At 32.3% G+C, this 144,179-nt stretch overlaps 9 protein-coding genes across 13 annotated transcripts; 5 read left to right on the top strand and 4 right to left on the bottom strand.

The window, feature by feature from the left end:
- Window positions 1-6,900: 6,900 nt before the first annotated feature.
- LOC139515943 (AT-rich interactive domain-containing protein 4A-like) lies at window positions 6,901-30,835 on the bottom strand. 2 transcript variants are annotated; one of them, XM_071305723.1, is made up of 25 exons: window positions 30,558-30,721; window positions 29,291-29,401; window positions 28,925-28,990; window positions 28,421-28,514; window positions 28,132-28,211; window positions 26,623-26,717; window positions 25,974-26,198; window positions 25,576-25,655; window positions 25,170-25,276; window positions 24,448-24,465; window positions 23,208-23,280; window positions 21,039-21,133; window positions 20,308-20,402; window positions 18,845-18,980; window positions 17,111-17,896; window positions 16,419-16,609; window positions 15,539-15,632; window positions 15,069-15,136; window positions 14,328-14,487; window positions 13,777-13,945; window positions 12,379-12,441; window positions 9,795-11,339; window positions 8,377-8,478; window positions 7,677-7,823; window positions 6,901-7,073 (listed from the first exon to the last, which is right to left on the bottom strand). In XM_071305723.1, the coding sequence occupies exons 1-25, from the start codon at window positions 30,558-30,560 to the stop codon at window positions 7,042-7,044; spliced, it is 4,635 nt and encodes a 1,544-aa protein (XP_071161824.1). In that variant the 5' UTR covers window positions 30,561-30,721; the 3' UTR covers window positions 6,901-7,041. The 2 variants fall into 2 exon arrangements, with proteins under 2 accessions (XP_071161824.1, XP_071161825.1); XM_071305724.1 differs by lacking the exon at window positions 24,448-24,465 and having other exon boundaries at window positions 30,558-30,835.
- LOC139515944 (solute carrier family 25 member 45-like) lies at window positions 30,798-37,801 on the top strand. Its single transcript, XM_071305725.1, has 6 exons — window positions 30,798-30,902; window positions 32,730-32,832; window positions 33,272-33,315; window positions 33,822-33,902; window positions 34,873-35,125; window positions 35,938-37,801. Exons 2-6 carry the CDS (start codon window positions 32,787-32,789, stop codon window positions 36,399-36,401), a joined length of 888 nt encoding a protein of 295 aa, XP_071161826.1. The 5' UTR covers window positions 30,798-30,902; window positions 32,730-32,786; the 3' UTR covers window positions 36,402-37,801.
- A 3,667-nt stretch (window positions 37,802-41,468) lies between these two features.
- LOC139515934 (DNA-directed RNA polymerase III subunit RPC6-like) lies at window positions 41,469-54,621 on the bottom strand. The gene is made up of 9 exons (XM_071305704.1): window positions 54,476-54,621; window positions 48,293-48,410; window positions 47,352-47,419; window positions 46,901-46,968; window positions 45,800-45,912; window positions 44,988-45,131; window positions 43,574-43,681; window positions 42,788-42,973; window positions 41,469-42,085 (listed from the first exon to the last, which is right to left on the bottom strand). Exons 1-9 carry the CDS (start codon window positions 54,532-54,534, stop codon window positions 42,008-42,010), a joined length of 942 nt encoding a protein of 313 aa, XP_071161805.1. The 5' UTR covers window positions 54,535-54,621; the 3' UTR covers window positions 41,469-42,007.
- A 176-nt stretch (window positions 54,622-54,797) lies between these two features.
- Window positions 54,798-77,145, top strand: LOC139515933 (histone acetyltransferase KAT5-like). Its single transcript, XM_071305703.1, has 12 exons — window positions 54,798-54,837; window positions 54,940-54,997; window positions 57,304-57,372; window positions 58,003-58,166; window positions 60,150-60,224; window positions 61,379-61,531; window positions 64,202-64,285; window positions 65,308-65,397; window positions 66,229-66,369; window positions 72,790-72,883; window positions 73,394-73,556; window positions 76,674-77,145. The coding sequence occupies exons 1-12, from the start codon at window positions 54,799-54,801 to the stop codon at window positions 76,888-76,890; spliced, it is 1,347 nt and encodes a 448-aa protein (XP_071161804.1). The 5' UTR covers window position 54,798; the 3' UTR covers window positions 76,891-77,145.
- A 641-nt stretch (window positions 77,146-77,786) lies between these two features.
- LOC139515932 (post-GPI attachment to proteins factor 4-like) lies at window positions 77,787-82,001 on the bottom strand. The gene is made up of 2 exons (XM_071305702.1): window positions 81,871-82,001; window positions 77,787-79,286 (listed from the first exon to the last, which is right to left on the bottom strand). The coding sequence occupies exon 2, from the start codon at window positions 79,217-79,219 to the stop codon at window positions 77,999-78,001; it is 1,221 nt and encodes a 406-aa protein (XP_071161803.1). The 5' UTR covers window positions 79,220-79,286; window positions 81,871-82,001; the 3' UTR covers window positions 77,787-77,998.
- Window positions 82,002-85,054: 3,053 nt separating this feature from the next.
- LOC139515931 (uncharacterized) lies at window positions 85,055-87,177 on the bottom strand. The gene is made up of 3 exons (XM_071305701.1): window positions 87,124-87,177; window positions 86,431-86,537; window positions 85,055-85,594 (listed from the first exon to the last, which is right to left on the bottom strand). Coding segments are annotated over exons 1-3 (543 nt in total). The 5' UTR covers window positions 87,126-87,177; the 3' UTR covers window positions 85,055-85,160.
- Window positions 87,178-90,647: 3,470 nt separating this feature from the next.
- On the top strand, window positions 90,648-96,562 carry LOC139515930 (post-GPI attachment to proteins factor 4-like). The gene is made up of 2 exons (XM_071305699.1): window positions 90,648-90,717; window positions 95,199-96,562. The coding sequence occupies exon 2, from the start codon at window positions 95,284-95,286 to the stop codon at window positions 96,490-96,492; it is 1,209 nt and encodes a 402-aa protein (XP_071161800.1). The 5' UTR covers window positions 90,648-90,717; window positions 95,199-95,283; the 3' UTR covers window positions 96,493-96,562.
- A 5,367-nt stretch (window positions 96,563-101,929) lies between these two features.
- On the top strand, window positions 101,930-104,032 carry LOC139515929 (poly [ADP-ribose] polymerase 1-like). Its single transcript, XM_071305698.1, has 2 exons — window positions 101,930-102,634; window positions 103,653-104,032. Exons 1-2 carry the CDS (start codon window positions 101,998-102,000, stop codon window positions 103,682-103,684), a joined length of 669 nt encoding a protein of 222 aa, XP_071161799.1. The 5' UTR covers window positions 101,930-101,997; the 3' UTR covers window positions 103,685-104,032.
- A 9,742-nt stretch (window positions 104,033-113,774) lies between these two features.
- Window positions 113,775-141,474, top strand: LOC139515928 (ATP-binding cassette sub-family C member 10-like). 4 transcript variants are annotated; one of them, XM_071305695.1, is made up of 20 exons: window positions 113,801-113,899; window positions 114,254-114,320; window positions 115,076-115,138; window positions 116,676-118,254; window positions 119,200-119,427; window positions 121,134-121,296; window positions 121,791-121,909; window positions 124,634-124,882; window positions 125,639-125,737; window positions 126,737-126,926; window positions 127,666-127,890; window positions 128,499-128,592; window positions 128,941-129,127; window positions 129,644-129,859; window positions 131,126-131,253; window positions 131,891-132,060; window positions 133,709-133,869; window positions 135,806-136,059; window positions 139,387-139,630; window positions 141,219-141,474. In XM_071305695.1, the coding sequence occupies exons 4-20, from the start codon at window positions 116,746-116,748 to the stop codon at window positions 141,456-141,458; spliced, it is 4,476 nt and encodes a 1,491-aa protein (XP_071161796.1). In that variant the 5' UTR covers window positions 113,801-113,899; window positions 114,254-114,320; window positions 115,076-115,138; window positions 116,676-116,745; the 3' UTR covers window positions 141,459-141,474. The 4 variants fall into 4 exon arrangements, with proteins under 4 accessions (XP_071161795.1, XP_071161798.1, XP_071161796.1 ...); XM_071305696.1 differs by having other exon boundaries at window positions 115,076-115,142; XM_071305694.1 differs by lacking the exon at window positions 114,254-114,320 and having other exon boundaries at window positions 113,775-113,899.
- The last annotated feature ends 2,705 nt before the right edge of the window (window positions 141,475-144,179 follow it).

Here is a 144,179-nt window from a genome sequence, read left to right as displayed (position 1 = left end):
TTCAATCCTTGGCCACATGTAAATCATCTTTAAAATGTTGCATCTCCATATTGCCAAGACTGAGGAATAAAAAGCTGAATCAACCCATTAGAATACTGCAAACAGGAAAACACGAACGTGCTGCAAAAGACATTTTGACGTCAGAAACTCATCTTACTGACCTTCCGACAATGATACCGGTAGACGGGATTTGTTGAAGACCATCAAAGACCAGATCAACATGTAGTGACAATGCAACATCAATATGATTTGATTACGCAACGTCATTTGCGAGACAGATCTACGGCCGCTACGTCAACTGCTAACCAAATTGATGAATGCAATTTTGCACAGATTTATGCCATAAATGTTTCACATTAACTGACCTACCAAAGAAACGACTGCAGAAAAACATTGAGGGCCTTAAAGTTTCAACCGCATAATTGCCAAAACCCATTGAAATGGGTGAAACTACGGCAAAATCAGAAGTTGCAAAACAGAAACCAAAACGTGCCGAACAGAATTGGTTGACCTTTATGACAATCATTTTGGCGTTTGTTACAGGCAGTCATTGCTTTTGACGGTGACACGTTCATTTGTAAGGGGAAAACCAGGGTTTCAGTGTATACCACAATATTTGAACATTTAAAATGACGTAATCAATTCAACTTTCGAACTGCATTTTTTTTTTAAACATTAAGTAATGTAATAACTTTCTGTTCGTAAGTTTGTTTACAAAAAAAATGCTTATTTGAAAATGTGAATGAAAAAGAATAATCTAGTGTTGCGTTTCTAAAGTCGGTCAGTATATTCATTTGGATTATAAGGTTTTCAGCACATTGATACTGTAAAAAATAAAAGATTATAGTGTATAGGAAGTACACCACTAATTCATGGTCCCATTGCTTTCTATGTTAAATTCCTCCATTTCAAGCATGCACACCTCTTTTGTTTTAAGTTCAAATAAAGTGGCAATCATTGCATGACAAAGCAAACACTTTATGGTGTCTTGTACTGGAAAAATCAATATACCTTTAATGGCATATAAGAAAGAACTGGTTCCCGGAACTTCGGATGTACAAAAACAGGTACTTCAGATCTGACAAACAGACAAAATGTATCCTCTTTTTAAAATTTGGTGCAGTTTTTTTAATATTCAAAATTGTAAGTCCAAAAGTGTCAACAATTATCACCAGTCCTTCAGCTTTCATTTGATACCAAATATATCTAAATATTCTACATATTTTGAAAGTTACTCATGTGTAGGAACTATTTTGTGTTAAATATGTACTACTTTCTGGTCGGGCCTGAATTAGTGGTGTTACACCTATAAGTCACAGTAAAAAGTTTCGTGTATGGTGTGTTGAATCCTGTGACTGTCAGTATTACTGAGTAAAAAAAAACCACATGCACATTCTTTCAGTATCAGTAAAATACAATCATAATAAGCAATCTAACATTTTCATATACTAGTAGTATTTCTTGAAGTATGAAGCTTCTTTCGTCATATTTTGTGACATTCAATGAAGGTTTAACAAAATTATGATGTCTGATTGGTATATACCAAAACATCTGCTTATATTCCATTGGGGTTTATTTATTTTACATGTGACAAGATAAAATTAAACAATATAAAAATTCTCATGTGAGTAATAAAGCTGGTGAACATGAAAATCCCATCAACCCTCAAAAGGAAAATTGTTATCCATTTGATGAGGGACTTTTCTTTCTTTTTTATTTTCCTTCCGGGTTCGTTATTTTGTTATATTAATTAGGGAATTCAAGTCTAGATTAAAATCCAACACAACTGCAACAAGACAGGCTCGTAATAGCATTAGATGAACTACTAAAGATCTCTAGTCTATATATAGACCTAGTAGTTTTACCACAGCATGGTAAATTACACCTTTAAAATCATATAGAACAAACTTTTAACCATAAGTTATACCCTTCTTTTTTTTTACATCTTTCGACAACCATGCACCTAGTATGTAAAGAGGAAGATGGAGGCTTTAACATTACACCATATCCATTCCATTAAAGAGGAAGTTGATCATATAGTTATCCTCTTGATTTGCTGTGTTAGTATTTAAAACCACTTTCAGTGAATTTGGCTATGTCATTGTGTTCAGTTTTTATTGTTGTAGAAAGCTGATGTAACTGCAGAGAACCATATCCTCCTATAGCATGTATAGGAAAACTGGTAATTTTTGTCAGTTAACATTGGAGTCTTTTCCTACCTAAGCATGATAAAACCTTCAGTGTTGACAAACTATTGATCAATGCAGACAAACAACTAAGTCACAGAGGCCCCTAAATACCTTATGAGACAACTGCACATATACTATTATTTAAGGTTATGGTAAAGTTTGGCACCCACTGATTTTTTTTCACCTGTCATCAGTCATGGTTTTTACTGTTTAAGTGGTTTTACACTAGTCAATTTGTGGGCACTTTATATCTTGCTGTTCTCGGTGAGCCAAGGCTCCATGTTGAAGGCTGTTCTTTGACAGATAATGGTTTACTTTTACAAATTGTGACTTTGATGATGAGTTTTCTCATTGGCACTCATACCACATCTTATATGTATATGAGCAAAAAAAAAAATAATCAAATCTGATAACATGACTTCAGGGCAATTCCTATATGTCTTTTTGAATCTAAAATGAATTGCTGTTAAAATAAGATGTGAGACTAATTAAACATGCAATTAAACAAAACAAACTCTATCCTGATGGCTTTAATAAGTTATGTAAGATGATTGAATGACTAATGTACAATGGTATTTACAAATTCTATAAATAGATACATGAGAAATTAACATTTTGACTATCACTTTTATAAAATTTCATTAACTTGATAAAATACAAAATGCTTCATTTCTGTAAAATTTTACATGATGGTAGCCATGATACAACAAATAAGATTGTTACAAACATATAAAAGATCAAAGGTTAGGATCAAAGATGACAGAACAAGTTAAATATAGTACAAAACAGCACATGAACGACTGACTGTTTAACAGCTCTCCCCTTAACATGATAAATATAAGTGGTGGCCATTCATTAAGAGATTGTACCAGCTACTTTTACCCTCCTATGCTATGGACAAAACCAGGTTAATGTAGAAATTTTATACAAGGTATTCATAGAATATATTGAAGTAACACTCAACATGAAAGATAACGAAACACCTGTAAGTGGCATGATAACAATAATGAATAAACAGTTTTAGTGTACCACAGATAATGCAGATATCTAGTCATACATTTGCAGTAAAAAATCTTTTCAATGCACTTTATTTTTTTAAAATTCAAGCCAGAGTTGATTAATTCCAAAAAACCCTTACACATGAGCACTACATGAACATTTCTTAGCTAGAAATTTAAAATAATCAAAATATAATCAATGATTTAAATTAGAATTCTTTTAGTTCTGATTTTAATATGAATGTTTTCCAACATAATTTTACACTGTAAAAACATTTAAAACAGTCCAGCTGTTATTGTCCTAAATGACAGATATCTAACTGAACCATTTAGCTCAATGAGAATGCAGAGTTCTAAATCAAGCTGGGAATTAAATCTATTAAGAACATGTTATGGTGGCAAGAACATAGCATTCTGATTCTTGACTTAGCTTCAACTTTTTTATATTCAAAACACAAATCTTTGAGAAATATGATTCTTAATACAAAATAAGCTTCCCCAAAACTTAAAAGTACAACTGAAAATTGCATGTTCACAGAAGCTCGATATGAATACATGTACATTGACTTTATTTGCATGGATATTGACAAATTTATGTTCATATGTTACCACTAACAATTTTTGTCCCCTCAAAAGAAAATTATATTTTGGTGTCAAGATTTCACCCATTTATAATTTATAATACTAAAACATATTAAATTTGGAACATCATTCATTTAAACATTTGCCTATTTAGTGAACTTGTCCAATTACACTTACTATTGATTTTTAACAAAAGTACCCCCCCCCCCCCCCCGGCCCCTCCTACAGAACCATCACAATAAACCCTACTTATTGACATATGACTTAGGCCTAGTTAGCATTAGTTACACTCAGTAATTTACAGTAGAATTGTATAAGGATATATGTTTAGATTGTATTTTTCAAAACGGAAACTCTTTGCAAATTTCAATGGATATGTGTACAGTAAGTGGGAATGAAGAAGTCTCATTGGTCAAATAACAAGGGTGAGTAAAAGCACCAATACCAATATGTGTTAAAAGGAGCTGTTAAAAATAAGACTAATACACTGCTATTTTTGCATATGTACTATTTCTGTACTCAAATTCTGTAGTACTGAAAATTTACTTTTAATATTTAGTACTATTTCTTTACTTTTAATATTTAGTACTATTTCTTTACATTAAAATTATTGTACTATTTACATACCTGTATTTTCCAAAACTTGATTTGTACTCAATATTTTGGTACAAAAATAATACCAAAAGGGATCACAATATTCCGTGTTTGAAAATAATAACTTTAAGATATTTGAAATAGACACACTTTCAAAATGCTGAAAATTTGATGGTGTAACCCAGAATATGTAGTACTTATTTTAAGTACAAGTCAAGTACTGTAAATTACAGGTACCTAAATATTACAATAATTTTAAAGAAACAAAATAGTACTGATTTTTGAAAGTAGATTTCCAGTACTACAGATTTTAGGTACAGAATTAGTATCTATGCAAAAGTAGCTGTGTAGGTGTTAAAACCATATTGCTGAAATAAAATTAGGTAATTATATATATGGTTAAGTCACCGGTACCAAATTCTTTCACCTGGGCAAAAATGGATGGATTACAACATCTACCTTAGAAATTTCTATTTCAAAACCACACAATTTTCTATCTACTAGTTGGAAGTGGCCTGGTGAACACATGACATATTTCTACTGTAAGAATACTGGCACATAAAATCTTTATGACATGATATGATAAAGTGGAGACTGTTAAACTGTTCTAAAACATTCAAGATCAGTATAAATAAAAAAAACAACAAATCTATGAAAATTTACATATCTACATAACAATCTGGGACAAATAAACTTTGCCACTGATAAAAAAATAAACTTTACGACAACAATGATAGCACTCTAATAAATATCATAAGTATTGCAAGTCTTAAACAAAAACAACATGGCGGCTTTTATTTTACGATTGTTCTGTTCAATTTACCCATGGATATGACTGAACAAAACTGAATGGATAAAACGGCAGGGAAACAAAATAATTATGATTTAAATGAAGACAAGACAAAATGTTTTGCGTTAACCAATGACTAGGTGGCAAAAAATAAATCGACAAAATTCTGAGACTGGAAATTCTAAACGATAAATCACAACTATAAACCAACTGTGTTCCACAGATACCCTTTTTCAGTTTAAAAATTTCTAGCTATATTGTAGCAAATTATTGTTAAGTTAAGTTCTAAATTTCATGATATTTTCATACGAGAGAATAACAAATTTGAGGCAATATTTTTCAATAAGTCACCAAAATAAAGTGTATGTTAAAATCAGTTGGTTTACATTTATCCTATATCATGTATATAACAGTGATACACTGTAATTTAATAACATAAATGTTTGACCATTCACAAAACTTTCCATATTTGGTTTGTCAGAATTACACCTCTGCACACTCTTAAAAACAGTTACAAAACATTTCTTCATGTTCAAGGCGACTTTCAAACACTGCTTCTTAAAATTTGACCCAATACTTAACAGATAGGTGCAACAATATTCCCTAATTTAATTCAGTAATTAATGATTATTGTTTTCGGACATAAAGCCAATCTGCAGCCCTTTTCACAAAATTATAATGGGAAAAAATATTTGTTAAAGACTATTTCAGTATTCTATTGAAATTTCTTTTAGAAAACCTCCTGATCTTTTTACAGAATCGTTTAACCATCAACAAACAAATTTTATGCCCAAACAAAGTATTTCTGCACAACCTTAGAAAATGTTAAGTACATTAAACAACAGACCTGTTCTTCATATATATGTATATTATAATTAATAATTTTCTCCAAAAGGCTATTCAAATAAATAATACACAGGAATGCATAGCCATGCCATTATGTAAAATTTTGAAAAGATTTTGACCAAACACGAAGTGCAAAGCGTCTTACAGTGCTTGAATAATATCTATTGATTAAACTCTTTTGTAATAACCTGTAACCATAGGCAGTTAAGACTTTGAAAAAGAAAAATGCAACTTTTCTGCAAAAAGAAGTGAATATTTTACTTTTTTGATTGATAAAATTTACCAGGATTACAAAAAATGTGTATCACAGACCAATATCTTCTACCTGGTTTATTTTATATTTAAAAATAATGTTAAAAACATACAAATGGATATATCAGTCATAAATTAATGGTTTCTTTAATATATCATACACTACATGCTGTATTAATAAAAATTTCCAGCAATAAGTTTACAGTTTTACTGTATGTAATAAAAAATCTAACCATAATCTGATCAAGCTACTGTCTGTCTGCATAGAGCTGTAAAATTCACTGTTTGGGTAATTCACTTATTTCATTTTAAACTTATATTGTGCAATATATGCTGGAAATGTAAGGCATACATTCTATTGTAAGTAAATCCCTCGTTAGCTTTTAACTGAGTCAGACAAGCAAACTTTAAATCTTAATGCAGACAAATAGTTTTAACTCAAGTTTTTCATTTTGCAATAAATATGTCTAGATGCAAACACATCAAAATCATGAACTTGATTCTCCATTTGAGAAAACCTAATCAGGTTTTAAACCTTTGAACAAAAATCAAATGTTTATATTGCAAATAGTTTTGTTTTCATTGCCAACCCTTCAAAAACAAATACTCCTAGATCCATGCCTTTTAAACTATTTTATACATAACTCTTTAAAAAAATACTTCATAATGCTGTCTGTCAATAACAAAACAAGTATTTCTCATGGAAGATACCCTATGAAATGATCATCTATTATGCACCAATGCTGCTTGGTCAGCTGACCTAATACTTTCTGGGTCATGTGACTTAATACTACACATGTTCCTGATCTGTTCCTTGGAAACCTGAAATAGTAATAAAGACCAATTAGATCATCTCTAGATAACCTGGAATTATTCATATAAAACATAATAAAGAACTATTATATATCTATCTATGAACAAGCAGAAACAAACACAAATGTGTAAAAAAATCCTGTGTCTTGCTTGCTGCTGTTAGTGTAAAAGTGTAAACGTTAACTGCCAAAAAGTTCATTTATCAGAAAAGTACAGTATAACGACCTTTTTTCTTCAAATGTTCTTGTTATCTTGAAGAAACTTATTTTCAGGTTTATCAACATTCAATGCAGGTTGAATAAATCTATTGATGGACAGACAGACGAAGTGAAACCTATAGGGCTCCAACATCATGGCATCCATGATGCAGGTCCCTTATAAAGCCATATCTCAACATGCCAAAGACAACTCTGTTAGTTCACTTCTTCTTTGACATTAAACATTAAACATAAACTCAAAATTATGATTGCAAAAAAGTAGGATAAAGATTAATTCTGTTATTCATTTCCAGAATGTAATGAAAATAAAATCTTTGACAAATGTTCATTCGACAAAAAAAGTAATGAAATGGTTTTTCTTTACTTTAGTTGTTTCACAGTATGTATGACTTACTCTCTCTGTCTTTGCGTTTGGCTCGTTTCCTTCGCCTATCAATTGTTGCTACTTCAGCTTTCAAGTCCATATAGATTTTGCGTATTTCCTGTGCTTTTTCCATAAGGAAAGTAATTCTCTCTTCTCCTTCTAAGTATTTGCCTTCCTCTATAAAAACCAAAAAAATACTTGTTACTTGAAGGTTTTAATAATTAATTTTGCTAATAGCTAACTGGGACTGATCTTATGCATCATATGAAAAGGATATATCTCAATGAGACAGGTAATGAATATTTAGAAAATTGACATTAAGAGCCTTGTTGTTTAATGGTTCTTGTTTCTCATTTTTTATATAAATTTGACCTTTGGTTTTTCTGTTTGAATTGTTTTACACAGTTTACACTTGTATTTTTTTTTGGTTATTTATAGGTTGCTTTTCAGTGTATGCCAATACTCATTGTTGCAGGTCGTACTTTGACCTATAATTATTAACTTGTTACACATTGTGACGTAGATGGAGAGTTGTCTCATTGGCACTTATACTACATCTTCTTATCTATATTAACTATGAGATAAATCACTAGGATTGAAAATATGCTTGGGCATTTGGCATTCTAGGGTAGCATGAATGGGGTTTACAACAAGTCACATGTCTCATTGAGACCATCCGTTATCAAGCATTCTAGTACAATATTTGTTTTATAACCTCTATATTACTTACCTAGATTGAGATTATATTTTGGCGTTCTAGGAGAACGTGGACGGGATTTAGTAGGAGATGAGGATCCAGAAGTTTGATTGTAGCTTTCATCACTATCACTTCCTAAAAACAGAAGAAAATTGTTAAAACACATATTTTAAATATGTACCTATAATATTAACACAGAATTTTGTTTTTTTTCCCCTTCAGATTTAAACTTAATAAGAATCCTTAATCATGCTAATGCATTAAATAAGTATGGAAGTACAGGAAGCACTTGACACCCCTATAACTGCAAACAAATAGACTATGTTTGGATTTTTTTTTTATTTAAATGTGTGTTCAACGTTTTGTCAAAATATTGAATGGTTGGTGGGTCAAGTAATTTTGGCACAATCTTGAAAATATGTTTGTCAAAGGCTATATTCACAAACTTTAATTACAGTCATGACAGTATTATAATTTTTTTTTTGTTTTGATATCAAAAAACAAAGTGATGACGATTTACATGGTTTTGGAAATAAATGTTCTCATTGAAAATCCTTTAAAAAAAAATGTTTATTTAAATTTTCAAGAACTAAAAAATGAAATATAGGCACAGTGCATAACCATAACTGCCACTTCTGGCGGAAACGGATACTGCCACCAAAACCAACGGCGACTTTCAGCGTTTTTCCTATGATGGACTCGGACGACGATCCGAAAAATGATGATATAAACAAATCTGTTAGGTAAGTGATACAATTGCTGTGTCTACGGAATCCTCGGATGGTTTTTTTTCATCTAGAAACCACTTATCCCATCGAATATGTATTCCTGTTATATTTAATTAGCATTTTAAACTAGTAACTATGTGTTGTGCAACTCTTTTTCCACCAAAATGATAATTATTTCCGCTTTAATTAGAACAGTATTAGTCATACTTACATGGTTTCGACGTAAATTTTCTTTTGTTAATAACATTTTGTGCATAATTCAAGATTTAAAGTCAAACTCCTTCCTTTTCAAAATTATTAGAAACGGGTCTAAGTGAAAGGGTCCTTTTCTAATAATTTTGAAAAGGAAGGTGTTTGACTTTAAAAAAATAAAATGTAAGTATGATGTATACAAGCTGAAGCCCCGCCTGTCTTAATTGCCATGCTTGAGCAAACACTGATACAAAGCAAGCAAGTCAAACAAAGATTTGTCTTGCTAGCATTAATGTAAAAGCTGTAAAAATTTGTGCAATTCAGAGCAATTAAAAAGTTGAAATTTTGTTGGCTGACATCAGTAGCTACAATGTAAAACGTATACCATGCAAGCAATGAAAATGTATAAGTGTCACCAGAGCAGGATTGGCTATTAATCCTCTTGAGCCTGTGTTTCTCAACCCTTATTTTTGTCCAGGTATTAATCGTCATCTTTGAATTATGATTTTTTTACTATATTTTTGAACTTACCATTAGGCTTTGATTTCTTTTCTCCAGTAGACTTTGATTTTCCTCGCCTTTTCTTTTTGGCTGGAGTAACCTCCTCAGATTCTTTCTTCCTCTTGCCCAGAATGACAGCATCAGCACTGCTGTCTGATCCAGCTACATTGCCACTGCCAACACTGCCTTCGTTTGACGAAGACGGACTAGTGTTGCCTGCCTGAGATTCATACTGATGTTGTTCCGTTGACATGACAACAATGTTTTTATGAGAATCATGGGAATGATCTTGAGATTGAATGTCACATGTGTTTGTTTCTTGCTCTGGGGATGTGGGGGGAGTATTTTCAAACGCACCTGTGGTAGTAGTGTCTGTTTGCTCAGAGATTTCTATAGTGTCAGCACTAGTTTTGGATTCATTAGTATTTATCACAGTATTTGAATTATTAACTTCTGCTGAAACAGAAGGATTGTCTGTGTCACACTTTTCACTTGTAACACTAGAATCGTCATCAGACATGAGCGACCTTCTATCAAGGTCATCACCATCCTTCAACCTCTTTTTTGATTTTGTCAACGGTTTGTTGGAGGTTTTTACTTTTTTATGATCTATATCACTACTATCACTATCAAAAGTTTCTTTCTTCTTTGTTTTCTTTTTCACTTTTTTCTTCTCCATCTCGTTATCTTCCTCTGTATCTTCATCATTGGTGTCTTTGATCTCTGGCTTTTCCACAATTTCTTCTTCCTTCATTTTCTTAACTGGGGGTTCCAAGTCTGCCATTGATGGAGGATTCTGACCCATATATTTCCTCTCAGCCATTGTCATTTTAGTCTTCTTCACTTCTTTCTTCTCTCTGGTAGGCTGTTCCTTCTTCGGTTCAATTTTATCTTTACCCTGAGCTTTCCTTGGTCTTCCACGTTCTCTTGGTTTCCAATCCTCAGACTCTACATGTCTTTCAGCCTTCCATTCTGGTAAACTTATTTCCTCTTCCTCGTCTTTGAATTCGTATCTATCGAGACTTGAAGAGTCCTCGTTACATTTAATGTCAACACTCTCCTCCTCCTTCTCCTCTTCCTCTGTCTTAACAACCTCTTCTTGTTTACAATCAGACTTACTTTCCACAACATCTGAAACAACTTCCACTATAGGAACATCCTTAACTTCGGGAATCTCTGGCATTTTGTTCTCAGTAACTTCCTGTTCTGTGGTATTCACACTTTCAGATATATCCTTGCTTACTGATTCCAATGGCTTTTCCTCTGACTGCACTGCAATCTCTGGTTCTATTTTAGGCTCATCTATTTCCTCACTGTCTTCATTATTTTTATTGTCACACTCTTCTGATTCCACGTTAACAGGGGAGTCGCCATCATACATAACCTTAACTTCCACAATGTCTACTGACCCTTTATCCTCGTTTTCTTCTGATTTTGTTTCTTCTTTTGTCTTTGATTCGCTATCTGATATAACAGGTTTTGACGGCTCAGTGATTGATTGACAGTCAGATGACTCCATTTCCTCTGCCTTGTCTGTTTCTTCATCCGAATTGTCTGTGTCATCAGTGAAGGAAGCTGAAATGTAAACTATCAATATTAAGTCCTGAAAAAAATATATTCCTTAAAGAATTATGCAATTATTACCCAATAATAATATTGCCAATGTTTTTTTTTTTGCTATTTATTATCAACTTGTTAGATTAGGCAGTATTACTGATACCTTTATTAGGCCATAAAAAAGAATAGGTTTGTTTGCCCAAACGCTACCTTACCCAGAAAAAAGCTGCCTACTCAACTTCTTTTATTGTCCTGATTTGAAAAAGTTTTTTTTTAATCAGAAAGGCATGAAGACTAATAAACACCCGATACTTCAATTTCTCTCTTTGAAAAAAAAAAAAGAAAATGCCTACCTACCTACTCACTGTCTCAACCTTTGGGTAGGGTTTGGGCAAATATTTTTAATTGTGGTCTTACCCTGTATAGTTTTCTTATCTAATGTTACAACAAGTACTGTTCAATGTTTATTTTATCCTGTTTACAATACCAAAATATTGAGAAGGTAGTTTCAAAACAATGGCAATTTAATCATGTAATTAAAGAGATCAAATTTTGACATAAAGCATGATTATTTCAGATCCAGAAAGGAGTCTTCTACCACTGGAAACAGACCTTTGGCTTGTCACAAATCTTTACATGAATTTCAAGTTTGTATACCGTTTCAAGAAATATAATATTTCTTGGTGAAAATTTTCAAAGTCAAGCTCACCTGACATCCATATTCATTGTTTTACTTATCTTCATAGGGGGCATATAAATAACTTTTGTAAAAAATAGTGACCAGACCATCAGGTAAGGGACGACATCAAAAGTTCAATGTAGGATAAAAAACTTAATTCACATAGTTTTTTCACTGACCCCCACACCCCCCTCTTAACTTAATTTAGTAAAAATTGAGTGACCAATAGGGATATATGTAAAATCGATTTTGGATTAACAAAACTTGCAGCAATGTTGATCCCCCACCCCCAAACTATTTGATTTAAGTTTTTTATCCTATATCGATCTTTTGATGTCGTCCCTAAGGTGTAGATAAAGTGATATTTTTAAAACATACCATGTGAGATGATATCTGAAGATTCAGTTACACCAGAATTTCTTCGTGTCCTCTTGTGTTTTACTGTAAAGAATATTATAAATAAACATAAAAACAGTGATAATGATAGTTTATTTTAATCAAAATCATGTTTTTTAAATTAAAGATAAGCAAATAATATAAGAAATACTTTTTTCTTGTAATTTCTTTTTATCTATTTAATATCAGCTAGTGGTTGGTTGGCTGTATTAAGATTCATCATTATTGTAATATGTTTGAAATCTTGATACTTTTTTACTACAAACTATTCAAAATACATGTAACATCTGTTAGAAGTCATAAGGACACATGTAACTATTAATAAACATTCTGCTGAGATCAACACCCAGATTTAAATTCTTAATGAGTTCATTTTTTCCATTTCTTATAGTTTTAAAGAATACTATAGCTTATTAGGGAAAAAACTGTTTTCAGTAACATTTTCATATTAAATTATTTATTTTTTTTTCCTTTAATGTACCGTCTGCCCTTAATTCTAACTGTTTCTAATTAACTCCCTTGGTAACTCAATAATATTTTTCTATGGTTTGAATTTGAATTCGTACAGCCATTTTTATGCCCCATGCGCCACCTACGATAGTAGAGGGGCATTATGTTTTCTGGTCTGTGAGTCCCTTTGTCCCGCTTCAGGTTAAAGGTCAAGGTAGTTTTTGATTAAGTTGAAGTCCAATCAATTTGAAACTTAGTATACATGTTCCCAATGATAAGATCTTTCTAATTTTAATGCCAAATTAAAGTTTTGACACCAATTTCAGTTCACTGACCATAGAAAATGAAAGTGCGAAGTTCAGGTGAAAGTTTTGGTTAAAGTTTTTGGTCGAGGTAGTTTAGGATGAAGTTGAAGTCACATCAACTTGAAACTTAGTACACATGTCCCCTATGAAAAGATCTTTCTAATTTAATTCCAAATTAAAGTTTTGACCCCACGGTCCACTGAACATTGGAAATGATAATGCGAGTTGGGCATCCGTGTACTATGGACACATTATTGTTTTACTTATAATAAACAGCGTTTAAGGAGGTAGACCTAAGTTAAGGGAAATAACTCATCAGTCGTTTGTGTCAACCATTTTCAAAAACATATTCTAAGCTTCTAGGTTACATAGATTATTTTCAATCTGTTTCAGGTAAATGCTTAAAATACATTGATGAACTTGACTTTTACAAACGCTTGACTGATTTAAAGAGTTATCTCCCTGAACCAAGGTCTACCCCCTTAAACAATTGGTACAGTAACTTTTCTTTACCAGTTCGTTTAATAACTAAGTATAATATTTTAAGCATCCGGGGTAAAATATCTCCTGTAATATCATCTTCTTTATAAATTCATATATAGACTGTGGCATCATACAAAATTACCTTGTAATCCTTCAAAGCATTTGAACTCTACACTGTTTGACCTTGTAGGCCTGGACTTTTTCTTGTCTGAACCAACAACACTTGATGCTGGGGATCTAGCTTTCTCAGACCTGGCAGGACTTGATGATGGTGATTCTGTTGGTCCTGAGCGAGCTCTTTTCTTTATTACCTAAAACACAACATTTCACATTCAGTCAAAAGGAAATAGAATTTGTTTTCTTTCTTGTAGTCATACACACAGAATACGGTTTTGCATTTATTCTTCTCCTTTTCTGTGTGTTCAGTCAATATAAAAACTCTTCGATTAAAGTAAGCACTACTGAAGTAGCAAGTTGCCAAGGTTTTATAAGAGAATAACTAGACAAACATCTTTTGAGGTGTAAACATTGGCTGCACTGGAGCAGGTTTCTGAATATCAAAAGAATAACTAAACCAACCTTTTTTTGAGGTGAAAACATTGGCTGCACTAATATAGGTTTCTGAGTTTTTAGAAAGCGACTACTTTCAATTTGAGCTTGCGCAGCTTTCTGTATTTTTCAAGAGTTACTAACCTGTTGTTGAGGTGTAAGTACTGGTTGAGCTGGAGATTGTTTTTGAGTTTTAGGTGAACTGGCATCTTTCATCTTCTTCTCTATTTTCTTGACAACCAGATCTGAAGCTGGTTTCTCTACAATACTGACTATTCTCTCTGGCTGAATCCATTCATCATATCTGTAATAGTTTTACCATTGTTACATGTATGTTTTTAAAATTTAGCATTAATTTCTTAAGAAATTTTTAAAGAGCAGTCTCCCTGTCTCACTGTCACTTTGAGATGAAGAAAAGCAATAAAATCGCTGTTCAATTGCTTTTTGTGTTTTTTGCTGTGCATGTAGTAATATCATGGATGGATACCCAATATCCTATAGTTTTTTCTTTTAAATGTAATTATTTCAAACCTGTAAGACATTGTTTTCTCGCAGTCAAATATCAAATCAGATAACTTGTATATCACATACTTTCTTATGTTCAGAATGCTTTTAATCACCCTAAAATATATTTTGAGTAGAGCTGCCAAGATCAGCTTTTCAAAAATTGAAATGGCTCAATAAATTTTCTCTTTCTTGAATATTGAATCCCATTTTAGAGCTAATCAATAAAAATGAATGTAAAAGGGTAATGGAAGTTTGATTTTTGACATTGGTTAATTATGATAGTCTGTATACTTGATGTACACAAAATTACTATTTCTGTTGGCTATTAGGGGATTTTTGCCAATCCATATTAATTATTAACCCTTACATGACACTTACCGATTATTCCAGCCTGCATAATGAACTAAATACTGTAATCCCGAACCATCATTCTTTGCCTCTACAACCTGTCATAAAATAAAAATTGTACTGGGTTTAAATCAGAGAAATAAAACTAGGACAATTTCCAATTGTTCAGAATAAAGACCAAACATTTGCTACTGAATGTCAAAAAAAGAAAGAAATTCAATCAATCAACCTGGGTGTTTTTTTTGAGGAACTGATATATTCTATCCTAATGGAAAACTTGACAGATTTTTCCCCTTCACTCTTCTTCTGATATATATGTTTTTTATATATTTGTATTAGTGCTTAAAACACACGTCTTAAATGATTCAAAATAATATTTCTTCTTTTAGTTTTATGCAATTGTAAATGTTTCTTATCAAACAATTCCCTGTTGCAATGCACCTGATCATGAAATGCTTGTATGGAGACAACCAAATTAGTTGCTTGAACCATGACATTACCTTTGCATCATAAATCTTTTGTGTCTGACCTCCACCATATCTGACCTTCAGACGTGATCCCATTGGACAGTTATGTGTATCTTTCTGACTAACACTGAAAAAATAAGACATTTATTAAAGATAACAAAAATAAAAAGAAACACTGATTTTTAGTCTAAAATTCTTAAACTATAGAGAATTTTATAATAGTATCAAAGTTTTTGTGTTTTGTAAAGGAGTATACTTTCTATAATAATTTTGATTGCCCAGTTGAAACTAAAACTGTATGTACAGAACTTTGATTAACCTAAGTTTGTGTAGAACCTATTGATTCAATACCTAAAAAAAATTTGGTTAAATAGATATAGCAAAAATCAAATATGAATGACCCGAAGTATCCGTGTTTTTATGGTTTTGATTGTAGAGTGTGTGTAAACTTCAAAACATGCCCGACACAATCAATTGGTAACCATTATATTTATAAGGCAAACATTTAAGGAAGCTGGCTTGTCATGTTTTAGATTTTTTGTCAGATTCTCGGAATCCTCTGGTTTTATCCATTTGAATGCCTTGAAAAAATTTGCCCGGTGACCCCCATTTTTCTTTTTGTAAATCTTTTACATGTATAATGATAAGCCATCTGTAAAGTCTTATAAAATTTTAATTACTTTTTAACATTTTTTGAGAACTTCCATTTGTCAATGATAAAGCTATGAAAAGTCGAGAGAGAATATTTTCCCACCAAAATTTCAATGGTTAATATCTCAAAAACAAGCATGGTGACCTATATATTATTTTTGCTCTTAGGATTCCTTTATTAATTCCCTATCTATATAAACTAGTGTTTTGAAAAGTTAATTACTTTGAAACTGAGAAGCGAACTCCCTTAACTATAACACACCTTTTCTTGTCCTTCTCATCAGTTTGACCTTCAACCTTTGGCTTTTTAATTCTTTTAATGACTTCTGCTGGTTTGAAATCTTTTTTAATAAGATTAACCTTGACCTCTTTCTGCATCACAAGTTTAGCTGTTGCTGCTGCAGTGGTTTCTTCTTTAACTTCATCTTTTCTCATAGATCGCCTTCGGACAAGCTAGAAAAAAAAAGGATAGAATTAATATTTTTCACAAAACTTTTTATATTGATTGTGTTACCAGAGAATTTAAAGAAAAATCTTATGCTTAAAATTCTCAATTTAAAGCAAACATATCCATGAAATAAGAGTGGGTTTTAAATTAGGCACCCGTCTGTTCTTGGGAATGAATTATTATTTATGTACAAAAATCAAGGACCTACCATGTTTAACACTAGTACTGATGCTTTGTACAGGACCATTGACTCTTTTTTTTTTAAAGCAAATTATTTAGCCAGCCCTCATTATGTAAACTTCTCTCAAATGATTGGGAAAGAGACTCGGATGGAAATTTGAAATCAACAACAAACGATTGAAATTGAATCTCTAATTGTTAGTATCTATGATTAATCCATTGAGCAGATTATTCATATATCTTTCTCAATATTTTCAAGACTCAAATTGACAGATGCATTTATACAATAGTGAATTCTACAAGGCTGAGTACTAATGAGTATTTACCTTTTTAGGGGATCCCTTTGGTTTATCATCGCCATCTACAGTTTTTGGCGTAGTGGCAGCTTTTGTTTTTTCTCCAGGAGTCTGTGTTACCTTCTTATCCCCTGTCTGCTGAGGAGTCTTCTTTTCATTGGTCTCTTTAGTAACTTTTTTGTCCGGGGTTTGTTGAGCAGCCTTTTTATCAGCTGCCTGTGAAGCAGTTTTCTTTTCAGCAGGTTGAGCAGTCTTTTTATCAGCTGTTTGATTGGCTGTCTTTTTCTCCGCCCCTTCTGTTTCAGTTTCTTTTTTTACTTTTGTTGTATCATCCTTTTCCTTTTTCACTACAATTTTTGCTTTCTTCAAGACTATTTCTTCTTTCTTTTCTTTCTTTGAATCCTCATTTTTGGCAGCCTTTTTATTAACATTTTCCTCTTTCTTAGTTTTTTTCTCATCTTCCTTTTTGATAGTCTTTTCTTCTTTCTCTTTCTTTGCCTCATTTTCCTCTTTTCCTTTCTTCCCCTCTTCCTCCTTGCCTTTTTTCACATCCACTTCCTCTTTCTTTTGATTTTTCTTTGTTTCAACTTCTTTTTTGCTTTCATTTTCCTCTTTCTTATTTGTTTTCTTTTTACTATCTTCTGGTTCTTCCTTTTTGACTGCTTTCTTCGCATCAGTTTGACTTTCTTTCTTTCCTGAATCCTCACTGACATCTTGTCGTGTAACTCTTTTTGGAGTTTGCCGATCTTTTGTTGGTGAAACTTCCTCTTCTTTGGGTTTCTCATCTTTTACCTCATCAGTAACACTTTCAGAATCCTGAAGATATCAAAATTATTCTCAGAAATATTAAACTTACTTTGCCTTGAAGAGACACACTGTATAGCATGGTTGTAGAATAAATAAAAGGAAAGAACAATTTGTAACACTATCTTTTTCACTTAACAAACAATCAATTTCTATTATACTTGTGTATGTATTTATAAGAACTTATCTTTAGCCAATGGGAAAGGCCAGATCTATAAATGTAGATTCTAGTAAATGTTGTATTCAAAAGTATTTTGCAGACTCATTATATTCTGATCCAACCATTTTTGATATTTTTCTGCAATACTGCTTGCTCAGCAGAGCATCCATATTACTAGAATTTCAATTTTTAGTTTGACCAGGCAAGGGATAATAGAATCTAAGACTTTTAGAACTCAAGGTTAGAATATAACTGAGGCCGTTGTTTCTTTATTTCATGTAATCAGATGTTAGTTTTCCAATAGAAATCTGGAACATCACATTTGTCCAAAATAAAATCAATAACTTAGGGTCTTTTTTCTTTCATTCAAAATTCAAGCATACTTTTTCACTAAATCACTTGAAAAGTACCACAATAATCAAAGCTTGATCTTATCAAAAAATCTTTTATGTATTCTGGACCATTCTTGTGGAATAATTTGCCAATACCGTTAAGAAATATTACAAATATTAATTCTTTCAAATACAAAATAACAGATCATTTATTGAAATCAACCTAGCTGTATAAATAATATAAAAAACTGATCATGTCATCATGTTTATTTTTTCATCACATTTTATCAAGTTGTATTGAACATTATTATCACACTTGACTTTTTATGCTAATGTATGTATGCAATGTACTAGTATATGTTTGTGTTTTGTTTGATTTTTCATTACGAGGGCCTCAGGGAAGATTAGTTATATAGCTAACTGTGTAACCCTCTTAAAATAAAGTATTGTTGTTGTTGTTGTTGTTACCTTATCTTCTTGTTTGTCTTTACCACGGAACTGTACTATCCCTCGTCCAGAGTTGTTTCTACTCCTACCAGGCCGACTAATGGTTCCCATAGAACTTCCTAACTTTCTATAGAAATCCTCAAAGGCATGAAGGTACCTACAATACCACAGACAATTAAACATACACATCACTTCAACTTGATAGTCATTTAATTCTACCTATTGTAAGATTTAAGACATAATTTTTTCTTTAACTATGTCTTTAAAGGGGCACTAGCTACAAGATATATAAAAAATCTAAAGTTTGATTTTTTTCTGTTCAATCAATAATGAAAGTGAAATAATGAAATAACAATTCGCTTTTTGCAGCCAAAAATGTTCAATTTTGTCAAATTATGCTAAGAAACATTGAACATTGGTTATTCACTTGCAAGTGAATGAGTCGACCTCTTTAAATCCGTATTCATGTGAACTTAAATTTAACCCCTAGCTAGAGATTGGCAACGCATGCATTGTACGTGTACTGGTTATTTAAAGAAAAAGAATGTCAACAATGAAAGTGAAACTTCGGTAAATCATTTGATTACTAATTCGATGCACATAAAATCATTCTTATACGGTTAAAAACAATGAGAAACATCTATTTTTAATCTATAAAATAAAATCAAACAGACCTATAAAAATCCAATTGCACGTGTTGGTTTAATCTATTTATATCTTTATTTATATTTTCATCGCTTATATGGTCATCTGAGGTCAAATCGATAGTTAATTAGATGGCGTCTGGACTAAAATACACACGAAACTAACCTATATATTATCTAACCCATGCTCTGTAAACTGTTTATTTTAGACTTTTGATAGTTTGGATAAATGTTTTACATTGTTATAAATCAAATATGAGAATTTGAGTCAAATCGGTGACCATGAATTTGACAGATAGTGCCCCTTTAATGATGAAAACATAGAAATTCCAGTATATTTTTTTTTTAATTTGGACTTACAGATTTTAGTCTTGCTTAAAGGTCTTGCTTTTACCAATGCTGCAAGCTCCAATTGTAAATTTAAGTTGTGTAGCATGTGCTTATTTTAAATATATCAATATCGTACAGACAAAAAACCAATTGAAGTCAGCTTAATTCTAAAGGTTGAAAAAAAAACCCAACAGTTAACACACATTTTTCATATATTTTGAGTTTGTGTGCAGATTTCATTTTTTTTTCTTCAGTCTAGTGTTTACAAAATTGTCTTATAAGTGGTTGATTCTATTTAATTTTACAAAATTGATAGTAGAAATCTAAAACGCTTCAACAAGAAAAAACAGATTCAGGCTATTCTTATAAATACCATCATGACCATAGAAACCAGAAATCTATCAGAGCAGTTATGATTGATCACTTTAACAGACACAGGTTTTTTTGAAACAAACACTTGTAAACATCTTGGTTGAATTGATCATTGTCTTCTTGTCTGACAAAACTTACTTTTTATAAGCATTTTTGATTTGATGAGAAGCTGTATTAATTGGTGGTAGATTCATCTTAGTATAAACCATTCTCCATTTCATCTGATTGGTTACCTGTAATGAATATAGGAAATAACGATATACATAAACTTGAAAGGTTTTATCATTGTCACAATTGTGTTTGCAATCTATAGCCCAATAAATCTTTATATATATCTTCATCCATCAATTTCTGGTAGATAGTCGTCTCATCACGCAATTGCAGCTGATCTAAATTTTATGAACACAAAATTCAAAATTTGATGGACTTGTCCGAAGGCTTATTAGATAGACTACGCAGTTTTTTTCTCTAAAAAATGTCAGACAAATTATTACAAATTAACAAATAATCCTATCATTAGTTTAGCAAATTGTCTTTAGGACCAGCTTCTCTTTAAGGCTGAATGAAAATATTTCCGACAAAATATCAAGGAGATTAAACTTGTCAGTTATGCTGAACTATATTTTCAATACAGGAAATGATTTCAATATTCTAAAGAAAATGAAAATTTAAAGAATTTTAAAATGGTGGAATTCTGAGTTTTGTATTTTCTGAGCTAACCTATAACATGACTTTGAACATTTAAAATTATCAACATTTATCATCCTTTTAAAATTTGAACATCTCAACATAGTACGTATATTTTAGTGTGGTATTTCTCAACATTTACGTGGTACAAATGTGACATCGAAACAGGAGGCAATACATACCTTATTATAACCACCAATATTCTGTACAACTTTAAACAGTCTGTAGAGATTCAGGTCTTTGTTAACTATAGCAGGTGCTTTATTTATGGGAGTACCTGGAAAAAAAAAAAATTCACATATTTTAAGAAAATTCTAACAATATTATACATGAATGCCATCATGAAGGGTTCAACATGAACAAATGTAGTAAAATCTGGGACAATTGACACTGAGCACCGATGTGAGAATATTAATAAGTGTTATAGTAAACCAAAAGGCTGGAATATTGTTTTATTTTAAAGAATTTTGTTTTCAGGTCACATCATTAGTAATCTGATTGATTGATAAGTGTTTAACACCACTTTCAACACTGTTGGCTATTTCATGACAACCATTTTGGAGGAAGCCAGAATGCCTTGATTAAACCACCGATCTTTGTTAGGAATACTGACAATGATTCGAGTCAAACACCTGCCATGTGCAGAAACTCTGAAGTGTTCACAGGCTGGTTTCACTACTTAAACCACTGAGTAACCCTTGTTACCTCTTCTAAACATATTCAACTAAGGGAAATCTAAGGCTTAGATATATTCATGGTATAGAAAATTGTTTACTGTGAAAAGCCATTTAGAAATTCAAATTTATATTGAAACTTTATCTAGCCAGGATTTGAAGAGGGCAGGGTGCTAGTCAGAAAAAGGACAATTTTACGTGTGAATGTCATTGAAAAAAGGCAATCTTAGTGTAAATTTATATCATTGAAAAGAGGGCAATTATTTAAGCCTCATAATGAATAAGCACATAATTTTTATTATGCATTATTGAAACTTCAAGTTTCTGATAAAATGGAGTTACCGGTCTGTAATTTTATTCTTTTGGCACATTTTTTTTCACAGTTGACATCATTCCATAAATCTATAGTCATCATGCAGAAACCCTCTTTGAGAAACTTTTACCTAGCTGTGAATATTCAATCTAATTAAAAACCAATCTCTCATCGCTCCCGTTTTCTGATATGTCGCGTGGGAGATCTAACGAAACCCGCTTTGAGGTCACATGTGAGTGAACTAGAAGTCGTGAATTTATAACGATATGCAAATGAGTAGACGACCTATTTATAAGCCAATCAAAAAAGTTTTTGAATTATTTTGACTGACTATTTCGTCGTAAATAAGATGAGTTACATCCCTTTGCCTTACGTTAAACTTACAAGATCGTGGAAGACTCAATTTCATTGGTCGAAAAAGACACACCTACGAGGTCACTCACATGTGACCTCAAAGCGGGTTTCGTTAGATCTCCCACGCGACATATCAGAAACAGGAGCGATGAGAGATCGGTTTTTAATTAGATTGGTGAATATTATGCTGTCTTGTAGTCACCATAGCAGTCAGACCAACTACTAATTTGTAACATTGGGAATTCTTCATTGCACTTGATATATCAATTAATGGAAGTAAAGATGCAAAATATAATTTTCAAAATATTTATTTTTGAAGTGTATTCGAGTGAAAATAATTTAAATTAATATCCTAATATGCATTTGCATTCAATTTGTTTTATTTTTAATCTTTTTACGAAAAGAAACATTAATTTAAGTAATATATTTTGAACAGGTGATAAATAAGGGGAAGTAATCAAATTGTTTGTCAAACTTTTTTGAAAATTCACAAATTATTTATGACCTAAATCTAAGGTAATTGGTGTTAATTAACAATGTGTTAGACACCAAAGCAGTCAGATAAAGCCATACACTTAATGGGTCACTTAATTTGACAGCTTGCACAGGTAGCTGAACTTCCTGTTCATAGAACAGTTACGATTTTACTGGTATTTTAAAGGCAGAAAAATGCCGATTTTACGGTGATAAAAACAGCAGGGCGTCCGAGGTACAACAGAAAAAGGGCATGGGCGTCAATGAAAAAGGGCGGGCGCTGCGCCCTGTTCAAACGTTGTAGCTAGAACACTGCTTTTTATTTGATTCATTGAAATAATACCCGTTTTCTCATGAAAATTAAATGCAGATCACAAACATAAAATCATTGTGTGTAATATTCTTACAGCCATGCACCAACTTGTACACTCTTTTTGTTAATGAAGTACCTAACTAAATTATTACATAAACAAAATACATCATCAAGACAATTTGATTTATAAATAATAGTAACAGATTGTGCATAAGCAATTTACCTCTATCATCCATAAACTTGTAAAGCTGTGCTACAAAACAGTCTTTGGCTTCATTAGGTTCATCATCTGATGACTAAAACATAAAATAACAAAAACATTTTCAATGTCACAATATATTCATACCCAAATTTGACATTGGCAATCTTTTAATTAAAAGCTGTCATAGGAAATACATTCACATTAATTTCTTTAGCATCTAAGACAAGACTATCAAGAATACAGCATACCTTTTGGTTTCAACAATACATGTTAACTAAAAGGAGCTACTTTTCTACAGATTTTATAATATAAAGGATATACATTTTATTAACTCAGTTGGTAGTAAAAAGCAGTTTAAATTTGTCATAAGACCAGGTAATTGTCTTAGTCCCAGAAATAAACATGTGTTTTTGGTTTCTCAATAAGAAGACCCTGACTGAACAAAGAGACAATAATATACATGAATTGATCAAAGTTTTTAAATAATTTTACAGATATATTAACCAGTTACTACAACTTAACAAGTTTGTGACGAATAATTTACATTCATCAGCCAAGGCAAAATTTGTCAACCTTAATGATACATTTAAATAGCACAAAAACAGCATTTCAAACAACTATTGTTTAATAGTATGAAACATACTTGATGTCACAGGCCTAAATCTATTAAATAATTGAGACATTAGCCCAAATAAATTCACACTAAAACTAGGGCACATTGATGTAACACAGCCCAGTCAAAGAGTAATGGAGAATGAATTTCATTTATTTTACACAAGTACTGTCAATTCCAACAAACATCAAGTAAGACTTACAGAACTTAACAACACTGTTATCCAGATCTTATATTAGTATAAACTGAAGATTAGATTATTGTGAAGGATAACTTAGTCACTTTTAATGCATTCTGATTCCGTAAAAAAATAAAGACCAAATGGTATAAAAGGTTTTGAAGATTTCAGTTATCTCCCTTTTCAAAATAAAGTTTTAAGCTTTTATCCTCAAATTTTCATTAAAATGTAAATTTGCTGAATTTAACAAGGTACCAGAATACATCTTATCCAAAAACATTTTCATCTTGAAATATGAAGCACTTATCTAGATGACTATGAAATAAAACACAACACAATTTTGAACATAAATAGGTGCTTTATAATTCAATGAGAAACCTATTTTATTATACATTTATTATACAGCATGTTAACAAACCACCTTGTTATTCAAGGAGTGAAAATGTGCACAGAAAATATAACCGTAATACCTGTTTCAGGGGCTGAAACTAATATAAAGCAAAAATAAACACATACATGTAGCTCCTATTTATAAAAATTTATGTTTAACAATGCACGAAACTAATGCCCTATTCATTGTGCAACAAAAACAACTTTAAAATACTATCATTCTGGAATCATTTAGTGAAATTTAGATTAATTAAACTAAGTTAACTGAGAGAGGAATGACAAAAAATATAGGTTTCTTGTGTGAAAATGAATCCCTCCTGAATAAACCTAATGGACTGACCATATTATGAACTTCCTATATACAACTACAGTAGTGCCCAAAATGACAAAGATTGATGCAACTATTGGATTCATATATCTTTCAGTCCAGGAAGTTAAAAAGAATTCTGACCAATAGTATTCAAAACAGCTGTGATATCAATGAATGAAAAAAATATAAAGTTTGAACAACTTTTGACGGTCCCACCTTTTACAGAATATACAACTTTAGATATTCTTTGGTTTCTTGTATTGCTGAAAATGTTGAAACATTGAAACTGCATTTCAAACAATAAATCATTTCACTGAATGTAAAGGTACGAACAAGTATTTCAAGAATTGAGATCAGACAAGAAGAAAAGAACTCATCACAAATGAAATCTCCTTAATATTTTATTCATTGTATATTCCTATTTCATAACTATAACACTAAACGACCATGATAACAACAAAGGTTTGGAAACCATAGCAACACAATACCTACCTCTTCCTCATTAAAATCTTCATCCTCATCTGTACCAAGTAATTCATCATGATCCCAGTCGACCGGTAAATCCTGGGTGTCATAATACATCAAGGTCTTTTCAAAGGCTGCAATAAATAAGGGAAACAACACTATATAAATTTCATGTATCCAAAACGTTTTTTTTGGTTGCTAACTTTTTCCTTTAATCTTATGAAGCATTCTATATGCGATCATATTCTATAATTTCTAGAAACAACTTAGTTTTTCAAAATTTCACATTTACCAGGAAGGACAGATGCAAAGATTGAGAAACAAAGTTAGGCTGTATTTTCATCTTATGTCAGCCTTAAAATCTGTACTGCTAGATAAACTTCTTGGCGAAATGCATAATAGAAAATATTTAAGTTTTTTGGTAAAAACATACCTGCTTTTAATGCTTTATCTTCATTCTTAATGGCAGCTTCTCTGGCAAATTCCTTCAACTCCTTTCTCTGTGCATGTATACTGTAAAATAAAAAGGATTACAAACATAAGAAAAGTTTTTGATGTTTAAGGAACAAATTATGTTCTTGAACTCAATGTTTAATGAACAAATTATGTTCTTGAACTCCAATGAAAAAACCCAACAATATTTTATGTTATTTTACCTGAGAGAACATAAACTGTTATCACATAGGTATGTCTCGTCTTTTTTGTAATTTTGATAATGCAAATGTTGAAATCAGTTTTGCAATTTGAATTGTCATATAAAGATAATCGTAATTAAAAACATAAATAGACTTGAGTTATTGCACATGTTTATTTCAATCTAAATATACTTACAATTTTCCATCCTTGAATGATTTGACCAATATATGATCTTTTTTCTTAGGATCAGGTGGTTGAGCGTCTGGTAGAACGACTAAGACAGGAGCTTGCTGTTTTCTCTTATCTCCGAAGTCTAAAACCATCACCTTGCCAACCAGGTCCTTCAAACGACCTTTGTAACTTGCTCTCTTTGAGATACCATCTTCTGAACTTGTTTCATCTAATTCATCCTCATTCATTCTACATTAAAATATTTTATTTACAAAGTTATCAAAGTAATACAGAAAATCTTTACTTGTTTTAAAGTAGACTTAGATAACTTGTATCATTTAACCAACAATCAAATTTGCACATTATTTTGACATGAGACTGCAAAACGAAATTGTAAAATTTTCATGAGACTTGCAAACACGTAAATTGTTAATGATAACTTATTTTTAAATTTGGCTGTAGTCAACTTGAGTGCGGGATTTTTGAAAAAGTGAATAATCAGTGAACCTGTTTTTTACTATAAATATTTCCTTTGAATTAATTTTACCAGAATGATCAAGATTTAGGTACAAAGCAAGATGTATCTAGAATGCTTTATTGTATCTGCTCGAGTGCAAATATATTCATTGTTTTATATTAACTTTTTTATGTAGTATATATCTGTCAGACTTACCCTCCTCCGCTATATCTGCCTCTCTTCGACTTCTTTCCATGCATTACTGGTGTACCAAAATGTTCAGGATGGGATAGAGGTAGGTTATCCAAAGTCTGTAATAAAAATGTTTACATCTTACTAACTGTAATAATTTTCTCTTTCAATCAGAAGATGAACAGATTAATGGTTCATGTTCTGTGGCAAAACAGGCAAAAAATTTATACATGAAAGATACATATGAAATCACATATCACAGACGCATTTGCTTAAATACATGTACCATATATTTACATGCCAAATCAACTTTATAACGTTGTTATCTATTGGCTGAGAATAGAAAAAACAATACTGCCCTACTCCTTACTCCAGACAAGCATTTAACCATAGGATCTGGTTAAATAGAAATACACCTTTAATTTTAGTTACGTCCAGAAAAAATAGGGTCCATAAAATGGCATTTAAAAAAAAATAATTTGGGGGGGGGGGGGACCGAGAAGAGGTGTTTGCAAAAAAAAAATAGGGAAAAAAATTAACAGAAGTTCACCATTTTCTGTGCCCATGCTAAGTAGCCTTAAGATGGATTGTTTCTCAAGTTGTATATGGACTGTGTCTGCACCAAGTATATTTTTTTAAGCTTTTCTTTAACTCTCTATGAATAGGATGCTTTCACGTGGACTGTGTCTGCATCAAGTAGCTATTACATGCATTCTGTCTGCACAAAGTAACTTTCACATGGATGATTCCTGCACCCAGGTAAGTTTTATGTGGGCTTTACTTGAACTCTGTCTGCAATAGGATGCTTTTATGTGAACTTTGTCTGCACTACCAAGCTTTCAAATGGATTTTGTCTGCACCAATCAACTTTACTTGAACTCTGTCTGCAATAGGATGCTTTTACATGGACTTTGTCTGCACTAGCAAGCTTTCAAATGGATTTTGTCTGCACCAAGCAACTTTACTTGAACTTTGTCTGCAATAGGTTGCTTTGAGTTGGACTTTGTCTGCACTACCAAGCTTTCTATTGGATATTGTCTGGACCAAGTAACTTTCACATGAAATTTGGCTGCACCATGTCTTTTACATGGACTGTGGCAGTACTAAGTAGATTTTACATGGACTGTGTGTGCAGTAAGTAGCTTTTATGTAGAGTTGTAGACTGTGTCTGCAGTAAAAAGCTTTCACGTAGATTTTGTCTGCACTTCTTATTTTTTACATATTTTTTGTCTGCACCAAGGAGCTTTCCCTGGGCTACATCTACACTTTCATTAGTAGCTTTACATGGACAGTGCTGCCCTGGAAACTTTAAGTAGATATCACCAATGATAATAGATTGCTCCTACACAAGATTTTTTTTTATGGATTTGCTTGCACCAACAGAAACAAGGTCAAGGAGAAATATTTCAGTCATGTTTTAACTATCAGTGATCATCAGTTACTTAGACATATAATAACGCAATAGTATAATTCTCTTTTCTTTTCATAACATATAGGGATAAATCTGTTTAATATTTTTTATCAATGACTTACCTCACTTTCAATAAAATGTTTTTCTCCTTTCAGGCATAACTGGGTTCTACGCAGAGTTCTTTCATCTCCGTCATTAAAAACTGAAATTGAAATAAGATCAATGAGTAACATATGAGATATTATTCATACAAAAGATTTAAAATTATTGTATGCTTAAAATATAACAAAACACTTTCTCAAGTTTGAGCACTTCCATTGACATCAGACATCAAACAATGACTGCAGCAAAGTAGGCTGTTAGTTAAAATAGGTTCAAATTCACTGACAAAGAAAACATGAGAGTACTCACCAACAGTATACATGCTAGAATCAGTCATCTTGTGGATGGTACCATTAACCATCTGACCAGAATCTGGATCCTTTAGTTCTACCACTTCACCAATCTGAAATCAATCATCATACTTCCTGCATTTTTATCCAAAACATAAAATTATTTTAACATCAAACTTATTTTTTTTATTTAGTCTGCAATTCAGACAATTTGTCAATCTGCATTTGAATTTTGTTTAGATTTAAAAGCCTAAAAGACCCCTCCAGATGTGGGAATTTCTCGTTGCATTGAAGACCTATTGGTGACCTTCTGCTTTTGTCTGCTCTATGGTCGGGTTGTTGTCTCTTTGGCACATTCCCCATTTCCATTCCCAATTTTAAGCTCGTATACAGCAGGCATCTGTTTTCACATTAACTGAGGACATCACTTACTGTTGACATAAAGAATGCTTATGAAATTTTCATAACAGATTTTATACCGAAATTCTGTCATAATTATGAGAAAGACTGAACAACCAATTACCTTTAAAATTCCTTTCAGCTGGTCATCTGTTACCATCATTGATATTTGCGAGTCTTTCAGTATCACCTATAAAAGAAAAATATATGTATTTGTTATTTTTGACAGACAAAAGAACAATTTTAATCCATTGCTAATCAAACTTTTTTGTGATAGTAAAATACCAGGTTTAAGTGAACTTCAGTCTGCTCAAGGTTTTTTTCATACATTGTAGTCTCAAGTTAATTGTATTGTTGGGTTGATGTCTGATATACCCTTTAGGTCTTTTACATTTTTCTATTCCACAATTTTTGGACAATGAAAGTTTTAAAGTGAATGAACATTGGTCCAGTGCTGTCTTATAACAATTAGGTCTGTTATTAAGCATACCTTGCATTTTACAGATCGAACAAGCTTCTTCACTTTAGCTTCACAAAATGCACCTCTATATTTGGCACTAACTTCAGTGCCAACAGCTAAGTATGGTGGCTCATCACCAGTCTGAAAGGAAAATGTAACAATTTTATAAATCAAGAGAATTTCATTATATGTCTCATCTATCATGTTTATAGAAGACTTTGATTCCCGTTCTTCCTGTTTTCTGGTTGTACCAATATTGCTTATCTTGACCATGTGTTGTTGGTTGTAGAGTAATTTTTTAAAAGCACTGAAATGTTCTACCAAGATGTTCCTTTATGGATTTATGAGTCATTACAGTCTGATTTTAAACGTCTAATTTAATCTTTCTCTCAATATAACTCTTTGACTGACATTTTAAGAAAAAAACATCATTTGTATTTACTATTAAAGTTTAAAAATGTAAAGAATTATCAGGAAATGTTCAAACTTCATTTTCTGAAACATCTGTCATTTAACTTTTATATATATATCAAATGTGCAATTTAAGTATTTAAGTTTGTAATAATTCTTTTAAATTGTTAGGAAGATTGTTATTGTAATTTTCTAATGAATGACACTAACCAGAATGTGGCTAAGCGAGTAAGTCTTCAAACCCCGGAATAAGAGTACAGGGTGCATGTAGTTGTCCACATTATCACATCATCTTTGGAGAGTATTTTGAATTTTTTATTCCCTATTCTGTTTCCTCGACGTAGATGTCAAAGCAAAAAATCAAAACAGCCTACCCAGACATTATTTTTATATGGACAAGTGGTTGATGAGGTGACTCTTGTACAGTAGTCAGTACTGTGATTCATTTTATCTGTTTTTTGTTTGTTTTCATCAATAAATGGCCATCAATAAACTGAATGTGTGTAAGAAATTGTGTCATCAATATTATGTTTTGCTCTTAAATGCAGAAATTTTATTGTGTATAATTGGTGTATTTGTGACCACAAGATTGTTTTGCTTTCAAATGCCAAATGGTGTTACGATAATTTCCTAGGACACTTACAGTTACAAGCATTGAAACCCCCCTTTTCTCAGATATTGTTTCACAGCAGTTTATTCTTCAATGGAATCAAAAAAGGGAGTTGCTAATCACCATATATGCGTCTCATCTTTTAAGAAGTAACAATAATCTGATAAATACTAAGGAGGACAAATATTTGGAGCCGGGACATCAAAATTGTTTACAAGATTCAGGCCGACGCGTTTTGAACAGCACGTTTCTTTGATAATTTACACACATAATTACCATTTTGAAAACAATCTGTTTCCTCCCTGTTGAAGAAAAACACTTCCCTCACTACTTCGTGATGATCTTCTGCTTTCTTCGTCGAGTTATTTAGGAAAAGTCATTTTGGAAACATTAAACAGAAATTTGGCTACCACGACTAAATGAAACAACAACTTGTCATCAAGAAATCCTGCAAAATGATTGGTTAAAAATCACGTGGGCGTACATTTTTTTCCCATACTTCCGCTCCAGCGCATGCGTAGTCAAAGGAAATTGGCGGAAACACATGACGATTTTGTTTGGACCTAACCTGAAAAACTACCTAATTTATAGTGAAAGCCCATAAGAACTTTATTTTTCCATGTGCGCATAATAAACTTTAGTTATTCCTTTATTCACAAATTTAAAGATGTAATTTTACTTTGCCTTTATTGTCGATATATTCTTTAGTCAATATCGACCAAGTTGTGCCAAATTTGAAAACATCCGGGCATTTTCTTCAAAAGCAAAACAAAAGGTGGCGCTTCGAAACATAATTTTATTTCGCGCTGCGAATTTGAAAGTAGAAAATGAAAGTACAAACAAAAACATTATTGCTAGACAACGACTTATTACACAGAAAGAATCGTTTTCTTTGAAATAAATGACAAGTTGTTTACAGTGAACTATCCTGCATTTATTTTTTTTATTTAAAAAAAATACAAACAGAAAAAAAATCAAATTTAAATTAGACCATAACTTTTATTTTCCTCATGGAGGCTAATCAATCTGGGACTTGGATATCTGTTATGTAATGTGTAATACATGTTATCGCTATTTGTCCGCCATTGCTGGATATCACACAGGTTCCTGTTAAATATTGACGGGATTAGCGATAAGGTGTATAGTCCCAGTATCAATATGCCTCACTATCTTAGAATTTGCACTATCTCATCTTGGAAAATCCCATGACAGAATTCATATATATGGTCCTGGGAAATCTTGTGCAGTGTCAGGCATAACAGTTGGTCTACTTAAAGCTATTCACATTTAAAACATTCTCCTTTCTTTCTTTTGGTCCGTCATACATTTTCTCTTGTAAAGTCTACATTTTTTAGCATATTCTTCAGCAACCAATATAAACTTCATAGTGAAACACCTATCTGCCATCAGCCACTTATAAATGAAGTAGATAAACAGCAGTATATGGAGTTTATTTATCTCATGTTATTACTTTTTTCCTATTTTAGTGATTTCAAAGAGCCTGGACATGAGGTGTTGGGTTAACAGTTGAATCTTGTACAATGTTATAACTTATAGACATAATTCTGTACATACATATTCATACATCAAAACATTTTTTGTTAAACTTGAGTAAGATTCGACTATATTCATGATATTATATACTTGAAATATGGAAATCGGTAAAACAAGATCTATCTTAAATATGACCTTTTACACAAAACCTTTGCCAAACATTTCAAAATTTAGAAATGTTGTCATAATCAGGGACCAATAAACACAGTATAGATTGAGATTGCCTGATAGATGTATAACTTTTGTTGTTAAAAGACTATGTCCCCTATTTAATCATTTCCTTTTGTTTATTTAATCAATTATTCTTGTTTTTTTCACACTTTACAGGCACTCCTGACAACATTTTTTAGCCAACATCTTGCTATGCCTATCCAAAGAGGATCCTATAATTAAGTGGTTATTGTTGGTTGTTCTCTGGCATATTGGTGTTTTGTTTTGTCATCAATCATATTGTTGGCACTGGTGGATCCAGAAATTTTCACAAGTGGGGGGGCCACTGACTGCCTAAGAGGGGCGCCCGCTCCAGTCACGCTTCAGTGATTCTCTATATAAACAACCAAATTTTTTCCCAAAAAGGGAGGGCCCCAGGCCCCCTCTAAATCTGCCTCTGGTTGGTTTTCTTCTTTGAATTGATTCACATTTTCAGGCTGCGGCCAATTACCTTACTATGTGTATACATTATGAGGTTTGTTACAATGTACATGTATTAAATTGTTCATCATTTAGACATTCATTTTTGGTGGATAGTTATCTCATTGACAACATCTCCTTAGTTTTAACAGAGCCTAACTATTGTGTACATCTATATCTAGTGTAATAGTATCTACTTAATGTAACATATTAATTTATGTCCTAGATTTAGGAAATATTGATAATTATTGTTTTTCTTTTTAGACAATGATATTAATGATGACAGTATGATTTGAAGGAAATAACAGAACTGAAAACAATATGGCAGATGGTATCTTCCATGATTTCTTTGGTGGATTAATTTCTGGTGAGAAAACAATTAAAGGAGTTCTAACTCTTAATCCAATTTTCTATTCTTCATGCTACATGTATTACAATAGCAAAACCAGAGAACTGCTATATAACTTTTTCATGTTATTATTTTTATTTCTGAGAACATGTGAAAAAAAGAAGACCTGCCAAACAAACAATTATCAGTTCTGAAAAAGAAGTTTCATAACTCTTGTTTTGACAAATACACAATGTTTAAAAAATCCATTGCAACTTTATTATCTAAATAATGCTCATTACAACCTGGATTTTTCCTAAGTTCCAGAAATAACTGCAATGTAGGAAGTGAAGGTAAGTCTGTCAAATTTAACAAGAGTTGTTTGTGTTTTAAGAATTTTATGAATGATTTTTGAAAAAAAGTATGCCAAAAACAGTCCTCAGATGCTAAATATTTATTGGAATGTATTTCTTTGTAGGGTCTGCAGGAGTTTTAGTTGGGCATCCATTTGATACAGTTAAGGTACTGAGGTATATTTAATTTTTTCATTTACATGTCCCTTTGTCCTAGAATAGTCCTTGATGAGCATAGAATAATGGTCTTGAATAATTTAGCCTTAAACAAGTTTCTTTAATTGTGCTGTCTCAATAGTACTTCTCACACATATTACTTGAGAAATCAAAAATGAATATATATGGTCTACGATATATAAGAAACTTCATTTAGTAACCAAGATTTTGAAAATTTCATAATATGTTTTATACTATACGATAGTAACGGTGACCTTGGATTGACATATTGAACCAAGAATCTATCTAAATTTCACCACAGTTAAGCTAGGGAAACTCAAGTTATCATAAAGAAAGCATTTTGTTTCCATGAAAATACTTAACAAAAAATACAAACTCCAAAAAAGGGTTGGTAGATGTCTTATTGAATTGTTATGTTTTTACTCATTACATCATTTGTGTTATTTATATAACGTTCACGGTTAGTTTGGATCATACACAAGTATTTCATTATTTTAGGTCCAGCTGCAAGTTCAAGCTAAAGGCAATAGTTACAAGAATGTTTGGGATTGTATTGATACTATAAAGAAACAATCATGGGTTTGTATTTCATGTTGACATTATTATGTTCAGTTTGATAGTATAGGCTTTACCTGTCACATAAATATTTATTCTACCTTCACCTCCAGAATGAATTCGAAAAGGATTCAAGTTTTCAAATTCTACAAAGTCCAAAATGAAAGTTGCAGTAAATTCAGAAATTTAGTGATGTTTTTATCCTTGTAAAATTTCTACTGGATAGATGTCACAAAAAAAAGATCCTGAAATTGCAATAATTTTTTTCTCATATTTATGTTAGTTGGTCAACAATTACTATAATAACTGCACACACAATTTTTTTAATCTATGGTATTTAGTTCTGTACAGCTAGGTAAAAGTTTTGAATCAAGTTTTTGGCCACCTCTATTAAAGTATTCAAACAGAAATTTGGATGCATCATGTAGAAATGGAGAATATTAAACTGTATTTGGCAATTTTGTTTTACTCAAAAGATCAAATGGCAGAAATGATATGTGAGTAATGGCAAAAAACAGAACACAAAAAAAAGCCAGATATTTGTAAGCTTCATATTGAAAATAAATATGACACTAACAATAGACCATTATTAAGTTTGTCCTTCACCTGAAAAAAAACTCATCAATTTACCAGATAGAGGTGATTGTCTGTATTCCTGCACTATTAATGTTCATCAAGTATCATAGTGTTCATCATGGCATAGGATAAACATAGAAATGATGGTTGTTCTGTAGTACTTAATCACAATTCCCTTATGACAGCAGTGCTGATTGTCAATTAAAGAAGTCAATTTGCCGAATAATTCGTACAATATAGCATTATAGTTTTCCAACCACTTGCTCAACATTGGAACGGGAGTGACGATGCCCTCAACGAACAAATGACGTTCACTAAAACCAAAGTTTTTGACATAAATGCATTGAACTTGAAAGTTGTCTATTAACTTAAAATAAACCAAAAATTAAATAGACAAAGAACTTTTATTCTCTTTCAGTCAAAGGGCTTTTTCAGAGGTCTGTCCTGGCCTATGTTATCAGCAGGAGTTATAAACTCAGTATTTTTTGGATCATACAACCAGATACTGAAAGTAATGGGTACCAGTGCAGACAAACAACATGATCATCCAGATTATCTAAAAATAGTTATTGCCAGTGGAATGGCAGGGGTTTTCCAGCTAATAATAGCTTGTCCTATTGAGGTCATTAAAGTTGTCTTACAGTCACAGATACCGCATGGCAACAACAAAGGTAATTTAGTTTTGAGGAGGTTTTACACCAAAGTGTAGTAATTCTATTTCAGACAGTCAGCTGCAACTTAACACAAAATTGAAATGGTCATCAAAAGACTACTGGTCACAACTACATTTGTGTACATACCAAATACTACTTTTATTCTGTTTCGTTCGTAAAGGTAACCTTGAATTAAAATGTTCACCGAAGTACAGATTTTCTATAAGCTGGTATGCTCATTTTGGGCAAAAACCATGTTATCAAATATATACTGAAATAATTTTTCCCCCATTCAAGAAAATTTGTAACCAGAAAAAAAATCCTCAGTAGAAGAAGGCTTAACTAAAAATTTTGATTGTATAGCACAGTGTTTTCCCTGGAATATTTAGGCATACCGTAATGATAATCCACCATTAACTTAGCCCCCATCCATTAAAAAGTAAAATCACAAAAATACTGAATTCTGAGGAAATTTCAAAATGGAAAGTCCCTAATCGAATGGCAAAATCAAAAGCTCAAACACATCAAACGAATGAATAACAACTGTCATATTCCTGACTTAGTACAGACATATTTTCTTATGTAGAAAATGGTAGACTAAACCTGGTTTTAAAGCTAGCTAAACCTCTCACTTGTATGACAGTCCCATTGAATTCCATTATCTTGAAAACAATGTTTAAATCCACAAGTCTCTTCATTAGCCCAAATTCTTTTCTTGGGAAAACACTGTTGTAGTATGTGAATTTGAGTTTTAATTGTATGTGCATAAAATGAAATCTCTTCAATTTTCTCCTAAATACATGTAGCAAACATTTATGTGATTATTTTAGGTTTAAAATTCTACAAAGGACCAGTTGAAGGTGTGGTTGACATAGTAAAACACAGAGGATTTTCAGGAATGTTTCGAGGACTGTCATCACAGTTACTGAGGGATGTTATTGCTAGCTCCATATATTTTACAGTGTTTGAATTCACATCGTATGAAGGTAACAAACATTTAAAGACCGTTCCTCATCCAGTTATAAACTTCATGGCAGGAGGGTTGGCTGGTGTTGTAAGCTGGGCAACTATTGTTCCTTTTGATGTCCTTAAAAGTCGGATGCAAGCAGATGTCGACAAAAAACTGTACAATAATTTAATGGATTGTGTTGCTAAAACTTATCAGGAAGGTGGTATTAAGATATTTTACCGTGGAATAGGTGTGATATGTTTACGCGGATTTCCTGTCAATGCTGTTACCTTGATGGTTTATGCTGAATACATGAAATTATTTGATGCAAAATTTTTGCCATAAATTTTTTTTAAATGATCGGAAATACAAATGTTATAGGAAATCCAAATGTTATAGGAAATCCAACTTTCTATTTTAAATATATTATTCCAGATTATGCTATATCCTTTCAATTCAAATACAAAATTAGAATTATGTAATGTATGCCAGTAGTTAACTGTTCACTGCCCTGTAATATTTTAAAATGAAAGAACGGTAGTTATTACAAAAATAAATTTCTAAATTCTAATATTCTTTGAAAGTTCAATTATTAAAAACAAAAGACAGCTAAAATTTGGAAACTTATTCCAAACAGGTTTTTTTTGTTGTTGTTCAATATGTGTTATACAAAGATGCCTAAGCCATTTTCATAAAATGTCTACGAGACTCTTCCAGCTTTTTCAAAAGTTTTGATCGAAAATTATTCGCGGATTTTACCAAGATATTTTAAGAAATAGAAACGACTCAGTTGTCATGGTTGTACAGAAAAGTATTTTGATATTTACTTGAATTTTTATAAAGGTCTCGGTTATTTTCACATTTTAGGGTGGCCTGCTCACAGCTGAACCAAAGTGACTTTTTTTCATTTGTTTTTATTGTATTTTTGTATTCAGAGCAAATTTGTCATGTATTTTGACTTTTGACTCTATATTCATAGCAAATTTTATTATTTTGTAAACAATAGAACTGTTTTATATATGAACCATCCATTTGTATACTTATATTTAAAATAAATCTTTTTTTAAAGGCTACATTTTCCTTTTTTACACGAGGTTAGTTTTTGACTTTTTGAGATAAAAAAAAATGATTGAACTTTTATCAGAATCTGTTTTGGATTTTTTTGCTTCAATAGGACTTGTTATAAATGATGTTTCAGTATAAGTAATTTTCAGGAGAATAAAGTAATGTTTCCTTTGACTTACTTTGAGATTTTTTACTTGATGTCAATTCAATGAACAGCAATGTGGATTACTTAAATTCAGGTTAGCTTTTAATTTCCTTTTTTTCACTGATTATTTGGAAATCCAAACTCTTTAGTTGAGTTCAAGACACCTGAAGGGAGAGTGTCAGTATCTAAACAAATTTAAAACACCAAAATATTCTGTAAAACAGTCATTAAGTGTTATTTTTTACAGCCGAATTTCTGATTTTCCCCAAAATTGTCTACCCCTTCTTCATCATCACCACTCACCTATACTTAGATCCAAAAAATTTCAGCTCACCATATAAAATTAATGTGTCACACATTTATATAGAGTATATCCAGTAGTTAGTTATTTTTTATGACTATATAAATATAATGGTAAAATTGTTTTGTTGATTCAATCATATAAATTGTTATTTGTTAAACTGTTTAGAGTTTTATATGGTTAGTGATCAATTTTGTATTGATTTATATTTACTGATTAAAGTATTTTCTTTTAGTATGTTTATGTTATGCTCCCTAAGACAAATGGTCTGTATAATCTGAGAATAGAAATGGGGAATGTGACAAAAAAGAGAAACTGACCAGAGAGCAGAAAACAGCCGGAGGCCACCAATGGGTCTCCAACATAGCGAGAAAATCCCACACCCAAAGGCGGACTTAAGCTGGCAACTAAACAAAAATGTGCATTGGTTCAGTGAAAATGTACGTCATATATTGTTTAAACTTTGAAATTGCAGCAACTCAAAACAAGATCATCTACAAGTCAACATACAGTATTCAACATTAGACAATTATTTTAACCTTAAAGGTTAAAGGTGGAAGATTAGACCCAAGACAAGTTGTGAACAAATTGAACAGGGACTCCATTGAAACATAGCCACTATTGCTAAAATGAAACATAATAGTCAAATGCATTTTTTGCTTTTAAATAATATTACAGATATACAGAACCTGTAAATGATATTTTTAAGCCACTCATTCATATGATACTGAAAAGCAAAAATAATCATTGATGAAAGATAAAGCAAAAATGACAGATGAGCGATGCAGGCTCTTGAGAGCCTCTTGTTTATATTCACACTCCTATATCAAAACATTTTGTGGTGAGATGTTGTATGAGCATGAGGTTATGATACACTTAGTCTATAAAGATGTTCTACTCATGTGAACTAAACTCTTGTTTTAAATATCAGTATAAAAATATGGAGAAGTGGTATGATTGCCAATGAGTCAAAAATTAACCAGAGTTCCAAATGAATTTGATGTATACAATTATAAGTATAAACAACATTGCCTTCAACAATGAGAAAAACACTTGCTGTATAGTTTTTATATTTATAAATGGACGACATGAAATATGATAAAGAATTTAATCGAGAAAAATAAGGCACCAGTAACAAAACAATTTACTCAAAACAAATATGACAAGACAAGAACCAAAGGCAACCACTGAACTACAGGCTTCAGCCTTGAGACGGGCATATAAAGATTGGAACAGTATTAAACGGGTTTTGTTTTTATGTGAACCTGAAATATGACTGTGATACACTTATATTTCAAGTGAACAAACGTTATTTATCTATACATATATTTCTGTCATATATTTGCAGATGGAGGACATTCAAGATTCCATTTTCACTTTGTCATTTGGTCTCTTGTGGAGAGTTGTTTCATTGGCAATCATACCACAGCTTTTAATTTTATTTGTGCCTATATCCGTGGAATTTTAATGTCTTGTAAGGCATTTGTTTTTTCATGAGGACCATGATATGAGATTGTGATACATTAATAGTGTTAAAAAACAAGATTGTGGTAAATTTTGTCCTGGGTTTTTGTTGAGCCTGCAACTTTTGTGGCAGAAAGTTGAAATTGGGATAGTGATCCAGCGGCAGTGATGTTAGCCAACTTTTTAAAAGCCTTAAATAAATGTTTTATAAGGTGAAAGACCTGGATGCTTATACTTTGCATATAGATGCCTCATGTTACGAAGTTTCCGTCTGTCACATTTCCTTTGATCTTATAAAAAAGAAGATGTGGTATTATTGCCAATGAGACAACTATCCACAAAAGACCAAAATGACACAGACATTAACACCTATAGGTCACCGTACTGCCTTCAACAATGAGCAAAGCCCATACCGCATAGTCAGCTATAAAAGGCCCTGATAAGACAATGTAAAACAATTCAAACGAGAAAACTAACAGCCTTATTTATGTAAAAAAAGAATGAAAAACAAATATGTAACACATAAACAAACGACAACCACTGAATTACAGGCTCCTGACTTGGGACAGGCACATACATAAATAATGTGGCAGGGTTAAACATGTTAGAGGGATCCCAACCCTCCCCCTAACCTGGGACAGTGGTATAACAGTACAACATAAGAACGAACTATAAAAATCAATTGAAAATGGCTTAACTCATCAGATGGACAAATATACAAGTGGACGTGACCACATTTTCATTGTTCAGTGACTACTTGAAAAGAAAGTTTTTTTGTAATGTTAATTTCTCTCTTATTCTGAGTAACAGGATAACTATATTTGGTAAGTGTGTACCTTGCAAGGTCCTCATGCCCATAAGCAGTTGTCACTTGACCTCGAACTCATTTCATGGATCAGTGAACAAGGTTAAGTTTTGGTGGTCAAGTCCATATCTCAGATACTATAAGCAATAAATCTCGTCTATTTGGTGTATGGAAGGAGTGTAAGGTGTACATGTTTGACTGGCAGGTGCTATCTGATCTTGACCTCATTTTCATGGTTGAGTGGTTATAGTTAAGTTTTTGTGTTTTGGTCTGTTTTTCTTATACTGTATGCAATATGTCTACTATATTTGATGTATGGAATGATTGTAAGGTGTACATGTCTAGCTGGCAGGTGTCATCTGGCCTTGACCTCATTTTCATAGTTCAGTGTTCAAATTTAAGTTTTTGAGTTGTGGTCTTTTTTTCTAATACTAAATGTGATAAAAAGTCAGTCTTGCAAATTTTATTTGACCTTGATCTTCATTTTCATGGTTCATTGCTCAGTGTTAAGATTTTGTGTTTTGGTCTGTTTTTTCTTAAACTATAAGCAATAGGTCAACTACATTTGTTATTTGGAAGAATTGTAAGCTGTATATGTCTGCCTGGCATGGTTCATCTGACCTGGACCTCATTTTCATGGTTCATTGGTCAATATTTAGTTTTCTTCCTGGTTAAGTTTATATATTAGAGCAACATGTATAAGCATTAGGTCAACTATATGTTGTACTGTTATACCACTGTCCCAGGTTAGGGGGGAGGGTTGGAATGCCGCTAACATGTTTAACCCCGCCACATTATTTATGTATGTGCCTGTCCCAAGTCAGGAGCCTGTAATTCAGTGGTTGTCGTTTGTTTATGTGTTACATATTTGTTTTTCGTTCATTTTTTTTTACATAAATAAGGGCATTAGTTTTCTCGTTTGAATTGTTTTACATTGTCTTATCTGGGCCTTTTATAGCTGACTATGCGGTGTGGGCTTTGCTCATTGTTGAAGGCCGTATAGTGACCGATAGATATTGTCTATGTCATTTTGGTCTCTTGTGGACAGTTGTCTCATTGGCAATCATACCACATCTTCTTTTTTATACATATTTAGTGTATTGAATGATTGTTAGGTGTACATGTATTTCTTGTTTGGTTTGTATGACCTTGACCTCATTTTCATCAATAACATAACATCAATAATTAGTAAAGAAGGCAAGACATTTCAGTGTGTGCACTCTTGTCTTTTTATTGTTATGAGACTACATGTACAGTATTGTAAATGGGATAATCTATGATCACAACAGTGTATTTTCATCATTTTAATTCCCTTATTTACAAATGAACTATGATGCTAAAACAAATGGTGGCCTATAATTGCTTATATTCACTTCATTTGAAATCTGGTGGATAGTTGTCTCATTGACAATCATTCCACATCTACATAATTTTCACAAATATAATTTAATAAACTAGATATAGATGGTAAAACAATATGCCCCTCCACATTTTGACATGTTGTCATTGGTGCATGAAAACAAATTATGAACGGATCGGTGAACAAATACTAAAAATTTCATATAGTCCCCTCTACAAAGAAGGGGAGATAATAATATGTGAATCAACATGATTTGAGTGAAGAAAAAAAACCTTTTACTTCCTTTATTTATTATTCATGATGTTTAACCACACACTTTATACAAAAAATTTAAAATAACAGCACTCTACCTGTTATTCAAACTATATCAATATTACTGTCTAACATACAAATGACAATGTTCTTCCAACACATTATTTCAATACACTGCTTAAGGGGATAGACCTTGGTTCAGGGAGATCACTCTTTAAATCATCAGTACGTTTGTAAAAGTCAAGTTCATCAATGTATTTTAAGTATTTACCTGAAACAGATTGAAAATAATCTATGTAACATAGAAGATTAGAATATATTTAAAAAAATGGTTGACACAAACGTACTGATGATTTTAAGAGTTATTTCCCTTAACCTAGGTCTAACTCCTTAATATTGAATTATCCAATAACTTTATATTGGACTAGAACTCCACATAGTTATGATTCTACAAATAACATTAACTGTCAGCTTTGAATCTAGTTTACACATATGAGCCAACTCAGCCAAGAGTACTGGCATAGTTTAGTATATTAAAACAAAATCTTCTCAATTTTGATCAACTATCCAGCCATTCTTTCATATAAATACACGTAGTTGGTGACACCGCTCCTCCTTCATAGCATTTGTCAAACACCTGCAAAAACAAAAAAAATATTATTATTTTCAAATTACTTTCAAATCGCAATGAATTAAACCACCTGGATTAAACATATGTTACCTTAAAGAAGAACTTAAATTTTCAAAGTCCGCAAAAAAAAAAATAGATCTATAGTTATCTGCATGGGACTCAAAAATTGGAAAACAATCCAATCTGTCAGATAAGCTACTGTATAGCAAAAACTACCTAAGATGAAGTTTGTCTGTAGTATGTGCTAAAAACACTATCTTAAAACCCCTACCTAGTTGCACTATATAAACTGAAATAGAAAAAATTGGAGACACATGTGAAAATATTTAGAAATGAGCTTTTGGCTAAAAAGTAAAAAAGTTTCTAATAGAGACTGTTGGAGTACAATTGGAGTTTCTTTAAATTAAATAAGAAGTACAAATGTATCATTTATATAACATGCCACTACTAATAGATACTGACTATTGGACAGATTGAACACTGTCCTGTCAATACATGTACAGTGAAACCTGACTAAACTGAATCCTGTATAAACCGAAAACCTAACTTGTATAAACCAAACATGTTCGTAAGCACTGATATATCAAATTATGTGCTTTGTGAACCTAATAAAACCAAACATCAACCAAAACTGAACAAAATCTTAAGTCCCAAAGAGGTTCCGTTTTAACAGGTTTCACTGTAATAAGTTTGTTGGATAAAACTTACAGGACATGAACCACATGGCATTCTCATAAGTCCTGTAGTCTCCACCAATGGATTTATAGCTCTGTACAGCTTAGATCTCCCAGAATCTCCTGACCCCCCTGCTGAGGCTACAATGGTACATTCCAATTTCCCATCAAATATCAGAGTATTCAAAATTGTTTCTATGTCCTCTTTGGTTAACTGAACCTGAAATAGAAAATAAGTACTAATAAATAAACAAATTTTAACAGATTTGCATATCCAGGAAGGCATTTGATTTTTACACTGCCATCTTTAACTTGACATGTTATAGTATACTGCATTTCATCTATCAATATACACCTTATCATTAATTGGAAAACTGCACAGGTTGACTAAAGAATCTCCGCTGCTTGAACTAATGACATCATACAACTATCACTTCTCCATTGTGGGGTCAGATATTTTCTATTATGATGTCAAAAATTTATGAGAACCTTTGTGATGTCCAGTAATGGCGGACAAATAGCAATATGGTGTATTTCAAAACTTAATAAAAATAACTAGTTTTGCTCAAACCAATTCTCATAACACCTTATCAAGATTGATTTTGAAAGTAAATGTTTCACATGCTGTACCATAACTATAGTATCTTTCAAAATATTCCATTTTATTCTGACAACAATTTGAATATGCACAAGTCTGTGGTTTCATGGGCTCTTGGTACAACTGTTTCTTTATTTTTTCATCTTACACAGTTCTTTAGATTTATCTATTATAGGCCCCAAAAAATTGAAATATTAAACCGTTCTGGGTAAAACTACTCACCTTACTAATCCCTAACTCTGATATGAACTTCCAAATCTCTTGTAAAGGAGTAAATGAAGCGTTTCTTTGAGCCATTGGATCATTTTTGGTGTCTCGTGCAATGGCTGCCTGTAATATAATAAAATGCTACCATCTTTTTTTCCAAAAACAATTCATGTAAATTTTCTAATATCTGATATTGCAAATGTTGTGTTACTCAATCTTTTGTTTTCTATGTTGTGTTTTGTGTTCTGTTATTTGTCTGTCTTTTTCTTTTTAAGCCATGGCTTTGTCAGTTTATTTTCGACTTATAGAATTAAATGTCTCTTTGGTATCCTTTGCCTCTTTTTAAAAAATATCTTGTTACATCATTTTGATATTTGGAGCTGTTTTCAATAAAATATACATGGTATCCAATCCTAACCCTAAGGGAAAGCATTTTGAAAATAAGATTACTGTCTGTAGAGCCAATATTAATTTCTCTTACACTTTTACAGTACAAAAACACAATCCATTGTTGAGATTTCAAAGTGCCTTCTTGGGTCTCATGTATGTTTTTTTTATTGAAGAGCTGTTATTCAATATTGTTCAATATATAAAACTATCATTTACTAGCATACGGAAACATTATGTGCTTTTAATGTGAAACATAGCACTACAGGGAAATAACTCTGTAAATATCAGCTGAATGTTTTAATCAGGTTCTATTATTTAGGAAATATTAAGCTTCTTGATGATCAAATAAGTGTTTGTCAAACTGCTATATGTCCAATGAATTTTTTTCAATAAAGTGTGTGGTTCCAAGTCTTTGAAATTTTTGAAATTCTTATATTTTTTGTCAAATTTTATGAAAATTAAACAAGCAAAATTAATTGTAGTGAAGGTGTCAAAGTCTAGTTACGGTAAAAACGTAATAGTTAGATCAATTGCTAAATTCATAATGCTACACCATAAAAGATTACATGTATCGCTGCTTGAACAGTCCATTGTTGTATTTTCAATTACCATTAATATAAACTACATGGGCAAACAGAATAAAAATATAAAAAAGAAGATGTGGTATGATTGCTAATGAGACAACTGTCCACAAGAGACCAAAATGACACAGACATTAACAACTATAGGTCACAGTACGGCCTTCAACAATGAACATAGCGCATACCCGATAGTCAGCTATAAAAAGAATAAAAAGTCAACTTCATCACATTATATAAGTAAAATTTTCACTATGCTAATTTAAATAAATTTGCAAGGTTCTGACAAATTCTGTTACAATATCTGACAAACTGTTATTCTTTAATGTTGATACATGGTGAATATATTACAAATATCTTGAACAAGTTCCACATTTCTAAATATTATTTATATATCTTGGTGAATATAGTTTTGACTATAACTTTTTCTGTGTTTTTCTCATTTTTAAACAAGTACATACCTTTTGCTCTAAAAATTTGAAGCATTGTTGATTCAATACTTCTACAAATTCTGATTCAAAATCTTGATCACTATACCAAGCTCCTCCAGTGACAGACTGGGCTGGTTCTAAGTCATATAACATGTAAACCTTCTTCTTTGAGGCCTGAATAAGTATAGACATTATATAAGGAAGTTCTACTAATATTCAAATCACTGGTGAATTATCATTTTCTTATAAGACCATTCTATGGAATCATATAGACAGACTAAAATCCATTTCTATTTGCGTTATTACCAAATTTCTGTATCAGAAGAATTATGAATTGAGGGGAGTGCATGCCTTAAACTACAAAAATGAATGAAAGAAAGTAAAATGAAAAAAATATTTATTGAAAGGATGTTTTATATTTGTTTTGTGTCAGTTGTTTTAAAAGTTATTCAAAATTGGAAATCTAGCTAAAAGAATGTTTTTAAATCAAGGTTTAATCCACCATTTTCTACATTTGAAAATGCCTGTACCAATTCAGGATTATGACAGTTATAGTCCATTTGTTTTTTATGTGTTTTGTCATTTGATTTTGCCATGTGACTAGGGACTTTCTGATTTGATATTCCTCTGAGGTCAGTATTTTTGTGATTTTACTTTTAACTGCACACACTTTAGTATTCAAGTGTATTTCTAATAAAATCAATACCAAACAAATGCAAGTTTCTCAATAAAAATGTTCCCCCCTTTCTTAGGAATAACAAGCTGTTTTTACCCTCACATGCTTTGCTAGGTGACATTAAACATAGAATTTATCTTAAAGACCTAACTGACAAAATACTTACAGCTACAGATTTTACTGCTTTAATCAATTTTTTACTTTCCAAATTCTTCAATATTTTGTTGACCTGAGTCAGTAATAAGTTGGATTTATATCTTATATCTCTTATCCAGATCCCTACAACATTGGAATGACATAGTTAAGTTAGTGATTACTTCATTAGGGAACAGGAAGTACTGTTACGCCACTGTCCCAGGTAAGGGGAGGGTTTGGATCCCGCTTACATGTTTAATCCTGCCAAATTCTGTTCGCCACTGTCCCAAGTCAGGAGCCTGTAATTCAGTGGTTGTTGTTTGTTGCTGTGTTGCATGTTTGTTTTTTGTACACTTTTTTTGGACATAAATTAGGCCATTAGTTTTATCATTTAAATTGTTTTACATTTGTCATTTTTGGGCCTCTTATAGCTGACTATGCAGTGTGGGCTTTGCTAATTGTTAAATGCTGTAAAGTGACCTATAGTTATTAACTTCTGTGTCATTTAGTCTCTTGTGAAGAGTTTTACCCCTGGAAATCATACCACATCATCTTTTTTCATATTTATTAATGATAGTCTGGATGTTTCACAATACTTTTTCATGATCTTTATCATGTTATCAACATGATTTAACTTAATTAAATATATAACGCAGGGTATGAAATTAACAGGGCCCACAGGCCAATGGCCCCCAAAATTTGGTGTGGGCTACTTAAATTTCTGTTTTTCTTGTATAGGATTACATTTTTGGGCTACAAAATTTAAGCTGTGGGCTACCATTGCCAAAGTCTTCAGTTCTAGCTCTGTTAAACGTAAATTGTGAGTCAAGAGTGAAATAAGGTATAAAAAAATATATACTTGTCACAAAAATTGCTACTAAAGCGCTTGAAACAAATAAAAGTATTGCTTAGTCTTTAGTTTTCTGTGTTGTGTCTTGTGTACTATTATCTGTCACTTTGTCTTTTTATTTTTAACCAAGGTGTTGTCAGTTTAATTTAAATATATGAGTTTGACTGTCCCTCTGGTATCTTTCACCCTCTTTTAAGACTATCAAATTATGTAAATCATATAAAAAGTATGTGCATAAAGTGTGTCCATATTAAGTGTATAGTAAAAAAAAACATATTGTACCTTTATTGTTAGCTTCTTTAATGATTTGATATACTACTTTCTCTTGGTGATCTCCTCCTTTGGCTTGGCTACAATAAATAAGTCAAAATGGGTGGCTACTCTTTATACACTCAATCGTCTTTTATCAATATACTAGCACTTTTCAAAATTTATGATTTAGGTTTTATTAAAGATAATGTAAAATATTATGTGAAGCCTGATGACACAATTTTACTAGTGCCATTAAGATAACATTGTAAGAGACATTTGCCAGATTTCAGCAAAGTTCTTTAGAAAAATTATTTTATTTTGGAATATTTGTAATATCCAATTATTTTTTTCATCTCAAAAAATTTGTAATTTGTCCTTAAACACAACTTATCGATTTTGTTATATTATCAATTTCCATTTTTTTCTGATGTCTAAAAACAGTGGAAAATCTATTTATAACATTTTTCTATCAGTACCATACCTTGCTGCATCAGCATCCTTCAGTTTGTAAATCAATTTGTTCCCACTTCTCAGTAAGTCTATTTTACCCTGCCAAAAAAACCATTATGAAATTCTTTTATTTATACAGAAAGCCAACACCTTACAAATACATAAATTCATCTGATATTTGATTGTTTAGGCAGATTATGTAAAAAGAACTTTTACTGTCCCAAGTCAGATGTCTGTAGTTTAGTGGTTGTTGTTAGTTTATGTCTGTCATATTTGTTTTTTGTAAATTGTTTTGTTATGAATTAGGCCCAAGTTTTCTATTTAGAATTGTTTTAAATTTTCCATGTCTGGGAATTTTTTTCATACAGTATGTGTTTTCTTTATTGTAGAAGGCTGTATGGTTGTCTTTAATTGCTTCCATCCACTTCAATTGCACTTTGGTGGATAATTGTCTTATTGGCAATCATACCCCATATCCTTGTTTTTTATTCAAAAAGCTATTACATGTTTGAGTATCACTACAATGACTTCTTTAAGAGACCCATTGGTGGTCTTGTGCTGGTTTTTGCTCTTTGGTTGGGTTGTTGTCTCTTTGACACATTCCGCATTTCCATTCTCAATTTTATCTAATAAAATGATAAAAGCTTCCATTCTCAATTTTATTTAATAACACGATCAAAGCTTCCATTCTCAGTTTTATATAATAAACTGATAAAAGCTTCCATTTTCAATTTTATTTAATAAAACAAAAAAAACAAAAAGAAAATTGAAATGACAACTCATGGTGAGACATTTTACACTGTAAAATCAGCTGCTGAACTGGTTAATAGATTTCAAACAGCAACCACAGAAAAGTCTTAGTCTTTTTAAACAATTAATATGCTAATGTTTGATTTATATCTTAGGCTAATAATGTCGGTCAGTCATTGAAAGTTGCAACAGTATCACAACACTATTACTTGAATAACTTACTGTTGACAATAGTTTATTTATACAAGTAACACGCTGTTGTGGACTACATAATGGTAAATCTTTCATAATTATAGCATCAGTTATTCCATCTGGCTGTTCTTGACATAATTCTATAATCCTGAATAAAAAATAAAAGTCAGTTAATACATTTTTGTACCAATATAAAACTATATAAGATGTAGAGAATTACCCAAAGTTTTGTTAAAAAGGAATTCATGCTGCTCTTGATTTAATTTTTAGTGTTGTACTTTGTGCTTGTTAATTTTTTAATGTGTGTGTTGTTTATATTGGTAACAGACTTGTGTATCCCTTGTTTTAAAAAACAAATTTGTCGGAAAATTTAGTAATGATTTCTGGTTAAATATAACAGTCAAGATCAGTCAACTACCATGACTATTATCAGGTATTGTGGGATATCTAATCACTTGATATATCTTATCATCATGATAATAGAAGTAACACGACTGGTGGTACATTCACTACATGTCACAAGATCTGATAACCCTTTTGCAGCACCTAAGTCCCTTCTTGATCTGGTCTGGTGCATGTTGCTCAGTCTTTAGTTTTAGATGTAGTATTTGATATGAAAAGTGACAAATCCACTTTGTATTGTTAATATACACATGACAAATATCTGTTATAATGTATTTGTCAATTTGAGATATTTGTTATTTTACTCTGACAATAAAAGTTTAATTTAGCTTCGTAAATTTGATATGAGTGTCTTGTAATCATATTCATTGTAAAACAATGCATGCAATATGGCCGATATAATTATTCTAGAGGTAGATAACTATTATCTATATGTAATTTCTAATAATGAATTTAATGAAATATAAATAAAAGTTATAATCTTAATTAAGAAAATTTACAACAGTGTAACATGCTCAAGCTTGACATACCGTATTTGGGCATGTATAGTCTGCACTTTCCCCCCTTAAACATGTAGTTTGTACAAGGGGTGTGGACTATACACAACTATAGATGGTTATCGAAATTTATAATTTTTTTTTTTTTAAATTTCGTTTTTTCTGCATTAATAATGTATATTGGAGACGTTTATTAAAGTTATTTCATTTAATTCTTATTCTTTTTTAACTTTCTCTTCAAAATTGATTGTTCAGATTAATAGTGTGACATCCTGCATAGGTAATCAATACAGCTTGTACATACATAGACAGATGATTTTAAAAGGGATCTTTTGATTAATAACTACTTTATAAAATCATTCAATATTAATTACCTGATGTAAAGCTCTACCATTTCATTATTTTTCATGAAATGAATAAAACAAATTTTTTTTTTTATAAAATACATTGAGAATAGGTCCATTTCAATGACAGTGAACTAGACTTTTATAAAAAAAAAAAAAAAATCTTGAAGAGGGGATGCAGACTATACATAAATGCATACTTTACACGGCCGAATACGGTACTTTAACATTTTACTTGAATAAAAACAAAAAATGTATGATCCCCTTAGTACATTGTTATTTATTAAAACAGTACGACTACAATATTGGTAAAGTTATCAGGTAATATCTATCAGTTCTCTGGTTCATTGGAAATTGTGGTGCCAGGAATAGACTATCTTAAAACAAAAGTATTTGTATAGATCTGATTACACCAAAAGAGTGCCTATAATTTTCTGCACAGTTGTTAAAATGATTGACAAAAAGTTTTAAAAAAACCAGACTTTAAATATCTATTACAGCTTTTACATTAATGCTAGCAAGACAAATCTTTGTTTGGCTTGCTTGCTTTGTTTGTATCAGTGATTGCTCAAGCATGGTAATTAAGATAGGCGGGGCTTCAGCTTGTATACATCATACTTAGATTTTATTGGACGTTATGTCTGAGGTTAAGGATACTTAATTTTAAAACATCACATGACAAATACACTTTTTTCTTGTATGAGGCTGAGAAACTGGCCTTCAACATTAATTGACTTAATATTGTTTTTATAACATATCAATCTATTAGTTCAGTCAGTTATTTCCATGTCTGTCCTTCGATTGTGCAACTACAGAAAATATTCTAAAAAATGGGAAACAATTGTATTGAAAAGAGAAAATCGAGTGCACCTTTTCTTATGTTAGGGTGTGTTTGAGATGAATATTTTGTCTTGAAAATGTACAAAACAAGAGTATTTGATACATCATCTCGATTCAGACTCTATCATTTTATATAGCAAAGCTACAGGTTGACTTTATAACATAAAAAAAATCACAGTACTAAAAGATGAAATATAGGGGTCAAGTGAAATACCTATCCAATGGATCACAAAATCAGAGTAGGTGTGTTCGAATAGCTATTTTACTAAAAGTGCTTGACAACAGTCTTTAAGTTGGATCTCTGAAAAAAAAATTGTCTTCCGTTTCTACGATTGTGAAAATGAACAGATAATTTCGACGAAGTAGAAGCCTGTCTGTATTGTATATTTACAGGTAAGGAAACATGTGAGAATATGTGTCATGTGATGTTTTAAAATTTAGTGTCCTTAACCTCCAACATAACGTCCAATAAAATTTAAGTATGATGTATACAAGCTGAAGCCCCGCCTATCTTAATTACCATGCTTGAGCAAACATTGATACAAACAAAGCAAGCAAGCCAAACAAAGATTTGTCTTGCTAGCATTAATGTAAAAGCTGTAATGAAGAACCAACTACTCATCATGAAGTTCCTGCTTCACATACTTTATGAATTGTGTCGTAGTTCAGAAATAAGATGTGTGTCTATGGCTGAGGGTTGTAACTTGTAATGGGGTACCTTCATGATCAATAACGGTAAAAATTCTTGACAAATGACCTCAAGGATGTATTCTTCTGACTTTTCAGTCTCGTTCAGTCTCGTTGAAATCTCGTTCTTGAATTATTTCCAAAACATGAGATACAAGTGGAAAATATCAATGAATTTTAAAAATATTAATATCAAACATAACTCTGTGAAAAAAGTGTGTATTTACAATGAATGGTTTTTGAGTAATCCAGTTTTCAAATTTTACAACCAATCAAGTCAGTATTTTGTAGCCAAAATTTTGAGAAAATGGGTTAGGGATACAAAAAATGCTATTACAAGAATCATGTACATCCCATATCATTTTGGTGTTTTCAAATTTCTGAAATATGTATTTTTTAATCATTTATAACAAAAAAGTTGAAATAATATGCATTTTGTTCTTAAAACTGAGAAACATCACAAAAATACAAAAAAGACAGAAATTTAACACAAAAAAGCGTCAAAATATGATAAAACTTTCTTATATTAACACCTACCTATAGTTTTTCAAGTAAAATTTATTCAGATTGGTCCACTTCATCTTTAAAGAAAGTATGAAAAAAAGTTTAATTTTGGAACTGTGATTTTTTTCACGATAATAGCCCAAAAATAGATAAAAAACAATGAAAAATGGGAAAATCATCAAAATAAGGCATTTTCAAAGGGCCGTAGCAAAAAAAGAAGTGCACCATCATATGATTTTTTCTTCACCAATTATTTTGTTAGTCATATAAACCCAAAGATCAGGTTAAGAAAAAAAGTTTAATTCTAGACATTTTTTACTCCTTAGACAATGTCAGAGGTGTACATCCTTAACTGTAATTTTTGGTGAAAATTTTGTATGATGATAAAATGTACACTTAACTTTAAGATGATAAAGACTAATTTTGACGAAATTGTAACGGTTTATTTCTTCCTCCGTGATATTTTATCCTGAGGATAATTTGACCCGGTCAATTTTTTCCAGACATGGAATTTCACAGGTTTGATTTTTCCTTAGGAGTGAAAATATATCTGTGTTATGCGGATAGTATGAACCGGTAAATATTTTCCGTTCTATATTTCACAGAACCTTGTGAAATAGAATCCCGCTGACTACTATGTAAGTTACTCGCAATCAATATATACCTGACAATAATTACAAATATATCACAAAGGTAAACAAAATTTGCATATTTCATCAATCAAAGGGAGGTAATTTTGACCAATTTAAATGGTTTTTATAAATTATATTGTGGAAACCCTTTTTTAACAATGCAGACTTTTTGTAAATGACATATATTTTAGGTAGGCAAATCCAGTGTCGGATCATGGGAGGATTCTGGGGGTTGAAACCCAGGGTATTTTTGGACGATTAATGCATAGTTTAATATATTAGATAATTCCCGCGGCACGCAGTAAAGCGTGAATTTATTGTCTTCTCGGTAAGGTATTTCCGAGGCGTAGGAATTTTTGGCGCCAAAAATTGTAGTGGTAAATAGATAGTTATATGAGTATCATTTCTAGCCTTGCGTTCGTACTGTGTACATCAAATTTTTTCATATAAGCATAAAGAATGCTCAATTTGACAATTGTTAATTGTTAATGGTCTGTTATATATAGTTTATATATATATGGTATGGCTATATAGACGTAATCGGATTTGGATTGTATGTTGTCTTATAAATTTTTTATAGCCGTAGTCTTCGGACTAAAACTCCCTTTTATTAAGTTAGATTGAGCATTTTTTGGTACATGAACATTTATGTTATATGAGTGCGGTCCAACACTTAGTTTCGCTTGGCATTGACAAAAGGACGCAGGTTTCCAAAAGGTTTTTCCTGATCGGCCACGAAACAGTACTTTGTGTGTTTTGAATATTGATAATTTGGAAGATGATGGCAAATAGTATTTTGTATATATGTTATGTTGTTATAATATTGCTGTATTGTAATAAAGCGGCAGCTCAGAAAAGATATACGCAGCGAGCTAGTCAACAAAATATACGCAGCGAGCTAGTCAACAAACTTAAGTTTGTAGTTGAGTTATTTTTCTTAGATGCTAAGGTACATGAGTATAGAGAAGACCATCGTATTCTGATCCTTCCATTGCTACTCACTGTTTACAGTAGTAATGACCTTTAATTTTATATTAGTCCTGAAATCTGAAAACAACTCACTTTTACCTGAATTTCACTTATCTTATTTTATGTATATTAAATTAATCATGATGATATTTCACAATAAAGATCTTTAAAATTACTTCTGGTTTTCTTTCATATGTTTCATGATAATTATCTTTTTCATAAGAAATATTTTTACGTCTTGAATATTTCAGGATATTATTTTCAATGATAATCTGTGAAATATTTTCGCTTTAAAATTCACATTTTTTTATCCAATTTAGCATTATATTCAAATATACTTTTGTTATATCACAGTATTTGTCAATAATTAAGTTTTTTAATAACTATTCATTTTTTTAACTACCCGGATATAATTTCACGGCAAAGGAAAAAATTTCCCAGGGAAATATTTTCCTCCGGATAAAAAAACAACAACAACTACTGTGACATTTTTTCCTCGGGATCAAATTTCACCCGGATATAATTTTGCTTTACAAAATCACGTTAATTTTTTTACAAAAATGAAGGTAACAATAATTATTTGAAACCTCTGACGAATCACACTGAATCACAATAAGGGTATTTTGACAAACGGCGGTAAAAATCTAAACACAATTTGATGCTAACTGTATCCAAAAATTACTGTTTGAAGTGTGACGGGATTGCTTCCCTTAGAAAACTTAGTAGATACTTAGTCAGCCGTAAGCAGTTGAGCTAGGGAAGTACTTCTTGAGCTCAGTCGGTTAACACGCTGGCTAGTAACACAGAGGTCCAGGGTTTGAGTCCTGGTGGAGACAAGCAATTTTGTAATGAAATTCATGCTCTCCTGTTACATTGGCGCCCAACAATAAAAACCCACGGTTAGAAGAAATACCTAGTCAGGTAAAAAATAAATATAAAAAAGATGAAGATATCATCATTATAGAGTATAATGACTCTTGAGGTGTGGGAAGTGTGACGGGATTGCTTCCCTTAGAAAACTTAGTAGATACTTAGTCAGCCGTAAGTGGTTGAGCTAGGGAACTACTTCTTTAGCTCAGTCGGTTAACACGATGGCTAGTAACACGTCCTGGGTTTGAATCCAGGTGGAGACGAGCAATTTTGTAATAAAATTTATGCTCTAGGGTTACAGAAGCCTGACGTTAAAGGGCATTACTACCCTCATGGCTATACTATGATCTATGTAAGGATTTGTAAAGTAAGATCTGACTATACAAATCCTTGGTCTATGCAACTTTCAACTTTAATGCAAGCTTATAAAAACTGATTTCATTTTAAAGATTTTAGGCAAAATTTAACCTGTTTTCAAAATCCAAAGTTTCAGCCGGTTCTTCCTTCACACCCACAGCTGAAGCCATAACTTGGTCTTTTATTTATGTACGAAAATCAAAAATAATAAGTCGAAAGGCATGTGGACAAAGTGAAAGTACAAACAGGAAGTTGTGTGTAATTCTAGACTCGCACGCAATAATTCTAACTTAAACTTGTTTTAACTTTTAATAAAATGAAAATTTGTCAATAAAAACAATCGAATGAAGGTATAAATATTTATTTCATTATTACAATTATTACTTTTATTTTTTTTAAAGGAAGCCATGCGTAAAAATTGTTTTGTGCATTCAATGCAGAGCTACAATATGACCGTGATGACGGAAGTGCAGGTCCCTTATATTTTTTCAATTTTGAAGCCTTTAACCCTTATTTTGACCTATTTTGTCATGTCAAGTTATATCTTTGAAATTATTTTTATTTATATTTTTCAGACTGAAATAGTAGAAGGGTGTAGAGTGCCAGTTTTATTGAAGAATGGCGATGGATGGCGTAAGTTATGCTAAGGGAGACAATCAAATCATGTAAACACACAATGGGGTCATAATATGGAACATTCAAATGTGTGCAAATATTTAATGCATTACAGTTATTAAAATATTTATGCTTTGTCTGTTTAAAAAATATAGTTTTGAAACCAGATCCTTCCGTAATGACATGGAAATGATTCTGATTTATGTGACCATTTTTTTCTCAGATTATCCATCATTCTAGTAAAGCTGTATACACCTCATTGCTAATCCAGGCTGACCCGAGAATCTGTCCAGCTTTAACTATTGACGTTATATAACAATCACTTTTCCATTGTGGTATCAGATATTTTGTATTAAGACATCAAAAGAATATGAGGCAGGCATTACCTGTGAAACGGACGAAATCTGTATGCATATTTTTTTTTGTCGTAACGTTTCAGATTTTGGTTCTGATGTTTTTTATGTTATGACGTCATATTCAATGTTAAAAAAGAAACAAAGAAACGCTATCATCAAATTCACCTGACAACTAGACCGGTAAAGAAAGTAGATTTCTGAGCAAATGCAGGAATTTAAAAAAGTCTGAAAATAATTTTGAGCTCATTAGTAGAATGAAAATTTTGGTAAATTTCCTGATTTTTTAAAATTTTGATTTAATTTATTTTATCACATATTACTGGAACCTGTGTGATGTCCAGGATTGAGGAATGGCAGACAAATAGCGATAAGGTGTATAGCAGGGTCTGTATGGGTCCTTGAATCCTGGAAAAGTCATGGATTTTTATTTTTTGGGGGAAAAGGCCTTTAAAAGTCATGGAAAGCTATATTTTAGTGAACAGTCGTGGAAAGTTATTATTGTTTGAACTGTAAACTTTATTAGGTGTCTATAAATATTTTTCATAGTTTTTGTCAAAACTGTTTCCTCAATAGAGCTACAAACAATGTCCCAGTTTGATAGCCAGTCTTGGTAAATGTAAAATGAGGATTTCAAAATTCGCTTCTTCATAATTTTTGGTAAAACTACATGTATATGACTGAAACTGGTTCCCTGTATGTCAAAAATTGTTGCAGTTTGCTTCATTCAATAACATTATCAGTATAAGATACCAGTTGTCGAATATTTTTAAAAATGTCTAGTCAATGATCAGTTGATTCAAGAGAAAAATGCCTGGTTACTGCCATTTTCAGTTTAAATGGTTGGAAAACCCAGAGAGGCAAAGTACAAACAATGGCTGGTGTAAAAAAACAACGGAGAATCTGCATTGAAAAGCCACTGTAAGAGCTCAAAACACATCCAACACTCAACTTAACTGAAAAGTTTCAACATTTTACTACATTATTCAATTGATTCAAATATTTCAAAACTTGAATAAACACTTATACTGATGTGTAGTTCATCCTCTTTCAAAGAATTTATATATTACCCTTTGGTTTCCTGTTTTTTTGGGTATGGAATTTTCATAAAACATCCTTGAAAAGTCATGGAAAAGTCATGGAAAAATGGAACAGAAGAGGCGTATGAACCCTGGTATAGATGATATGATGACTTGCCCTAATTATAGCTGATTTTATGATGACAAGTTATTTTTGTGAAAATCAATAAAATATCGTTCAAACTAAGTCACTTCAAATTTGTTATAATCACATTGATTTCATCACAGAAGGGTACAGAATGCAAATGAGGTATTAATACAAATATAATATAATACAAAAATGGTGCTGATACAATCCCAGTATTTGCTTATTTCACTAACCATTATTAAACACTTCAAATTAAATAAATCACTCTTATATTGGTAATTTTTTAGGACAACTTATATAATTGCTTCACGATAATGACGTCACATATTTCATTGAAAAAGTATGCATAGTACGAATTTATATTATGTCCTACGAAAACATGATCTGACTTTAATGCCCCATGACAATTTTATTTACATCTGCATGTATATTTGTGCACCATTTCTAAAAACCATAAAAAATTCTGCAAAAATTTGACTTCCTAAAAAAAACAATTGAAATTGTTGCAAGACATCAGAAAATTATTTAAAGATAGATATAGGGTCATTCGTGGAAAATTCAGCTGAACACTAAAAAGGGTCATTAGGTCTATATGTAACCATTTTGAGCTCTGTTTGTTATGTTCACCTTATAGGAAATTGAAAAATGAGTTTTCTAATATCTATCCTTAAATAATTTTTTCCTTCATGTAGAATCCTATTGTTTATTTTGGCTTTATTTGTCCATAAGGGAGAAATCTAACAGTAGTATAAAAACATTTTGGTGTTGCATTGAACTTTATAAAGATTTTTACATATTTTATAGACTTTGCTGAGATACTTGGAAAGAAAGAAGTCAATGGAAAGCACATGTTCTATATTCATTATGAAGATTGTAAGTATATTTGCAGTACACGGAAGGTTATTCAATTAAAAGTCAGTCTTGATGGTGATCATGAGTGATTCACTTTGGCATATGTTTGTACATGTGCTACATATGACATGGTCGTAAATTTGAGTACATAACTGAACACCAGCAACAACAGAACAATGAGGTTTTACTACTGTAAAAGTAGAAATTTTCGTTAAGGATTTAATTCGTTTATTTCTTGAAATAATATATCAGCGAAATTAAAAACCCCGCAAAATTTAAACTTCATATAATATAACACTTCCATTTAATGGAAACCATGAAATTTTGACCCCACGAAAATGAATGTTTCTACAGTAATTACCTTTTGGGAATTGTCTTTTCTTATCGTATCTAACTGTCTCAGTTGCATTGTCATAGTGTCCCTTGACTGAAGGAGGTTGTTATTATTTGATACCTATATGATAATCTAATATTAAAGTGACAACATAATTTACAAGTTCAAAACAAACTGCAGAACCTAAATTTTGTTTGTATTAATTAGTTGGTTGAAATTACAATCGGTCTATTTTCCTTGCCTCTATTGTGTATTTAATAAACGAATTATTGTTAAAACAGTTATATGACGATCCTCTATTCTTTGTTTATTTTTAGTCAACAAACGTTTGGACGAATGGGTTCCCGAGGAAAGGATGGACATGAACAAGTTAGAACCACCAAGGAAAGACCAGAAAACTCCCAAGAAAGAAGCTGCCAGTAAATTAGGATCTGGTCCAGGATCAAGACCTTCCAGTCCAGAAAGGGAAATAGTTATAGTTGTAAGAATTTTTGAGGGCATGATAAATTGTAGGCTTTGTCAGCTTATATTTTATATATAAAAAGATTCATATTCTGTAGACATATGAAAAAAATAGTTTCCTTCTATTGAATGTAATTGTTAAGCCAAATGGAATTTCAAAATTTTAGTTAATTCATTATACATATTTTTGCTTTTTAAGGAAAATAGGAAGAATGCCATTTGTAATGGGGAGTCACCACACCAAATATTTAACTGTTGCTTTTATGCCCTACCTAGGGGCGTTACATTTTGGGGTTGATGTGTCCATCTGTCCCGCTTCAGGTTAAAGTTGTTGGTTTAGAAATTTCCTGTTTCATACACATTTCTCTGTAGTAATTTATGATTTCCTTGTGAATCTTGTATAAATTTACGTCATACCAATGTGTGCGTTGTATAGAAATAATATGGAAACACTTTCTAAATAGACAATACAGATACTGACCCAATTTTTCATCCATTATCTTGAGATGACCGTGATCGTATTACAGTCATCAGCTTTACTCCAGTGAATGTGTATCCGAGGATAAAAATATTAGAATTTAAAAGGTCGTGGTTACTCAATCAAATTTGTTTCTTCACATTTAAAATAAGGTTTTACGAAGAAAAAAAATGTGGTTATCAAATTGGTGTTAGGACACGAGGCTGCCAACAGTTTCTATGCAAAAACTTTCAAATCATTTGATATTGACACTTTACCCTTTTATAGTTCAGGAGTAATGGTCCTTGATAGATTGGAAAATGACAATTTATGTTGGTTCTGTGCAATAACTTAAGAACTGTTCAACCAGTGCTTTTCAAAATTTTGAAAATTTTTTGTTAGTGATTACAAAATGGAGGTCAGGTTCAACATTAATGCATTTCACTTTTATCACTCAGGAGTTATTGTCGTTGATAGATTTTTAAATTTCACTTTTATGTCGTTTCTGTGTAATAATCTATGAAATGTTTGATCATTGCAAATTTTTATACATGTATGACAGTGTTCTAGGATTCCCATTACCCGTTACCCGGGGTAAGTGGATTAGGACAACGGGTAAGTCATTTTTTAGCCTTTGTCACCCGGTGGTAAGTCAATTTTCAAGTTCGGGGAAGCCGAAAAACTCTTGAAATTTCCCGGTCCTCTTCAATTTTCCCATATCTGCTTTTTATTTTTATTAAATCACGAGAAAAAACTTTGATAAAAGATCGAAGATTTTGTCGATGTCTATCGGCGCTTTTATTCAAGCACTCGTTTACTAGGTGTAATCAAGCGCAAAAGAGACCACATTCTTCTCCTATCATTCTAAAAGTCGGTCACGGTGTCGGTAAAATCGGAAAATCCGGATTGATAACTGGTGCTTAAATCGGGACATAAACGATTTTTTTTCTTGTCATCAGAGGAAAATAAACTTACAGTTGCATTTAGTATAGCTCTTAATAAATGACATAGTAATAACTATAACATATTTGTCAAATTTAGTAAGAAATCGGGTTTTTTTAAATTTTGTACAAAATTCAATCGTATCCGAATCCAGCTTTGTTCAGACAAACTTCACAACACATAATTTAAAGCATGTCATAAAAGTTTTTTGAGCGGCCACCAGACCCCCGCCGTCCGCATTGGTTGGCGGATTTAACTTTTAGATGTGGGTAAGTAATTTTTTTATTGATCTTACCCGTGGTAAGTCAAGGTGCCAAAAAAATCCTAGAACACTGTGTATGATGTTCAAATTTATGATGTTCACTTGTGCTGTTCAGGTGTTATGGTCCTTGATAAATTGAAAAAAGGCACAGTATGTGGTATGTCAAACAAGACTGAAATGCTTTCAAATTACAGAAAACCTTGATTTGCTGTTAATTTGTGGATTTATTTCAAATCTCAGGGTTGACAATTTGTTAAATACTTTCATACAATCTATTTACCATGATACTAAGACATCTTCTTTTTAAATAAAATTTAAGTTTCTTGTATTACTTTTTACAGAATGGTAACTCAACCACCAATAAAAAGGCCCCAATAGTCAACAGAAAAAGGCCAAGACCTGAAGAAGATATACTGGTAAAAATTAAATTTCTGTCAATAGGAATATAATGATACACTGCTTTCATGCACTTAATCCAAAACTTAAATACCTGTGTTTTTTAAATTTTATCCATTCATATTTCCATATGGGTTTAAGGAAGCCACAAAGATTGAATTTCCCGAAGTGCATACTTGCTTTAAGTAAATAAAGAAATTGCACACATGTAACCTACACCGAAATAAACTAACACCATATCTTATTATAACACAAGTTCAACCTTCAGCAAAGTTATACAAGACAGGGATAATAGTTTCCTGTTGATTTGAAGTTTTAAAATTGATATATATATATTGAGAGCCCAGGTGGTCGTGTGGTCTAGCGGGACGGCTGCAGTGCAGGCGATTTGGTGTCACGATATCACAATAGCATGGGTTCGAATCCCGTCGAGGGAAGAACCAAAAATTTGCGAAAGCAAATTTACAGATCTAACATTGTTGGGTTGATTTTTAGACGAGTTGTATATACATTATGTACACAGCCATGTATCACCATCATTGATGGCGATCCGATGGATACATCTGTTGTAGTGTTGTCATTGACTCAGACGTACTTATAAATATAATTATTTTCTGTGACTGTATATTACATTAATTTGTAGGATCCTTTACTATAGATAATTTAGCTGATCTGTAACAATAACATCTTCATGCCTTATATATCATGTACTGTAGTACGCCGCTAGATTAAAACTGACGACAAAAGGTAACACACGGCCAGCGAAAGCTCTTTTTTTGAGAGCCCAGGTGGTCGTGTGGTCTAGCACGACGGCTGCAGTGCAGGCGATTTGGTGTCACGATATCACAGTAGCATGGGTTCGAATCCCGGCGAGGGAAGAACCAAAAATTTGCGAAAGCAAATTTACAGATCTAACATTGTTGGGTTGATGTTTAGACGAGTTGTATATATATGTGCCATTAAGTTTGTTTCAACACATAATAAATAATCCATGGAAGATTTTACTGCTGCATGTATAAACAATTTCCAATATAAAGATAATAAAATTTCTTTTTACAAACAAAACTGAAAAAAAGGATTCCTCAAAAAATTAATATGATAAATTGAGGAAATACTTTATTGTTTCAGATCAAATACATATTTGTTATTAACTTTATTTCTTTCTTAAATATAGCTAGATGAAGCTGTTCCACCAGAAAAGAAGCCAAGACAGACAGGAAGTATGGTTGCCCATAATGATGATATCGTCACTCGAATGAAAAATGTAGAATTAATAGAATTAGGACAAAATCGAATTAAACCATGGTACTTCTCACCTTATCCACAGGTAATTGATAGGAGTTGTCTCCCATATATTTGATCTAATATAGTCTCATAACTTTATATGTCATTGTATATATTATTGTTCTCCCTGTTTATTTATGTTTGATATTATGTAATATATGTTGTTAATTTTGCCATAGCATTTCTATGCTTTTGCAATAGATTCATTCATACAATTTTAACATTCTATGATGATGAAGTCTTATGATACATGAAATGCTGTGATTCAAGAATTTCACCTCACTAAATGGAAATTGCAACCAAAATCTTGGTAGCCAACTGGGTCTCTAATTAAAATATTATAGGGTCCTGTGTTGCTTTAAATATTTTATTCCATAGGCAGATAATGGAGTGGGGCCTGGCCCCCCCCCTTTTTCGTGGGAAAAATTTGGTTGATTTTAAAGGGAATCACTGAAGCATGACTGGAGCGTATCTCTTTTAGGTCAGTCAGTGGGTCCCCTCTTTTGAAAAGTTCTGGATCCTCCACTGTATTCTGCTTTTTGTACGACCGCAAAAATTAAAAAAAATTTGGTCGTATATTGGTATCATGTCGGCGGCATCTGAATTGTTTCCAGATAATAACTTTTGAATAAGTAAAAAGAAATCAATAAAATTTGAACACAATGTTTATAATCACAAAAGGAAGCATAGGATATCTAGTTTCAGGACAAAAAGTTGTGTATTATTATTTCAATTGTTCTGAAATTGTACAGCAATCTTAAATACCATAAGTAGAAGGTTGGGATTTATTTTAAGGGGTTATTGGGCAAATAGTCTAGGAATTAAGGACCAAAAAAGGGGCCAAAACAAGCATTTTTCTAGTTTCAAGACAATAACTTGTGTGTAACTGTATGGATCTCTCTGACATTGTACCACAAAGGAGTAGGTTCAGTAAGACTCCTTTTTGGCCCCAAAATATAGCAGTTTTACAAAATTGTTAAAATGTAAACTTTAAGTTATTTATTGGACAGTAGAATGCTTCTGCTAAATAAATATGGGCTGTTTTTGACAATACAATGCACACATATCGGGTACTAGCACCATTAAGTCATGCTAAATTACTGAAATCTTCACAATTCTAGCATTTTAGTTAAATTTTAGACAGTTTTCGTGTGAAACGAAAGTGGCCGCATTCGTGTTCATCCTTAATATTGAAATGTAAGTTGTATTTTATGAAAATACATAACATATATAAAGGTTGAGGATGAACACGAATGCGGCCACTTTCATTTTTGACAAAAATCATCTGAAAAGTGACATTTTTCGGCATATTTGGTAGATTTTTCATATTTGAGCTTGAATCTGGTTGTTTTTAATGACTATATCAGTTAAAATCTTTCACATAAATTAATTGATTCAAATGAAATAGACCCTTAAGTGTTTAAAAAGTGGTCAAAATCTTTCGTAAGATAAACTTGAAATTTGAGGCCAAAATCGGTCCTTACCGGACCTACTCCTTTCCATATAACACAAGGAAGGCTGGGATTCAGTTTGGGGTTAATTTTCCCGAATATATAGGAATAAGGGGCCAAAAAGAAGCATTTTTATTCTAGTTTACAGACAATAATTTGTGTTTAAGTGCATGGATCTCTATAAATTTTTACGAGAAGGTTCCATATCACTATAGAAAGGTTGGGATTGATTTTGGGGGTTATTGTCCCAATAGTTTAGGAATTAGGGGCCAAAAAGGGGTCCCAAAATAATCATTTTTGTAGTTTTCAAACAATAACTTATGTTTAAGGTTATGAATCTCTCTAAAATTAAATCACAAGTTTCCATACCATGAAGGGATGGTTAGTATTGACTTTGGGGGGGGGGGGGGGGGGTTATGACTCAAAATGTTTCAGAATTAGGGACAAAAAAAGGGGAAAAACTAGGTATTTCTGGTCAATGGACAATTAAGACAATTTAAAAGCAGGGTAAGGGAGGTAATTTTAAAACATTTAACATACAATGTTGGTTATGTTCTGATTTACCTCCCTTACACTGCAACAGATTTGTAAGATCTTGACATTTTTTTGTGTGTCAGAAACTCATATTATATCAAAAATTTGATCACAATCCAAATTTAGAGCTGTATCAAGCTTGAGGCTGTGTCCATACTTGCCCCAATTGTTCAGGGTCCAACTTCTGCAGTCGTATAAAGCTGCCCCTGTGGAGCACCTGGTTTAAGTTCTTATATTTCAATTTAAAATTGCACACTTTATTGCCATTATAAAAGATTATTACAAATGCTGTTTTAAAAAAGAAAGAGAAAGAGAAAGAATAAATTATATTGCATGACAACACTGAAATATAAAGTATTCGTTAACCTAACGTAAGGTTGTCTACATATTTATATCTTAAATTATCATATGTGAGTCACAATCTGAATTTTTTTGTCGAGTGCCCAGATGTGATATGTAATTTTGAGAAGGGCTTAGCAGAGTGATACAGATAGCTGCAACACCAACAAACCAATATACATATGTTCCTCAATTTTAGACATGTCTTTCACAATATGTCATACTAGATTACTTCCAAAGCTCTGTCATCAACTAATCATAAAATAATTCAGTGTCATTTGAAACTTTTCATACTCTGTAAAGACATTAGAACTTTAATAGCAATACACATTTAGGTGAAAAATAAAAACAATGTTAACTTTTTAAAATCAATTAGATTTCTTTTTCAGGAATTAACATCCGCATCAATAGTGTATATATGTGAATATTGTTTAAAGTATGTGAAAAGTAAAAAGTGCTTAGAGCGACATTTGGTGAGTAATTTTAAAGCTATCTTTAAGATTGTTACTTTGAAGTAAAATGTAATAAATATCAACTTTGAAAAAAATTCTTTTCCTTCCAGAGAATATCATTTTTTTTTAATATCTGTTTTTTGTTGAGGTTCAGGGTTGTTTTATCCTTAGTTTCCTGGTTAACTTATTGTTTGTTATTTTGCCATGATTCCTACCTTTTCTGTCTCTCTTGCTTGTGATTTAAGATTTCTTCTTGGTATCATACCTCATTTATCTTGAAATAAACCACAATAAGCTTTAATTTTGTTGACAGATATAAATTTGATGCAAACATTTAAAAAACATTATCGCTATTTTGTACAATTTTCCTTTGATATTTTTCTGTGATATTTTTCATATCATGCTACTCGCTTGAGATGGAAAATTATCGCTAGAAATTAAGCAGGCACGTGGCGTTGGTAATGAAATTGACATGAAATTGGCAACGTCGTCATAGGTAAAATAGTGATAAACAGATTATCATTGGTCATCTCATTATAATAACGATAATCTATAAGTACAGTATGTTGTTACAAATTTGTTTAAAAACAATCAATTTAGAGCTCTTATATATATATATATACATCAAATGTAATTGACTAATACAAACTTAACTCAAACCATGCTGATTAAAATTTTAAATGAAGTTTAGCACACAACAGTTACAAAAGATTTCTGAAACTTTTCTTATTCAATAAAGAAGAATGTAGATCTATGATGTTATTATTGCTTTTAACTTTTTTAGAATATAGAAACTTGATTTCTTTTTAGACCATCTTAGTCTTAAATTCAAAATGGCAAGTAGCACTCAGTCACTTATATTTGATAAATTTGTTAGGGGTTTCTTCAGGAAAGCCTTTTTTACTATGTAAATTCTTGATATATAAAACTGGTTACCTTTTTACACACTGTGTGAATTTATAGAAAGTGATATTTAATCTGAACAAGTAATCAAAGAAGGTGAAATGCAAGTTGTTATTTTGTTTGACTTTTATTTTTTACAGTCGAAATGTTTATTGAAGCATCCGCCAGGAAATGAAATTTACAGAAAAGGACACATATCATTCTTTGAAATAGATGGTCGGAAAAATAAAGTAGGACTTTTAAACTATACTTGCATGAAACACCTCCCTTATGGTACATTCAATTAAGTCTTGTTGGTTTAAACAAAAAACACACTTTTAACACTTTAGATAGTAAAGAATTCTCACTTTTTTCGGTGTTAAGATTTTACAAAAAATGTGTGGTATCTCAGCAAATTTTAAAACCAAGAATGAAATTTAAACAGTGAAATAATGCGGTTCTTTTAAACCCTGAATTGGATATCGAATGTATTCACGGTTGATTCATTAAAACATTGATTAAAGGACAAGAAAAACAACATCCTAATACACCACTTTTATTATATTGATTGATATGTTTCGGTATCAGGTCATAAAGAAACCAATCAATAAAGACACATCCAATTCTATAACATCTGGAATTTTTCAACTCCAAAATTTTGTGTGCTCACTGTAAACCTAAATATTAAAAAAGAAGATGTGGTATAATTGCCATTGAGACAACTGTCCACAAGAGACCAAAATGACACAGACATTAACAACTATAGGTAACTGTACATCTTTAACAATGAGCAAAGTCCATACAGCATAGTCAGCTATAAAAGGCCCGGATAAGACAATGTAAAACAATTCAAACGAGAAAACTAACGGCCTTGTTTATATAAAAAAAACGAATAGTTTTGGAGAAATTTGTTTTCATATAAGTCGTAAACATTATTGTTCTGGTTTGATGGTGATTGATATGGATTCAACAAGATTCAGTAAAATTAATTGGATTTGATTTATATTTTTATTTCAGTATAACTAAGATGAAGTATTCAGTGAAATGTTATTTTGAGTTTATGATAACATATTATTTTACAGGCATATGCTCAAAATTTATGTCTGCTAGCCAAGTTATTTTTGGACCACAAAACATTGTATTACGACACAGATCCATTCCTGTTTTATTGTATGTGTGAAATAGATATCAAAGGATACCATATAGTAGGATATTTTTCAAAGGTAAGATTTGTATATATAGAACATAAACATTTCCAAAGGTTGCAGGTTGGGAGCTATCTGTAACATGAGCAGGGACATTCGTATCCTCAGACACATTATTTTTTATGCCCCACCTACGATAGTAGAGGGGCATTATATTTTCTGGTCTGTGCCTCTGTTTGTTTGTTCGTCTGTCCGTTCGTCCGTGGGTCCGTTCGCTTCAGGTTAAAGTTTTTGGTCAAGGTAGTTTTTGAAGAAGTTGAAGTCAAATCAACTTGAAACTTAGTACACATGTTCCCCATGATATGATCTTTCTAATTTTAATGCCAAATTATAGTTTTTACCCCAATTTCATGGTCCACTGAACATAGAAAATGATCGTGCGAGTGGGGCATCCGTGTACTATGGACACATTATTGTTATTATTTGAATATGACATCACACTTTATCTGTCATGAAGGTAAAACAAAACCTTAATAAACCTACTATGAACATATACTTTTTTTGTTGTTAAAAAAACATTTATTATTTTATTATCTGTATGTCCATTCAAATAACAAATATTTTTGTCACATTTTTCTCTGTTACTATCAAACAAAATTTGTTCATAAAGACATTTTTGGTCAGCAGCATACCGATATTTAAGGAATAATTCATGGAAGCCATAGATTTGTCGGAAGTTACCAATCTGATATTCAAATTGTATCCTGAGCATTATAGCATGTGTAAATTTATATCAAACCTATGGCTTCAATAAATTATTTCGATACTTATAGGACAGATACTGTCATTAAAAAACTGAAGCAGAGTGGGGCTGTTCATCATTTTTACTCCCTGTTAGATAAAACTACAACATTCTAATAAATCTGTAGCTTGCATAAATTATTTTGTTAATAACAGCTAGAAAAAAATTGTTTTTAATTATGCCCCACCTACGATAGTAGAGGGGCATTGTTTTCTGGTCTGTGCCTCCGTTCGTGTGTCCGTTCGCTTCAGGTTAAAGTTTTTGGTCAAGGTAGTTTTTGAAGAAGTTGAAGTCCAATCAACTTGAAACTTAGTACACATGTTCCCCATGATATGATCTTTCTAATTTAAATGCCAAATTATACTTTTGACCCCAATTTCATGGTCCACTGAACATAGAAAATGATCGTGCGAGTGGGGCATCAGTGTACTATGGACACATTATTGTTATTATTTGAATATGACATCACACTTTATCTGTCATGAAGGTAAAACAAAACCTTTATAAACCTACTATGAACATATACTTTTTTTTTGTTAAAAAATATTCATTATTTTATTATCTGTATGTCCATTCAAACAACAAATATTTTTGTCACATCTTTGGGCCAGGTGAGCTTTTCTCATCACTTGGCGTCCGTCGTCTTTGTCCATCATCATTAACTTTTATACAACCGCAAAATTTTTTATTTTTCATCATATATTGCTATCACGTCGTCGTCTTCGTCCTGCATCGTCGTCGTCCGAATACTTTTAGTTTTTGCACTCTAACTTTAGTAAAAGTGAATAGAAATCTATGAAATTTTAACACAAGGTTTATGACCACAAAAGGAAGGTTGGGATTGGTTTTAGGAGTTTTGCTCCCAACATTTTAGGAATTAGGGGCCAAAAAGGGCCCAAATAAGCATTTTCTTGGTTTTCGCACTATAACTTTAGTATAAGTAAATAGAAATCTATGAAATTTAAACACAAGGTTTATGACCACAAAAGATAGGTTGGGATTGATTTTGGGAGTTGAGGTCCGAACATTTTAGGAATTAGGGGCCAAAAAGGGGCCCAAATAAGCATTTTTCTTGGTTTTTGCACCATAACTTTAGTATAAGTAAATAGAAATCTATGAAATTTAAACACAAGGTTTATGACCATAAAAGGAAGGTTGGGATTGATTTTGGGAGTTTAGGTCCCAACAGTTTATGAATTAGGGGCCAAAAAAGGGCCCAAATAAGCATTTTTCTTGGTTTTCGCACCATAACGTTAGTTTAAGTAAATAGAAATCTATGAAATTTAAACAGAAGGTTTATGACCATAAAAGGAAGGTTGGTATTGATTTTGGGAGTTTTGGTCCCAACAAAATAAGGGGCCCAAAGGGTCCAAAATTAAACTTTGTTTGATTTCATCAAAATTGAATAATTGGGGTTCTTTGATATGCCGAATCTAACTGTCATGACTGTGTATGTAGATTCTTAACTTTTGGTCCCGTTTTCAAATTGGTCTACATTAAGGTCCAAAGGGTCCAAAATTAAACTTAGTTTGATTTTGACAAAAAATGAAATCAGTTAGGTTCTTTGATATGCTGAATCTAAAAATGTACTTAGATTCTTGATTATTGACCCAGTTTTCAAGTTGGTCCAAATCGGGGTCCAAAATTAAACTTTGTTTGATTTCATCAAAAATTGAATAAATGGGGTTCTTTGATATACCAAATCTAACTGTGTATGTAGATTCTTCATTTTTGGTCCTGTTTTCAAATTGGTCTACACTAAAGTCCAAAGGGTCCAAAATTAAACTTAGTCTGATTTTAACAAAAATTGAAATCTTGGGGTTCTTTGATATGCTGAATCCAAAAATGTACTTAGATTTTTTATTATGGGCCCAGTTTTCAAGTTGGTCCAAATCAGGATCTAAAATTATTATATTAAGTATTGTGCAATAGCAAGTCTTTTCAATTGCACAGTATTGCGCAATGGCAAGAAATATCTAATTGCACAATATTGTGAAATAGCAAATTTTTTTTTAATTAGAGTTATCTTTCTTTGTCCAGAATAGTAAGCAAGAAATATCTTATTGCAAAATATTGTGCAATAGCAAGATTTTTTTTTAATTGGAGTTATCTTTCTTTGTCTAGAATCAACTTAAATCGTTGTTATATACAATATACAATGTATATTCACTTTTTACTACCAACTGATAAATTAAAATAATCTTTACCATTCAGTGATAACAAGCAGTTTGTTTACATCTTAATATTTTATGATGTATTTAAATGAGTAGTTATTGTTGCAAACTCCATTAGAAATTTTAATTGAGATTAGTTTTGGAATAAGGGAAAGGGGGATGTGATTAAAAAAATTGGGTTCAATTTTTCTCATTTGAAATTTCATAAATAAAAAAGAAAATTTCTTCAAACATTTTTTTGAGAGGATTAATATTCAACAGCATAGTGAATTGCTCGAAGAGAAAACAAAAATTTTAAGTTCATTAGAACACATTCATTCTGTGTCAGAAACTTATGCTGTGTCAACTATTTAATCACAATCCAAATTTAGAGCTGAATCCAGCTTGAATGTTGTGTCCATACTTGCCCCAACCGTTCAGGGTTCAACCTCTGCGGTCGTATAAAGCTACGCCCTGCGGAGCATCTGGTTGGCTTATAACTCAAAAACCAAAGCATTTAGAGCAAATCTGACGAGGTAAAATTGTTTATCAGGTCAAGATCTATCTGCATTGAAATTTTGAGATGAATCTGACAACGCGTTGATAGGTTGCTGCCCCTGAATTAGTAATTTTAAGGAAATTTTACTGTTTTTGGTTATTATCTTGAATATTATTATAGATAGAGATAAACTGTAACCAGCAATAATGTTCAGCAAAGTAAGATTTACAAATAAGTCAACATGACCGAAATGGTCAGTTGACCCCTTTAGGAGTTATTGCCCTTTATAGTCAATTTTTAACCATTTTTCGTAAATCTTAGTAATCTTTTACAAAAATCTTCTTCTCTGAAACTACTAGGCCAAATTAATCCAAACTTGGCCACAATCATCTATGGGGTATCTAGTTTAAAAAATGTGTCCGGTGACCTGCCCATCCAACCAAGATGGCCGCCATGGCTAAAAATAGAACATAGGGGTAAAATGCAGTTTTTGGCTTATAACTCAAAAACCAAAGCATTTAGAGCAAATCTGTCATTGGTAAAATTGTTTATCAGGTCAAGATCTCGCTGCCCTGAAATTTTCAGATGAATCGGACAACCCGTTGTTAGGTTGCTGCCCCTAAATTGGTAATTTTAAGGGAATTTTACTGTTTTGGGTTATTATCTTGAATATTATTATACATGTAGATAGACATAAACTTTAAACAGCAATAATGTACAGCAAAGTAAGATTTACAAATAAGTCAACATGACTGAAATGGTCAATTGACCCCCTAAGGAGTTATTAACCTTTATAGTCAATTTTTAACAATTTTTATAAAATTTGTAAATTTTTACTAACATTTTCCACTGAAACTACTGGGCAAAGTTCATTATAGATAGAGATAACTGTAAGCAGCAAGAATGTTCAGTAAAGTAAGACGTACAAACACATCACCATCACCAAATCACAATTTTGTCATGAATCCATCTGCTTCCTTTGTTTAATATTCACATAGACCAAGGTGAGCGACACAGGCTCTTTAGAGCCTCTAGTTGGTTATTATCTTGAATATTATTATAGATAGAGATAAACTGTAAACAGCAATAATGTTCAGCAAAGTAAGATTTACAAATAAGACAACATGATCGAAATGGTCAGTTGACCCCTTTAGGAGTTATTGCCCTTTATAGTCAATTTTTAACCATTTTTCGTAAATCTTAGTAATCTTTTACAAAAATCTTCTTCTCTGAAACTACTGGGCCAAATTAATCCAAACTTGGCCACAATCATCTATGGGGTATCTAGTTTAAAAAATGTGTCCGGTGACCTGCCCATCCAACCAAGATGGCCGCCATGGCTAAAAATAGAACATAGGGGTAAAATGCAGTTTTTGGCTTATAACCAAAAACCAAAACATTTAGAGCAAATCTGACATGGGGTAAAATTGTTTATCAGTTGAAGATCTATCTGCCCTGAAATTTTCAAATGACTCTGACAACCCGTTGTTGGGTTGCTGCCCCTAAATTGGTAATTTTAAGGAAATTTTACTGTTTTTGGTTATTATCTTGAATATTATTATAGAGAGATAAACTGTAAACAGCAATAATGTTCAGCAAAGTTAGATTTACAAATAAGTCAACATGACTGAAATGGTCAGTTGACCCCTTTAGGAGTTATTGCCCTTTATAGTCAGTTTTTAACAATTTTTATAAAATTTGTAAATTTTTACTAACATTTTCCACTGAAACTACTGGGCAAAGTTCATTATAGATAGAGATAACTGTAAGCAGCAAGAATTTCAGTAAAGTAAGACGTACAAACACATCACCATCACCAAAACACAATTTTGTCATGAATCCATATGCTTCCTTTGTTTAATATTCACATAGACCAAGGTGAGCGACACAGGCTCTTTAGAGCCTCTAGTTCTCTGGTACTATCAAACAAAATTTGTTCATAAAGACATTTTTGGTCAGCAGCATACCAATATTTAAGGAATAATTCATGGAAGCCGTAGATTTGTCGGAAGTTAACAATCTGATATTCAAATTTTATCCTGAGCATTATAGCATGTGTAAATTTATATTAAATCTATGGCTTCAATAAATTATTTCGATACTTATAGGACAGATACTGTCATTAAAAAACTGAATCAGAGTGGGTATGTCCTGTATGTGGGGCTGTTCATCATTTTTACTTCCTGTTAGATAAAGCTACAACATTCTAATATTTCTGTAGCTTGCATAAATTATTTTGTTAATAACAGCTGGAAAAATTGTTTTTAATTCTTAAAATTTTCAAACCAAACATTTGCCATTTTTACTTTACATGTTTTTTTCATAAGCTAACGTCAAATCCAGAGTTGACATTTCGTAACTAAGGAGCTGCCATTTTGACTTGCTGAAAATATGCCAATAATTTAACAGAATAGAAAACAAAACCTACCGTAATGCAGTATTATACAAATTTTGATAGTTAACATATCGGAAAAACCTTCTGCTTTAGCGTAATTATTTCTATGACATCATGTTTTGAAAGGATTTAAATGCACAAAACACATGAATAGACTTCACAGAATTTTGTTTTATTTGGATTTCGTAGATTTCTTCAAGCATTTGTGCATTTGTTCTTTTTGTTATGCATCTAAATGAGAATAAAAGTGTTGTAGTCTTTTTATAAATGCAATTTATTTAACATAAAATCGGAATAGTGAAATAGGTTCGAATACATGTGGATTAAGTGGGAGGTATATTGTAACATCCATTATTATATATATCTCTGAGTCTGTGCTTTGTATCGATATTTTAGAGAATTTGATCACAGTGTTGTTTACAAAGCGAAAGAAGCACGTCATATTAGAATTAGTTGTAACATACAATGTACAAGTGCTTTAAGGATCTGTCCGACAACAACCTCATGTTTTCTAGTACTTTGAATTACAAACAGGGGAATGCTTAATAATTGAACATGTGTATTTTTGTTGTTTAATGTTGTGATGTTTTCTCAGCTCCATATACCCTACATCTCTTTGTATAGATATATGAAATTCTTTGTGTTTTAGGAGAAAGAATCATCAGAAGACTACAACGTAGCCTGTATTTTATCACTACCTCCATACCAGCGGAAAGGTTATGGTAAACTCCTTATAGAATTTAGTAAGTCAAACATTTTATCTTTGTGCAAAAAGTGTTGCCAATTTGAGGCTTTGTACTATAAATTTCAGTCAATTTTGTGGTGTTTTAATTTATGATACAAAAATTCTGACTTGAAGAATACAGTTTGTACAACTCAAGCAAATTTAACAATCTTTTGCTTTTAACTGCATTTTTGCCTAGGGTACTATTTTATTTTAGTATATTGTTTCAATTTAAAAACTATGTATTATTTCATATTATATTATAAATCATATACAATATGGTTCTGCTCATGTCGTATAAAATTTTCAGTAATATATTTTGTAAAGTACTAGAAAACGAAAACACATCATCATCGATTTTACTATTGACTCAAATAGAGCTATCTAAACATACTTTTAACTTATCAAGTTAAGCACCAGCAAAAATGACCAGGGGGTCAAACATCAAATTAAGTGTGTCATGTTAAAAAATTCTGTTCATGTTTTAATTGTCAGACTTTTAGGATTAGACATTCTTTGTGTCTTACAGGTTATGAATTATCAAAGTGTGAAGGAAAAACTGGTTCCCCAGAGAAACCTTTGTCTGATCTCGGTTTGCTATCATACAGAAGTTACTGGTCCCAGACAATTTTAGAAATACTCATAGGTCTGAAACCAACAGAAGGAAATGAAACTCCTATTATTACAATAAAGTAAGTAGATAAAAAACCTAGGGTTGTGTTGGTTTGCTGCAAACAGCAAGTTCTCAAAGGGACATAAGCTACAAATTAAACAAAAAATCTAAATTTTGTGCATTTAGTCAGCAAGTTCATTCTTTAAAAAGAAAAGAATGCAAACTTTGGATAGTGAGACAAGGGAGACACGAGGAATACTCATTTTGTTGACTGATGTGATTTACAAAATAATTCTAATCCACATAAAGGAATGATTTATATATATTTTTAACCTATATAGACATCAAATCAAGCAGACCTAGAAGATCATCAGCATAAGATTGCATGTGGTTGTCGCTTACTAAAAATGTATTTGCATTTATGTTTTATCGGGTAACATAACAGTCAGCATTCATTTGGGGTTGTCTCAATGGGTAATTTGATTGCTTTAGGACTTAAAAACACATGAAATCCTAATACATTATATCAAGCTTGTACATTGTTAATTGTTTCTTTCAGACTTGTTGTAATTCAGAATATTTATTTAATTTTTATAAAAATTGTTTTAGACTTAGTTTAAGGTATTCGTTTGAACTTTTTAGCTCACCTGTCCCGAAGGGACAAGTGAGCTTATGCCATCACTTGGCGTCTGTCGTCGTCTGTCGTCGTCGTAAACTATTTCAAGAATCTTCTCCTCTGAAACTACTGGGCCAAATACTTTCAAACTTTAACTGAATGTTCCTTAGGGTATCTAATTTATAAATTGTATCCGAAGTTTTGATCTATCAACAATCATGGTCGCCATTGCTAAAAATAGAACATAGGGGTCAAATGCAGTTTTTGGCTTATAACTCAAAAACCAAAGCATTTAGAGCAAATCTGACATGGGGGTCATATTGTTTATCAGGTCAAGATCTATCTGCCCTGAAATTTTCAGATGAATCAGACAACCCGTTGTTGGGTTGCTGCCCCTGAATTGGTAATTTTAAGGAAATTTTGCTGTTTTTGGTTATTATCTTGAATATTATTATAGATAGAGATAAACTGTAAACAGGAATAATGTTCAGCAAAGTAAGATTTACAAATAAGTCAACATGACGGAAATGGTCAGTTGACCCCTTTAGGAGTTATTGCCCTTTATAGTCAATTTTTAACCATTTTTCGTAAATCTTAGTAATCTTTTACAAAAATCTTCTCCCCTGAAACTACTGGGCCAAATACTTCCAAACTTTAATTGAATGTTCCTTAGGGTATCTAGTTTGTAAATTGTATTCGAAGTTATGATCTATCAACAAACATGGTCGCCATTAATAAAAATAGAACATAGGGGTCAAATGCAGTTTTTGGCTTATAACTCAAAAACCAAAGCATTTAGAGCAAATCTGACATGGGGGCAATATTGTTTATCAGGTCAAGATGTATCTGCCCTGAAATTTTCAGATGAATCAGACAACCTGTTGTTGGGTTGCTGCCCCTGAATTGGTAATTTTAAGGAAATTTTGCTGTTTTTGGTTATTATCTTGAATATTATTATAGATAGAGATAAACTATAAACAGGAATAATGTTCAGCAAAGTAAGATTTACAAATAAGTCAACATGACGGAAATGGTCAGTTGACCCCTTTAGGAGTTATTGCCCTTTATAGTCAATTTTTAACCATTTTCGTAAATCTTAGTAATCTTTTACAAAAATCTTCTCCTCTGAAACTACTGGGCCAAAGACTTCCAAACTTTAACTGAATGTTCCTTAGGGTATCTAGTTTGTAAATTGTATCCGAAGTTGTGATCTATCAACAAACATGGTCGCCATTGCTAAAAATAGAACATAGGGGTCAAATGCAGTTTTTGGCTTATAACTCAAAAACCAAAGCATTTAGAGCAAATCTGACATGGGATAATATTGTTTATCAGGTCAAGATCTATCTGCCCTGAAATTTTCAGATGAATCAGACAACCTGTTGTTGGGTTACTGCCCCTGAATTGGTAATTTTAAAGAAATTTTGCTGTTTTTGGTTATTATCTTGAATATTATTATAGATAGAGATAAACTGTAAACAGCAATAATGTTCAGCAAAGTAAGATTTACAAATAAGTCAACATGACGGAAATGGTCAGTTGACCCCTTTAGGAGTTATTGCCCTTTATAGTCAATTTTTAACCATTTTTCGTAAATCTTAGTAATCTTTTACAAAAATCTTCTCCTCTGAAACTACTGGGCCAAATACTTCCAAACTTTAACTGAATGTTCCTTAGGGTATCTACGGTAGTTTGTAAATTTTATCCGAAGTTATGATCAATCAACAAACATGTTCGCCATTGCTAAAAATAGAACATAGGGGTCAAATGCAGTTTTTGGCTTATAACTCAAAAACCAAAGCATTTAGAGCAAATCTGAAGTGGGTAATATTGTTTATCAGGTCAAGATCTATCTGCCCTGAAATTTTCAGATGAATCAGACAACCTGTTGTTGGGTTGCTGCCCCTGAATTGATAATTTTAAGGAAATTTTGCTGATTTTGTTTATTATCTTGAATATAATTATAGATAGAAATAAACTGTAAACAGCAATAATGTTTAGCAAAGTAAGATCTTCAATTAAGTCAATTTGACCAAAATTGTCAATTGACCCCTTAAGGAGTTATTGCCCTTTAAAGACTTTTTTCACAATTTGTTCATCATGTTGACTTACTTTAAAAAATCTTCTCCTTTGAAACTGCTGTATCAATTTCAGCCAAACTTAGGCTAAATGAGTTTCAGAGTATCTAGTATAAATTTTATATTTTATTTCCTTGTATGTCAAGAAACATAGCTCCTATGGCTAAAATAGAACATAGGTGAAAAAGATTATTTTTTTTGGCTTTTGAAGAAAATAGGACGATCCAAAAAACATTTAAATAAATTGAAAAGCCAAAATAATCATTGATGAGAGATTTAACCAAAAGAATTAAGGTGAGCGATTCAGGCTCTTGAGAGCCTCTTGTTTTATATGAAAGCAATCATTTGCTGCCTAATAATGGTATGGCAATTTCTTCTTCCAAAGGCATTTTGTTTCTAGACAAAACATAGATTCAAACATTTTGCTTAGGAACTACTGAAAAGAAGTTAACTTAATAAGAAGATTAATCAATATGATGATATTGTTTTTTTTTTATTACAGTGAGATCTCAGAATTAACCAGTATAAAGAAAGAAGATGTGATATCAACGTTACAACATTTAAACCTCATAAACTATTACAAAGGACAATATATTGTGACTTTAGCTAAGGAACACATGGACACGCATAATAAAGCATTACAGAAACGCAAAATTAGGATTGATTCTAAATGTTTACATTGGCAACCGAAAGACTGGAGTAAGCGGGGCAAGTGGTGAATAGAGTTATCTCCCATGTATTGTGTTCAATATTTTATGGCAAGCATAGAGAACAAATTATTTAGATCTGAAAGTTTCGTTGAAGTGAAAGGATTTGTAGTATACTTAAAAGATGTGATTTGTCAGATGAAGGCAGCAATGGATTTGTAAAGACAGAATGGCTGTTTCCATGGATACAGTCTGGTATTAGTTAAAACAAGTGTTGTGAGAGAATATTCTTGTGACACAATAACTAATAAAAATGAATGATAAAAACTGTTTTTCTATGTGACTGTGAATATTGTGTGTATGGCTTGCCTACAGTAGTATGGTCATCATATTGCTCTGGTCTATACATATGTACTGTATTAGGTTAAGGGTTTGGTTTAAGATAGTTTGTCATGTTTTGGTCACATCAACTTAAAACTAATAGGTACAGATATTCATTAGGAAATTTTCTGTAAATAACATATATATATATATACATATATATGTCAGATTAGAGTTTTGACCTAGCTTTTACAGGTCACTATACATACAAATGTGAGTGCATGTGGGGCATAGTGTTCTAGGCCTTTGGACACATATTCTTATTACATAAGAAAAAACAACAAGAAAAAATTGCGTAACATTAATTTTCACAGAATGTAAGTACTTGGTTAGATGATAAAATAAAAGATAAAATTATAAAATAACTGATCTAAAATTCAAATTTTGAAAAGAATTTAAAAAGAGACAGAACAATACATACCTCACAATTACAGGTACCAAATGAGTGTATGAAACATGTATGTATAGTTTGTTTTTGGAGTTTAAATTTTTTCGACATTTTATTCTTGAATTAGCTACTATATTTCTAACATTGAACATTTTTTAATGGCCATAAAAGTAGACAAGATACAACCTTTGTAACTATTAATGTATTTAAAACTAAATTCTGTATTTTTTTTATAAGCAAAATGTGCAACAAAAGTTTCCATGACAATTTCAAGGCAAATATTTATTTCTGTTTATATCATAATTTTAACATGAATAATATTCAACATATCATTTTAGAGAACAGTACTTTTGAATTATATGCAGGATCACCCGTTTATATCACTTTCTGATTTCTCTGTATCAATTTTCATTAAGAATCGTCAAATATAAACTCTTCTGCACTTTTATGTGTGTTTGATGATAATGATGTATACATGCCAATGTGATTAAACAAATTTGGTTCAATTTGATATGCAGGGATACCAGATTGTTTAATAAAAGTATGGAGAGCTAAATCTGTATGCAAATCTTTGTAATTGCTTTCAAGAAAGTTGATCACTTCAGGTATGAATGGACTAGAAAACAACATGGCTGGTGTACAGCAGCCAGGGGAAGGTCTCAAAGTATAAAAATGTTTAGATGAACTGAAAAATTCCATTACATTTTGTCTTCCTATTGTTAAAACTACTAATACAAATAACCAAACACCATATAAAAAATATGCATCTCGTATAAAATTAGATCTAGATTTACACGTCATTACATTTATAGCAACCAAAGTGCTGCCCCCTATGCATCCTATACATATTATTTCTGATAATCTTGTCAATTCAAAACCATATCCTTGCCATTTTGGAGGGTAGAACAGTTTTATGTATGCAAATTCTTCTTGCAGGGTACTCATAGATTTCCTTTTCAAATATTGTAATTTATGATGAATTATTTCTAAAGCATTTGACCTTGGCATTGAGTCATCTTCAATCATCAACACATATTTTGGTCGAAGAGAATGTGCAGTTTCCAAACAGAACATGTAATCAACTGTTTCTTTGTAGTAATTGTTCGGATAAATTTTAGTACCGTATAAAAATCTCCGCTCAAAATCATATGTAATTGGCAAAGAAGACAACCCATATCTTTGAATTACCGGAATGCTGGACTTTAATTTGACAACTTCGGTGTAATTCTGAGGAAACACATCTACGTTACATATAATCATAATTTTATTTGGAAAGATTTTATCCTGAACAAACATTTTATGAGTAGCTGCTACGGTCTGCAAGATGTATCCAGATTTATCGTACTCTTGATTTGTTCTGTTGATGGTCACTATGACAACAGCTAGTTCAGGTTCTCCAATAAATTCAGGCAATGAGATTTCATTGATTGTTGCCAAATATTGCTTTGCCTTTGCCAGACGTTGATTGTTAAGTGTATTGGCCCATGTTTGTATTGAATCTTCTCCATGGAATAAAGTAAATACCATTGAAAATGGTTTATTCCGGCTATAGAATACCACAACAGGTAGAATGATGGAAAAACTTAGCAGAAACAATATCATGTGTGGTAGAAGATTCGATAAAGCAGCCATTGTATTTTCCTCACTTCCATAACTTTAAAACCAGTTGTCTAATCCATATTAAGTATTGAGGGAAATTCTGCAATAAATAAAAAAAACTCAACATGCAGTAAACATTTTATCCTACTAAAATTGAGAACATAAATTATATGGTATATCCAGAGACATATAATACATGAATTATATGTCTCTGGTATATTCAAGAGCAAAATATGAAAGACTGCTGGTGTGTCCATTATTAATGAAATATACAAATTGTGGAATTTCAAAACTGTCATTTATATGGGACGATTAAACTGTGTTAACTCAAACGATATCTTCTGATAATGCGTTTTCTAAGTTAGGAATTCAGATGTTTCCTTTATGGTTTGCTATTGAAATCCCTATTGATATCCTTACTGATATTCCTATTGGAAATGGTTTGTAGTGAAAGGAGTATGGTAGATTTAAATTGTTGCTCAAGGAATCGAGGCTCACACATGCATCAATAAACAAGCTTGACCTTTTACTCTAATCCTCATGTATGAATACTAGTACATGTACATGATGTAATAGCACTAACTAAGTTTTGTATCTATAATTAAAACTCGCCTGCAGTGCAGGGGTTTCGTAGTGACTTAAAAATCGACAGTTGCTGCTCTGCTTCGACGTCAAGGACATTATATCGGAGCCATATTAAGAAGACTAAGCTTAACATATACCAATCACGCCGAAAGCAAGTAGAGTACTGCAATTTAAAGTAGTGGTGTTTAATTCTTCTTCTTGAAAAACTTTGATTAAAACCAATTACTATATGTTATGGTTTTCCAAGTTCTAAGATAGCAGGTTGTTCTGGTTGTATGCGTTTTCCATGTTCTACGATAGTAAGTTGTTCTGATTTTATGTGTTTTCCAAGTTCAAAGATAGCAGGTTGTTATGGTTTTATGTGTTTTTAAAGATCTACGTTAGCAGGTTGTTATGGTTTAATGCATTTTCCAGGTTCTACGATAGCAGGTTGTTGTAATTTAATCACGGGTGCTTGGAAGATGTGACCCCTTTTTCTTTGTAGCAGATATTTTCATATAATTTCTTTAATGTTTCAACATTACTTCATTTTCCATTATTTATGGTTTTCTTGCTATTACTAACACAATTTTACATTGTGGACCGTTTATAGATATACGCCACCTCTCTACCTTTGTTCGTTTTAAATATGCATCTAATATTTGCCACTGGATGGTAAGTAAGTTCAGCGCTAATAAACTGAAATTAAAGATTACGGCGATTTTTATCTTGAAAATATCTATATAAAGACAGGGACAGATGAAATTAAAGATTATGACGATATTTGTATTGGAAATATCAATATATAACAGGGACAGTCTATAGTTATTAATTAAAGGGGTTCATTCCCCAAGTTATTTTTAAAATAGCATATGTGAGCCTAGGAGCACGCATACAAAGTGTCAAAAACAATCGAACTATATATAGTCGTGCATAATGCGGGGTTCACACATTGCCGATTATTGCTCCCGTTTGAGATCAGACAGCGATACGACACGAAAAGTGAAAAAGTCGGATTAGTATCCTCAATTATCTGGAATGTCCTATTATTGTCTGAACGCAGTCGTTTTAGTTCGTAACAGGTTCCTACTGGTCGGGAAGGGTCCGAATAGTTTGGTAAAGCACCCCGACAGTTAGGTGCGTCCCGTAACATTCGGGGAAACTCAGCCGATTTTTTCTAGTCGGATTACAATCGTTCCTATGTCGTGACAGATTCTGCTGTATCGGATCGAATTCCTAACAATGTTCTGTGTATTCGGGACGGTGTCCTGTGGAACGGGAATGATCTGGAGAAGTCCCGACAATAACAGAATACAATACGACTGAGACCAGACAAAGCCGTTTGCAATGCGATAGAGCGGACCGTGATAGGATTACGTTCCGACAGTACCCGATCATCCCGATTATGACGACAGTTTTCGAACGGATAACTTCCGTCAGCGTCGGTTCACTGTCTTGTCACTATCTGATCTCTGTCGGATTACATTCGGTAGAATCGGGACGCAGTCGTGACAGACTCGGTCGAATTTTACCTGGCGAAAGATACAAATCGAATTTCCATCCACGATTCACACGATCTTGATCAGACTTTTGACAAATTTTAATCGGGAATGGTCCTGTCAAGGACGGCAGTAAAAATCGTGAATATGTGACCCCAGCTTTAAGCTGAGTCCATATAAAATATAAACCAACGTAATCATCGTATGATATCCACAGAAATTATTTATTAAAATGTATGTTGTGTTATTTTGTCTATTCACATTGTGTGTAATTGCATCTTATCACATTTATCTTTATATACTTCTTCTCAAATTCCCTAACTCTAGATCTGTATAAAGATCCTAATATGTGACGGAAAAGTATTCAGACTTTGTTAAAACTTGTTTGATCCTACAGATTTGCCTCTTTGAGCAACTAAAATATTTTAAAAATTGACTTACACCAGAGACATGTATATACATATGTGTATATATACCTTGATAAGTTTTCTTAAAACCTGCGAATAAGACTGTGTTTTAATAGCAAAGATTCTATAAATAGATGAGAAATTTAAAGAATAATATTATTATGAATTCAATATCATATGTTATAAACATGGAAATTAATTTAGACTGTCTTACCTGGTCGTCTATTACTATGACTTTACATCAATCTTAAATGGTGAAGCTATTTTTAAAATTACTATAAAATTTACACCTGATTGAAGATCACACGAAACATGCGAAACCTAAAGTGTACTGTAACACGAAACTATCCGTTAAATTATGCATACATATATTTAAATTAGTAAAATTAGTAAAGTAAAGGTATTTGAACCGTTTGTTGTACTCGTAAAATAATTAAGCTAAGAATCAACTAAACTATTGAAGTCCTGACTCCATAATTTACAAAAACGACTATACATGTATATAATATTAGATAAGAAGAACGACTGGCTACATTTTTGTCGATCTCCGTTATTGATTATTTGATTACCTGTGAAATTGCTGATATTTCTGCTCACACGGTATAAGTACACAACAACATGAATATATGGCATTTTAAAGTTCATACCATATTATTTATGTTATTATATAATTAATCCAAGTATGAATTCTGGTCGATTTAAATTCAGTTACGTCCGAAGAAAAAAGAAGTTATCAGTTTTGAAGTAAAAAGAACTATGAAATGCTTCAATTATAAATACCAAATGTCTTGAAGACCACACTATGTATTCGGTATTAAAAAAAATATAGAAAATAAAAAATAAAAAAACGATCTCCAAGTTAATTAATATTATAAACAAATCGAAAGTCCCCAACTATCAAATGGCAAAATGAAAAGCCCAAACACATACATGAATGATGATGAAAGCGAATGGGAAAACAATCGTGGCATGATTTCACAAAAAACATTAACAGCAGCATACTTTATATGGAACATTTATGCCATGTTTGGATTCATTTATTCAGTCATCCTCTAGAACCATTTGTATGTATTTCCCGTAGGGTGTTATGTTAAACTAAGTCCCCTCCTGGCGGCCATCTTGGATGATGGTTCAGCTACAAAGTAACAACACTTGGCTAGCACCTCATAAGGAACATTAATGCCATGCTTGTTTTCATTCTATTCAGTGGTTCTCTAGAAGAGAAATTTGTATGTCCTTCCCATAGGGTCCTATGTTCAACTTATTTGAAATAAATATCTCCTGTGGCTAAATCAGCTACAAAATGACAGCATTTGGTCAGCACCTCAAAAGAAACATTCCTACCATGTTTGGTTTCAATCCATTAAGCGGTTTTCTAGAAGAAGACATTGATATATTTTACCATAGGGTCCTTTGTAAAACTAAATCCCCCGTTGGTACCAATCTTGGTTGATGTATATGCTACAAAGTAACAACACTTGGTCAGCACCTCATAAGGAACCGTCATGCCATTTTTGCTACATCCCATTCAGTGGTTCTTCAAAAGGAGACCTTTATGAATTTCAAATATGGTCCTTAAAATAATTAAACTAAGTTCCCCACCGGCAGCCATCTTTGATGATTGATCGCCTACAAATTTGCAACACTACGTCAGCATCTCATAATGAACATCCATGTCATGTTTTATTTCAATCCAAGTAGTGGTACCCTATGAGAAAACATATGTATGTATTTCCCATAGAGTCCTATGTTAACTAAGTCCCCGCTTGCGACCATCTTGGAAGATTAATCGCCTACAATGTTGTAACACTTGGTCAACACCTCATACGGAACGTTCTGAATGACTTATCATTACATTCCAATCAGTGGTTCTCCAAAAGAAGACATTTGTATGTATTGTCCATAGGGTCCTATCTTAAACGAAGTCCCCCGCTGGTGGCCATCTTAGATGATGGATCCGCTGCAAAGTAACAGCATTTGACCAACTTCTCATAAGGAATATTCATGAAATGTTTGGTTTCATTCTATTCAGTGGTTCTCAAGTTCAATGTAAAATCTTTAACGACGGACGACAGATAACGGACGCCAATTGATGAGAAATGCTCACTTGACCTTCAAGTAAGGTAAGCTATGTAAGTGAATTGTGCCCCTATGTTCTATTTTTACCCATATCGGCGGTCCTACTAAAATGCGCCCGGGAGCGCCCGGGAAAAGAAAAAGCGCCCGGAGAAGGAAAATTAGCGCCTGGAGAAGAAAACTAGCGCCCGAGAGAAGACAATAATAATATTTTATAACAATATTTTTTTTCCTTAAAAAATAACTAATCATTGCTTGTTTTGTCCTTAATATAAATGAGGATATGTACGATGCTATATCAAAGTGTTGTTGCACTTTTACATTTTAGATTTCAAAATTGTATATAAGTTAAAGTAGATAAATATAAATAAGAGTATATAGAAGAATCATGAAAGACATTGTCCTCGATAAAAATGTATATTTTGTTATTCAAAAATAATCGGTGCCTGAGGTCTAATATTTTCGCAACTGCATGGTGAACACTTTTTTATACAGATGCTGAGATAGATTTATTATATCATTTTATAAAACTAAAACTGCTTCAACATGGTCAATGGCTATGCTTATCAGGGTTTTAATGCTTAGACTTAAATTTAAAACAAAAACCTGTTTTTTACCCCCTTGTTTTAACTACGGTACATGTATAGTACTGCTTTTTCCATGTGCTGATTTATTATGTGTACCTCTTTTAATTTTGATTTAATTAATATGTATCTGTGAAATTTGAGTTGTCTTATACATTTTTCATTTTGATATCGTTTTTGAAAAAAACATGTCTTTTGATGTCTTGCATTTTATAAATCTTCCGCATAAACTGTGATCCATTATTATCAATCTTTCGAAAAGTATTCATATATTATTGTTAAAATTGAAATATTCATACTTGTTTTTGTGCTTTATTACAAATGTCTGTTATCTGAATTTGCAAGTTACTTGTCTAAAATTAAAAAAAAATCAATGTTCATAACTTAACAAATTTGTCTCATGCCAATAAAATATCTATATATTTTTCCCGGGCGCTTTTTCTGTTCCTCGGGCGCTATATTTTCTTCTCCGGGCGCTTTTTCTTTTCTTCTCCGGGCGCTTTTTCTTTTCCCCGGGCGCTCCCGGGCGCGTTTTAGTATGACCCCATATCGGCCATCTTGGTTGGCAAGCGAAGTCAAGTTTGATTAAATTTGGCCTAGCAGTATCAGATAAGATTTTGGTAAAAATTAACGTCGACGACTGACGGACGACGGACGCCCAGTTATGAGAAAAGCATTTGTAGCCACAAGTTGCATATAACCTTGTCAGTTGTGGAACAATTAAAATTAACCTCTATCTCTCTTTCATATATTTTTTTTATTTTTTATTCTTTTCCCATAAAAAAATGAAATGTTAAGGTATAAATTAATATAATTATATTCAATGCACTAAGATTGTCACGGTTTAGTATACATGATAAATACCGGTTATTCGAGCATCTGACAACCAGAATATACCAGGACTATTGTTACTAAGTTGAACTTTCACTTTATTTTCTCCATGAACACATATATGTTTTGGAATAGAAAAAGATTGTTCTCTAAATGCCATATCATTGCTTAATCCTGCAAAGTCTGTCAATACAGGAATATTGTTTACAAGTATATCAATAAGACCATGATAATGTTGCCCTGTGCAACCGTTGAGTCCTAAATGTATTTCTTGTAAAAAGTCCAAATCTATAATACTGAATATAATTTCCACGCTACTTCTCATTGGGTAGTGTAAGAGTTTATATGGCATTCCAGGTCTGTACTGGTCTGTGGTCTCTGTACACTGGAAACATACATTGTCGTATGATTGGTTAAAGTCTAGAAATATACAGGAACTTTGTATACCTACAAAATATTAATTGGAAATATTTAAGTTGTACATTATTGTAATTAGATAGATTGATTGATTGATTGATTGTTAGTTGTTTAACAGTCTTTTTTTCTAATTTTGTTATTGTTCTAACGTTAAGAGAAAATGCACATATAAGCCCACCTTGCGATTTTATTAACTTCACAACTTTTACAACTATAATTGGATGCTTTTCAATTCATTCCTGCATGTTTCTATAGTTGATGGATATATGTTATTTCTCTTTTAATGTGATTTAAATAAAATGTATGTATGTCCTCGAGAATATCTGTGTGTATTTGTTGGTCTTCTTTGTCGTTTTCGAAACCGTACGAACTTCAACACCCCCCCCCCCCCCCCCCTTAACAAAAAACAAACAAAAAAACACATCATTTTCTCACATTGTTCATTTTTATGAGTAAAGAACAGACATTAACTTCGTAGTTCAGTGACGATTTTATGCAATCGTAAATTGGAAAATCTTCAGATCAAGAAGACAGACTCCTGACTGACAGCAAGCATGAAATATTTGCCACTGGAGGTTCAGCAACCAACAATCAATCAGACTAGTGTAGTTAACCATAGAACGTATGTGCGCTTAAAATGGCAAAAATAAGAGCCTTTTTGGAACTGCTTAGAGTTGCAGTTAATAGATTCTAGAGTTTTAATCAGAAAAAAGTGGCTGTCAAGAAAAAAATAACATTAAGCAAATACTAGTGCAACAAAAGTATTTTTAAGTATATTTTTATGTATTACATATAAAAGATATTTTAAGTAAACTAATAATAAATAAACAAACATAATAAAAGATGAAAATGCTATTTACACTTACTGAGGCACAGTGAGTCGTACGTTCGTCGATATTTAGTTGAAGACGGATCATGTCTCTGTTCGTTGAAACTCCTTTTACGCGAATTAGTTCCAATTTCTGTGAATTCCCTGAAAAGAAAATAGAAGATGCCGTTGTTAATTTTATAATTCAACGTGTAACGCTGCTGAAACTGTTCAGAACCCAAACAATTCATACGTTTCATAATAAAACCTTCAATTCAAATATTATTTGGAGAGGTTTCAGCCCTCAGATTGGTGTCAGATCCAGTCCATACCCCAACTAATAAGTAACCAATATATTTCAATTTGTAGGTCCGACAACTTTAGTACAAAAACTATGGTTGACGTACGTTCCTAACGGAATAAATAGTTGTAACAAATGTTCCTACAGGAATAGGTATTATGACATTGTTTATACCAAAGTTTCCAGTGGAACTTCTATTAGGTGAACAAATATATACGTTGACAACATGCGGGCAGGTCTTTTTGAATAATTAACAAAACAAAAAAAAATACATATAATAAAAGAAGATGTGGTATGATTGCCAAAGAGCCAACTCTTCACAAGCGACCAAATACATGCATTATATAGATAGAATTTAGTTATCCAACCGATTGTCCAAAAAAAAAAACAACACTTGCTGCATGTGTGAAGGACTGTGAACATACTGCCATTGTCAAGAACACAACTTACATTACAAGCTGTTTCTTAATAAGTCTAAAAGGAAGTTGTAAATATGTAACATGATAGTCAGCTATTTTTAATCACGGAAATAAAATGAACAAATACATTACTTACATATTGTTGGAATAGGTTGTTGCTATGGACGCAAACCTTTTTCCAATTATTTGCAGTAAATAGTCGATAAAATATATTCTGATGTGATTCAAGTCTTGTTCAAAATTGAATGTTTATATAAATCTTCCTATATATCAAAATCAAGATCAAAAGTTTAAGGAAATTTAAAAATGTAAACCAATTGAAGCGTTTTGTTTACATTTAAACTAAAAATCAATAACAAATACACAATATATGGAATTTAAAAGCGCATGCGTATATATATATCCAGAGCCCATACATTTATTCAAGAAAATTTCATTCTTGTTCTGAAATAAATAAAATATTGTCTGATTTCAAACAAATCAAAATTTTCTTTTGAATTGAATATTTAGAAAGTAATTCCCCCTCAACAGAAATTATCATTATCATCGTAAATTTTATTTTCAGACATTTCTGGAATACGCGGGATCCGGTTAAACCTATTTTTTTTTTTTGTAACCAAATTTATCACTTTGATATCTAAAAACGAAATACTTTAACAGTTTTTCTCACAAATTATATTTAAAAGAAAGTATCACCATTAAGTTTTACAATGCAATAGTGAAAAGAAGCAATTCAATAGCGACTATAGAAGGCATGCATTTTCCCAAGTTTTCTGAAAATATTCGAAATATCTCATGTGTTCCGTTCTGATCATAACACAAACATGTAACAACGATTATCATTACAAAGCGATCCAAAGAAAAAGTAATAGAAACAGTTTGCCGATTTACAGTACCCCCCCCCCCTTTTTTTTCCCCGCCCCTGCACGAATGTTTTATTCATTTTTGGTACTGTTAAAATGGTTGAAAGCACATCAACATACAAAAATAAGACACAATGATCTTACAAACGTTGTCAATTTATACAATAAAAGATAGACAAACAACCTGGATAGTAGCCATAAACATATATCTTAAAACAATGGAATTATGACACTAATCATCGATAAATTTGATTACTTAACAATAGTTCTTTACATAGTCACAAAGTATAAAACCGGAACCCAAAACCCCTTAACTGAGGAATATTCTAAATAATAACGTAGTCAGCAATTAATATTTAATGTTATAATATAATAATGAATACTAGATCTTAAACAAAATTAAAAGGTGAGTTGTTTATTTTAGTATTATTGATTTGTCTGTTTGTTTTTAAATTGTTTACTTTAAAAGTGCACGTCATTCAAAAACAGTTTTTTTTTTACTTTTCTTGTATTTGGGAATTTTCTAGTACCGTTTTGCAACATGCATCTCATTGCCACTTCACGTATAAATTCACACATTGGTTCTTCCATAAAAATTATATAAACTCAGTAGAATTCTATACTAGTAGTTGATTTTCAAGGACATATCTCCGCATAGCATACAAAGTCAATATATATTTACCAAAATACGTATTAAAATTATATATATATATATACAATGTACATAAAAAAAATTTGACGAAATCACTATGCACCAGCTATTCTCTTCATTCACTATTATACTCGTCATTCACTTTACCAACCTTCATTCATAAACACTGGGCGTTTAAAAAACAGCATTCAACTACCAGTAATCTCATCCATAGGTCTAACCATGGAGTATTTTTCAGGAGAAGATGTAGCTTTATATGTGTTTAATATACCCAATTCTACAAAATGAAATGCTTATTAGGACGTATTTACATGTATATTGTTTTCTAAGCAAAAGTACGATACTGAAAATCGTCCAATAACAACATTTCGAAACAAAAATCATGTGACTATTGTTATATTTCGTATGCAGACCATAGCATTGATTGGTGGTGAGAATATAAGCAGACTCGGAAGACATTAGAGAATTTGGGCTACTTGCAACTATCATGAGTATTTATTTTCAGATATATATACGGACAACCGTTTTTTATATTTTACGAGTGCGAAACCCAAAATAGTCCAATGGGTAAACTATATTTTTAAGGACAGAAAAGGGTTGTTTTAGATCCATAGGTGATAGGGAGCTACCATTTGATTTTTCTGGGGGGGGGGGGGGGGGGAGGGGGGGTCCTGCCTTTTTTTTTTTAAGTTTATCCTGACTTTTTTTTAACCTAAATTGTCATCCTGACTTTTTTTTTTGCAAGTGTCTCATCCTGTTTTTTTTTTAACTCAAAATTCCTGTCCTGCCTATTTTTTTAAAATTTCATCCTAGCCCCCCCTTCCCCCCCTAAAAATCAAATGGTAGCTCCCTTATTCGTTTGTGGTTATTCAAAATCTAGTTATGAAAATGAGGAATTAAAATGAACACCGACATATTCGTTGCAGCCTGCGGATGGAAGCAGGCATTAATAGGACATCAAGTTGGAATCATTCAGGTTTATTTTGGTCTAACCCGTTGCAGGAGATTAAGACTGTAAGAGCGCTAAAATTACTAAGATTGCGTTTTTTCCCTACAAAGCAGGATCATTTCATCTCAATAATAAAACAAAATTATCGCCTTCTCTCTATAACGATTTTTTTACTTTTATTTTTGATTTAGTTGTCCACACAGGTACATGTGAAGTATACTTGAAGAGTAAAGTTAAATTCCAGTCTCCCAGTATCTTTTTTCAGATTCTTGTAAAGAAAAGCGGTTTATTTTTTGCATTCTAATAGATAATAGATATAGAAAGATGTGGTGTGAGCGCCAATGAGACAACGTTATCTCCATCCAAATAACAATTTATAAAAGTAAACCATTATGGGGGGAGAGGACAGGGAGAAAGGGGTAGAAGAAAGGAGAAAGGGGTGGGAGAAAGGAGAAAGGGGATAGGAGAAAGGAGAGAAAGGCTGGTAGAAAGGAGAAAGAGTTGGAGAAAAAAATAAAATATGAAAAAATAAAATATCTCTCTTTTTCCGGTAAATTAAAAAAAAAAAAAAATAAGGGAAAGAGGAGTAGGAGAAAGGAGAAGAGGGGTAGGAGAAAGGAGAAGAGGGGTGGGAGAAGGGAGAAGGGTACCCCCTGTCCTCATCCTCATTAGGAGGTCAATGTACGGCCTCCAACACGGAGCCTTGGCTCACACCGAACAAAAAGCTATAAAGGACCCCAAAATTACTATAGTGTAAAACCATTCAAACGGGAAAATCAACGGTCTAATCTATTTTAAAAAATGAGAACGAGAAACACGTATAAATTACATAAACAGTGAACGACAACTACTGTACATCAGATTCCTGACTTAGGACAGGTGCAAACATTAATGTTCTCGATTAAGTACGAACATACATGTAAAATATTACAATAAATCTACTATATCTCCAAATACACAAAATGATTGTGTTTCTTCGCAAGCGCTTGCCTAATCTGGGCGCTCCTTTATATAAAAAACAGACATAAGGCACTTTTCGTATTTTTTTACGGAATTAGATCGAATCCGATTCTTCGTTTTTAATTCAGTGACGAAAGAGGTCACAATATAGGGCGTTCTTAATCACGTAAACAACTTAAAATTTGTTAAAATCATAAAAATGTAAGTTCCTTTTATTATACTTTTATTAAAGCAAGTAGACTAAGTGAGCGGAGTGGTACCAATCTTTGTCTTGAATTTAATAGCAGAATATGGAAACTTTTAACATTTTCCATTAACATTTTTATGATGTTAAACCGACTGTGTGATGCATCCGGGCGCAAGTCCTGTTATGATCTGATGATCGTTAGCTGTCTAAGATCTCTGTAGAATCACTGATCTCACAGATCACTCTCTCACTTGAGCTCTGTCACTAACTGTAGTATACACAATATGTCTCTGGTCAATATCACAACAGCTCAAAATATTGGTCACTAAATACACCTATACAATAAATAGAGGTCCATCAAGGGGTAATGACAAGGATTCACTCATAATTCAGTTTTATCAACATATATCACACTAAACATGACATGAATATAATCAGAGACATATACAATACTGATACAATTTATAATACTGGTGTAAAACAGTCATAACAAACAACCACAAGATCAAGGACTTGATTGCTGGTATGTTGCTAAAGTTCTACCCAAGGGAAATCCTGGATGCATACTCTTGATTAATTGATTGCTTAGTTTGAGGGGACACTAGTGGACAGGGCTTTTAAAATGGATCTCCCTGTGTTGTAACCAGCAAAGCAAGTACATATATATAAAGTATTATACATGTATAGAGAGAGCTTCAAGGCTGCTCTCCAACACCGTCAATAGGTGTCTCCCTCTCCTGTTGAGTAAAAGCCAGAATTGGTGTCTTCAACGTATACATACAAATACAGATACAGAAAGATAGATAAATAAATATGGGCCATTTAAAAGGTTAGTTAGATGGAACAAACACCAGGGGGCAGTTCTTCATAGTTTTAAGAATATAATCCAGTAGTAATTATGAAAAAGTGTAAATTGAACAAATGTGTTTCATGTCATACTTGTTTTAACAATAGACGACATTGACAAGTGTCTAAACTGATGTATATCTCAGTGATAGTGACCCCTCCTTTAGTGGTTAAAAATTTGTAAATTATATAAGGAATGACTGGAGCAGGCACCCTTATGAAAATTGCTGGCTCTTAAAGATTGTACCATGAAAATCACTTTAGGATTAGGAATTTATTTAATAATACAGATTTTCTAATGTCAAAACACAGATACATGTAAAACAATACAGTTGAGTAGTTACTACATTGTTTAGCAACCATTACTTATCAATCTGCTGATACAAACATCATGCCATCTACCACTGTAATATTGGCCACTTTACTTCCAAGTAGATCCCACATAAACAATGCAGTATGTTTTGAAAAATGTCTTAGGTAAAAAAAATTGTATAAAAAAGGAAATAAAAATAAAACAACATTCAAGCTGTCATTGCTAGCAAATGGAAATATGAATGATTTCACAGCAACAGTATAATTATAACCATGATCAGTTGGTCTATAAAACAATGATGAAGAAAAAAGGAAAGTGCCTAGAGCCAATGACCAAGATTTAGAAAGTATTTCATTAGTATCTGTGTCTTGAATTCAGGAGCATGTTAAGATCTGTTAAGTGTTCTAGATGGATATACTATAAATATCTGTTATTAAAAACAGAGACAGTTGAAAAATGTTCAGTCAGATTTGATTCATAAATCAAAAGAACTCTATAAGAGACCTAATTTTCAACCATGACCAGTTTTGAAAGGACTAAAATTGAGCCCCCCTTCCTCTCCTAAAAAAAATTCCAATTGAATTTTACACTCTTGAACTTGATGAATTTATAAGCCTTCGACACTACTGTAAAATAATAAATATATTGAATGAGTTAAGTATTAGTCAGGTCAAGTTTGGTTTGAATAGCATTTTGCAATGTACTATCCAGCTAGTAATGCTGACAGAACAAAAAAACCTGTCACAAACTTTTTCTTTTTAGCAAAGAAATATAAATAGTTACGGATTGCATGTATCCAGCTAATTCAGACAGGTCTTTTAGGCCAATTCAATCTACACAATTCAATTCAATTCATATTTAAAAAAAACAATGCAAGAAATCTTAGTGCCATCTCAACCCATCAACATTCCGAAAATGAAGTAAAAAAGCTTTTGAATCATCACTGCCTGTCTGTAAACAAAAAAAATGATTTAAAGCATTTTCATACACAGTTTGTCTGGAAACGTTTTTTGATGAAAACACCTCGGGTTGAAGTCATAAAACTTGCTCAGTGCTTGGAGCACAAAAATCATGCTCGAAACATGAAATCCAATATTTTGATTGGATGATTGGAATACAAAAAAAGTGACTCGAAAGTTTTAGGACTTCAAGGCCTAAAATTTCGTACTCAGATTAACATTTCGACCAATTCAAATTTCGAGCACACATTGTGTATTCTAATGCAACAACGTTTGTAACGTTCATTTTGATTGGATAACGTCACTTTCTTACATGGCATGCAATTGACAATTTGATGCTATCGGACGTACGCGCAAGCGCAGACGGCATATGACAGATTTTAAATACATGTTTTAACTTTGTTTTCTGTCAGTTTCATTAGAATGGAGATAACAATGTTGTATTTTAAGCTCCGACGGCATCAATTTGGGATTTGATGCCGTCCTTAAAATACAATACAGTTATCTCCTAATTCCAAGTACTGAGTATAAAGTGTTATGACAGAAACCTTGAAATCAGACGGGTAAAGTCTAGTCCTATAACAATGACTTTGGAGTTTGATATAAAACATTTAACGTTTTTTATCGGATATTTTCTTTTGAGTATCATCGTTTATAAAGCTTCAATTAAAGGAGATAAAAATAACAAAAAAGTAGATACTCTAAATTTCATTGACAAAAGTCCACCTGATAAAGTACTAAATAAATTTAATAAGTTAACTTTAGGAGTAAAAAAATGCTCTTGCAATATAGCTGCTCGATCTGAATTAGGCAGCTACCCTATTGATTGCTTTATAAAAAGACAAACTCTTCTTTTTCATGATAGACTATTAAGGGAAGAAACTAGTCCCTTACTAAAAGAGACACTAAATTTGGCAAAATCTTTACATAATGCAGGTATTTATTCTTGGTACTCCTATGTAAATCATGTCAGAAGTCAAAATGATTTAGAAATTGTTAACCAAAATAAGGATAAAAATAATAGGCTAATATACAAACAAAATCTAGAAAACTCCTATGAAAATTTATATAATGATAAAATTTTAAATTTACAAGAGAATAGCAAACTCCAACTTTTTAAAAAAATAAAGAAAAGCTATAACTTTGAACCATACCTACTTTCTCAAAACTTTGAATATAGACAACTAATTTCTAAATTTCGAATAAGTGACCACTGCTTATTAATAGAAACTGGAAGATACAGGAAAATTCCCAGAGATTTAAGACTATGTACACATTGTGATGTACTAGATGATGAGTTTCATTTCTTTTTTAAATGTAAAATAAATGAACAATTAAGAAAAGAATTTTTAAATGAAAATAAATATAATAACTTAAATGATATAGATAAATTAAAACATATTCTCAATCCTGAAACAAAACAGGACACTTGCAAATTAGGCTCCTTTTTAAAAAAGTCACTAAGACTGAGGGCAGGGAGTCCTTGATATAATTTGAATCTCTTATATATATATATATTGATTTAAAAAAAAAGACAAATTATAGTTCAAAGTTTGTCCATTGTTTATTTTCATTGTTTTATGTAAACTGTATATTATGTATAATGTTTTAAGCCATTGGTCCATATGGGCGTAAAGTGCTTTTCAATAAAGAAAATTGTTCAAACCCAAAACGATGATAGTAAAAAAAAAATATCCGATAAAAAAACGTTAAATGAAAATGATATCAAACCCCAAAGTCATATATATTATAGGACTAGGGTAAAGTCGTACGTGACTGGAGCAACGAAGGATTTTCTGGATTTCCTGTTGGAAATCAAAATATTTTAATCATCTCATAAAAACTATTGTTTTTTAGTGAAAGTGTGAATTTTCGATCATTTTTTTCCTGATCTTTTCCATGACTTTTTGTGTTTCACATATTTGTCAAATTCGTTTAGTAAAGGCCTGAAATACTTGCCACTGGATCTAAAATTAAGGAAAAACAATAACCCAATCTTTGCTAGCAACGGATTACGATCCGTTCTTTTCTAGCTCTCTAGGGGAAATAAGTTGTAAAGTCAAGCGCTGTTGACGTATAAAGTCCGCTGGGATATCAAGTCCGGTGCTCCGTACGTTCACATCGGTCCTTTCAGTTTATTTTCTGTCAATCATTGTCAGAGGCATTTAGACTCTAGTGGTTATAGTTGTCTCGTTAAGCAATCTTCCTTTCTGATGAAAATTTACCTCCAGAATAATTATATGCTTACAGTTGTAAATGTGTCGGAAAACAGTTGTAAATAGGCTACAGATTTTGATTTGGCATGGCTTTTGTTTATGTAAGACTGCGTTTCTTTGTTAGACCAGTTATAACAGAATTTAAACTTTGTATTTTCCAGGGCTTTTGAATTAAAGACCACCGAGTAATGGAACGTATCCAACATTTATTGACTATTGAAAAAACACAGATGGTGGATTGTAAGGATGGTTCAGCTGCCACAGATCATGCGCAATATTGTTCTAATACTCACAGCAACTTCAGTCTGCATACTGCTGTCTATCTTTTACGCAAGCAACAAACCTTTTTCGAAAGTTTACCGTTTATTTCATTCTAAAAATGATGTTTTCAAACTTGCAAAGCAATTAAATAGTGAACGTTTGTTCAAGGCCCATCAATATTTAGATGGATTAGGTAAAACTCAGCAGCCAAACTATGACAGCCGACCGGAACTTGCAATTGTCATAGTAACCGTCAAAAGAAAAGCGTATGATGCTAGTAGCCTTGGATACGTATTACAGTCCATAGCAGCCACGCATAAACTATTTGTAAATGATCTTGTCTTCCCAAATAAAACCATGATGATATGCAATGTAGATTTACATCCTGAAAACTATACAGAAATTGTCAACTTAAAGCCGTTCATTCCGGTAGTGGAGCGATATGGAGCATCTTCATTACCTATTACCATTAACAGTAGTAGAATTAGTATGTATGCAAAACGAAGATATAATAGTAAATATGATAAAGAGACTGTAGACTATATGTACTGTTTAGAATCGGCTTATTCGCTTGGTGCTAGTTACGTGCTGTTAATAGAAGACGATGCTCTTCCTCGGAAAGATACATTAGAAGTTCTCAATAACAAAATACTCTATTTGAAGGGTAAAAATAAGGGACGTTACTCTTTTATTAAGTTATACTATCCACAAAGATGGCAAGGATATGCGTATGAATTTAGCAGAATACTTGAGATTATAAGTGTGGGGTGTGTTGGGGCGGGATTGGTAGTCGCTATCCAATTTATTACATGTAGAACGAAGTCATACTTTTTACAAGTGATGTATTTTTCGTGTGGTGCTTGGCTGTTTGTTACAGCCGCTCTTATTATTGGAAGACAAAACGTGTTTGAATTTCATAGAATTTCTACTTATTTATATTCTTTGAGGAATTCACCTGGGTGCTGTACGCAAGCAATGTTGTATACAAGGCAATTCATTCCGGCATTAATTGATTTTTTATCAGTGAAACACAAGGCATTACATACGGACTTGGCCATATATAACTTTACAAATGTGACTGGTATCCCAGCGTACCAGATCGAACCCAACTTGTTTTACCATGTTGGAATGTATACCTCTTTGTCATCATCCGATAAGCACAAAAACGCAGAAGAATTTATCTTCGATCCATGATTATGCAATATTTTATATATTCATTTGTTATTTTTTTTAAGAATAAAATTGTTTTTACTTATTAATATTGGTAGTTATTAAATAAGATAATGTGTTTTAATACACTCAAGGAGGATTTCTTGTCCTCGTCCTAACCGCCTCGATGATGACTCGGGGTATCGCTCTCACATTAAGTGCGGTAGGATGTTTGTCATTTTGCTGCTTCTCCCCAATTAAGCATATTGCATTCTGATTTCAGTTGTAACCAAGTGCTTTTAAAATCGGAATCAGAATGATATTATAACATACCTTACTGCAGATTCTCATTGTTTTAGCCAGCACGTTTAAAACATCGGATTCCTGTAAATCCCTTGCTAAAGTGTAGAAAAATCTTAATCACGTCCTTTCTGTATGGGGACGTTTACTTATATGACCGTTGAAGAGAATCAAAGAGAGATTGTCACGCTCGCTAAAGGTAAAAGAACTGTCGCAACAGCTTTTTAGTGTCCGTAGGTTAACTGTTGCATGGCAAAAGGTATGCCCAATCCATCATACTCTTATTATTTAGTGCCAACAAAAATACTTGCCTTTCAGCCGCCAACTGAATTCGCAGAACCTCTGAATTGAAACTACCGGTAATTTGATATCGTTCTGAGTCCAGCATTCGAAGTGTATCTTAAAGTTCAACTTATTTCATATTCTCAACTCCTGTTTTTAAATGAAAATAATTTACTAAAAATACTCTTGTTGAAACTAATCATACATCAACTTTTTTTTATAATTATATATGAAAATATTACTTTTCTTCGAGTGAATACGCTATTTTATTCTAAAAATGATTATTATAGATAAACCTTCTTGGATATTACCAATGTAGAATAATATAGGGTTATTGCATAAATATTGGGGAATATTGTCCCGAGTAGAATTTTATATTGCACGAGCTTGCGAGTGCAATATATATATGTTCTACGAGGGACAATATTCCCCAATATTCATGCAATAACCCTTTTATTGTATAGCAATATAATATTTGAAGTAAAAATTGGTTTAAACTAAGATTTTGTCATTGATGACGTCATGAATTTTGAACATTTATTGCACTAGTGCAATATTATCAGATTATTACATGGCATTTTTCATATCGCATGTATTATCAGCCCTAGGTTCAATATCAGCCCAAGAGCCGCATGGCTCGAGGGCTGATATTGACCGAGGGCTGATAATACATGCGATATGAAAAATGACATGTTATGATCTTTTTATCATATGCTTCAACAATGGAGAAAAATAACCGATTCATATAGTGAATACAGATCCGTTCATGTGGTTCCCAAATAGAAGTTAAAGAGTTAACATTCACGAACGTCGGACCTCAAATTTAGTACATTGGATATGAAATATTTCTATCATATGCATCAAAAGAGAAGAAAAACATTTTAATATGGACGAATCGACAAAAAAAAAATAATTTAACAATCTACATAATGAACACTGTTTACTGTTTGGAGAAAAGTCAAATTTTATAAAAGTTACTTTCTAAATTATGTTTGAAACTTTTAAAAATGCATTTTTTTTTTTTTTTACACAATATACTTTCCACTATCCAAATAATTGTTTTGTACACTACTTTGTGATGTTTTTCACTGAAAACGTAGCATTGAGGTGTATTTTCCGGAATTTGCCGAGTATCACCGGAATGCCATGCGATAACGTTACGGAAAGGCATGTGATAACGTTCGAAGCATGTGATAAACTTTTCATATCAGCCCGCTAAGCACCAATTCGAAAAATATGAAATTTACGTTAATTTCATGCTATTATCATACAGTAAAAATCATATGTTATTTAGTCTAAGTATATGATAATAGAATTTATTGCACGCTAACTTTTGGTTACTTTCTGTTGGAAATATTATATTGCTATACAATAATATTGCTTATTTTTCAGGTTGAGGTTACAGTGAAATATGTGTCTCTGTGTATTGCTTTTGAAGCCATCAAATGAACAAAAGCATTACATCCATCTGGATGACACTTATTTCGGGAATGACTGACACTATCACCGTCGATTATATTTATATTTTTAAGAAGCGGACGTGATGAACAGCATCCATTAGGTTATAAACAAACATGGTCTCTTTGTGAAAATAAGTTTCCATGTACTTTTTAAATGTGAAAACAAGTACATACTATACTACAAAGGTTATTATGCTGATAAAATCTCCAATCAGGAACTTGGTCTTCACTAAAAAAAAAAGAAACAAACAAGATTGTTGTAAATACGTTATGATGAAGCCACAAAATCGTATCAGTAATGAGTTATTGGTACATCTTCCTTACAAATATAAATTAATAAATACATTCTATTAATAACATTGGACAGTGAGTTAATGTAAAACGACTTTAGATCTAACCAGAGATCGACATCTACTAGTAACTTATTTATCAATTTTTTTACCTAATAACCAGTGGCGGATCCAGAAAAAAGTGGGGTCCACTGACTGCCTAAGCCGGAGGGTGCCCGCTCCGGTCATTCTTCGGTGATTCCCTATATAATCAATCAAATTTTTCACAGAAAAGAGGGGGCTGGCCCCCTGCCCCCTAAATCCGCCTCTGATAACTATCTACCACTGAATTTTGATAAAAGTAGTCTCGTAAATTTCCCTATCCACAGTTCAAACATTTGTCTTATTGTTTTACCCAAGGAAACACATTTTATTATTTTTTAACTCAGTTTGAGCTTCAAAATTATTTTTGGAAACAAAATTTCAATACTAGATTCATGCACAAATTCCGCCCCTTTCCATGCACCCAATCCTTTATTCCACAAACTTGATAGGTCGTCCGTAATTATATGATTAGGAAACACTTTGTTCAACTTCATTACAATGCGACGGCAGTCAATTTATTAAATAACATAAAAAAGCAAATTAAATCTAATTGCAATGCAGATGCGGATTTAGGGGGGGGGGCAGGGGGCCCGGGCCCCCCTTTTTGGAAAGAAAATTGGTTGCTTATATAGGGAATCACTGAAGCGTGACGGGAGCGGGCCCCCTCTTAGGCAGTTAGTGAATATATCCCCCACTTATGACAATTTTTGGATCCGCCACCGCAATGACTTTTTCAATAATCTATTGAAAAAAGATAAAGGACTTAGATGAAAGTAATAAAATTTTCCTATACAAAAATATTAAGATTAACTTGAAACAAGAATTTTACCTAAAACATAACCATTCTGACTCCAGAAAACTAATGACAAAATTTAGAATTAGCGAACACACTCTTTTAATAGAAAAGGGTAGACATCTTAAGATCCCTAGAGATCAGAGATATTGCAAATTCTGTAATGAGATAGAGGATGAAAAACACTTCTTTCTCAAATGCCCTAAATATCTATACTATTAAACGAGAAGACCTCATTTTGGGTGTCGCTTCTCTTCTTTCCACAACAAATTAATCAACACGCCTCTGTGTCCTATAGGTACAGTACATAGTCGCATTTGTCATCCATTCATATGATTATTCAGATTGAGTTATTTTGGGAGAAAAACGAGAAAAAAAGGCATCCGGATATTATCCCGTCATTGGACGAAATTTTAAGTCAGATTAGACTTCCGGTTTGCGTTTTTCTTTATACTTTGAACATACATATACTACGAATAAAGTGTATTTTCAGAATTTTATCTGCTATCATTTTCAAGTTAACTATCCACGGCGGTCACAGAGTTTATTAAATAGAGAGGGTCTGTATACTATATCAATGACCACCATAAATCGATTAGTAAACTTAGAATTGAAAGTAAATACACTTTATTTATATATATAGTAATGACTGTTCATAATATACAGATAAGCGCTAAAATTATTCATGTGAACTTTTGATACCTTTTCTGAAATTCTCCAGTCATTAAATCTTTTACAAAATTCATTGATTACAAAAACAAAGAAGATGTGGTATGATTCCATGTTGAGACAACTCTCCACAAGAGACCAAAATGACACAGAAATTAACAACTATAGGTCATCGTAGCGGCCTTATTTATGTACAAAAAATGAACAAAAAACAAATATGTAACACATAAACAAACGACAACCACTGTCCTTACAGGCTCCTTACTTGAATGTTCATAACATACTAAATGTATGTTCATATTGAAATTGATAGAAAACCAAAAACTAGGAACTTTGGAAATAAGGTGAAGGGATTAAAAAAAAACATTTTCCTGTCCCCAATAACCTATGACTTATGATACTTTTGCTGAAATTCTGCAGTCATTCAGTATTTTACAAAATTCTTCCAACAACACTTTAGTTCATAACATACTAAATGTATGTTCATATTGAAATTGATAGAAAACCAAAAATTAGGAACTTTGGAAATAAGGTGGACGGATAAAAAAAAATAACATTTTCCTGTCTCCAATAACCTATGACTTATGATACTTTTGCTGAAATTCTCCAGTCATTCAGTATTTTACAAAATTCTTCCAACAACACTTTACATACTTTAAACTACGCTCTGAATGACCGCGATTTCGCGGGTGTGTTCTAGTAATTTTTATAGAAACAAATATTTTTACTCCACGAAAATCAATTCGGAGTGGAAAGATACTGCTAAACGGATGACATGCTTAAACTTAAAATAATACTAAACCCCACATCCCACAGTCAAATTAAAAATACAGTTTCCTTTTTAAAATATATATCTTTATTGCAAAATTACACCCATAAGGGTCAATTAATACAAACAAACAATTATACATTTTAAATACAATGCAATACAATGAAACACAATACAATATAATAGAATGCATTTTAAGAGTTCAAATTATAAATTGATGTATAAAACACAATCATGAGCTTGTCTGATATGCATGGGTCTGACCCCCTCAGTTCTAAAGACAAGACAGTCATTAGAACTGAGGACGGGAGACCCAAAACAATAATTTGAACTGATACACTGTACATTTTGTGTTTTTATATTTTATTGTTTAGTTTTGTATATATGTTTATATGTTTGTCACAGATCATGTTTTTGATTTATATGGCAATAAAAAAAAATATTTGATTTGATAAATAATTATTTATTGTCGATAATTTCGGATAAGATCATAGCAGCGATCCAAATAAAGATTAGTTTATAAGAACTCTTATGAAAAGAAATCTTATGAAAACAGAAATTATATTGGTTTAATCTTTGGCTATAAACTCCTACCGTTTTAAAATGTTAATTTCTTGTTACTCGAGTTTGTTAGTTTTAATTAATAATGATAATCAATATAATAACAATTATTTTTTCAATCTACTTTTGAAAGATTATATATACTATGCAGTAAATGGTGTATATTATATGTATTAATAAGATAGTATGTATACACCTGTGTGTTAACCAACCGTAATATTGAATATTGTGTATTGATCGTTCACATGTGTAGTTTTCTGCAAAAATCCTTATCATAATCGTACATGCATTGTGTATTACCCAACACATGTTGCATCGCCTTTGTTTGTTTATTTTGAAAAGATGGCTTCAGAACCTATGAGCGCCGAATATGCTAAATCAGCGAAGTCTGCATGTAAGGGCTGCATGAAGAATATAGCGAAAGGAGAACTCCGCATTGGATTCGTCGGCAAGGCTAATTTTGGCACAACTGCGTGGTACCATTATGATTGCATTTGGAAGAACTACGAAAATCTCAAATCAATCGACAGCTCTAAAACAACAAAAAGCATTGTTTTGGGATATTCAGATTTAAAGGAAGATGAGAAAAAGAAACTTGACGCGGACCTGCCAAAATATTGCAAAGAAGCCGCCGAAAAGGCAGCCGCGGCAGCTAAAGAAGGACCATTGCCTATGGCTACAGAATATGCTAAGTCTGCCAAATCTTCATGCAAAGGTTGTTCTAAAGGTATCGACAAAGGGGCACTCCGTGTAGGATTCACAGGAAAAGCTAACTTCGGTGCTACAGCATGGTACCATTATGACTGTATTTGGAAGGACAAAGAGAATCTAAAGTCAATTGATGGCTCAAAAGTCGCAGAGAAGATAATTAAAGGCTATTCAGATCTGAAGGACGAGGACCAAGATAAACTTGAAGCTGACATGTTGAAGCATTGTAGTAAACCACCAGCGGAAAAAAGGAAAGCGGACGCTTCTAAAGGTATTAAATTCATTATTTGTCATATAGCATATGTAACAAAAGAGCGGGTTTGAGATGGACTTAACTTATATTTCCAACAAGTTTTAGAAAGAGGGGGTCTTCAAGCTCACTCAATGTCCCATATACAATATAGTAGTAGAGCTTACATCTTTCGCTACCAATTCGAAGACATCTATAATATATACATGAAAATGTATGTATTTCGTGTACTCTAAATAAGAAATCTTGTAAATTTAGGCCCTGACATCTATGACAATTATTAATAAGTTATATTGTGCCCATTTTATTACAATGTAGTTTTAGTAATGACAAATTAATTTGCTTTTAAACAACAAAGTCATAATATAACTACATCCATTACTATGATAACATTGTCACGAAACTTCTGAATAAAACCTGTGGCAGGTTTTGTATGCCCCTTTTATTGGCATTATGTTTTCTGGTCTGGTCGTCCGTCTGTCCCGCTTCAGGTAAAAGTTTTTGGTCAAGGTAGTTTTTGATGAAGTTGAAGTGCAATCAACTTGAACAGATGATCACTATGATATGATCTTTCTAATTGTTGTGCCAAATTAGAGTTTTGATCCCAATTTCATGTAGTCCACTGAACATAGAAAATGATAGTGCGATCGGGGCATCAGTGTACTATGGACACATATTTGTTTTCTTTGTTCCCTGTCAACTTAAACTATCATTTTGACCAGCCAACCAGCCAGAAAACGCACTAAGACTTAAAATTCACCATAGACTGATCAGACAGGCGAATCTGGGTTTTGGGAGGGTGCCTTATTTCTTTTTTCTCCATTATTTTCTATTCTATTGATTATTTTTTACTACCCTATTATTCTCTATTATTTATTTTGGGGTCCTATTTTCACTTTTGTCAATAATAGTGTCTAGCAAATTATACCATTAGTCGTGATATATATAGTACAGTTTGTTTTAGGAACACAGGTCTTGTGCGCTAAATTTGGTGTAATACATTTACATAATTTCAGTAAGGTTACATTTCTTTTTTTAGATGGTCCAACAGCTGCCAAAAAGTCTAAATAGGTCACCACGTGTACAGATGAAGGACATATGGATATAATCATCAAGAATCCATAAACACAGATTCGTGAGAACTTCATGTGTATTGGACGTTCATATACGCATGCGTTCGTCTACATTATATGTGCTTTAAGCTTTCTTATAATCCTGCTGGAATCAAGCGGACTAGTTAGTGAGGGTGCTAGGTTTTTATGTACTTTTCCTAATAAGGAATGAGACTGTCATGGTAACAGTTTGAGTGTGATTAACAAAGATGACTGAAAGTTTGTTTTGCTTTGAACTTTGTAACATAGTTTATACGCCTAGTCATTTTATTCATTTAAAAAATAAAAAGTTAGTCATTATTTAAAAGTATATCACAAAATTACCGAACTTCGAGGAAGTATCAAAACGAAAAATCCGTCATTCCGTAATCAAATGGCAAAATCAAAAGCGAAAACACATCAAACGAATGGATAAAAACTACCATATTCCTGACTTGGTACAGGCATTTTCTAATGTAGAAAATTGTGGATAAAAACTGGTTTTATAGCTAGCTAAACCTCTTTATACTTCTACGACAGTCGCATAAAATTCCATTAAATTGACAACGATGTTTGAACAAAACAAACAGACATATTTTATTTGTTCTTGTCTATAAAATAAATATTGGTTTGATATCAATAATTATTAGTTCTTACAGCGTCGGATCTGACAAGGGGGAAGCCTCTTCGCTAGCAAAGGGTACCGATCCACTCCCCTCTTAGGTCCTTGGATAGCGAAGAAAAGGGGGGAGGTTGTGGAAGCTTCTGAAGGTTAGAAAATATAAATAAAAGATTTAAGAAAACGAAGCTCACCAAATTTTAAACTTATTTGCGTTTTAGTAAAAAAAAGTGTAGTAAAAAGGTATTTGATTCTCTTTTAAATTAGTATAAGCATCTGTGATAAATGTTTGAGTAAGTTTATTTTCACATGTAAAACAATATTTGATACATACTCGTAACATATACAATGTATCCTGTTATCATCTCTGTTGATATATACTCGTGTTTGCTTAAAGAGATAATAGTATGTTAATATATTCGTTATAATAGTGACTTCCGTGATTTAATAAATTAAATTAGAGCTTTGAATCTTAAGAAGTAAAATTCTTTTTGTGTTGCCTTGCAGACCGATTGTGATGGCTATACGCTAAGGTGATTCATTGAGGCGGAATTTCCGGATCATACTGGATCATACTTGTGAACAATTATATATAACAACTGATAGTAATTCTAGTGTGGGTGGAGTCTTTCTGTTCCGCTAAATTAGACAGAAGAGCGTAATACTGTGACGAACTTTCAAAACCAGTAACGACAAAATAACTAGTTATTTATTTTCTATAAAAATAATAAATTCCAGTAATGCATTTCTGATGAAATACAATCGAAAGAAGAACGTATTTTATCATTTTTATTAAAAATAGCATATTAGCAAACTTTTAGCGATTTAGAAAAAAATATATCGTTTTATCGAACATAACTGTCTCCGACCATGCAAGGTCGGTCATAAATCCAACTTCGATTTAGCAACATCCAATGAGGGTCTGACTGGTAAAATTTCTGTATTCCTCATTTTAGCCCATATTCTCCTGTTATCATCTCCAATGATTAGAATATACTTCATAACGAAAACACAGTTCTATATCTCTTTGTATATTATTATTCATCATGTTTTACTTATCTTTCTCTACTCTTATTATTTTGACAGCTTTTGTTCTTTTCTCTATTTTTTCATATTTTCTCCATTTTTAACCGGATTTTTGTGACAAAAATTACGGTTATTGATTTGGGGATGTACGGCGGGCGGCCGGGCGGGCGGCAATCAAATGTTGTCCGTGCATTAACTCATGAAACGTTCAACCAAAGCTTTTAAAATTTTAATATGTTGTTACTGACAACTAAATGAAGGTCAAGTTCAATAATGGCGATTTTGACTTTTACCGTTCAGGAGTTATGGTTCTTGAAAGATTGAAAAATGGTTTTTCCAGTCGTGTCCATGCAATTAAGCATGAACTGTTCTACCAAAGCTTCCCAAATTTTAATATGTTGTTACTGATGACAAGATGGAGGTCAAGTTCAATAATGACGATTTTGACTTTTACCGTTCAGGAGTTATGGTTCTTGAAAGATTGAAAAATGGAGTTTCCAGTCGTGTCCGTGTATTTACACATGAACTGTTCTACCAAAGCTTTCCAAATTTTAATATGTTGTTACTGATGACAAAATGGAGGTCAAGTTCAATAATGACGCTTTTGACTTTTACCATTCAGGAGTTATGGTTCTTGAAAGATTGAAAAATGGTGTTTCCAGTCGTGTCCGTGCATTTTCTCGTGAACCATTCAACCAAAGCTTTTGCAATTTTTATATGTTGTTACTGATGACAAAATAGAGGTCAAGTTTAATAATGACGATTTTGACTTTTACCATTCAGGAGTTATGGTTCTTGAAAGATTGAAAAATGGTGTTTCCAGTCGTGTCCGTGCATTTTCTCATGAACCATTCAACCAAAGCTTTTGAAATTTTTATATGTTGTTACTGATGACAAAATAGAGGTCAAGTTCAATAATGACGATTTTGACTTTTACCGTTCAGGAGTTATGGTTCTTGAAAGATCGTAAAATGGCGTTTCCATTCACTTTATTGTATTTACTCATGAACCATTCAATCTAAGCTTTTCAAATTTTAATATGTTGATACTGATGACAAAATGGAGGTCAAATTTGATATTGACGATTTTCACTTTCACCATTCATCAGCTATGGTTCTTGTGATATTGCCAGGACACAAATAACCGGTTTGCTGTCGTTGTGACAGCCTCTTGTTTATTTTTAAAGACCATTATTCAGAATCACTATTCTTTAAACCCTATCCATACCAGTCCACCAAACACGTTCATGGCTAAAATAAAACACTAATTGCGCCATGCAAACTGATATTTTTATCCAAAAACTGCTAATTTTCTTTTTCATAATTTGTTTTGACCTCTTTTTCTCTACTAAATGTATATCTCTTGTTCGCTGTATACTTTTGATCGACAATATTTATAATTTAGCGTATGAAGGAAAAGGTTTGATAATGTAACAAAAATCAAAAGTATTGTGAAGCATTTTTATCTGTCACAAAACAGGATCTAACGGTGGCATTCTTCTATCTTGTCCCGATGAGATTTGTTTTTTGCAATTTTCAAATATATAGCTTATAGAATAGAATATTAATTTTTATTTCCCAAATTACAGGGCCCACAAAGGGCATAAAATCAGACACAATTGATTCACATAATTGGTAACAACAACAATAATTATAGATTATCGGTGATCATCTCAACGAGATTGATTTTCTCGCTTGAGCCGGGACGGCGAAAGCGAGAAAGGCAATCGAGTTGAGATGAACAATGATAATCTATTTATCGCTATTTTACCTATGACGACGTTGTCAATTTCATGTCAATTTCGTTAGCAACGCCACGTTCATGCTTAGTTTCTAGCGATAATTATCCATCTAAAGCGAGTAGAATGATATGAAAATTATCACCAAAAAAAATGAAAGGAAAAATGCACAAAATAGCGATAATATAACTACTTCATGCAATAGTTAGTTGCTCTTTGTGCTATGCATTATACCTGAAACTTTTTGAAAAGTATAAAAGAAAGGAATTCCGGTGCGAGGGTCTGAAGACGCCTTCGTCAAACCGTGGAAACCCTGACTCTGCGTATATATTCGTGTCTAGTTCAAAGCATACAGGGTCTATTCATGTATCTCACTAACATTTTATCGCTCTGAATATGCATGTAATATTGCGGACATTGTATTGATCATTTGTTGCTAAACTCCCAGTGACAAATATTTCATGCATTTCAATGACGAGAACCAAATTAACAATAAATGCAATAGGTAGGTAGGTCCTGTATTTTAAGCCGTTCGGGATGCGCGGACAATAGAAATTCAACAGCCTTCAACCAACTGAAGAAGAAAAAGAAGCACATTTTTTTATTAATTTTTTATATACATTGTGTCATAGATCAGATTTATTCGTTCAGTGTATGTTAAGTTTTTTTGTTATGTCTTTTGATTGAGTTACGCCATGCATTTTAATTGATATTAATTTTATATTGTGTCTTTCTATGTTACACTATTGTTTCTGGTAAGAGTGGAGCTCAAGTTGTGGTTTCTATTACAACGTTTAAAACCGCTGCATTTGTTTACATCCTGTCCTACATCAGAATCCTCATGTTCAGTGGTTGTCGTTTGTTGATTTTGTTCATATGTGTTTCTCATTTCCCTTTCTTTTTGGCTCACCTGGCCCAATGTGCCAAGTAGGCTATTCTCATCACTAGACGTCCGTCGTCCGTCGTTCGCTGTCATCCATTAACTTTTACAAAAATCTTCTCCTCTGAAACTACTGGGAAAATTTTAACTAAACTTAGACACAACCGTCATTGGTGTATCTAGTTTATTCAAATGTGTCTGATGACACCGCCTACCAACTAATATGACCGACATCGCTAAAATTACAATCTAATTAAAAACCGATCTCTCATCACTCCCGTTTTCTGATATGTCGCGTGGGAGATCTAACGAAACGAGGTGCAAGCATATACAGTCGAGCGAAGCGAGGCGAACAATTTTGGACCCTTTTATGCAAAAAATGGTTTGTTTTTCGGGTTTTGGCCATAGGACGGTTGATTGAGAAGCTACATGAACATAGGACTTATACATAATTCATGAATGCAAAACTATTCAAAAATCTTCTGAATAGAACATCTAAATAGAATAAAGCATGGTTAATTGAATATATAAACAACACATTTTTGTGTTATGGAATTTACTAAAAATTGTCAAAAATCTGCCCTTTGGGTATTAGCAGAAAAGAACTTCTTTATTACTTAGACAATATTCATACAAAAATCCCGATGAATATGCAGCAATGCTAGCGATGCTAAACCGTCGTTGTTCGTTGTTAATCGTACATATGTTTTTAACAGACGCAGTACACTGAACGATCTCTCTGCGGTAGCACCCGCGAGATGTAATCCAGCGTGTTCGCCATCGAGAGACCTCCCGATTGAATTTGTCAAAATTACATAACAAGTCAGTTTCGTATGTCTCAAACAATGCTGCGATATGTTCGTTTGTTGTATTTCCTACAACACGAGGAAGCAGATATGCGCAAAGCAGTGATTTTTCTGACTGATATCAGACGCGACTCGAGTTCCATAAATTATCATGTACCTATATACATGTAGCTTCTCAATTAACCGTCCTATGGTCAAAACCCGAAAAACAAACCATTTTCCGGTACCACGATTTCCCGAGAAATACAAGAAACACATTATATCCCCCAAAACAAACTGATATATATCCCGAGAAAAAGACTTTTTATGGTGTAATGCTACGTTTTATAGTGTTATACTACTTTTAACAATAGTAAAGAATATTAATTACAGATGGTACTCGTAAATTATCATGTGGTCTATGGACGCAAAATATAATGAGACTTTCCAAGACTGTTTTTGCGTGTTTGCAGGGTGATTGGCTTTGGTAGTCACATCGCATTGAAATATTTAACGATATCGAAGGGTTCTGATAAATCTAATGGCCGATTGGTACATCGCATTCCAAACAGATAAACCGTACTCTGTAAAATGTTCTCCGAAACTACAAGAATATAACAAATTATAATCTTGTAATAGATTCAAGTTACTGTCCGTTTTTGTCATCTGCAATAAAACTTAAATTTTGAAACCAAATGCCGCTATTTAATGACATTACATCATTTGAAAAAGCGAAAGCATATATGTGTATCCTTTAAATTTTTATTTAGCATTTTTTTTTGCCTGCCAAATTGATGTGCACGCAACTGCGTGTTGGCGTATATAGGGAGCTACGTGCCTGGTCGCTCCCACGCGACATATCAGAAAACGGGAGCGATGAGAGACGGTTTTTAATACCAACTAATATGACCGACATCGCTAAAATTACAATCTAATTAAAAACCGATCTCTCATCGCTCCCGTTTTCTGATATGTCGCTCCCATGCGGTTTTTAATAAGATTGCTAAAATTAGAACAAAGGGGTAAAATAAAACTGAAAATGGAAATTGGGAACGTGTCAAAGTGACAACAATGAATCCGACCATAGAGCAGACAACCGCCGAAGGCAATTCATGGGTCTTCAATGTAGCGAAAAACTCCCGCACCCGGAGACGTCCTTCAGCTGGCCCCTAAACAAATATGTATACTAGTTCAGTGATAATGGACGTCACACTAAACTCCGAATTATACGCAAACAAACTAAAATTAAAAATCATACAAGACTAACAAAGGCCACAGGCTCCTGACTTGGGACGGGCGCAAAAATGTGGCGAGGTCAATAGATATAGGAAGATGTGGTGTGAGTGCCATTGAGACAACTCTCCATCCAAATAACAACTGAAAAAAGTAAACCATTATACTAGGTCAATGTACGGCCTTCATCATGTTTTTAGAGATCTCAACCCTCCGCTATACCCCTTGCCAATGTAGAAAAACAAGCGCACAGTAAAACTCACTTTAAGAGAAGTTCGAGTCCGATGTCAGATTAGGAAAAAAAATGAAAAAAAAAAATGACAATAATACATTAATAGCAACAAACTACTAGCAGTAACTCATGATATGCCAGCTCCAGACCTCAATCAAACTAATTGAAAGATTATGTCTTCATCATATGAATATCAGGCACAATCCCTCCTATTAGGAGTTTAGTATTAACCATCATAAAATATATGAGAAGAACATAACCCGTGTCATGCCAACAGCTGGTTTTAGAATAAATGTGTTTAATTCCGATGCAAAGACCCTATAAGTGAATCAATATTAAAGCCAAAATATGCAATCTTTAATGATCGACCTGACAACAGTATCGTAAGTATTTCCCTTCTTAAGAAGTCTATTAAACGGTTTTTGTCGAGCCTGCGACTTTTGTCGCAGAAAGCTCGACATAGGGATAGTGATCCGGCGTCGGCGGCGTTAGCTAACGTCATAAAAGCTTTATATTTTATAAGGTGGAATACCTGGATGCTTCATACTTTGTATATAGATGCTTCATGTTACGAAGTTGCCGTCAGTCACATGTCCAATGTCCTTGATCTCATTTTCATGGTTCAGTGACTACTTGAAAAAAAAAGTTAAGATTTTTTGTAATGTAAAATTCTCTCTTATTATGATAATAGGATAACTATATTTGGTATGTGCGTACCTTGCAAGGTCCTCATGCCCGTCAGACAGTTTTCACTAGACCTCGACCTCATTTCATGGATCAGTGAAAAAGGTTCAGTTTTGGTGGTCAAGTTCATATCTCAGATAGTATATTCGGTGTATGGAAGGACTGTAAGGCGTACATGTCTAGCTGACAGGTGTCATCTGATCTTGACCTCATTTTCATGGTTCAGTAGTCAAAGTTAATCAAGCTTTTGAGTTTGGGTCTTTTTTCTTATACTATATGCAATAGCTCAACTATAATTGGTGTATGGAAATATTTTATGATATGTCAGTCACACTAGTTTTATTTGACCTTGACCTCATTTTCACGGTTCATTGCTCAGTGTTAAGTTTTTGTGTTTTGGTCTGTTTTTCTTAAACTATAAGCAATAGGTCAACTATATTTGTTTTATGAAAGAATTGTTAGCTGTACATGTCTGCCTGGCATGGTTCATCTGACCTTGACCTCATTTTCATGGTTCACTGGTCAATGTTTAGTTTTCTTGGTTAATGTTAAGTTTATGTGACATTTGTAATAAAGATTTTTTTTATAGAACTAGCAACATAATATCAATGATCAGTAAAGAAGGTGCGACATTTTAGCGTGTGCACTCGTGTCTTAGCTTTTGAGGTGAATACTGGCTATACATAAATACCTCTGAAAGGCTAAAGCGTTTTGTGCAAATCTGACATCAGTAAAATAGTTTATCGGGTCAAGATCTATCCATTTGCCCGTTATTGGGTTATTTTAAGAAAACAAATTTCACCAAACTTACACTTAGTCACAATTATAATTAGGGTATAAAAAAAATGTGTCTGATGACCCCATTTATCAACCAACATGGCCGACATGGCTTAAAATAGAATAAAGGGGTAAGACGGCGTATATCTCTGAAACTACTTGAAAGCATTTAGAGCAAATCTGACACCAGTTGACTCTAAAGGAACATGTACTTTACAGTATTTTGTTAACATTTTTTTTGGTAAACTTTTGTTTTCTTACCGAAATAGATATACTTATACAGTTTATAAGATATCATCTTAACTAAATTAATAGAGATCTTATATAGTTTTTACAGAGGATGACCTTGAGGTCACTCCGATGTATTGTTATCGCTTAAATTTCCGTCATTCATAAATTATAGTCAAATTAGTTTTGGGTTTTCAACACCAGTGAAAAAAGTGCATTTTCATACCTGCGATTTCTGTTCTCCGGTTGTACGATGTTTCAACAAAATATGGAATCATTTCAGTTGTTGATTTAGTGGTGAAAATTTGACTGAATTCTATCTTTATATATAATAATAAATACGATTTTATATGTTTAATTGGTGTTTCAGAAAGAGGTCAGGTGCTCTTGTTCATTCACAAAATTATCGTTCATTCATAAATTTATCGTAAAATAAAAATCACTACACAGGTTATACGTGTAGTGTAAATGACCACCTGTAATCTAAAAATAGCGGTCTCACTAATAACGACAAGAAGAATTTTAGCGACAAGAAGCGTCAAGAACGGACAAGAAGAATAAATTAAGCGACAAGAAGACTATTTAGCGACATGAAAACTTCTCGTATCGCATGAGGATGACACATATCAAATGAACAATTATGTGTGGGACTTAGTTTTAAGAAATGATGTCAAAGTAACACTATGAAAACATTTTTAGTAAGCTGAAATATATATTTATTTTTTACATGTTTATGTCTTGTAAGTTATTTTATTTCTGTCCCATTTTTCAACATTAGCGTCTCGAAAGGTGAAATGTTTTAACTGAATGGTTAATTTAAATTAATCATGAAAATTGTTAAAATTAAATAAATAAAAGTAATTATTGCCCAGTTACAAACACTACCAGGGGATAATACATAATTACCCCCAACTTTAGCCTGGTAAACTTGTTGTCTCCTTGTGAAATATAAAACATATTAAAAATGATTTCCTGCTTAAGTCTTTTATTGATATAAAGTCAAAACCTTCTTGCTTTTCACTAGACAACCATGTCCTGTCAGGTTTAATTCTTATATATGTAGATTAAAAATAAAAGTCCCCAAAACATTAACATGGCAGCAATTGCTTTTGCAGCCTTTAAGGCTTTGATTTTTTTTACAGAAGAGTGTCCACCATGCACTTGCACTGCACTATAATAATAGTAGAATAGAATTATCATATACAAATAGATGAAAATTATATATACATACAATCGTAATATTAATAATATATATAACAACAAACCAGTGTATTCTCTACGACTATTATTATATAAGTATAATAGTCCAAGGTATACTGATTTCTTGCACTACAATATAATAGTTATTACGGTGAGGTTGAATTTCCTGTCATTAATTCATCATCCAAGCACGAACTTCTATCAGAAAAAAATATCTCTGTAAATTAACCCAAGTTTCAGGTATAGAGATGTGATCTGTTTCTGTGACATGCGCTTTTGACCATCCACAAGAACCTGCAGTCATCCGATGTTCAGTACTTCAGTACTTTGATTACATTATGATATCCCATATTTTTTCGTGTTTAAAAAGTATAATAGATACCTTATTTACTGTATTATGTATCTTGTTAATTTTAATAAAATATTTCATAATCTATCAAAATTTGAAAACATATCTTATATTGATTGATTTATCAGATTTATTTTACAAAATATATTTTATAAGATATTATTGTCAAATTTTTTCTGCCTGACTGACTGTGAATTATAAAAATTTTGATCTGACGCAAGGCAAAAGAAAAATAAAACAGGCGTGACACAAAATTACCCGCGTTTTTTTGTGGTCCGCATTCGGGTTAAGTTAGCATTGTGTCATACCCGCTAAACTTAATCGTGGTCACAAATGCGCTTCAATGACGTCCTACTTTCACTTTCCCCACAATGTGACCTGATTCCTGACACCGGCTGAGAAAAAAGTAGTTTTTAGCAACACCAGTTATTAGTTTCTTGATTGGTAATATTTAAAAGCTGCATTGGGTTTATTCAAATCTCAGTTTCTGACAATGTTTACGTTAAAAATTTCAGAGTTTTAAATTATGCAATTTAACCCATTTTTGCTTGCACAGTATTGAAGATTTATAGTTATAATTGAAATTATAATTTATTATGCATTAAATTCATACATTGTACCAAGAAATACTATTCATTAAAAATATTAATAGATAACATTTTAATTCTTGTGAACTGATTGATAAAACATCTATTTCTCAACTCTTTTAATTTTAATCTGAACTAGTTCAAATACTATTCATTAACTGAGAAACAAACAACATTCAACTGTTCAATGATTCATCTTAAAAACTTGAAGGGAGATAATCATAGGTCAGTAGAGCTATATACAGCCATTAACGTGAAGGATTGGGTATATTGTGGTGGTAAGTTTTTATGTATTGCATGAAATATGCTAGTCCAAATAATTATGACGTCTGGCAAGGCTATTTTATTTTTTTTCTGGAACGCCTTCCTACACATGAAGGCGTCCCAGAAAAAAAATAAAATAGCCTTGCCAGACGTAGGAAGGCGTCCCAGAAAAAAAATTAAAATAGCCTTGCCAGACGTCATATGATGATAATTATTTGGACTAGATATATGCTCAATTTAACTATTGATTTTCACTGATGATATAACTTTTTTTTTTTAATTGCAGAATAACCCTTGGTTTCTTAATCATGCTGTCTCTAAGTGATTTGTCTCATTTCATTTATCCGCAACTGCTCCTGAACAACTTGTCAGAATTTTGTTAAATTTTCACAGAATATTACTTGTATATAATGTTACTTTTGAACCTCCTATTTCATTTCTTCATCTGAAGTGTTTTTCAGGTTTCCCTAATTAGCAAGTCATTGGCTTTGCTAAGGGCAGGGTTTCTGTTTCTAGGCTTTGCCTGCAGTATCCAGATTTTCTTGTAATATTATGACAAATAAATTTCTGGCTAATATACATGATATATGGTACACTTTCTTATATAACTAAATGTCAACTTTAAAACTTCCATTTTTTTTGTTTTCTGCAAATTTAATAATTAAAAAGAATCTAAAGCATCAGAACATATTATCTTGACACTAAAAATAATGTAACACTCTCCTTTTATTTAAGACAAGTGTTTACTCTCTTGTGCCCATTTTAACAGGAAAATGAACTACAGTGTGAAATTGGTACAAATGGAGAAGTTCAGGAGATAAATTGTCTGACAGTAGGTAGAATTTCTATAAATTTTTTAATTAGAAACATTTAGAGCCTCTACTAGTGTCTATGTTATTTTATATTATGATGGAAATTATCTTATTGATTGATTGATTTTTCAATGGTGTTCAACACAACTTTCAGCATTATTAGATATGTTGTAGCCATCTGACACTTTTTATTGGCAGAGGAAGCCAGAGTGCCCCAAAAGAACTACAATGTATCAAACTCTGTAGGAAAACTGACAATCTTAGTCAATAAGGGTGTGAATCAAAGGCTATAGGTAATGTAAAACAGCACAGGCTAGCAATATGCTAGATGAACTATTTAGAGTTGGTCTCATTGGGGTCTAAGCGTGACGCAGGATTGCTGATTTTTTGTAAGCGGGACACGTGAAAGTCAAATTATTGTGTCGTGAAAACGGGAAATGAGGTCTAGCGGGACCTAGGAAATGACAAAAAAATGAGAATTGCTTACATACATAGTGTAAGTGGGATACGGAAATCTGACAAAACAGTAAGCGGGATCCGAGATCGGAACCCCCCCAATGAGACCCCCTTTAGACCATCAGCCAATCAGTCCCTCAAAATTATGTAGACTATCTTTTTGTTTCAAGGAGCATTATGTGTTATAAAGCTTAACTGTTGAGCTTAAAGCACAAGCATTAAAGTTTTATTCATAAAGTAATTGCATTATACACATAACATATGCTCTGTCATATTAATAGTAAACACATACAATACACTTCACTGGTGTGAATGCAATGATGATAATAGACATATAAAGCAAACAATATTTATAAAAGTATGCAAGCATTAGAAGTGCAACAAGAGATGCACATAGAAAATTTAATAAATTCTGATAATATAAGCATGTAGGCTAGTTCAGGAAAACTAGGTAAAGGAAATTAAAAGTGAACTTCACATGTCTATTAGATTTATTGAAATGTAGCATAGATATTTTTTATTGATAATTTTAACTCTCAGACTTAGTTTGTTCCTCTGTAACCCTTTAGGATTGACATTCTATTTCTTTTGATTTATAAAATTCTTGCAGGTGAACTCTGTTGGTACATGTATAAGCAGACACGCATATTACTTCGGTACTGATTTATAAAAAGCCTTTCTCAATTTGTCTGTAAATTTATAAGCTATTAGGAAACTAAGGTTTCAACTCCTACAGGCAAAGTTGACCTTTGATTGATTTGACTACTTTCTAGGTACTTTTTTGTCAACTAGCTCTTCAACTGTTTGGGTTCTTGTACATGCTTCAGTTTTGATGAAGATAAATCCAGAAAAGCGCTTTGGATGAATGAAATTTAAAAGTGTGTATTTCATATTTTCAACAAAAAATACTTATTAATTGGTGTTGGCATTTATGGGCTACCCACAAGGATTGGGTGATAAAACAAATTCACCATCAGCTGTGTATATTTGAAAAACATTAATTTTTTGTTAGTTGCTCTGTCATGTACATGTATGTTAGTTAGCATTTTCTATAAACATCATGTTTAACATCATTTAGTGATATGTTACATAAATTTGTAGGTTGATAATGTTGGAAACAATCTCAACCAGTTTCAACACAAAGTGACGGTCAAACTAGAATCATCCAACAATGGCTGAGGAAACATTTTGGAGATCACTTTGTGGTCACTATGACAATATGACAGCATGGAGTCATGGAGATTTTGGTCATTGTTTTGAACATGTTGTGATAGTCCTTCCAATCCATGTGATACTGATATTAGTGACAACATTCCATATAGCTCAGACCAGGACGGTATTATTTTACGATTCTGTGTCATTACCAAATAACGTCAGATTGAGATTTTTTATAACGGTATGTCTCATGATCCTGCCAATTGTGCAAGTGACTGTCAATTATTTTGTAAATCATGTAAAGCTAAGTGCTGTCGACATTTTAGATTTGTGTGTTCTGACTTTATGTTGGTGTTTACAATCCGTGTATATTTACCGATTGAAGTACATGTTTTGGGAATCATATCGAGGGCATGTTGTAAATATCGTTATTTATCTAATGTTATTTGTATCAGTATGCTTTGAGTTGTATACTGCGATTTTGAATACATTACAAAAAAGACATTTGATGGAATCTTACTGTATGTTTGCAACATTTGGTGGTCATATCTTGTACATACTGACCTTGACATGTAGAGGTCAACGAGAACTAGAAAATGGATTATTACATGGTACCATAAATGTTTCTCCATCAGAAACTATGAATTTTGCTCAGAATTATCATTCATATGGTTCCATACCAACTGAAGAAAGGGAGATTACTCAAGCAGAGAGAGGGGCCTCATGTTTATCTAGACTTACATTTTATTGGGTTAGAAAATTAATGTTGAAAGGTTCTAAACAACAAATAAGGTCAGCAGATGATATTTTTTTACTGCCAGGAAGGTTAAATACTGTAAAAGTGAACGCTTTATTTGATATTTGTCTTAAATCAAAGGAGACCATTAATTCATCAAGCAGTTCATCAGACGTACCAGAAGTCCAAATTCACTCGCCAAAACAGAACCGGACATTAGTGAGAGCTTTGCATCAAGCATTTGGTGTTGAATATTACTCATTAGGAATTCTTAAGCTACTGGCTGATGGGGCAGGATTTGCTGGCCCTATACTACTAAATTTTCTGGTCACATTCATCGAGGAGAAAAAAGACCCACAATATTATGGATATATTTATGCTTCCTGTTTATTAATAGCAACTCTTATTGGATCATTCTTATCAACACAGTTTGATTATAATGTCAAGGTTGTAGCCTTTAAAATCAGGACTGCCATAATAACCACAATTTATCGAAAGTCTTTGACAGTTAGCAGTGTATCGGCATCAAAATTTAGTTCTGGCGAAATTGTTAACTTCATGAGCACAGACAGTGACCGGATTATCAATTTCTGTCCAAGTTTTCATGCGGTATGGAGCTTACCATTCCAGATTGGTGTATCTTTGTTTCTATTATATCAACAAGTGGGATTGGCTTTTTTAGCCGGACTTGGATTTGCCTTGATACTTATTCCTATAAATAGATGGATAGCTAACAAGATCGGAGAGCTTAGTACAGACATGATGGCACAAAAAGACAACAGGGTCAAGGTAAGTTAAGTACCGGATACTGAACATTTTGGGGCCACAAAAAGTTAAGACTCAATTTTATTGTGAAGTCATGAACTATTGGTAAACCTATGTTCAACTTAAGTTGTAAGATTTTTTTGTGAAACTAGTCACAAGAAGTAGTCTGTCCATTCTTAGGCCAGAAAACAGGGTCAAGATGGTTAAGTACCACATGTGTCAATCTTGAAGCCAGAAATGTCTGATCCCTACCAGGCTTTATCTTACTGCAAAGCATGGCTAAGTGTGAGATCTAAAGTTCCTGGTTACATGGTTACCAGTAAAGACTTTTTTTTGAAATTATCAGAATGAACAGCAGCAATTTACATGATTAATCCATATTCTTTAAATTTATTGATTTATTCCAATTGTTCTACAAGCATGACAAGTATATTCATATTGTCTTGTGTACAAAATGAACATGTACAAGAAGAAAAATAATATTGATACCCAATGAATAAAATTATGCAATTAAATAGGAATTAGTTTTATAAAAGAAAAAAAAAATAATTGTGAAATTTTTATCATATAGTTTATTATTGAAAAAAATGCTATTGGATAGTAGATGTAAAAACAAAATTTGCATTCAAACTTTTGATTGAATTACAAATGTACCGGTATTGTATACTGCATTTCCTAAAAAGAAGACCCAAAATGACATGGAATAGAATTTTAGATGCAGAGACTTGTTAATATCAACAGAACAGGGCACACTTCAGAAAACTGCCAACGACCAACAAAAATGGTAAATCTTCCTTACTGCCCGATACCTATGGGTGCACATGGGCAGTAAGTAATTAAGCATTTCCTGAAATCAAAATAATTGATAACTGTTTAACAATTGGGGATAATAATAAATGCATTAAAAAATATCTGAATTTACCAAATGTATAAACTCATACCATATCATAATATTTGTATATTTAACAGATGATGAACGAAATACTTTATGGTATAAAAGTTGTGAAGTTTTATGCATGGGAGGACCATTTCAAAACAAAGATAGAAGAGCTGAGACATGCTGAATTAAAAAGTTTGAAAGGAAGAAAATACTTAGATGCTCTTTGTGTTTATTTCTGGGCCACTACTCCTGTGCTGATATCAATTATAACATTTACTACATACTCACTACTTGGACATGAACTAACAGCAGCAAAGGTAGGGCAGTTCCACTCATCTGTTCAAGCTCTGACATAAACTAGTCCAGAGCTTCCAAGTTGTGGGCTTTTTTTCTTTTAAAAAGTAGGATTTTCCTGTTTTCAGACAATAATTCAGAAGTTCTTAGAGCAGTTTTCATGAATATTTTATGATTAGTAGTTTATGTCTGTTGAAATATCCTCCCTTTATTTTATCTTTTTGTCAAGCCTTCGACTTTAGTCGAAAAAGCGAGACTAAGCGATCCTACATTCTGTCGTCGTCGGTGGCGGCGGCGTCCACAAATATTCACTCTGTGGTTAAAGTTTTTGAAATTTTAATAACTTTCTTAAACTATACTGAATTTCTACCAAACTTGGACAGAAGCTTGTTTATGATCATAAGAAAGTATCCAGAAGTAAATTTTGTAAAAATAAAATTCCATTTTTTCCGTATTTTATTATAAATGGACTTAGTTTTTCTGCGAGGAAACATTACATTCACTCTGTGGTTAAAGTTTTTAAAATTTTAATAACTTTCATAAACTATCCTTGATTTGCACCAAACTTGGACAGAAGCTTGTTTATGATCATAAGATAGTATCAAGAAGAAAGTTTTGTAAAAATAAATTTCCACTTTTCCGTATTTCACTTATAAATGGACTTAGTTTTTTTGCCAGAAACAAAACATTCACTCTGTGGTTTAAGTTTTTAAAATCTTTATAATGTTCTTAAACTATCCTGGATTTCTACCAAACTTAAACAAAAGCTTGTTTCTGATCATAAGATATTATTCAGAAGTAAATTTTGTGAAAAAAAAAAATCACTTTTTTCGGTATTTTACTTATAAATGGACTTAGTTTTTCTTCCAGTTAACATTACATAGTCTGCAGTAAAAGTTTATAAAACATTTATTAGATTCATAAACTATCCTGGATTTTTTTACCAAACTTGGAAGCTTCTTTCAATCAAAAGACAGTATAGAGAGGGAAATTTTTATTGATGTTTTTCCTCATTTTTGTTAAGTCTGCGATTAACAGCAAAAGTAGGCGAGAGCCGCGAGACACTGGGTTCCGTGGAACCCTTACAAATTTTTTATAAATTTCTGATAGGAAATTAAGGAGTTATGGAATTTTACTAATTGCAAACACACAAACAACAGGGTCAGGGGACATAAATTGCAGTACATATAATGTGATTCAGCTAGCATTTCCTTCATTGTTATAAGCTGATTAGTAAAATATTTACTATTTTATCGTAAAAAGTTGAATGACATTAACTTACCACTGAATAAACTTATATGAGCTTTTGATATTTAGCTGAATTTTGTTTCTGAATGACTATAGATATGTCCTCAAATAACCATTTCAATAGACAACAACATTTTAATAAGTACATGTATGACATCAAATTAAAAAAATTTAGAGGCAAACTTTTTGGGAATCTTTTGTGATTTGAAGTACTTGGTGACAAATTTGCATACAAATGTGAATACGTCTATGAGTTTCTGGATTGGGTTTACAGAGAATAATGGTCCAAAAGTGCAGGATAGATAGCCCAAAAATTAAAGAAAAGAGGAAATTAGGCCAAAAAATAAGGATTAAAAAATAATGGGCCCCGTAAATTTAAAGATTAGAGAAAAATGGTCTAGAAATAAAAGAATACAAAAATGATTGACTTTGTACAAATCTCTTAGAAGGGAAGTAACTCTATTGTTTATTGTTTTTGCAGGTTTTCACCAGTTTGTCTTTGTTTTTAATGCTGATTAGTCCATTGAATGCCTTTCCCTGGGTAATAAATGGTCTGGTAGAATCCTGGGTATCACTGAAGAGAGTTCAAGCTTTTGTTTCTGTGAAAGATCTTGACTTGGACAGCTACTATAGTAACGATACAAGTAAGTATTTCATAGTATTTCATACTTGGATGGAGAATTGTCTCATAAGCACTCATACTACAGTTTCTTTTATCTCTATAGTTAAAAATGAAAACTGTTTATTTTTAGTTTGTGTCATTTAAACTTTTCTTTATTTGGATTTACATCCGATAGAAAGCAGTTTGTAGAGGTGCAACATTAAACTACAAAAATTCTTGCAAAAGCAAAATAAGCCTTGCCAGGTATTAATGAATTTTAAAATTTTGAAATTGGTCAATTCATCAGTAGGAATTTCAATAAGCAGAATAATGGTTATAAGCAGTAACCATGGTAACTTAATTCATTTAACAGCATTATACAATGTAGAGATGAGCAGCAACTTATTAGTTAGAGGACTTCCTTCTTTCAAATGAAGAAACATGTGCAATAGAATTGTTAAGTCCAAATGAAAATAATATATATGATAACCATGCTTTTATTAAGAAATTTTTGTATTTGTCTTTTGTATTTCTTAGATATTTACAATCCAGAAGAAGTGGTCAAGGTCAGGGATGGAGTTTTTTCATGGACTGATTCATCCAATGAAAACCCTGGAACACTGATGCTGAAGAATCTTAACTTCATTATTGAAGAGGTAGTTTTATTAACCGGATTTTTGTGACAAAAATGTCGGTTATTGATTTGGGGATGTACGGCGGGCGGTCGGGCGGCCGGGCAGTCGGGCAGTCTGGCGGCAGGGCGGGCAGCAATCAAATGTTGTCCGTGCATTAACTCATGAACCGTTCAGCCAAAGCTTTTAAAATTTAAATATGTTGTTACTGACAACTAAATGAAGGTCAAGTTCAATAATGGCGATTTTGACTTTTACCGTTCAGGAGTTATGGTTCTTGAAAGATTGAAAAATGGAGTTTTCAGTCGTGTCCGTGCATTTACGCATGAACTGTTCTACCAAAGCTTCCTAAATTTTAATATGTTGTTACTGATGAGAAAATGGAGGTCAAGTTTAATAATGACGATTTTGACTTTTACCGTTCAGGAGTTATGGTTCTTGAAAGATTGAAAAATGGAGTTTCCAGTTGTGTCCGTGCATTTACGCATGAACTGTTCTACCAAAGCTTCCCAAATTTGAATATGTTGTAACTGATGACAAAATAGAGGTCAAGTTAAATAATGACGATTTTGACTTTTACCGTTCAGGAGTTATGGTTCTTGAAAGATTGAAAAATGGTGTTTCCAGTCGTGTCCGTGCATTTCCTCATGAACCATTCAACCAAAGCTTTTGAAATTTTTATATGTTGTTACTGATGACAAAATAGAGGTCAAGTTCAATAATGACGATTTTGACTTTTACTGTTCAGGCGTTATGGTTCTTGAAAGATTGTAAAATGGCGTTTCCATTCACGTTGTTGCATTTACTCATGAACCATTCAATCTAAGCTTTTCAAATTTTAATATGTTGATACTGATGACAAAATGGAGGTCAAATTTGATATTGACGATTTTCACTTTCACCATTCATCAGTAATGGTTCTTGTGATATTGCCAGGACACAAATAAATATTAATAAATCCGGTTTGCTGTCGTTGTGACAGCCTCTTGTTAAAAGATAAGTGCTTGTTTAACAAAAATAAAATGGTACACCTATTCTATTAAATTTATACAGAGATAATTTAATGTCATTTTAGTTAATTGTAATTCCAAAAAAAAGAGGGACGAAAGATACCAAGGGACAGTCAAACTCATAAATCTAAAACAAACTGACAACGCCATGGCTAAATATTAAAAAGACAAACAGAAAAACAATATTACACATGACACAACATAGAAAACTAAAGAATAACAACACGAACCCCACCAAAAACTAGGGGTGATCTCAGGTGCTCCGGAAGGGTAAGCAGATCCTGCTCCACATGTGGCACCCGTCGTGTTGCTTATGTGATTACAAATCCGGTAAATAGTCTAATTCGGTAGGTCACATTCATGAAAGGGAAGGGGATTGTAGTTACTACTTAAGGAACATATCCGATATCATTTGTGAAACGGTTATTCCATAACGGTCAACCAACTCATGATGGCGTCCGTAAAATTTACGAAGGAATGATTTCAACTTCACCATTTGGAACTCTTGGTTTAATAGTTTCCTTGTGAGCAGTAACCCTCTATCAAGAAAATCATGATAGGAAATGCAAGCACGGGAATATCGTATCAATTGGGAGATATATACCCTGTATGCAGGTGCTACTGAAATGTTGCTACTTAGAAATGGAAAGTTCACAATTGGAAAGCTGAAATCATCTCTTTTGTCGTAAAGTTTTGTTTTCAACCGACCCTCATTGTCAATTTCTAGATGTAAGTCAAGATATGAAGCCGACTTAACTGTATCTGTAGTATCCTTTATCTCCAATTCGATGGGATAGATGCGTTCCACATAGTCACCAAATTTTGAATTGTTTAGTGAAAGAACGTCATCTATATAGCGGAAAGTAGAGTTAAAGAATATTGCTAACTTCTTCCTAAGAAGTTCCTGCATGAAGTCAGCCTCATAATAATAAAGAAACAAGTTGGCAAGTAGAGGGGCACAGTTTGTTCCCATTGGGATGCCGACAGTCTGTTGAAAAACACGTCCTCCAAATGTTACAGATATGTTGTTAATCAAGAAATCAAGCATCTTGATAATATTGGTTTCAGAGAATTTTTTTGTTTGAATCAGAGTGATTCTTTACAAAGTATGATTTATCCCCTTCCTAAGACAAGATACTTGTATCTACGTTGGCCATTCTTTTTTATGAAGCAAAGTAATACCAACTCTTTCAATTTGTCTTTTAGTTTGGAATGTGGAATACTTGTGTAAAGAGTAGAAAAGTCAAATGTTTTAATACTGTTACAAGATGAAAGAGAGTTAGATTGTATGTACTCTAAAAGATCTTTGAAATTTTTAAGTATCCACATCTGATTCACGCCACCTCTAGAATAGGCAGTTTCACAATAACTTTGAAGCCCGTCTTTGATTGCTGATAAAATAGATGTTAATAATTTAGAAAGAGGTTTCGTGGAGCACTTGGAAGACCCAGCAATATACCGTTGTTTGTAAGCCAAGGACACTTATGTAGTTTAGGTATCCAATACAGTGATGGAAGATCCAGTTCTTCATCTTTGGTTGAAATACCAAAGGAACAAAGAACAGACCTATGATTATCCAGGATTTCCTCTTTGGTAAGTGTCGTGAGGGTATATGTTGAGTTTCCAAGTGAGAGCAGGTTTATAGGTTTTCTTTTGAAGTAAGTTCCATTCTAATGTAAAATGCAGGAGATTGAAAGAAAATAAGATTAAGATAATACCTTCTCTTCTTTATTTTCAGGAACAGTTTGTTGGAATTGTGGGTAAAGTTGGATCTGGTAAAAGTTCAATATTTAGTGCAATCCTGGCTGAGATGTCACATGTCAGTGGATATATACATGTAGAAAATTTAGATAATATTGCCTTAGTAACACAGGAGCCATGGATACAACATGCCACTATCAGGGATAACATATTATTTGGACAGGAGTTTGATCACCAAAAGTATGAAGCTGTAATTGACGCTGTTGCTTTGCAAGATGACCTCAAGGTAAGAACAGTCGTTTTTACCAATTTGAGAATAGTCAAACCAAAGAATGTACAATTGATAGTTTTCTGATAGGGTTAACTATAAGTCAACTTTAACCTTGTGAACTAGCTTTTTACAAATTCAGCATAGCTTGTGAACTATTTTAAATCAGTATTAAAATCATTTTATAAAGTTCTTTGTTTGAGTAAAACTTGACTTTGCCGACAGGAAGTTGAATACATCTATGTCTCTTGCTTCAGATGAATTCAAATTGTTTTCTGATTAGTTAATAAATTTTATTCCACTAATATGAATATGAAAACAATTTATTTTATTTTGGAGCTAGAGTTAATTGATTTCAAATAAATGCTGACTACATCAGAAAAAAAAATACTGGTTTTTATCAAGGGAAATCACTCTGAACAAATGAAAAATGAACATTCAGTCTGCTTCTTTCCATCAGATACAATAATGTTACTTTGTTACCCTGTATCTGCTTCCAGTAAGGGTAAAAATTCTACCCTTTTACTTAAAATGGAACAGATTACTAGTGATACATGTAGATTATATATAATTGCCTTCTATACTTTAAAAGATTACTAAAAGTAGGCAGTTATAAATCTGCAAAATCCAAGGTAGCACAATTTTGCACTTAATAGGGACAGGATAATGTTTACAGGAAGAGGACATCATTTATGTTGTTGTAACTTGTGTCCAGTCCCTTTTGCTATTTTTGCAAATAAAATATGTTTAAACTTAAACATGTTGTTTTTTCAGATATTACCAGCTGCAGATAGGACTGAAGTAGGGGAGAATGGAGTCACTTTAAGTGGTGGACAGAAAGCAAGACTTTCATTGGCCAGAGCTTTGTATCAGGTGAGAACAAAAAGAAAGAAACACTTTCTGATTGGCTAAGTCTAAATATCAGATACAGACAGAAACCAATCATTGGCTAAGGCTAAATATCAAGTGAGGACAAACAGAAAGAGGTCATTAGTCTCTGCTTTGTATCAGATGAGGAAAAAAAGGGATCATTTGCCATTGCTTCTTATCATATGAGGTAAAAAATGTAGGTTATTTTGATATATGAGAAAAATATAGTATTCATCAACTTTAATTTGTATTAACTTAGGACAGAGAGCAAAGGGGATTGTGAAGAGAGTCTGATTTTTTCCCCAATGAAACTATGGCTATGTAACTTGAAGATATGTATAAAAGGCAAGCCTATTTACACTTTTTGCTATTTGTCCACCATAAGACAACTTCATAGACATGCACATAAAATTTTGACATCTAAAGAGAAAGTGTCTGACTTCACAAAAGAAAAATTATTATTGTATGACTTTAATAGTTGAAGTGTTGTAATTTTTTATGTCAAGAGTCACAGATTCCAAAATATCAAATAGATCTATTTGGTGGAAATGTCGGGCTGATTAATTAAAAGCTAGGCTGTATTGGTTTGAATAACAAAAACTTATTTTTGTAAGAGAAAATTAAATATGAAAAGTAAGAAGTCAGTTAGCAAGACCTTCACTTTGTAGCAATTATAGCAAACAAAAATTAAAATACGATATTGTTCCATCCAAACTTTATCAATGATATTTTAAGTGAGATATTATTAACAATAACATGCCTTTTTCAGATGAAGGATGGTTTGAATTCCGTTTTTTATGTATTGAGAAGCACTTTCTATTGCTTTTTGGGAAAAATAAACTAAATTATTATGTTTTTGAGTTGCTGTCCTATTTATATACAATTTAAAAAACTTGTTTTTATTTTTTGTCTTAAAACTGCCAGGTTAATCAAACAGTTGAACTTGTTAGCAACAGCCTCCATATTATTATAATCAAGTATGTATATCCACTTATTTCATAGGACAAATCTGTTTACTTACTGGATGACCCACTAGCTGCAGTTGATGCTCACGTTGCTAAGCACTTGTATACAAAATGCATTATGGGATTGTTAAAGAATAAGACCAGAATCCTTTGCACTCATCATACCAAATACCTCAGCAATGCAGATGTTGTCATGGAGATCAAGGATGGTACTATAGTCCAAATTGGTAAGCTACAGAAAGAGGATTTTTGTTGAGAAATTATATCCTATATTTTGAAATACCTAGAGTTGTCTAAATATTCAATGTTGAGTTTTTTTAGTATCTCTCTTTTTAGAAGATATTTTGTATAAGTATACACTAGAAATTTATAATTGTGGAAAAACAATGCACTCAATAGATGATTCAGAAATAGCCACTGTTATCGCTATTTTTCCTCTGATCAATGTTGATCTTACTGACTGATAATTTTCCTTCTCAGTACAGTGATATGACAAATTATTGCTAGAAACTAAGGACAAACATGCTTTTGTCAATGAAATCAACAACATCTTCATATAGGTATAATAGCAATAGACAGATTATCATTGGTCATCTCAATCGATTGCTTTTTCTCCCTTTCACCTTACCTACTGAAGTGAGAAAATCAATCTCATTGAGATGACTTACAATAATCTATAATTATTTATGCAATAGAATGATAATTCTGGAAGCAATATCTATAAAACATTTAAGAGCATCATACATGAAATGGTCTTAAAACAGAGCAAACAATAATGTAGAACAACTTTTCATAAAAAAATTGCTACCTCTGATTAAATCTGGTTAGATAATACATAAATTGAATGATATCATAAAATAACAATGGAGTTAAAATTTAAGAATACATTTAATTAAAAAAAAATAAAAAAAAATAAAAATTTTGACACTGCTCTCCCAAAAAAATGTACTTCTGATCCTTTTACAGGAACTCCATCTGAGGTTCTTGGAACTATTGAGCTTCAGGATGAAGAGGAAACCACAGAGACAGAGATCCAGGATGTAGAGCAAACTGAGATGGAGGATTCTGGTTTGGTACAGGAAGAAGAACAGGAACAGGGTGTGGTCAGATTACTGGTATACAAATCCTACTGGTTTGCTGTTGGTACCTGCCTAGCTCCTCTAGTTTTGATAGCATTGTTTCTTATGCAAGGTATGGTGGTAAAATCATTAATAAAAATTGTTTTACAACTACACATTATCAGGCATGAGAAATGTTTTAATGTTTTAGTTTTAAGGCTCAATTTAGGTCACTCCCTTTTGTGCCCAGTCTAGTTTTATACTACAGCAGCATTTCTATTTCATTGTGTCTCTTCCCAAAAACAAAAAACCTTTACATTATGGGTTATATAAAAACCTTTACATTATGGGTTATATAAAAACCTTTACATTATGGGTTATATAAAAACCTTTACATTATGGGTTATATAAAAACCTTTACATTATGGGTTATATAAAAACCTTTACATTATGGGTTATATAAAAACCTTTACATTATGGGTTATATAAAAACCTTTACATTATGGGTTATATAAAAACCTTTACATTATGGGTTATATAAAAACCTTTACATTATGGGTTATATAAAAACCTTTACATTATGGGTTATATAAAAACCTTTACATTATGGGTTATATAAAAACCTTTACATTATGGGTTATATGTGCAAGTTGTCATATTATATATCTTCTGAAGTTTGTTTTGTCTCTGTTCAACAATTATTATATTGACGAATATTGAGAACATATTTATTTATTTCAGCATCCAGAAATATAAATGATTGGTGGTTGTCCTACTGGGTGACACATTCACATAGTCAGGATAGTCCTGTGGATGAAGTATACAGTGGATTTGGGTAGGTATTATATAAGTTTTATTCATGGTTGATGAGTAGTTAGTTGGTACTGTCACATATTTTTGTCATATTATTCATGCAACTAGGACACAAAAACTTCACCCAAATATTTATAACGTTGAAAGATCAGGAAAGTCTAACTGTTATTTAAGCCACCATCTGAAGTATTTTGCAATATACTTTGAATATCAAACTTGCATGTTGGGTCTGTACATCTTAAAATGAAATATATCCTCTTAATAGTATTTACATATTTTCATTCTTACATATTTACATATTTACATTTTTATATATTTACATATCTATATATTTACATATATATTCAGTCTTAAGAAACTTTCATTTCAGATCTCTGCATGAGGGTTGGAAGAATTTGACACAAGCAGAAGATAACTTGCATTTCTATCTGACCGTATATGGATGTCTGGCTGCTGGTAATTCTTTGTTTACATTGATGAGGGCATTTTTGTTTGCCTATGGTGGAATTTGTGCTGCTAGAATCATGCATACACAAATACTTGATTCAATTTTGAAGGTAATTGTTTTGGCTTGACATTATACATTTATATTTCTAAAAAAAAAAAATAATGGCAAACTTTATTAGTTATTATTACCGTGAGACTGTTGAAAATAATTTCTGAATAAAACTGAAGTACTTCAGTTATAAACGATTTGCAATACTTTTTTTTTTTGGCAAATTTAAGACAGTATTGGTTAGATTTCCATGCCAGATATATTTTATAATTTTTAAATATTACAACGGAGCTGTTTTCCTTAATGTACAGAGGTATTGTGATCAACATTTAGCAATCAAATCTGCTCAAACAGATGTAAAGAGTCATCTTAAACATTTATTGAAACAAGAGTTTTTACTTCATGTCAAAGTCCTTATTGTGAATTTAAGGGGAAGAACAGCAATACAAGTGTTGTTCCGTTGCTTTTTTTTTCTCATGTGAGCCTAGTGATTTTGAGTCATGAATTGATATCAATTTTGTTTCTTTTCCATTGTAAATCTATAACAAGCAAGTATACACATATATATTTATTTTAGGCTCCTATTTCTTTCTTCCAAACAACACCCATTGGACGAATTATCAACAGATTTTCATCAGATTTATACAGCATTGATGATTCCTTACCATTCATACTGAATATTTTCCTGGCAAATATCTATGGAATTGTGGGTACAATTGCTGTCCAGTGTTATGGGTTACCATGGTTTGCTATTCTACTGGTTCCTTTGGGACTTATCTATCTTAAACTTCAGGTATGTAAAGAGAACTACTGCGGATACAATATTGATTGTTGGATACCAACTTTTTGTGATTTGCAGGGTCAACCATGAATTTAAAGATATACAAATTTTTTATAAGGTTGTATGCAGACTTTGGCAAATACGATGCAAGTTTTATTTAATCCATGAAAATTGGTACCCACTTCAGTGAATCCACACTAAATATTTTGTACAGTTATGTCTGAAAGAAAAGATTAAAGTCAAAACCTAATGGTAAAAAACAAACAATTAGACTAATAAAAACAATAATGTCTAAATTGTGACATACTGTAGATTTATTTATTTTCGTGGGTATCAATTTTCGTGGATTGCTGAAAGCTTGTATTTTCGTGGATATTTGATATCAAGGTTTTGCCAATCTCTGTATTCAAAGTCTATTGAAAAGTTGGTATTTGTTGAACATTTGAATTCGTGGTTCACCTGTACCCACGAAACCCAAAAAAATTGATATCCCATTAATATTAACGAATCCACAGTAATCTGCAGATTTATTTAAATGCTGGATACTTATGCCAATTCAGGGGGTAGACCTTGATTCAGGGAGATAACTCTTTAATTCAGTTATGCGTTTATAAAAGTCCAGTATCATCAATGTATTTTAAGCATTTACCTGAAACAGATTGGAAATAATCTATGTAACCTAGAAGCTTAGAATATGTTTTTGAAAATGGTTGACACAAACGTACTGATGATTTTAAGAGTTATTTCCCTTAACCTAGGTCTACCTCCTTAAATTAAATGTAATTGATTTTAATCCACACGTACAACAAATTAGGGGTAACGTTTGATGTTTATTTTTTTCAAAGAAAAATCCCCCTTAATAACATCATGTTAGTTTTAAGTTTTGATAATGGGTAATTATATAACTGTTCATGTCTGTTGCTATGTAAATAGTAGATGTAGACCTATTCCAGTTCCAGGACTTGAAAAGAAAAATTGTATTGAAAAAACAACCCTAAAATGGGTTGATATATTATTGTGAATAGTGTGTGCTGGCAACTTTGATCTTCATTTTAAATAACCCTAAGATTTTACAACAGCTTGAACTAAATTTGCTGAACTGAAGGGTTAACTTATGAAATATGAAGACTGAATTTTAATGAATATTTCTAGAGTTACAAAAATTGCCAATTAAATGTTTTGAATATAAAAATGTTGTTTCTTAGTAGTTACATGGTTGATGAAAGTTGATATGTCATATCAAATTGTATTTGATTTTTTTTTCTTGATTTTTATCAGCAATATTACAGACATACATCCAGAGAGCTAAAGAGAATTGCAAGTGTCACTTTGTCACCAATATATGCTCACTTCTCGGAAACTATCACAGGCTTAGTGACAATCAGAGCTTTTAGGGCCACAGAAAGGTAAAAATGATAACAATTTAAACAATTTTGAATCTTTTATCTTTCCAAAGAGAGTACAAAAAAAAAAGAAATTTTCACAATATACACTCAATTTCTGAATAGCTGTCTCAGTTCTGATAATGAACAGAAATATCCCTATGGTGGTCAAAGGGAGATAATTTCCATCAAACATATTTTATTAGCAGTTAAGTAGAACATCATTTTACATTTTCACCAATTTCAGTAATTTAGGAATAATATTAACAATGTCTTTTCTTTCATTAGCTTATCATCTTTCTGTACATGGTAGCAAGTTGATGTGAAACATGCACACACACAACATTTGCTATCACGAAAAAAAATATATAAAAGATAGATAGAATCAATAATTGAAAAGGATAAAAAGGCTTTAGCATATTGTAAGAACTGACAAGTATTACATATTAACACTTTTAAATTGTCCATAGTGGAGGAATATTCAGGCACAATTGAAGGACAAGTTTCTTGAATAGATATAAGATTGACTTCTATCTTCATGTTCTCGTGAATGATTCAACATGAAAATGTACAACACATTTTATTCCTAATGCATTGATTTTTAATTTACACTTTTATTAAATAGTCTTATGGTCTAACAATCACATTAATTATGTTACAGATTTAGAAAAGAGAATTTAATTAGACTAGACATTAACCAGAGAGCCCAGTTTGCTGGTCAAGCAGCTTCTAGTTGGTTAAACTTTCATTTACAAATGGTTGGAGTAATTATGGTTGGAGGGATAGCATTCATTGCTGTAATACAACACCATCTAGATACTGTCTCACCAGGTATACTGCTGTTTATTATCACAAGGGTTTGGGGTTGAGGTAGTTCTGTTATGGATTGAGGGATAGCATTCATTGCTGCAATAGTCAATGGCATCTAGATACTGTCTCACCAGGTATACTGCTGTTTATTATCACAAGGGTTTGGGGTTGAGGTAGTTCTGTTATGGATTGAGGGATAGCATTCATTTCTGCAATAGTCAATGCCATCTAGTTATTGTCTCACCAGGTAGTATGCTGTTTATTACTGGGGCTTTAGGGAATTATGTTATGGTTGGAGGGATAGCTTTAATTGCTCTTATTCAATAGAATAGAAAGATTTTTATACCCCCGCTGTAGTGTGGAGCATACATATTTTAATTTTCCTTTAATAATACTGATATAGTGGAGTCCCCAGTGTCTGCGCACTCGGTAATATCGTGCATTACCTGATTTTGTAATATAAGCAATGTAACACAAATAAAATGGTTCTTGTTGTTGTTTTAGTATTCCGAAGGGACAGAAAAGATTAAAATTGATAAGTTCAAGATTAACTTAATAACTACAATCCGATGATTAACCATATTTTGACAATCACCATTAAAAATATTACATCATCAGATAGAATTTGCTTTATTAAATTTTAAGTTTAATTAAAATCAGATGGAAATAATATTTGCTCTGCATACTTGGCAGTCTGTTTGGTTCAAATTATATTTTGTACAATAAAATCTTTCCTTTTATTCCCTTTAAAAATGGAACAATTGCTGAACTTTTGTTTCCATTCTTTTTAAAACTTAAGTTTGCCTCAAACAAATGTTATCAAACTGAACACAATGCTCAGTACCACAAAACTCTGATCAATTACAAATTTGATTGGCATCACTTACTGTGAAAGTACTTTAATTCCACGAAAACCACGAAAAATTGGTACCCCAAGATTAAAATACTTTCACAGTATACAATTCTTGGGTTATGTCTCTTTATAACGTCATATGCAAGTGGGACATCATCTGTGTCCCATTACATTTTTAAAAAAAAGTTGATATAGATGGTTGTGATTAAAAAAAATCAGTTCACTGTAGAAATTTATAAATTATTTCTAGTTCCCAAAATGAGAGTGGGTTTCTTAGCTACAAACTCCTTCAAAGGGCAATAGTCTTGAGATTAGATATAGTGGCAAAACTTCCTCAAGTTCAACGAATATAGATAATCTCTATTTTCTTAGACAAAGTCAATGTCATTTACATTTTGGCCTATGACCCATCATGTTCTCTCTTAAAAAAATCAAAGAAAGTAGAGAAGCTAGATGATATAATGTATTCATACAGAATTATCAAAGCAAAATTTAGAAAAATTATTAATTATAATTATACCCCTGCTTTAAAAAAGTGGTGTTATACTGTTTTACCTCTGTCTGTTCATCCGTCAATCCATCAGTCAGTCTGTCCATCCATCTCATAAATATTTTTGTTGCATCTTTCTCAGGAACTGCATTACAAGGATTTCTGAAATTTGGTTTGAGGGTTTACATGAGTCGGCTATACTGTTTGAGGGAGGCGTTTTCAGATTCATCACTCAACAACTTCCTGTTTAGCTTATACTTTTAGTGGGCGGGTGTATCATAAGTGAGCACCAGTCACTTGTTATATGCTGTATTTCTTTTTTTTAGGACTTGTAGGTCTGGCTATTTCTTACTCCTTATCTGTAACCAATCTTTTGTGTGGAGGTGTAAACTTTTTCACAGAGACAGAAAAACAGATGGTCAGCATAGAAAGAACACAGCATTATATAGACAACATTCCTGCAGAGCATATGGAGGGGTCTTTGATTGTAAGTTATATTTTGGAAATATGCTATCTGTAGATGAGGTTTACAGAATAGAGAATAAAATGCATAATGTGCAGAATTATGGTTGAAAAAAATAAAGAATAAGGAAAAGATAACCCCTATCTAGACCCTGAATGAACCAACTCTTTACTGACTCTTAGAAAAAAATTAACACTGGGCAAATGAACTTGTTACCAATATGACTATATATAAGATAAGGGATATACATCAATGAGACAGCAACCATACAACAAAATAAATTGAAAGATATCTAGGTCTAAATGCAAATCTCAGTAAGTTTAAACATATTTATTTAAAGTGGATTGGGAAACAAGTTTTGCAACTTATATTAATCCCTTTCTACTTTGCGGGTGCAAGTGCTGCCTTGAAGCGGCATTAGCCTGCTCTTTTTCGAAATCTACAAGGGTGTCTTTAACGTGCAAGAGATATGGCTCTCTCTTAACAGGGGTCAGCCATTTATCGTCCCCTTCCGACAGACTATCATCGTTATATTTTGGAAATATGCTATCTGTAGATGAGGTTTACAGAATAGAGAATAAAAGGCATAATGTGCAGAATTATGGTTGAAAAAAATAAAGAATAAGGAAGAGATAACCCCTATCCAGACCCTGAATGAACCAAGGCTTTACTGACTCTTAGAAAAAACATGAATCGCAATCTCAGTTATAGGCAGGTGTCAAAACTAAACATGTTTGTCAAGGAATCCATCTCTAACTCATCTAAAGTTGGGAAAGGTTGTGATTAAATTAACAGAAAATTTTAAAGAATTGCATTGAAGAAGAATTTAATTTCAAAGACGATCAACAGATCAATAGAGTCAGATCAATAGAGTCGAACCTTGTTGTGTCGAAGTCGAAGGGACCAGACAAAAGTATTCGACTCATCCGAGGTTGGACTCATCTGAGGTCGAGTGTGACGTCATATATTTGAAATGTATGAAATACCAATATGCGATTTCTGTAAACTAGATGCATGTTTATTGATCATTGTTCTTTTTTCGATATGATAATATATGATTGTGCATTTATGTTCCGTATTTTTAAAGATTCAACACACAACAATCACAAATAAAATCAATACACAAATATTTACAAAGATCAATCACTATAAATTATGGAATCATTCGCGAAAATATTTTCATAACTAATCTTTAAAGAATGTGAACAGTGTTCATAGATTAAAAAGACAGACTCATAATAATTAATAAAATATTTTAATCCTTTTAATTATTGTTCTTATTCCAATGGTTAATATAATCTCAGCTTGGGTCATTAAAATTCGTTTCGTTTTTATACCAAGTGAAATAGGTTCAGCACATTCAAGTTCCGCATGGACGATCAACAAAGGTATTGATTAGCGGTCATCATAGACATGTGATTTTAACTGTTTTACAAACAAGTATGTTTACAAAGCTTTAATCAGTTATGGAAATGAATAGGTTAAACAAGAAAAGCATCTGTTATGAATTTTATTTTTAAAGTTTTTATTTCTTTCGATTTTTAAAAAAATTTTGAACTTCGAGACACCAGGGTCAATTTTACATCAATGGGACTTAAGAATTACCTCAACTTAACCGAGAATTCGAATCATCCGAGTTCGACTCATCAGAGGTTAAAATGCATTGATCAAACTGAAATTATACCGGGACCCAGAAATTACTTCAACTCATCCGAGTTTTCGACACAACAGAGTTCGACACAACGAGGTTTGACTGTATAGTTTTTATGCTCCTTTTTGTCTTTTCACTCTTCACTTGTTTCAGTACTGTTACATCTTTGGTTTTCAAATATTTTGTTTTAGGCATTCCTGATGAAGGTAACTCTAGAAAAATTATTTGGATGCAAAAAGTTTACAAAATGTTATTTTTGATTTTTATGAGAAATGTTTAAGAAATGACAATATTTTTTGTATTTTCTAGGTATCACCAGTTTGGCCAACAGCAGGAATAATCTTCTTTAAAAATGTGTTCATGAGGTACCGTGAAGGATTACAAGATGCTTTGCATGATGTCACATTCCAAACACATCCAGGGGAGAAGATCGGCATTGTGGGAAGGACTGGATCTGGAAAATCCAGTCTATTTTTAGTACTGTTTAGAATTGTAGAAATACAAAAAGGAAGTATTACTCTGGATAATACAAATCTACAACACATAGATCTAAAAGATATTAGGTACGAATGATAACTTCAGACATTTTGAATTTAGAGATAAAAAAGCATTGAAGAATTTGTGATCTGACAAAGAAGTAATGGTCTGTTTATCCCTGTCGTCTGTCCCTGTAAGTTTTCAGTATGTTATACTGAATAATTTCTGAATGTGGGATTGAGATCCTTAGATATCTTGCAGATGTTTGGTGGCTGTTTTATATTATATTTGATACTGAAAATATGAGGAAATTGATGTTATTTAAAACAATTGAAAACAATGCATTTTAAGGGTCAGGATGAAATGAATAACAAAATATTCTTTAGAATTTTCATTGTCAATTTCTGGTGAAAAACTAAATCAAACCGAATGTTGTGTTCACCTTTAAATTTATCTAGAATTGAAGCTGATTAGAACAAAACTTGTCTGTCAATAAAGGGAAGACTACTTTTTCCCTCCTGTATTTCCTTTTTAGCTCACCTGGCCCGAAGGGCCAAGTGAGCTTTTCTCAGTACTTTGAGTCCATCATCCATCGTCCATCGTCGTTAACTTTTACAAAAATCTTCTCCTCTGAAACTACTGGGCCAAATAAAACCAAACTTGGCCACAATCTTCATTGGGGTATCTAGTTTAAAAAATGTGTCCGGTGACCTAGCTAACCAACCAAGATGGCCGCCATGGCTAAAAATAAAACATAGGGGTAAAATGCAGTTTTTGGGTTATATCTCAAAAACCAAAGCATTTAGAGCAAATCTGACATGGGATAAATTTGTTTTTCAGGTCAAGATCTATCTGCCTTTAAATTTTCAGATGATTCTGCCGTCCCTGAAATGGTAATTTTAAGGAAATTTTGCCGTTTTTGGTTATTATCTTGAATATTATTATAGATAGAGATAAACTGTAAAAAGCAATAATGTACAGCAAAGTAAAACCTAAAAATAAGTCAACATGACCAAAATGGTCAATTGACCCCTAAGGAGTTATTGCCCTTTATATAGCATATTTACCTGAGGGTATCAGGATATTGGTATTTAGTCAAATCTTAACCGGAATATGTGACACAATTAGAATTCTAAAATTTATAAAACGTAAACAACATGTCGAAATATTTATGCTTGAAATAAATATATTTTTGGATAAGTTAATTCAAGCACATAAGGTGTATAGTGTCTTATACGATTACAGGTTTGTAATGTTTAACAACCCTATTATATCAGTGTGTAAACACGTCTAATTATGAGCTTTGAAAGTCAAGTAGTTCGAGCATTTTTCTGAGTTAGTGTTAAAAAATTTCAAACAAATATTCTTTACTGTGGTTAGCATTCAATAGTCGTCAGTATCTATAGATTAACAAATTGTGGTTATATTGATAATTTAGAATCTTCCCTAAAGGTGGCGCAAAAATTTGCAGCTAAATAATTCGATTGATGTGTCATTTGTATACAAGAGTTATATTCCTTTGAACTACGAGTCTCTGTTCAATTTCATAAAGTCTATATGTTGATTGTCTACCTTGAACAGGGTTATAATTTTATCTTATACATGTACTTTTTTTTTTATTGAATTTAAAACCGTTACAAAATCTGCAATGTACTAGATACTTGCATTTTTCATTAGTATATCAAAGACATTTAGGTATATCTATAATTTATTTTATTTGTTTTGAAATGTTTAAAATTAATATATACTAATATAAAGAATTATTTTGTTATCTTATAAATATGTTTTTGTTATCTGAAAGCATTCATACCGTGTTTATACGTCAAAACTAAGCAAGGTCAAATATGCCTTCATCATCACTAACTTTCTTAGAGCGATGAGACTGCTCGTTTCAGAATAAAAATTTCCTTTATTTATGAATTGAATGCTTCTTTTTTTAACTTCATTGAGGTGTAAAAGCGTTGACCAAAGTACATTTTGTATAAAGCGCAGAGGCGCTTCATTCTAAAAATGTGCGCATGGTCAACGCTTTTACAACCTTATGAAGTTACAAAATTAAGCATTCGATACTTATAATTACATTTTTAAGCTATTTTTTTTGAAAATAAGAATTTTATATTATTTTTATTTAATTCACCTGTGCACTTTATTGTGGGACCACGTGTTATCATGAATGGTAAGTTTTATTGAGTAATGCAATTGCTTAAGGAATAACATGTGATGTGTGGTTAGCCAATCAGAATAAAGTATTATAATGAAACATACATCTAATGTAATTATTATACCTTAATATACCATTAAGGTAAATGGGGGGGGGGGGGAAATATTCTGAAACAAGTGACTATGTAACCCTTCTAAGTATTCATGAAATTGCTCTCTATTAAAGCCATTTCCTGGAAATTATTAATAAAAACCACTTTTTTCCTACTCTTAATTTGAGGTACAATATTCTGGTGAAAAACATTATTTGTGTTGTCAAGAATACACTGTTTCAAGTTGTAGTATGCATAAAAAAAATGCCCAACAACATTCGTCCTTCTACTCGTAAAGGCATTTGTTTCTAAGATCGATATGGTGTATACCATTATGCCAGAACTCAAATGAAGCAGAAAGCTGATGTAACTTATCTGCTTTACCCGATCCCTTAAGACAAATACATGAAAGAAGTGTAACACCCCCCTAACACAAAAACAGAACAATATAGCTACCACTTTATTCCAGAAGCTTCTAACTGATAACAAATGCTAGAGTGTAAAATTGTAATTGAGACCTACCCAAAACAATTAGAACTTTTCTGAAAAAGACTTTAAATGACAACAGAACTATACCATCTTCCCATAATGATTGAATGTTAGAAAAATTGTCCAGAGTTATCTTACTTTAATCACAGAGAGGGGAAAGCAAACAATTTTTAATTTAAGCCTAATTAACATTAAAACAATTTTCCACTAACAAATAAAGTTACATTATTGAAATATATGGACTTTGTTAGCTAAATCTATTAATTTTATTAGATATTATGAATTTTTATGACAATAGAGAAACATGCTACTTTATAGTAAATTTTTAACAATTTTCATAAAATTTGTAAATTTTTACTAACTTTTTCTACTAACACTGTAACTACTGGGCCAAGTTTATTTAAGATAGGGATAATTGTAAGCAGCAAGAATGTTCAGTAAAGTGAGATCTACAAACACATCACCATCACCAAAACCCATTTTCGTCATAAATCCATCTCTGTCCTTTGTTGATTTTCACATAGACCAAGTTGAGCGACACAGGTTTGAGAAATATTGTAGTTTTGGATTTGTCACATCTTATAGTAGAAGATTTCAACAAATTGATGTAAACACTTTTCTTGTATTTCCTATAAACATTTTCATTATAGAAAAAAATGCCTTCTTTTTCAGGTCAAGATTAGCCATTATTCCACAAGACCCCTTTTTGTTCAGTGGAACTGTGAGAGAAAATCTTGATCCTACATCATGTCATATAGATTCAGATCTGAATAATGTATTAGAAAGATGTCATCTGAAGGTACCTGTAGATAGACTGGGTGGTCTAGAGGCTGATGTAGGAGAACGTGGCAGAAACTTCTCTGTAGGACAAAGGCAACTTGTGTGTCTAGCTAGGGCATTATTAACTCGGGCAAAGGTTAGATATTAGATATTTTTTCTTGGATGATATTTCCGTGTAGGACAAACATACCTTGCCTGTATAACTAAGGCATTGTTTACCCAAGCAATGATAGATTTTTATATTCAGTCAGATATGACAGTTTTTTGTAGGGCAAAGGCAGTTTGTCATTTTGCTATGGTATTGTTAACAAAATCTTGGGCAATATTTTTTTTTTGTATACTGGCAAGGTTTCTCTGTAGGGGAGACACCTGAAGTGTTCTGCTATATTTTTGGAAATAGAAGAGATGATGCAAGTTGGGCAGGTATAGCTGTCCCTCTGAAGCACATGTTGGTATCAGATTTATGTTATCTGGCTTGCAACAAAATTTGCAGAAAGTAGGAGAAAAATACGATAATTTTTGGGTGGCATGAACTATTTATAATCTTTAAATTTTAGTAGGTAGAATATCTACATGCTATATGTGTTTCGTTGAAAAACTCACTTTTTGTCATGTAAATTTTTCGCTTATTATGAGTAATAAGAAAATTTTATTTAGTACATTGGATCCTAGAAAGGTCTTCAGGTCTGTCAGACAGGTTTCACCTAACCTCAGCTTCATTCCATAGATCAGTGATCATGGTCAAAGTAATCGGATTAGGTCCATTTGTCAGTAACCATAAGCAAAAGGTAAACTGTACTTGATGCATTCAAGGATTGTAAGGTGTACAAATCCCACTGGCAGATATCATCTGACCTTAACCCCAAATTCTTTGTTTATTGGTCAAGTTCATGTTGAGATTCTCAAGATTGGTCCTATTATTAAATACTATTACTGCTGTAACCATATTAAAACTAGTTTACTGATTATGTCTATTTGTTCATGCATTGTTGTACAAATAATGGAATTTGATGGGACTGTCATACAAGTGAGAGGTTTAGCGCTATAAAACCAGATCCAATCCACCATTTTCTACATTTGAAAATGTCTGTACCAAGTCAGGAATATAACAGTTGTTGTTCATTTGTTTGATGGATTTTATCATTTGATTTTGACATTGATTGGGGACTTTCCGTTTTGAATTTTCCTCAGAGTTCAGTATTTTTGTGATTTTACTTTTTAGGAAAAGTTCAATTATATCTGTTAGGCAGGGTTTATCTGACCTTGACCTTGACCTCATTTTTCATGGTTTGCTGTTCAATATTAGGTTTTTCTGGTTCAGTCAGCTACAATAATTTTAAATAGGTTAATATTTTTTGGTGTATGGAATAATTGTAAGGTGTGCATTTTATCTTGCAGAGTTAAACTGACCTTGACCTCATTTAAATGGATCATTGATAAAGTTATCTTAACTTGCAACATAAAAACCAATCATAATCAGTGAAGTAGGTGACACATTTCAGTCAGTGCACTGTTGTTAATTTAAAAAATAAAGCAATTGAAATAGAATGCTTCAAATAAAAATTTAAAGTAGTTTGAATATGTAAGAATACTAATTGTAAAGACCAAAAATAATGATCCTGGGAGAGAATCAAGATTTCAAAAGACTTCAAAGCAGACGATTCTAACTGTTTAACTTACATATCAAATATAAAATGCTGTAGATAGAAATTTTATTATTTCAGGTTTTGTGTATAGATGAAGCCACTGCCAGTATTGATTTTGAAACTGACCAACTCATTCAAGAAACAATAAAACAAGAATTCCATGACAGTACCGTACTGACTATAGCACATAGAATCGACACTATACTGAACAGTGATCGTGTGTTAGTGATGAGTGAAGGCAGTGTGGCTGAGTTTGATCAGCCAAATATCTTATTACAAAAAACTGAATCTCTTTTCTTCAAACTAGTCCATAAATAAATTATGTCTCTTTCCATTTAGTTATTATGTTTATATGAAAGCCATTAAAGGAGAACCTAATTTACGGGCATTTATTTCAGGTCAAAACTGAATTGAATCTGAGGCTGGGTTAAGCTTTGTAAACAGAAAAAAATGGGACTATCAAAATTAATAAATTGAGGCATTTTGCATCACCAGTGTCAACAATTTCTTAAGGTTTGTTATCCAGTTTGAGAGTTTAAAGGGAACCATTTAAGAATAGTCGGAGATATTTGTTATAAAATTGTATCAGTTTTGGCACATTCATTTTCTATTTAGATTAGTTGGCCATGTTCCCTCAGTTATGACTTAAACTTTTATAAAGAGTATATAGATAATTGCATTGGATATTAGAATGCAAGTACCATACTCACACAATCCCATTAAAAAACGAGAGATTCCAAAGAGCTTTTGTTGCTCACCTGATATTTTTGTTTACAATTGATGCAAGAAATAATGCAACCATTATACTTTTGCATTAGTTTCAGAGATATAAGTCAAAAACTGCATTTTCCCCTATGTCCTATTTTTAGCCATGTCTGCCAAAATGGTTTGCAGGCAGGGTCATCAGACGTACGTGTGTAACATAACAAATATTCAAGTAATGTGTCAAAATCTAAAACAAAAGAAAAACTTCATAATGTTTTTAGGCATCATATTTATAAAAAGGATACATTTATGCGGCTAGATTTTAAGAGTTATACTGATTCATGAATTTTATTGATTGTAACTGAAATAAATTTGTCTTTGGTTACCCGCAAACTATGAATCTTGAAAAAAACTCACTATAGACACTAGGATTGAATATATGACGCCAGATGAGCGTTTCATTAAATGAGTCACCAGTGACCATGGTGACGGTAACAACAGTTTAAAATATCTATTTACTGTGCAGAATTATAAATTAAAAGACGTACACTTCATGATTTTTGATCAAACTAAAAAATAATATATCAAATATATTATTCCTAAGCTTATAAAAGTGCTTTTGTAAGATGCATGTCTACAGTAATTGTATTAGTCACATGAATTAAGCCTTAATCAATTAGCTTTTATGTTGTATCATTATCACAGTTTATGGGATGGTTAGCCCCCTCAAACTAGTGTAAACGCGGCATTCTATATGTGTCCGTCTGAAGTTAGAAACCGTAATTTAGTGGTTGTTGCTGTTTATCATATATGTATTTGTTTGGTTTAGTGTTTTGTATAGTGTGTTCTTGTGTTGTGCTGTTGTACCGCTGTCCAGTGTTATGGGGCGGGTTTGGTGTGATCTAATAAGTTTCGCCTTACCATATTGTGTATGTGTCACTAAGTCAGGAGCCTGTAATTAAGAGGTTGTCGTTTGTTGCTGTGTATCATATTTGTTTTACGTTCATCATTTGGTATATAAATTAGGTCGTAAGTTTCCTCGTTTGAACTGTTTTACACTTGTCATTTTGATGCCCTTTATAACTTGCTGTTCGGTGCGATCCAAGTCGCCAAGTGGCCATGTGATTTTGTGTCCTCAATGCTCTTCAACTTTGTACTTGTTTGGCTTTATAACTATTTTGATCTGAGCGTAACTGATGAGTCTTATGTAGACGAAACATGCGCGTCTGGCGTATTGAATTATAATCCTGCTTCCTTTGATAACTATTGACCTATAACCGTTTTCATCTTGAATATTGAGATTTGGATGAAGAGGTGTCTCGTTGTCACTAATTCCACATGTTCTTATTTCTACGGTACATAAAAATTTAAAAAAAACCAAACAAAAACCTTTCTTTGTTCATAAGATCTTTTTCTTTTGTTATTTGAAACAACGAGGAAAACATTTATCCTAACTGATGTAATAATGTTTTAGAAATATTTCATATGAAGGCTACTGTTGATAGACTTGGGGACCTGGAGACTAATGTTGGAGAACGGCGCATTTTGAATTCAAAGGAAACTTGTCTGTTTAGCTAATTATGGGTTAATCGGACAAGGGTAAAGCTAAGCTTAGTTTCTTAGACACCATCTTTGCGTAGGATAAATTTACAACACTTTTTAGATCACCTGGCCCGAAGGGCCAAGTGAGCTTTTCCCATAACTTTGCGTCCAGCGTCCGTCGTCGTCGTCCGTTGTCGTTAACTTTTTCAAAAATTTTCTCTGAAACTACGGGGCCAAATTAAACCAAACTTGGCCACAATCATCAATGGGGTATCTAGTTTAAAAAAAATGTGTGGCGTGACCCGGCCAACCAATCAATATGGCCGCCATGGCTAAAAATAGAACATAGGGGTAAAATGCAGTTTTTGGCTTATAACTCAAAAACCAAAGCATAAAGAGCAAATCTGACATGGGGTAAAATTGTTTATCAGGTCAAGATCTTTCTGCCCTCAAATTTTCAGATGAATCCGACAACCGTTGTTGGGTTGCTGCCCCTGAATTGGTAATTTTAGGGAATTTTTGCTGTTTTTGGTTATTATCTTGAATATTATTATAGATAGAGATAAACTGTAAACAGATGTGGTTTGATTGCCAATGAAACAACTGTCCACAAAGGACCAAAATGACAAAGACATTTTATACAACTATAGGCCACCGTACAGTCTTCAACAATGGGCAAAGCCTATACCACATAGTATGTCTTCATTTTAATGGCACCACCGTCAGGCTATTGAAAATGCATATTTGTATTTATTTTATGTAAAATAAAAAGTGTAATGAATAATACCAAGT

This window comes from Mytilus edulis, chromosome 3 (genome assembly GCF_963676685.1).
Source record: "Mytilus edulis chromosome 3, xbMytEdul2.2, whole genome shotgun sequence".
Lineage (NCBI taxonomy): Eukaryota > Metazoa > Mollusca > Bivalvia > Mytilida > Mytilidae > Mytilus > Mytilus edulis.
This window is presented reverse-complemented; position numbering and strand designations above follow the sequence as displayed.

Excerpts from the sequence above, each read along its gene's own strand:
- LOC139515934 (XM_071305704.1), bottom strand. The coding sequence starts at position 54,534 with ATGGCTTCAGCTGTGGGTGTGAAGGAAGAACCGGCTGAAACTTTGGAT. Across the intron at positions 48,411-54,475 it reads ACTTTGGATTTTGAAAACAG|GATTATAGAATTATGTCAAG; the intron begins GTTAAATTTTGC and ends TTTTTTATTCAG. Across the intron at positions 42,974-43,573 it reads CAGAGTTAGGGATTAGTAAG|GTTCAGTTAACCAAAGAGGA; the intron begins GTGAGTAGTTTT and ends TTTCTATTTCAG.
- LOC139515928 (XM_071305694.1), top strand. The coding sequence starts at position 116,746 with ATGGCTGAGGAAACATTTTGGAGATCACTTTGTGGTCACTATGACAAT. Across the intron at positions 127,891-128,498 it reads AGCATTGTTTCTTATGCAAG|CATCCAGAAATATAAATGAT; the intron begins GTATGGTGGTAA and ends TATTTATTTCAG. Across the intron at positions 129,128-129,643 it reads TACTTGATTCAATTTTGAAG|GCTCCTATTTCTTTCTTCCA; the intron begins GTAATTGTTTTG and ends TATTTATTTTAG.
- LOC139515932 (XM_071305702.1), bottom strand. The coding sequence starts at position 79,219 with ATGGCTGCTTTATCGAATCTTCTACCACACATGATATTGTTTCTGCTA.
- LOC139515930 (XM_071305699.1), top strand. The coding sequence starts at position 95,284 with ATGGTTCAGCTGCCACAGATCATGCGCAATATTGTTCTAATACTCACA.
- LOC139515943 (XM_071305723.1), bottom strand. Across the intron at positions 25,277-25,575 it reads AGATAAAGCATTAAAAGCAG|CCTTTGAAAAGACCTTGATG; the intron begins GTATGTTTTTAC and ends TATTTATTGCAG. Across the intron at positions 20,403-21,038 it reads ATATTGGTGGTTATAATAAG|GTAACCAATCAGATGAAATG; the intron begins GTATGTATTGCC and ends TATTCATTACAG.
- LOC139515944 (XM_071305725.1), top strand. The coding sequence starts at position 32,787 with ATGGCAGATGGTATCTTCCATGATTTCTTTGGTGGATTAATTTCTG. Across the intron at positions 32,833-33,271 it reads CTTTGGTGGATTAATTTCTG|GGTCTGCAGGAGTTTTAGTT; the intron begins GTGAGAAAACAA and ends ATTTCTTTGTAG. Across the intron at positions 33,316-33,821 it reads ATCCATTTGATACAGTTAAG|GTCCAGCTGCAAGTTCAAGC; the intron begins GTACTGAGGTAT and ends TCATTATTTTAG.
- LOC139515933 (XM_071305703.1), top strand. The coding sequence starts at position 54,799 with ATGCAGAGCTACAATATGACCGTGATGACGGAAGTGCAG. Across the intron at positions 57,373-58,002 it reads CTATATTCATTATGAAGATT|TCAACAAACGTTTGGACGAA; the intron begins GTAAGTATATTT and ends GTTTATTTTTAG. Across the intron at positions 73,557-76,673 it reads ACTCCTATTATTACAATAAA|TGAGATCTCAGAATTAACCA; the intron begins GTAAGTAGATAA and ends TTTTTATTACAG.
- LOC139515929 (XM_071305698.1), top strand. The coding sequence starts at position 101,998 with ATGGCTTCAGAACCTATGAGCGCCGAATATGCTAAATCAGCGAAGTCT. Across the intron at positions 102,635-103,652 it reads GAAAGCGGACGCTTCTAAAG|ATGGTCCAACAGCTGCCAAA; the intron begins GTATTAAATTCA and ends TTCTTTTTTTAG.
- LOC139515931 (XM_071305701.1), bottom strand. Across the intron at positions 85,595-86,430 it reads GTACGACTCACTGTGCCTCA|GTATACAAAGTTCCTGTATA; the intron begins GTAAGTGTAAAT and ends AATATTTTGTAG.